We start from the raw sequence: 131,369 nt of genomic DNA, 5'->3' as shown, positions 1-131,369 counted from the left end.
TACTTGGCCATTGCATAACATTCCACTTCTTTCCCTTAAACTCTTTGGTTGCTTTTGCAGTATGGTTTGGGTCATTGTCCATCTGCACTGTGAAGCGCCATCCAATGAGTTCTGAAGCATTTGGCTGAATATGAGCAGATAATATTGCCCGAAACACTTCAGAATTCATCCTGCTGCTTTTGTCAGCAGTCACATCATCAATAAATACAAGAGAACCAGTTCCATTAGCAGCCATACATGCACACGCCATGACACTACTACCACCATGCTTCACTGATGAGGTGGTATGCTTAGGATCATGAGCAGTTCCTTTCCTTCTCCATACTCTTCTCTTCCCATCACTCTGGTACAAGTTGATCTTGGTCTCATCTGTCCATAGGATGTTGTTCCAGAACTGTGAAGGCTTTTTTAGATGTCGTTTGGCAAACTCTAATCTGGCTTTCCTGTTTTTGAGGCTCACCAATGGTTTACATCTTGTGGTGAACCCTCTGTATTCACTCTGAAGTCTTCTCTTGATTGTTGACTTTGACACACATACACCTACCTCCGCGAGAGTGTTCTTGATCTGGCCAACTGTTGTGAAGGGTGTTTTCTTCACCAGGGAAAGAATTCTTCGGTCATCCACCACAGTTGTTTTCCGTGGTCTTTCAGGCCTTTTGGTGTTGCTGAGCTCACCGGTGCGTTCCTTCTTTTTTTTGGCCACGCCTAATATTTTTGCTATCTCTCTGATGGGTTTGTTTTGTTTTTTCAGCCTAATGATGGCTTGCTTCACTGATGGTGACAGCTCTTTGGATCTCATCTTGAGAGTTGACAGCAACAGATTCCAAATGCAAATAGCACACTTGAAATGAACTCTGGACCTTTTATCTGCTCATTGTAATTGGGATAATGAGGGAATAACACACACCTGGCCATGGAACAGCTGAGAAGCCAATTGTTCCATTACTTTTGGTTCCTTAACAAGTGGGAGGCACATATGCAAACTGTTGTAATTCCTACACTGTTCACCAGATTTGGATGTAAATACCCTCAAATTAAAGCTGACTGTCTGCAGTTAAAGCACATCTTGTTAATTTCATTTCAAATCCATTGTGGTGGTGTATAGAGCCAAAAATGTTAGAATTGTCTTCGATGTCCCAATATTTATGGACCTGACTGTACATTCCAGGACTCTAAGGGTTACGTAGCATCATAGTGCCGCAGGTGTGACAGAAGCCTGAGACTAGCATATGAAAACCAGTCTTAGTAAATCTGACACTCTGTCTCTTTGAGTGGCAACAGGCTTAGTTTCTCTTCTTGCTTGGCACCCACTCCCTGGGCGTCGGCATTCTCGCTTTGGTTTCCTTGGCAGCAATAAAGATGGCAATATCTGCAGTTATCACCACAACTCCATGTAATGCCTTACCACACAAACTGCATGGTCTCTAATGGCCACTCTTTGTGGCACCCAGCAGTGTACACACCTTGCTTGTCCTTTTGTAGTCATTACAGCAGCTGATCTTTAATACAGTCCTGGACTTCTCCACAGGCTGTGGCTTCTTCAAGGAAGTGGAGGCAAGCTGGCTCCTTATAGCCCCTATGATCTAACCTCAACTCCTCTGTCATGCTTAGATGCACTATCCATGCCCTAAATGTGGTGTACTCCTAAAGGGGTTGTCCGGGTTCAGAGCTGAACCCGGACATACCCTCCTTTTAACCTAGGAAGCCGAATGCTCCGATGCGCTCCCTTGCCCTGCGCTAAATCGCGCAGGGCAAGGTCTCTTGTTTTCAATAACACACTGCTGGGCGGAAACTTCTGCCCGGCAGTGTGTTCGGTGACGTCACCAGCTCTGATGGGCGGGCTTTAGCGCTGCCCTAGCCGTTTTACTGGCAGCCCTATGGAGGGCCCCAGTACGTCAACGGATCTAAAAAAAATGCCTTTGACCTGCGCGATTTAGCGCAGGTCAAAGGAGAGCATCGGAGCATGAACTGGTCCCATGCTCAAGTCAGGGGGGCTGCTGGGGGAATATGGAGGTATGTCCAGGTTCAGCTCTGAACCCGGACAACCCCTTTAAGACTAGTACCTCATACCTCCACTTGCTAGCTAACTAAAACACAGGACTATGGCAGGATCTGTCTCAAGCAGCAGCTTCTCTCCAGCACTCACTTTTTCTGTCTAACTACTGATACAATTCATATCATCTCACAGACATATGTTATGCACTCCATGTGACTTGAGGATCTGCATTATTAATCCTGTGCAGAAAACATATCTAATAGCAATAACAATTGGCCTCTAGATGGCAGCATAACCACAGTACGGTGCCTCTGGAGTTACCCCAAATACACCACAAGACCTCTTGCACTTCTGTTTGACACCTCTGGTAAATGTACAGCTAGTGGTTAACTCTTCCAGTGTCCTTAATGTCCCACAACAGAATTGAGTGGAGCATGTCACACTGTACACAGGGTGGCTTTCCTGCAGTGTCTTATTGCATCCTGCCTAAGGCAGTATGATTCCCCCATATTGGCCAACACTATCACAGGTAGCCTCACAGCAGTACATATCTCTACCACAGCCTCTATACCATACTACATATACTTTACCATTTTGAAGTATTCTCACTGAGGTTCCTCAGTGACTTGGCATGTGAGGCTACTTTCACACTAGCGTTGTTTGAATCCGGCGTTCAATTCCGTCAACGGAACTGCCCGCCGGATCCGGAAAAACGTGTAAAAAAAGATTACATTTGAATCCGGATCAGGATTTTGATCACAATGAAAAAATGCATTGGAAAAAACGGATCCGCCATTTATGGACTTTAACTTTTTTTTTTCACATTTTTCGGGTTTAATATGCAAAAGCCGGATCCGTTTAGACGGAACACACGGCGCCGGATCCGGAGTTAAAGGGACACTGACAGGCCTTCTGAGCATAGTTAGCTCTTTATATGCCCCCCTAGGTCTTATAATAAGTTCCCAATTCATATAAGTATTATCCCTGTGCGCATTATAAAACGTTAAAAATAATCTTTATAATCACCTCTCCTTTCTGCCCAAGGGGCGTTCTTTGCGGCGCATTTGTGCCCAGCCGCATCCCAACTGCTGGGTCCTTAGACACGCCCATCTCATTAGTATTCACTTCGCTGGGCGGTATTTCTCAGTCCCCAACATTCGGAGATCATGCGCCCGGCACCCTCGCTCGCCGGGATCACATTGCGCCAAGTGAATACTAATGAGATGGGCGTGTCTAAAGACCCGGCAGTTGGGACGCGGCTGGGCACAAATGCGCCACAAAGAACGCCCCTTGGGCAGAAAGGAGAGGTGATTATAAAGATTATTTTTAACGTTTTATAATGCGCACAGGGATAATACCTATATGAATTGGGAACTTATTATAAGACCTAGGGGGGCATATAAAGAGCTAATTATGCTCAGAAGGCCTGTCAGTGTCCCTTTAATGCAAGTCGATGGGAAAAAGGCCGGATCCGCCGTTCAGTCAAAGTGTTCCGGAGTTTTGGCCGGAGGTAAAAATACAACATGCTACGGTTTTCTGAAAAGCCTGATCAGTCAAAAAGACTGAACTGAAGACATCCTGAACGGATTTCTCTCCATTCAGAATGCATTAGGATAAAACTGATCAGTTCTTTTCCGGATTTGAGCCCCTAGGACGGAACTCAGCGCCGGAAAAGAAAAACGCTAGTGTGAAAGTAGCCTGATTCAGTGTGCTGGTTTACATGGCACACTTTAGTGTGGTGAGATACAATAGCCTACAATAAGCAAACATTTGCATACTCCTCAGTAATTTGGCACGTTGCAGTCACATCACAGTTCAACGAAGATTCAGTGACCTGTGTAAAAGTACCCAAAGTAACAGAACTTCATGCAAAGGATAGATGTTTACTTCATAAGAGGGGCCTCTTGTGCAAAACTTGTAACCAGCAAAGCTTATTGCCCCATGTGGGGAGGCACGCATGCCATTCACAAGCCTGAAATATCGCCCATGTAGACTGACGCCCTTACGTGCATACACTGCAGATGCTTAAAGGGATATTCTGGCTTTCCTGGCGCCTCCCCAACGGCACTCAACAGGAGGGTGTCCCCGCCCCCTGGACAGGAAACAACACGGAAGCTTAAAATGCCTCCTCTCCTTACCCAAGTCAGTGTTGTTTCCTGTCCCCGGGTCGCGCGGAAGCTCCTCCGGATGTATTTCCAGGAACTTAGCGTTGGTGCACGGTCTGGTCTCTTCCCCAGTCTGGGAGGACCGTGCACAGGATAGGGGGCCTCGGGGACGCATTGGCCTCCCTTGTGCATCCTCGGCTTAAGTCCTTCTTTGTAAGGCAGCCCCGGGCTCAAATCGCTTGCTCCCTGAAGCGGAGCAAGGAGTAAGCAAGTGGCGTCTGTGGGCGGAGACTCCCCGTGTCGGGCGGGGAGAAATTTCCCATTGGCAAAGCGGCGGCGCATATGTGATGACGTCGGCACGGCATCACATGCGGACGTGCGCCGTGACGTCACGCCTAATGCCGGCATTTCAAATAAAGACCGGGAACCTGGAGTTTCTTCCCTGTGGTGTTTCCAGGTCTGGGATGTCTGTTCCTATCGAGGTGGGCGCTGCCCGCAAGCCAATGGATCCAGCCTCAGTCGCCCTTAGCCCAGTAAGCCTCCTCTCTGTGCTGGATTATACACTTTCACCCTGGGTGCCTGGTGCTGCAGGAAATCTCTTATATTGCCATTTAACCCTTTGTGATTTCTCTTAGGGCAGAGAAACCTCCATTGGCAAGGCACGAGGGACTGAATCAAACCGCAAAAAATGTGCAATTTGCCGCAAATCCTTTGTCTCTAAGGGCAAAAAATCATTATGTACAAAGTGTACTGAGAAAATTGTGTCAGAAGAATCCCCTTCCATTCTGGAATCTATGCGCAATATTATTAAGGAAGAAGTGAATGCAGCAGTAGAATCCAGGCTGCCGCCTTCATCCCCCCCAGGCCTCTACTTCCCATAGATCTCTTGCATCCTTTTATGGGCCAGAGTTAGACGAGGAAGAGATTACCTCCAGTGATAATTCTGACTCTTAGAAGATGAGTCGGGAAGGCCGTTATTTCTCCCAGAAGACAGCCAGGGTGTCTTGAAAACTATAAGAGCCACTATGAACCTGGAAGATACCAAGGAAAGCGTTTCCTTCCAGGACCAGATGTTCCAAGGTCTGGGGGAGAGAAAAAGGCGGGTATTTCCAGTACATAATAATATAAAATCACTCATATCCGGAGAGTGGAAGGACCCTGAAAAGCATACGCCTATTTCAGGTTCCTTTAAAAGAAAGTACCCGTTTGCTGAGTCTGATTCCAGCCTTTGGGACAAAAACCCCAAAATTTAATGGCCTGTGGCTCGAATTTCAAAGAAATCCTCACTACCAATTGAAGAAATGGGTCTACTACGGGACCCGGTGGATAAAAAATGCGAGAGTCTGCTAAAAAGAGCCTGGGAGACTAATACAGCCATGTTCAGGCCTAGTATCTCAGCCACCTGTACCGCAAGATCCTTATCTGTGTGGTTATCTCAACTAGAAGATCATTTGGCCGCAGGTACTCCCAGAGAAGAGATCCTAGTGTCCCTATCCGTACTCAAACAAGCCTCAAATTTCCTAGCGGATGCCTCAGCTGACTTGGTAAAGCTTTCTGCAAGATCTGCAGCTATATCGAATGCCACCCGCAGAGCTGTATGGCTACGATCCTGGTCAGGTGATACAGGTTAAAAAAATTGCCTTTGCTCGATCCCTTGCAAAGGGGATAGACTTTTTGGATCTGTCCTGGACGACATATTGGAAAAAGCATCTGACAAGAAAAAAGGTTTCCCTTCAGAGCCAAAATATTTTCACCAGAGACGGTCCTTTCGTTCCCAAAACAAATTCAGAGGGGACCAAACAATGAGAGAATCCTCAGGAAGATGGCAGGCTTCAAAAGGAAGAGGAAAGTGGTTCCTTTTCAATCCAGATAAATCATCCAAATCCTCCCAATGACGCCAAAGGTAGGGGCAAGACCGAGAAATTTCGCTCCAAGTTGGGAGAAAATTGGAACCTGCCCTTGGATACTTGCTTCCATTCAAGAAGGTTTCAGACTAGAATTAGATTCTTACCCACCGCAGCATTTCGTTATAAACAATCCATTACTCAGAAGAGAAGAACAACTGTGTCTGGAATCCGAAATAATGAGCCTGATCCAAAAAGAAGTCTTGCTTCCTGTTCCAGAGCACCAACATCAACATCGATTTTTTCCCCCCAGTTTTTTTGGTCCAAAAACCAGGAGGTTCCTTCAGGCTAATCATAAACCTGAAAAATCTAAACAAATCCTTGACCTACAAGAGGTTCAAGATGGAAACCATCAGATCGACAGAAAATCTTCTGCCTCAATTTTGTTACATGGTAACTATGGACCTGCAAGATGCCTGTCTACCATGTACCCATATCCGGTGATCATCAAAAATTCCTCAGAATTGCAGTCTTTTTAAGAGGCCACCTCAGTCACTTTCAGTTTCAGGCTTTCCCCTTTGGCCTAGCATCGGCCCCAAGAATTTTTACGAAAGTTATTGCATAGGTAACGGCTCATCTGCATCTACGAGGTATCTTAATTGTCCCATACCTGGACGATTTTTTAATTGCAGCAGACTCAGAAGACCGTCTCATCTCCCATCTAAATATAGTCCAGGCTACCTTTTCAGATCTGGGATGGGTAATACATTTTAAAAAATCGGATTTCACTCCTCAGCGAAAAGTTTTTTTTAAGAGTCCTTCTCGACTCCCACTCACAAATGTCCTTTCTCCCCGAAGAAAAGCAGACAGCCCTGTATCAAAAAGTAAGTTGTTTCTGCGATTTAAAAACCACGACCATCAGGGATGTCATGACCTTATTGGGATCACTAACAGCAACAACTCCTGCAGTTAGGTGGGCGCAAAGCCACACCAGAATTCTACAGGCTTTTCTACTGGATACATGGAACGGCGAGAAAGGTACCTTAGACAAAAGAATCATTATTCCCCCTCAAGTGAAGTACTCTCTGGCCTGGTGGAAAATAAAGAAGAATCTACAACTGGGAGTCTTTTGGCGTCAGGAAGATCAGCTTGTGATTACTACAGACGCCACAAGTGCAGGATCTGCCCCCCCGGTATAGATGCACCACTGCATATAGGGTTGAGCACTTCCTGCTTTTTAATACCACGCCAATTTGTAGTTTGTATTTTGAATTTTTGGAGGTGTAGAAACTCCTAGTCTGAATGTGCCTTCATTTCCAGCCACAGGCAGCATTCTGGTGCACATGTGAGGCCCGGGCTATATCAGCCAGTCTTGGGTGGGGCTCAGAGCTCTCTGCCTCCTCCCATTGTATGCATGGTCACATGCTGGAGGTTACTGGGAGATTGCTTTGAGTCGGACCTTGCGCACCTGTAATTCGCCCACTGGCTCCTGGTATTGCCCATACGGCCCAGGTAGGTTTAGCGTTAGGTTCCCGAGCTACTTGAGAAACCTTGGCGCGGTGCTTGGGCTCAGACATGTCCTCCAAGCAGGATATGTTGGCTAATTCTCAATTTTACACCAGTACAAGGGTTAGTAAGACCGCAGAGTGCACCTGTCTTTGTTATGTTATTTTGACTGCTTATCACACCCACACAATTGCTATCCTGTGTAGGATGTCCATTGTGGTACTTGTGGTCTGCTGCAGGCATCCTCCATTGTATGCATTTTTGCTGGGGATTGCCATTAGCAACGGGCCACAAGTGCAGGATCTGCCCCCCCCCGGTATAGATGCACCACTGCATATGGGGTTGAGCACTTCCTGCTTTTTAATACCACGCCAATTTGTAGTTTGTACTACAGACGCCAGCAGTCGAGGCTGGGGAGGTCATACCCAACAGTTGGTGGTTCAGGGAATCTGGGACCATTCTATGGCAGACGCCTCTTCAAATTTAAGAGAACTAACAGCGGTTCACAAGGTCCTTCTAGCACTCCAAGCAAAAAGGCCTCTTGGTCACATAAAGGTCCTCTCGGACAATACTACCACCGTGGCCTATCTAAACAAACAGGGCGGTACCCGAAACAAAGCTCTGGCATCGATAACAAGGAAAATATTTCTGTGGGCAGAGAGCCACCTGCTTTCTCTTACGGTGGTTCACCTAAAAGGGAGCAACAATTTAATAGCAGACTACCTCAGCAGGCAAACTCTGAAGGAGGGCGAATGGTCCTTAAACACCAAGGTATTTCTTCAGATCACAGAGAAATGGGGCATGCCCATGCCCATCATAGACCTGTTCGCAAACAAAGTCAACCGGAAAGTGGCACGGTTCGGTCCCCTATCTCCTCAGGACCATCCGGATATCTCAGACACTCTGTCTTGCCCTTGGCCTCAGGGACTTCTGTACGCATTTCCTCCATTCAGCCTGATTCCGAGGACCTTGATGAAGGTGGTAGAAGAAAAAGCACAAATAATTTTGATTGCTCCTTACTGGCCCAGAAGGGCATGGTTTCCGCTGCTTCTGAGTCTATCATCCGGAATATCCTGGACTCTTCCCATGAGTCCAGGTCTCTTACATCAAGGCCCGGTCCCTCATCCAGAGATCGCTCATCTGAGATTGACTTCCTGGAAATTGAGCGGCTAAGTCTGAAGAACAAAGGTCTCTCTGACGCTGTGAAAAGCAGGAAGAAAATAACCTCCAGAATATACCTCAGGGCTTGGAAGGCCTTTTTATTGTTTGCGGGATATGAAATTCACCAGGAAGCCTTAGACAATATCCCTAAAATACTGGATTTTCTACAGTCGGGCCTGGAGAAAGGTCTCAAGCCTTCCACTCTTAAGGTCCAGATTACGGCTCTAGGGGTCTTCCTGGATACTAAGTTATCGCAGCACCCCTTAATCAAATGTTTCATTAAAGGGGCAATCAGAGACTCTCCTACTATCCGTACTTCTGTCCCTCCCTGGGACATAAATTTAGTCCTCTCGGTCTTGATGAATCCTCCTTTCGAGCCCATTGAGGAAATCTCCCTGAAACTTCTGACTCTGAAGACTACCTTCCTTCTCGCAATCACTACAGCCAAAAGAAATGGGGAAATCCAGGCTTTCTCCTGCCGTTCTCCTTATCTGCAGATTTTTGACAATCGCATCATACTGAAGCACTGCCCGTCCTTTCTCCCGAAGGTGGTATCTAGTTTCCACTGTAACCTAGAAATTGCCTTACCATCATTTTGTGCCAAGTCTTCATCGGATCAAGAGCAAAAGTTTCATAACCTAGACGTAAGACGGTGCGTCCTGGCCTATCTAAAATATTCTGATAAATTCAGGAATTCAGACCATCTTCTTGTCCAGTTCCAAGGGCCTAATAAAGGTAAAGCAGCCAGTAAAGCTTCAATTGCCAGATGGATCAGGGACATTATCTCCTTATGTTATACTCAGCAGAATCAAGATCCTCCAGCAGGCCTTAAAGCCCACTCAACAAGAGCCGTGTCAGCTTCTTGGGCCGAATCTGCCTCCGTCTCTATCGAACATATCTGTAGAGCAGTAGCGTGGGCAAATCCGATGACTTTTTTCAAACATTATAAATTGGACGTGGTCCATAACTAGGACCTCTCTTTTGGACGCAGAATCCTTTCTGCAGTGGTCCCCCCCCCTAGATTTATTCCTCTGTAAATCCTCCTGTTGAGTGCCGTTGGGGAGGCGCCGGGAAAAGGGTTAATTACTCTTACCGGTAATTGGATTTTCCAATAGCCTCCCCAACGGCACTGAGATTTCCCTCCCTTATGCAATTTTTTCTGAGTGTCTTTGTGGTTTGTATATGAATTAATATATAAATCTTTTTGTTTGGCATCTCTACCGTGTACTCTGTTATTTACTGACTTAGGTAAGGAGAGGAGGCCTTTTAAGCTTCAAGCTTCCGTGTTGTTTCCTGTCCAGGGGGTGGGGACACCCTCCTGGTGAGTGCCGTTGGGGAGGCTATTGGAAAATCCAATTACCGGTAACAGTAATTATCCCTTTTTTCTTTGAATAATGGGAAAGAGGAGTCCTCCCGATGCATTTTACTGCTGGTTTGTGGGAGCACAGCAGCAAAATGCAAGTGAGTACGAAGATAAAAATTACATAATTGAACTCTGCACCACTTGCACTATACACCGCTTGCTCTAGTTTGGGGGGTGTTTTGGAGCTGACAGTGTCCCTTTAAACTAGAATACTATTTTAATTGCACTGTGAACTGGTGTAATCAATATATAGTGGTTTGAAAGAGAGAACAGCTTCCTTGGAAGTTTCCAGTGCGTCCCATCACGTTCCCCATTATAGCAGTGATGCCTGTCTGATGAGTTTTTATTCAACTGTTTGTGGGTCAGTCCCAACTTAAGGACAACACATGCTGGAATTGAAAGGCAAATATTTTCTGGTTGCTTACTGGAAGCACAGTACTGGTCCAGCGCTATCTGTGGGTTAGGAGAGAAGCATTGTCAGACTATCTCCTTTCCTGAGAATAATCTACGGTCAGCATATCTTTCACCTTCAAATAATAACACTGGAGGTTACAGATAATCCAGCAATAAGCACAAGTTGCTGGCATTGAGCCGTCACATTTCATCAAATGGGAAATTCATCTCAATTACAGTTCACTAGACAACACTAATGGGGGGAATGGAGCAGTGCTATTCTTCATATGGCAGATTGTCACAATTTTGTTCAGTATCCATATTGTGCATGTAGAAGATGCAATGTCAGTAGAATAAATGCTATTTTACGAAGAGTGGTACATATTTTCACGATACACCCACAAACTGAAATGTATTTTATTGGGATTTTATGTGATAGACCAACACAAAGTACAGTAGCAAGTATGTGTGAAGTGAAAAGAAAATGATACATGGTTTTCAAAATTTTTAATAAAAATCTGGAAAGTGTGGTGTGCAATTGTATTCAGCTCCCCCTACTTTGTAGGGCCAACTTTCGCTGCAATTACAGCTGTTAGGGTACTTTCACACTTGCGGCAGAGTGATCCGGCAAGCAGTTCCGTCGCTGGAACTGCCTGCCGGATCAGACAATCTGCATGCAAACGGACAGCATTCTTTTAAAGGGGTTGACCAGTTTCCTATATTGATGACTTATCCTCAGGATCGGTCATCACTATCAGATCAGCAGGGGTTCAACACCCGGCACCTCCACTGAACAGCTCTTTGAAGAAAATACAGTGCTCATACGTTAACATCGCAGTGGCGGCACAACGTAAATGCAGCTCCTCTGTCCCATTCACTTATATGGGAAGGTGCTGTTACACACCGTCAGCTCCTCATCATTTAAGTGAATGGGGTGGAGTAGCTGTATTTACACTGCTCCTCCTCTGCAATGTCGACAGCAAGCAGATAAACAGAGAAGAGGACACAGAGTGCTGCGTTCTCTTAATACAGCTTCATTCAGCTGGCAGTTGGGCCCCCGACGATCTGATATTGATGACCTATTCTGAGGCTAGTTCATCAATATAGGATAAGCAGAGAACCACTTTAAAGGGGATGTCCAGCATACGAGCTGACAGCCCTAATGGAAAAAACTGGTGGACATAAAAAAAAAACACACACACACACCTTTGAGCAGTCCCTCCATTCTTGCACTGCTGGCCTAGTTACGGGTTGCTTCCAATCCCCGCAAGACTGAAAGTGGCTTGGGCACATGACTGCTGAAACCAATAACTGGCCTCAGTGGTCACATGTTCTAGAGCATGTGTTCTAGCACATGTGAACACTGAGACCAGTGATTGGTTGCAGCAGTGATGGGACCAAGCCACTTCCAGTCCGGTGGGCAAGGAACTGTGGCTCTCCAGACAGGAGATTGGTTTATTTCTATTAAATTTTTTATTTTTTATTTTGTTTTCAACTGGGCACCGGTTCTATCTGTTGGGATTGTCAGCTGGACAACCCCTTTAATATTTTTCTATAAAATAAAATCTGAAGTATGGTTTTGTATCATAAAACACCTCTAGCCCTAGGACCCAGCACAGAGACACGAGGGGCCGGTCAATCAGTACTTGGTGCTAAAAGCATGTGTGTTTGAGTCTGTTTTCTCCCTGTCTATTTTAAGACTCCCCTTAGTCAGGAGAATAGAAGCCACTGGCTGCTCCCGTTGCTGCAATGACACCAGTCTCTCCAGGGAGATCAGGAGAGCATTGATCTTGGGGAACATATCTGCACCCCACTAAAGAAGTGGTCACAGAAGAATGGAAAGTTTGTGCCCTGCTGAGTCCGATAGGGCTTCTGACGTCTCCTTCTGTATAGACGAGGATGTCTTTCCTGAAACTGTCCTCAACAGTGAAGAAGCTGAAGATCTCACACACAGGTACGCTGACGTAGACCCCACTAAAGGACACTTAGATGTGGGGAGCACTGCACCTGTTAAGATTGGCAGCACTGAATCTTACAGATCCCTTAGCATACAATCGCCTGAATGTGAACTCTCTTACTTCACAGCTTGTTCTGTCTGTGCAAAGGTTTTTTTTCTATTTAAAGATGCATCAGAAGTGACAGCTGGGGAAAACTTGGCTGCCCCTCCCTGCCATTCTGGAAGCTGCTCACATTATGATCCCATGCTGTCATGTGTGATGTGCCAGTTGTGTAATGCCTGCAGCTGAGAGTTTGGTGACATCATTTACGTTATGCACACATCTGGCATTGTGCCATAGTGATGTCACTGACCCTATAGCTTCTGCATAATCTATCTATCTATCTATCTATCTATCTATCTATCTATCTATCTATCTATCTATCTATCTATCTATCTCTCATATCTATCTATCTATCTATCTTTCTATCTATCTATCTCTCATATCTATCTATATATCTATCTATCTATCTATCTATCAATCATTAAAACCATACCTTTGTTAGCATTATCCTTATTTCTGAACTCCAGAAAATTAGCTTTCATTGGTATGCAAATTAGGTCCAAAGTGCCCAGTGGGGCATCCAGAACTGTCCAAATTAGCCCAAGATCCAAATACTGCCTCCTCCATGTGCCCAAGACGACCTCCTTCAAGAGCCAAAGACCGTCTCTTCATTTTTTCCCAGTTCATCCCCTTTGCGCCTTCCAGTCCACCCCTCTTCTGCAACATCACTGTTTTCATTCAATTCCGTGACGCATGCGCTCTACCTACTGTGAGTCCAAACGTCAGTGTGTTTCTCATTGAAAGTTCAAGAGTACAAGCACAGACCATAAATCTGCCTGTGCTTGCGCACTGCCTTCTCTGTAGCGGACATTGGACTCTCAGGAGGTAGAGCACATGCATCATGGGCACTTTAGAGAGGCGGTCTTGGGCTCTTGGTGGGGACAGTCTTTGAATCTTGGAGGAGGCAGTCTTGGGCTCTTTCAACAGATTTTGATGCCCCGCTGGACATTTTGGACCTCATTAGCATACCAATCAAAGTTCATTTTATGGAGTTCAGAAATAAGGATACAGCTAACAAAGGTATGGTATTAATTATGTTAGGCAGCATTACATTGGATTGCCATTGGCTAAATATAGTAAAATTAGGTGACAGATTCCTTTTAATAAATTTGACGCATCTTACTCCATTGCATTGATATATACATGATTAGGTCATTATCCATGTTGCTTTACCCCCTAGAAATCGGTATCTGAAATATGGTATTAATGACCATCAATGTACGCCACTACTCCTCTCAGTATATCATTTTATTAATATATAGAATTATAACAATATATTTTGGCGATTCTCAGTTAACTAGAAAGACCATTAGTGGTTCCTCTTATCATCACTATCCTAAAGTTTCACATTGTCTTTGTTCCAGTTTTAAGGAAGCTGTAAATACTGGGGAGGTGAAACCAAAGCTCCAATGTCTCATGTCAAATCCAGCCTTCTCTATGGTCACAGTTCAGTGTGAAGACAGCGGAATACACTGGGAGACCACCTCAAGCCGATGTTCCACACCATGGGCCTCAGAAGCCAGCACAACCTCAGATGTCTACAGCATGGAAAGTTCATCTGCTGGAACCCCTCCTGGCAAGGTTATCTTTATTATGGATGAGGGTAAGCTACTGAGAAAGAGAGTTAGACCTTCAACATCAGCAAAGTTTGCTCACCAGTCATCCCATCATAAAAAGAGCACTGAAAATCACAAAGCATCTGCAGATAACATGGGGGAATCTTTTAAGCAAGCCCTGGAAAAAGCCAAACGTCATCTGTCCACCCACACAGAAGAAGCTGGCAGTGCTGATTGTTCTGCAAAGGATACTGAAAACCATACGGGAGAAAATCCTAATGTACCAGTAAAGGACTCAAGTTCTGAAAATAAACCACCAGATGAGAGGACTTCTGCAGCTGAGCCCTCCATCATCTTACCAGACAAGGTAGCAGAAGAACCAACATGTGCTGTTGCAGGTAAGTAAAGGCCAACACTGCTTGTCTTCAAAAACTGATTTTCCAATATCATCTATTAATATCTGTTTTAGACAGATGGGGTGAACATAATGTCTCCTTTAAATAACATGGTAAATGACCTGTCAAAGCCGTGCACCACTACCTTGTCTTATCTCATTAATCAAGTGGAGAAGTAAACAGTTCAGATTTTTTCGTCAAAGACTGCAAATTGGGTGTCACACCAAGTAAGGCTTCATCTTTCATATTTTCTTGAAACATCAGACTAATAGCCTGTCCATTCCATATGCGCCTGACATCTCATGTAATGCCAGATAAATTGCCTACTATGCTATCATAGACCAAGACACAACAGCAAATAATGCTGTTATATCAGTTATTACATTCTGAAGTTCTGGAGGTACAAGGATTCCTAAACCTAATTTTATTTCATAAATCGGCACATGTAAATACATTCAAAGAACTGTCATTTATGCTGATTATACTTTGTAAGTTGATTATACTCTTTAATTGCCAATATTCCTGCATTCCAAGGGTTTGTTCATACATAGTGAATATATTATGGGTTTTCCATGGCAGAATTGTGGGAGGAAAATCTGCAGCATTTATAGTAGCAGCAAGTGAATGAAATTTTATAAAGTCTCCTCCGCATGCTATATACAAAATCTGAATGGAAATGGACATGCAGCATGTAATATTATGTTGTAATTTTTTACTCTTTGCAATGCCGTAAATCTGCAGCAAAATCCGCAACCACATCCACATGTAACTTGTGGATTTTGCTGCGGATTGGTTGCAGATTATTTTCCTACAGAAATCAGAAAATTATGTCCCGTAATAGCTGTTTTATAAGGCTGTTCTTCTCAATAAGTCACAGAATGTCAGTGACTATAAGTTACCGTATATCTGTTATAATATATGGATGATTCCTTACTATCATTACTATAAGATCCCAGCTAAAAACATCACTTTGATCTGGATGATACATCTGATCCATTACATACTTCTACATACACATATATCACCGCTATTTGCCCTAACTTTTGGCTATTTTGTACCTGAACTCCGTTTGTCCAGATGAACTGCAATAGTCTGTATTCAAGAGAATTACAGTACATATCAAATCTCTTCTGTGGTTTCTGAATGACTCCATGTCACTTGTCCTGGTTTAATGTTCTTTTATTGGTTTAGTTTCTCAGTGAAGAAAGACCCAGAGCAGTTGTCCCCAACCAGTAGCCTGGGAACCACATGTGGTTTGGGACCCCATTATGTGTGGCTCGCCATAGGAGTATTAACAATTGACAAACATTTTCTGCAGATACCCTAACCCTGTGTTAGCTAACCTCCAGCACTCCAGCTGTGGTAAAACGATGGCTCCCAAGATGTACACTTGCTTGGCTGTTCTCAGAACTCTATAGAAATGGAGCATGCTGGGAGTCATAGTTTCACCACAGTTGGAGTGCCGGAGGTTAGCCATCACTACTAACCTGGTCCATAAGCAACCCTGTACTTTTATGGAATCCAATATAAGTAAAATATTTGGTCAAGAATGGTTTCATTTGCATTTATCTTATGAGTTCTTCATTACTGATCTATCTTTCAGAGCATGACAAGACCCCCACACCATCTGGATTAAACAATGACTGTGAAGGTTCAGCCATGTGCCCAACAAAGAGTGTGCCAGAAAAGCAAACGGTGACAGAGACAGTGAAGCAACTTCCCCAGAAAAATACCACAAAACCAAAGGGACGTGTCTATCAATCATTAGCTAAAAGTAGCACTGAAATGATATCAAGTAAGCATGATATTGACAGCTACCCACCATATGTCCTTGAAGAATTAAGCACTGTTTTAGAAAAAATAAATAAATTATGTAATCCCCTAAAAGATGATTCACAAAAAAACACAAATGACCCTCCTAACACGCAATCAAACGTGTTTAGTATTGTTTCAGATGGGTCGGAAATATTGAACATCTTGGCCCCGGATCTTATATCTTCTGTAGACCAGGAGGCAAGCAAAGAAATGGAAGATAAACTAGAGTACTTGGAGGAAAACCCCTTACTTGTGCCCAAACTGGTCTGTACTGAGGATGAATCACCTATTACCTATGAGGAATCTGTCCGACAAGTTAATGGCACAGTAGAAGAAGAGATTATAATTCCTGAAAAGAGACAAACAGATAAAACTGTTTATGATATAGATTACTTTGAGAAATTTACTTTAGTTGACAGCAATGTACCGATAGAGCCCCCTTATAAAAGGTTAAATCAAGAACAGGAAGCAGTTAAAGAAGAACACCTTGGTCCTTCCAAAAGTGAATCATCCTCGGATGATGACTATTACCTACTACAAAGTTTAGATGAATCATTTTACGGTGTATCTTTGGATGGTGATACCACCGTCTTACAACCAGAGGCTCATAATCCAGAAAAATCAATCACGAAAGAAGATACAGAAAAGAAAGACAAGGACGTGAAGAACACAAATGGAGGAACCTTATTTAGTTCCGAAGAAGGAGTACTGACCAAGTCATTATTTTTTCCAACTTCTTACCCAGTGAACCACGAACTCCTAGAAGAACCACCTGCCTTGGCTTTTCTTTATGCAGATCTTTATGAGCAAGCCAGAGGATGTAAAGCCAAAGAGGAACATGACCCATCAGATGCAGAAAGTACTAGTTCTGACAAGACTTTCCATAGCAGAATTTCAGATGATGATGGCACAGGAATATATTTTGAAAAATTTAACCTTAAGGATGAGATTCCACCGGGAGGTGAGAAATCAGATGAAGATGAATTTTATAGTGACGAAGGCAGCGATGAGGAACAGTATTTAAGTTATGAAGCTTTGTCACAAGGGTCACTTGTTGATAAAAATACAAACCAGAAAGAAATATTCATTGAAGACAATAAATCACCTTCACTTTATGACAAGGTTCAGCTGGATGATGAAGCTCATTTGCTGAATGATGCCTGTAAAGTACCACCAACAGATAATGTCCCAGTAACAGTGACTACAGAATGGAAAAATCTAGGAGATGAAGAAAATACAGAAGACTTGGATTATGCTATTGTGTCTCCAGATGACCTTGATGAAGATGATGTTTCCTTAAAGGAAATAATGTTTGAAGATCAAGAATCTTTGGAACACGAGAGTGATATGTTTCTGGATGCTGTACAAGTCACACCTGAACATGAAGAATCTGGTTTTGAGATGGTGGAACATGAAAAGAAATCAGAAGACATATTAGAACCCCCACTATCTGAGGACAGAAAGGCTCAGATTGATACATATTGCAACATATGTAAAATTCCAATTGTTGCTATTGATAAGATCTTTGGTGATCACAAGAACCATAATGTCACTGCATTGGACACCACAGTGAATGAAATGACGGTAAGTTTTTCATCTATTTATATAGGTATCATAAACCTGATATACTTTACAATTTGGTGCATGCAATGAGGGAGATTTACTAATAATTTTGTCTCAATTCATGTAAAAAAAAAAAAAAAAACTGGTGCACATGCCTTGGACCACATTTATTAGGCTTGAATGGGGCTAAGCCACAAATAGGCCATGTTACCGATGTACAATGACATCACTGTTCTAGGAAGAGGCTGCATCGCTCAAGACCTCTTCCAACAGAAAGTCCCGGGTGTCGCACCCCTGCAGATCTTATTCTGATGACCTATCCAGAGGATAATTCATAAATATCTTTTCCTCGATAACCCCTTTAAACCAACAATGGGGGAGATTTATCAAAAGTGGTTCAAAGGAAAGCTGGCCTATTTGTCTATAGCAACCAATTAGGTTCCACCTTTTATTTCCAAAGGAGCTCTGAAAAGTGAAAGATGTAAGAGCGAATTACAGATCAAAACAAGAGAACAGTAGTAGGATAGAAGGGTAACGCTGGCCCCCTGATAACTATATTCATAAAAAAAATGTATATACTTCTTGTTACATTTACTACTTAAAAAAAATAATAATTTTGTATTGCTATATTCTGACACCCATAATTGTTTTATATTTAAAAATATGGCAATTTAGCATTTTGATTTTTTTTCCTTTGTCGCATTCACCGTACTGGATAAATACTTTTCCATTTTAATAGTTCTGACATTTTTGGATGCAGCAAAGCTAATTACGTTTATTTTTTAATATTTATTTATGTTTGTATTTATATATTTGTAAAAACTTTTTAAACTTTTTTTTAGTCCCCCTAGTGGACTTGAACATGCAATTATTTGATTGTTTATACCATAGAGTGCAACAGCTTACTATTGCAGTCTGCGGGATTTCTGCTGGCTTAATAGGCAGTTTATTATGGCAGGTCTGGGAGGCTTTACAAGGCCCCAGACTGGCATAGCAACCAGTCAGCACCCCGTGATTGTTCTGTGGTGGGGCTGAACAAGGTCAGAGGGAGCCTCCTCCTCTGACTAAACTCTCAGATGTCCCGGTCGTTATTAACCGTGGCATCTGAAGGGTTAAATTCCTGGGATCTACTTTATCTCTGATCCTGGTCATTCCGGCCGGGTGTCAGCTGGATTACAGACGTGGCACCCGCCATAAATGTAACAGCTCAGCTTGTGAGCCCGCTCCATACACTTTTCTTTGACATATACAGTGTGTATGTGGAGTGGTCAGCAAGAGTTAGTAAATTGTGTAGGTGCTTGTCATATTATAGACCCCACTAAGTAGACCCCACTAATCGCTGAAATGAAGGGCCTGTGATCTGCTTCTCTTATCTCTCCTTAGATAGCTGAGTAAAGTGGACTACAGGCTTATAGAAAGTCTATGAGTCTGTCAGCTGCTAGGTCTACTTGCAATCATATGAATTCCACTGAACATCTGGGATTAATTCAGGTTATGTATAAAAGTTAAACTATAAAGAAGTATTTTAGTTTCATCAAATAAATTTTTTCGTGTATGTAAGAAAAGTTACGATTCACTAATATAGTTTCTGTACTGATTATTTAGGGTTTTTTAAGATCTCTGCTTGCTGTCACTCAGTAGGAACCACCGCCCACTATACATCCAGTGGACACAAATCTGTCCTGGTCATTTGATAAACACACAGATGCATAACTCTTTACTAGGCACATCTCTGACAACGGTATTGTGATTATAACAAGGTGTCACGCGACCTGGGCAGCTTTTTATCCACTGGAATTAAACCATAAAGCGCCTTACTGAATGAGCAGAGAATTAACCCCTTCTCTACCAGCAAAGTACAAGTATGGCTCCCGCTCCCGCTTTCAGCGGGAATCATGCCCAGTGCGTCGCTGCTGTTTCAAACAGCAGAGACCTGCGACTAATGACCGCGACCGGTAATAATGCTGATCGCGGTCATTAAAGCCTTTAGATGTTGTGATCAAGTGAGATCACAGCACCTTAAGGGGGAAAAACCAGTGAGGATGCCGGTCATTTATTTTAATGCAGTGGGTCTTGCTGAAGAGACCCAGGGCATTTAAGCTGCAATTCTTTTTTTTGTTTATCAAATCTTTATTTAAGATTTTTCTTTTGTAAATAAAGCAATAGAAAGACATTGTACAAATAAACAATGAAGAGAAAACTCAGAACATATCCTTGATCTGATACAGAGTATACATAGTGCATGATTGAGTACATATAGAGACAATGAAAAAACACACTAATTGCTCATGTCTGACAATTCTACCCCTACACTAAAAGGTGAGCCTAAGCAGTATTTAGTGAGGTCATACGTTTTTAACGACGACCTAACGGTCCAAGTCACACATGATTCAATCAGGCTACAAAGCTACTTTACCAGTTATACAACGGTATATTAAGTGCAGTACAGCGCAACTAGCCACACTAACATTTCCTATAACAACCAGCACCATTATCAAATAAGTCCTAATTATGGATGATAGGGACTGGCACTCACTATGTGGATCACAACATCAGCTTTTATTAATATTAAAAATATGACATATGTCTAAATACATCATAAATAATACATAAAATATCCCCCTAAAAAATAAATAAAATCAATTAAGATCCGCTTTCCACTTGTCTATCGGTCCTAGATAGATGACATGTGCAACTGGTTTGATCCCTGTTTCAAGTTGGAATGTCCATGATAAAGTATGTCTATTTGGGACAATGTTCCTTTAAATACAAGCAATCAACATCCGGACGGTACTGACTTCTTTCGAGTCTGAATGTTCAGATCTCGATAACATAAAATCCACCAATTGTGGCGTTCAGTCTTTCCTCACCGTAGTTGGGTTGTGTGCGGTGGTCACAGGCTGTGGAGAGATATTGCTTACCGGTGTCTGCAGATGTCCGGCACTCTCGTTCACCTGCCTTCCACACCGCGCTGCTGTATTTGCTTCCGGCGTCCTCGCACTCTGTTCTAGGTCACGTGTTCCTGCAGAGGTATCGCGGGACTTCGTTACTTTGTTCCGGTATCTGATGTGCAAGTGCACAAAGCAAGATGAGAGAAATGGAGCGCTCCAAATTTGAAAAATCAATCAAACGATCTTTCTCATGTCCGGGTTAACATTTGCAACAGGGATTTTCACGCCAGACGCGTTTCGAGGACTTCACTCCTCTTCCTCAGTGGCTGAATCCCTGTTGTACATCACTTCCTTTTATGTCCCCACGGGTTCATTATAAAATCTGGACTGGAGTATATTTTGAACACATTGCGATATCAATGCGTTTTGCATGCGTTTTTTTCGTTATCCATGCGTTTTTTCTTTCCATTGCATCATGATGTTATAATAAGTATAGACAATGAAGAAAGCAATCTTCAGTTGATCAGTTTACACTCTTAAATTTATAAAATACATGAAATACATAACTCCTATTAAAATCAACATAAAATATATCCAATGTGTTTGAGGGAAGGTAATTTAGGGTCTTGTTCAATATAAAAAGCAGAGTAATAAAACCTTTCTCTTGATTTGCGTTCAGGCTAATTATAGATATTCTAAGTCAATATGTTGTGGGTAGATGTGGGGGAGTGGGCCTGTCACCAAGGGGGGGTCGCAGCGCCGATAGACGGCCAGACATGCGATCCCCCATTGGATGAGAGGCACACCGCCCAAACTCATAAAAAGCCAAAAATCTCCATTTCTGCATTTAAACCCGCTGGCAACATGCTTCCAAAATTGTAGATCTGTTTTGTTTCTGCTCTAGACATCCGTTCGATGTGATTTCCACCTCTCCAGTGCTTCTCAATTTTCTCCAGGGCCACAAAAACCAACCCTGTGGGGTCTTGGTTGTGGGCCTCTTTAAAGTGCCTTGAGAGTGAGTGTTTTAAATATCCTTTTTTGATATTCGCAATGTGTTCGCATATTCTCACTCTCAAGGCTCTTTTGGTTCGTCCAATGTACTGTCTAGCGCATGGGCACTGGACGAGGTAGATCACACTCACTGTATTGCACGTCAGGAACTGTTCTATCTCCCATGTAAATGAATTTTGGCTAGAAAGAACCTTTTTTGTGTTTCTAGGGATTTTCGTTATTTTACAGCATGTGCATTGTCCACATCTAAAAAAACCTTTTAAATTCATCCATCCTCCCAAGTCTGGGTTTACAATTTGTTTTGTCTTAATGGAAGGGGCCACCTTAATACCCAAATTTGGTGCTTTGGTGTATATAATTTATGGTTTTGTTGGTATTACCCTACCTAAGATTTTGTCCTGCAATAAAAGGTGCCAGTGACGTTTCACTATCTCCTCAATTTTCTTTCTTTGTATTGTGTAGGGGAGAATTATTCTAAATTGGGAGTCTGTTTCTTTATTTTGTGCTGCTTTGACTGTTAACAGTGCACTTCTTGATAGCTTTCTTACTCTCTCTAGTGAGCCCTCTAGTATATTACTAGGGTATTGTTTTGCCAGGAATTTGTCTCTTAAACGCATTGCTTCCACTTCAAATTGTGCCCCCTCGGTACAATTTCGTTTCAATCTACGAAATTGTCCGAAGGGCACATTCAAGAGCCAATTAGGTAAATGGCAACTTGAATGTAAGATGAATGCGTTTCTCGAAGAGGGTTTCTGAAAGGTCTTACACACGTACTTTTCTCCTACCTTTGAAATTGACAAATCCAGGAATTCTATTTCTATATTCTCAGTGCTTCGTATAAAAGCCAAATTGAGATTATTTATATTTAGTTCGGATATGAACTTATTTAGGCTTTCTTGATCCCCTTTCCAGATTAAAATATTTTAATCTGGAAAGGGGATCAAGAAAGCCTAAATAAGTTCATATCCGAACTAAATATAAATAATCTCAATTTGGCTTTTATACGAAGCACTGAGAATATAGAAATAGAATTCCTGGATTTGTCAATTTCAAAGGTAGGAGAAAAGTACGTGTGTAAGACCTTTCAGAAACCCTCTTCGAGAAACGCATTCATCTTACATTCAAGTTGCCATTTACCTAATTGGCTCTTGAATGTGCCCTTCGGACAATTTCGTAGATTGAAACGAAATTGTACCGAGGGGGCACAATTTGAAGTGGAAGCAATGCGTTTAAGAGACAAATTCCTGGCAAAACAATACCCTAGTAATATACTAGAGGGCTCACTAGAGAGAGTAAGAAAGCTATCAAGAAGTGCACTGTTAACAGTCAAAGCAGCACAAAATAAAGAAACAGACTCCCAATTTAGAATAATTCTCCCTTACACAATACAAAGAAAGAAAATTGAGGAGATAGTGAAACGTCACTGGCACCTTTTATTGCAGGACAAAATCTTAGGTAGGGTAATACCAACAAAACCATAAATTATATACACCAAAGCACCAAATTTGGGTATTAAGGTGGCCCCTTCCATTAAGACAAAACAAATTGTAAACCCAGACTTGGGAGGATGGATGAATTTAAAAGGTTTTTTTAGATGTGGACAATGCACATGCTGTAAAATAACGAAAATCCCTAGAAACACAAAAAAGGTTCTTTCTAGCCAAAATTCATTTACATGGGAGATAGAACAGTTCCTGACGTGCAATACAGTGAGTGTGATCTACCTCGTCCAGTGCCCATGCGCTAGACAGTACATTGGACGAACCAAAAGAGCCTTGAGAGTGAGAATATGCGAACACATTGCGAATATCAAAAAAGGATATTTAAAACACTCACTCTCAAGGCACTTTAAAGAGGCCCACAACCAAGACCCCACAGGGTTGGTTTTTGTGGCCCTGGAGAAAATTGAGAAGCACTGGAGAGGTGGAAATCACATCGAACGGATGTCTAGAGCAGAAACAAAACAGATCTACAATTTTAGAAGCATGTTTCCAGCGGGTTTAAATGCAGAAATGGAGATTTTTGGCTTTTTATGAGTTTGGGCGGTGTGCCTCTCATCCAATGGGGGATCGCATGTCTGGCCGTCTATCGGCGCTGCGACCCCCCCTTGGTGACAGGCCCACTCCCCCACATCTACCCACAACATATTGACTTAGAATATCTATAATTAGCCTGAACGCAAATCAAGAGAAAGGTTTTATTACTCTGCTTTTTATATTGAACAAGACCCTAAATTACCTTCCCTCAAACACATTGGATATATTTTATGTTGATTTTAATAGGAGTTATGTATTTCATGTATTTTATAAATTTAAGAGTGTAAACTGATCAACTGAAGATTGCTTTCTTCATTGTCTATACTTATTATAACATCATGATGCAATGGAAAGAAAAAACGCATGGATAACGAAAAAAACGCATGCAAAACGCATTGATATCGCAATGTGTTCAAAATATACTCCAGTCCAGATTTTATAATGAACCCGTGGGGACATAAAAGGAAGTGATGTACAACAGGGATTCAGCCACTGAGGAAGAGGAGTGAAGTCCTCGAAACGCGTCTGGCGTGAAAATCCCTGTTGCAAATGTTAACCCGGACATGAGAAAGATCGTTTGATTGATTTTTCAAATTTGGAGCGCTCCATTTCTCTCATCTTGCTTTGTGCACTTGCACATCAGATACCGGAACAAAGTAACGAAGTCCCGCGATACCTCTGCAGGAACACGTGACCTAGAACAGAGTGCGAGGACGCCGGAAGCAAATACAACAGCGCGGTGTGGAAGGCAGGTGAACGAGAGTGCCGGACATCTGCAGACACCGGTAAGCAATATCTCTCCACAGCCTGTGACCACCGCACACAACCCAACTACGGTGAGGAAAGACTGAACGCCACAATTGGTGGATTTTATGTTATCGAGATCTGAACATTCAGACTCGAAAGAAGTCAGTACCGTCCGGATGTTGATTGCTTGTATTTAAAGGAACATTGTCCCAAATAGACATACTTTATCATGGACATTCCAACTTGAAACAGGGACCAAACCAGTTGCACATGTCATCTATCTAGGACCGATAGACAAGTGGAAAGCGGATCTTAATTGATTTTATTTATTTTTTAGGGGGATATTTTATGTATTATTTATCATGTATTTAGACATATGTCATATTTTTAATATTAATAAAAGCTGATGTTGTGATCCACATAGTGAGTGCCAGTCCCTATCATCCAAATTTTCTCCTCACTCTGACTGATTGGGCGATCAGTCTTTGACTAGAGCACCTTGACCATACTGAGAGAGGTGGTGAGCTATCCACAAACACATATAAGTCCTAATTATGTGAGGAACTTTTAACCTGGGTGTGATTATCATACCACTTCAGCCATGGATTCCACACCAACAGATACTTATCATGGGACAGAGACTCCCAACTAGACAGCTCCTCCAGCTGACATATCTCCTGTACTTTGTCAATCCAATCAACCAATTGTGGTGCTTTGCTGGTGAGCCAGACCTTAGGGATTAGTAGCTTCGCTGCGGAGACTAATGAGGCTATCAGGGAGTGCTTTGCCAGCACAAACTTGACATTGGGCAAATTAAGCAAAGCCACTAAAGGAGTAAGTGGCGAGGAGGAGGGGCAAATCTCCTGAATGCATTTGGAGATCATATCCCAGAAGGGGAAGATCAGTGGACACTCCCACCATATATGAAACATCGTGCCTTTAGCGCCTCTACAACTCCAACACTGATCTGAATGTGAGGAATCCATGGCATGAAGTTTGACAGGCATGTTGTACCATCTAGTGACTAGCTTATAGGCGTTTTCCTGGATCCTAATACATCTAGAGTACCCATGTGAATGACAAAGAATCCTATCTACTGTTTCACTGTCAAAGGAGGTATTAATGTCTTTTTCCCATTGAGAGATGAAAAGGGGTTTGGATGAACCTTCTATGTCTAATAACATTATATAACTTAGAGACGACCCCTCTCTTGTTCGTTTGTTGCGTCAGAATTGTATCGTACCAAGTAGGGTCAAGATGGCCAGGAGTACACTTTATATATTGAGTGCATATTTTCAAGAATTGTGAATAATGTAGAGGTGACCATGGAATATGTGGGAAGCTAGTTCGGAGCCATTGAAGGGAAGGGACCTCACGCTGTTTCAAGAGATCGCCTACTGCAACCGTCCTAGCTCCGCCTATAGACCCAGGTCATCCTGGAAGCCCTTGGTTAGTAAGTATGGTAAATAACATATAGGAGTAAACGGGGACAAACATTGAGAGGGGTATATGTGTGCTGACATTTTAGACCATGTGACCAGAACACCATTGAGAGGGTGAAGTTTGCCCAAACCTTTGCTACCTTTAACTACCGCCTTAGGATCCCATAAGCCTGCTAAACCCCTTGGACCTAGTAACTTCCTGGCTATCTGGCATCCCAGCTTGCAGATCTTAGGGTTGCTGAGTTCAGAGTGTAATCTTAGTTGAATTTCTCTGTAATAAGTAGCCGCGTCTGGGAGTTCGAAGCCGCCTCTAAATCTAGGTTTAGCTAAAACCTTATATGCAAGTCTAGGACTGCTGTTTCCCCATATGAAGGAGGAGAAAAGGCTGCAGACTTGTGCCAGGAAAGATTGAGGAAGGGGAATGGGCAGGGTCTGCAAAGTATATAGTAGTTTGGGCAAAATATAAGTTTTTAGTACATTTTTCCTCCCTATCCAGGATAGGTAAGGGATCTTAATATCTGCGAGTTGTTGTCTAATACTGGATAGTAACGGCGAATAGTTCTGGGAAAATAGCTGGTTAGGGTCTTTTGTTACCTTAATGCCTAAGTAACTAATGTGGGAGTCATGCCATTGAAAGGGGAAATCTTTCTTAAGTCTCTCTGTTAACAAGCGGGCAATGTTAATGCCTAAGGCTGTGTATTTAGAGAGGTTAATTTTAAAGTTGGACAGGGATCCAAATATGTCTAATTGTTTCAGGAGGGCTGGGAGCGCTTCATCTGGTCTTGTTAAAAATATTAGCATGTCGTCACCGAACGCGGCTACAGTATGGACCTCATTCCCCACTGTTAGCCCTTGGATTGCAGAATCTTGTCTCAAAGCTTGGATGAACGTCTCCAAGCAGAGTATAAACAATGTGGGCATCCCTGCCGTGTCCCATTTGTTATGCTAAAGGTAAGTGATAGTATGCCGTTTACTTGCGGAGGGGCTAGCACCGCATTAACAAACTGCGAGAGGAGGCCGAATTTCAACAGGGTGGCTTTCATATAATTCCAATCCACCCTATCGAACGCCTTTTCAGCGTCAGTGCTGAGAAACGCAAGCTTCTTCCCATACTTCAAGGCGAATTGCTGAGCTTGTAGAACTCTAAATGTGCTGTCCCTGCACTCCCTGCCCCCCACAAAACCAGATTGCTCTGGAGATATAATCCCTGGTAATAAAGGGGAAAGTCTGCTGGCTAAAAGTTTCGGCCACCGTTTCACGTCCGCGTTTAATAGCGAAATCGGTCTGAAGCTGGAAGGGACCTCTAGGTCTTTGCCCAGTTTCGGCAGCACAATAATATGTGCCTCCAATGCCTGTTTAGTCAGGGGGGTACCATTCAACAGTGAGTTGAAAAAGGCAACAGGTTGTGGGCCTAGAACTGGGAGAAAACGTTTATAGTAAGCCACCGTCAGACCGTCTGGATCAGGGCTCTTACCTGACGGTGTAGTTTTAAGGACCCTTTTTACCTCATCTAGGGTTATAGGGGCCAACAGGGTTAGTTTAGAAGATTCCGTAAGAACTGGTAGATTCAACCGCTGTAAAAACTTCCCTATTTCCTCCTCCCTTGCCAGCACTATGTCCCCATGTTCCCCATGACTAAGATTATACAGAGCGTGATAATAATCGCAGAATATTTTTGATATCTTTTGAGTGTCTGTTGTGAGAGACCCACCTTGTGATCTCATATGCTTGATAAAGACTTGGTCATCTCGTTTTTTGATGAGTACTGACATGATCTTACCTCCTCTATTTCCGTTGACATAATGTTTGTGTTTTACTCTCAGATAAGCCCTAGACGCTTTCATGTTTAACAGCCCCTTAAGTTCTTGTCTTAGGATTTTAAGTTCTTCTAAATCCCTCAATGCGAGTGGGCTTTTTATGAGATGCTTCAAGTGTGGCAATATGGGATAGCAGATCCGACATTTTCCTCATTCTGCTTTTTTTTATGTGGGAACCCAGCGCTATGAACTCCTGAACTCCCCACGTATCACCGCTTTATGCGCCTCCCATACTATGGTCCTAGATGATGTGGAGTCGACATTCAGGGTAAAGTACTCTTGCAACTTTTGTGATATGGATTCCACTTGTTTCTGTGAGTCAAGGAGGGTGTGATTCAATCTCCAAGTCCATTCTCTTCCACACAAGTCAGGGAAACTGATGACAAAGGAGACCGGTGCATGGTCAGATACCATTATATTATGAACCACAGAGGATTGAACCGCTGGTAAGTATCTATCGGAGATGAAGAAATAATCCAACCTCTGGTAGGACTTATGAGGATTTGAGTAGAACGTATAGTCTCGTCTATCACCATGCCCCGATCTCCAGACATCACTGAGGTGAAGAGCTGGGGGGGGGGGGGGGGGGTAAGTACGCACACTAGTAGCATGTGTATCCCGACCAGCCCAGAACCCCACCATCCCAGCCTTGTCATTAACTAAGATAAGATACCAGAGACTGGTACCACCTTTACGACACTATTGTTCGGTGGTAGATAAAGCTCTTAATCGGCTTAAAGCTATAGGTGAAGTGAACCTAAATGCATTGCTAGCAGAAAACAACTCTAAAATTGTGCAACTAGGAAAACTGCTATTATGGGTGGCTTATTGACTCTAAGGAGGCAGTCCAAGCAAACGAGCGTTGCTAGTATGAGAAAGAAAATACCGCCTGTGGCAGACCCTCAGTCTGGTATGCCTTTGGACCAGGTCTTCTTGTACTTCCCGGATCTCTGAGGTTTCGGCTTCATCCATTTCGATACCGATGGTAGCGGTGGTAAGTCCTCTATAGATGGGATAGGCAGCCATGAAGAGATCTCAAATGGTGACTGTTGCAGCGCTTCCCAAACTGGCGGAAGGTCTTCAGGTGAGCGGACGGTTATGCGACGGTTCCCCGCTGTAATCAGAATCCCAAAGGGAAAAAGCCATCTGTAAGGGAACTTGGAGGAGCGGAGGAGATTGGTGAGTGGTTTCAGAAGCCTCTTTTTTTGCAGGGTAGAAGCAGCTAAGTCCTGGTATAACTGGACATTAACCCCTTGAAACTTCACTTCACCTTTCTTCCTTGCAGCCTGTAAGAGTAGCTCGGTATTCCTGTAGCTCAGGATGCCGCAAATAATATCTCTAGGATTATTACGGGATACCGGTTTCGGTTTCAAGGCCCAATGCACTCTTTCAACTGTGACATGGACCGCTTGTTCCGGACCCAAAAGCATATGGAAGAGGGAGTCCATGACCTGAAACAGATCTTCCTTATCTTCCGCCTCTGGCAGACCCCGGATCCTGATATTTCTTCGCCTGTTTCTGTTCTCCTGGTCCTCCATTTGCAGCAGGAGGGTATTCATCGCTCTGGCGTGGGAGTACAAGGAGTCTTTTACTACCGAGTTGAAAGTAAGTATGGCGTCTTGAGACTGCTCGAGGGTTTTGACCCGGTCTCCAATGTGGTGAATGTCAGTTTTTATGGACGCCAGATCTGCAGCCAACGGAGCCAGAGCTCTCTGTAGCGCTCCTTCCAGAAACTCTCTGGTGAGGTCAGACCGTTCGTCTCCGTGCTGTAGGCTACCAGCCCCTATGGCCTCCTCATCTTTCGATGCCTGGGAGACTACTGTGTCGTCCGGTGCCGCGCCATGATGTTTCGGCGCCATCTTAGAGGACCGCGCTGGCAGCTGAGAGGCCGACTTACTGAGGAATTTCTCCATGTCTGACCTCAAATTTGGGTCTTCTTTATGCCCAGGAGTGGCTTGTGTGCAATCCTTCGGCTGAATCTTCATGCCGGTCATAGGGTAGTGCTTAGAAAGAGGCTGAGATAGGTTCTGGTGGCGAGAGCTCTGCTAGCAAGCAGCCGCCATCGAGCTCGATCAGGCCACGCCCCCTAAGCTGCAATTTTTTATTGCATTTAACATAAGAAATGAGCAATTCTGAACAATTAATGTAAAATATCCATGACTGTTCAGAATTTAAAAAAAAAAAGGATTTTGTAGGCTCAAATACGAGCTTTAAAATAATAAAAAAGTTTTAAAAAAATGTTAAAAAATATAGAAAAATTTTAAAAAATATAAAAGTTTAAATCACCCCCCCTTTCCGCAGAATAAAAAAAAAAAATACCTAAATAACAAAAAATATATACATCATGGATATCACCGAGACTGAAAACGCCCATACTATTCAAATCTAAAAATATTTTTACAATACTGCGAATGGCGTAATGGCAAAAAGGGTCAAAATGGTCAATTTGCCATTTTTTTTTATCACTTCTCTTACCCAAAAAAATGTAATAAAATGTATTTAAAAAGTCATACACACTCCAAAATGGTATCAATAAAAAACTAAAGATTATCCCGCAAAAAATAAGCCCCATAAGACTATCTGAACGGAAAAATAAAAATGTTACGGCTCAAGGAAGATAGGGAAGAAACCTAAGGGTTAAGCAAGAATGTATATTAGAAACATGTTCCACTTTTCATTATACAATAGCCATTAGAGTCGTTTTGCTATATTGTCTCCTTTTAAATCATTTCTGTCTCCAATGGACTCACAATCTAAGTTCCCAGTCTCAGGCGTACAATAAAGCAATTCAGTAGAAATTAAATCCTATCAGTATGTTTTTAGATTCTGGGAGGAAACTCAGGGAAACATGGGGGGAACATACAGTGGTGCTGAAAGTTTGCGAACCCTTTACAATCTTCTGTATTTTTGCAAATTTGACCTGAAACTACATCAGACTTCCACAAAGTCCTAAAAGTAAGATAAAATAAAGAAATTAAACTAATAACTCAAAAATATTAGACTTGGCCATTTATTTATTTATTGAGGAAAATGATTCAATATCACATTTCTGTGAGTGGAAAAAGTATGTGAACCTTTGCTTTCAGTATCTGGTGTGACCTCCTTGTGCTGCAACAAATGTAACACAATGTTTCTGGTAATTGTTTGCAACTCCTGCACATCGGCTTGGAGGAATTTTAGCCCATTCCTCTATACAAAACAGCTTAAAGGGAACCTGTCACCTGGATTTTGGGTATAGAGCAGAGGACATGGGTTGCTAGATGGCCGCTAGCACATCCGCAATACCCAGTCCCCATAGCTCTGTGTGCTTTTATTGTGTAAAAAACCTGATTTTATACATATGCAAATTAACCTGAGATGAGTCCTGTCCCTGACTCATCTAACGTACAGGACTCATCTCAGGTTAATTTGCATATGTATTAAATAGTTTTTTTTACACAATAAAAGCACACAGAGCTATGGGGACTGGGTATTGGAGATGTGCTAGCGGCCATCTAGCAGCCCATGTCCTCAGCTCTATACACAAAATCCAGGTGACAGGTTCCTGCTCACCTCAGCTCCTTCTACAATATTGAATTGAATTAAAGGGGTACTCCTGTTGGTTAAAGTTATCCCCTATCCACAGGATAGGGGATAACTATCAAATCGGTGGGGGTCCTACTGCTGGGACCCCCACCGATCACAAGAACTGGGGCCACGTACCCCATGCAGACCCCTGCAGCTCCCTTGAAAAGAACAGAGTCTTGTACTCGGAACTCCCATGGAAATATATGGAGCAGCCATGCGCATGAGAGACCAGCCGCTCTGTACATTTCAAGGGAAGCTGCAAGGGGGACAGGGCTCCCATTCTCATTATCAGTGGGGGTCCTACCGCTGATAGTTATCCCCTATCGTGTATCGACTTGTGTGCTTAGGATTGTTGTCTTGCTGCATCACCTACTGTATGTTCTCTTGAGGTTCAGATATTGATAGCCGATCCTCAGGACAGGTCATTAGTATATGATCAGTGAGGGTCCACAATCCCACCACCCCCACCGATCAGCTGCTTGAAGAGGACATGGCACATCATAGAGCGATGACCACATGTCACATGACCTATGTGCAGCTTGTTCCATTCAAGTGAATGGCCCTAGGCTGCAATAACAAGCACAGCCGCTATACAATGTACTGTACAATGTTGCAGCGCTCACTAGAGCACCACTGCCTCTTCAAACAGCTAAATGGTGTGGGTGTCAGATCCCCACCAATTAAATATTAATGACCTATTGTGAGGTTACGCCATTGATTATAAACTCGCTGAAAAACCCTTTAAGGATGCCCTTGTTAGGAGCAAGTACACTAATCCTGGAAGTTTTTTGGAAAAAATTATATCCAGGACAGTGCTCTTATTGTTCATGTAAATTGAAAACTTGTGACCTACAGTAATTATAGGTGGGATTCAACATTTTGTACAATATTTTGTAAGCTTTAAGACTGAATTCTTTTTTTTTTGCCCATGTGGACATCCCCGGACAGGCAAATTCTGCCTTTTTTTTTTTTTTTGCTTTTTGGCACAGGAACCGCGCCAAAATTCTGATGTCAAAAGATGCCATGTGAACAGGGCCTAATATGTACTGTGCTTTTAATTGTATTATTGTTACAATAGCAATGATGCTGAGGGTGCGTATATTTGTGCATGCTGGTGCCATGATGTAAAAGGCTAAAGGAAGTGCGTGTAGTGCAAAACAAAGGTTACGTGTTTGCACACTGCATTTCCCAGTGCCTGGTTTTATGTGGATTACAATAAGTTGCTGGCTATTATAATCAGTGAGAGCCGCATCTTACTGCAGGATATTTTGCGCCAAGATGAGAAGTAAGGAAGGACACATCTTTCATGGGCTTTCAGGTCTGTGCCTCCGCCCCCATCTTTGGCCATATCTTACGGATCGTGGACCCATTCAAGTCAATGGGTCTGCATCCGCAGCACGGAGTGCCCATGGCCAGCGCCCGTGCATTGCGGACTGCTATTTGTGGTCCGCAGCATGAGCACAGAGCCCTAACATTCATGTGCATGAGCCCTTAGTCAGTGGAACTATTTCTCCCCACAGCGATGTTAGTCCTTTCTGTCTTCCTTCAACTGTTGCCCGGTAAGCCGCTGGTTCATATATATGTTGCCGCTAAATCCATCTAGGTTCGATATCTTCTTTTAAACCAATATATCGGCTGTTGGCCGGTGAAGGTCAATCTTCTTGTAGTTCCACAAACCAGCCTCCTCAGGATTTTAAACATTTGTAGCCCTTTTTCCTGTACAGGGCTGAGATGTAGTGATGGACGAACATCTGCCTGCAAGTTCGCGGTGGGTCCCATTCATTTTAATGGCAGGCGATCCTGAAAAACCTTTAGCTCATATTTGCAGCCAAGAAATAATTACTAGAAGTGCACAAATAGTTCCACAACATGGACAGTGACATACCAGATGTATTATTCGAATTTGCGATCTCCATTCATAATTTTTTTCAATGCGAAATATCGGCAATTTAATTTTTCGCATATGCGCATGCGCAAATGCACTATACAGTAACCAAATGCACTATAAAGAAAGTATATTGGTATATAACACCCCGCTTCAATCATTTTTTTGGGGGGGCGACAGGTATATCACACCAGTAGAAATGATTTGTTCCAATAACGCTTGTCCCTCTATATACCTGCAGTATCTCAGCAGAGCCGTACACAACTGCCGCACAATACAAATGCACTATAATATACTTTCTAACATAGAAAGTATATTATAACATTGTACAAGGAAGGCAATCCATTAGACTATACATAAAGATAAAACGTAACCTTTAACCCCTTAAGGACTCAGCCCTATTTCACCTTAAAGGGAATCTGTCACTAGCAATTTACCCCAATTTTTTTTTCATGAATCCATGTTTAACAGAGGATCGGGGTGTTTGCCGCAGAGCGCGGCGCTGAGGAGGGGGCGTTGTTGAGCACTTAGCCGCGCCTCTGGGAGGGGATTTAGATGAACTTGGAGGCGTTATTAGATTTCAAATTTAGGCGGGCACGGCACTTCAGAGGGGCGTTCCTGGGCACCGTGGAGAAAGAAGAACGCCCCTCTGGGCTCCTTACAGCGTCATTTACACATCATTAGAATCGATTTTTTGAAGAAATGACAAGACGGACAATCAAAAGAACAAGACCGATGGAAAAAAGGTACTCTGTTAAACATGGATTCATGAAAAAAAAATTGGGGTAAATTGCTAGTGACAGATTCCCTTTAAGGACTTGGCCATTTTTTGCAAATCTGACCAGTGTCACTTTAAGTGGTGATAACTTTAAAACGCTTTGACTTATCCAGGCCATTCTGAGATTGGTTTTTCATCACATATTGTACTTCATGACACTGGTAAAATGAAGTAAAAAAATTATTACCAAATTTACCCAAAATTTGTAAAAAATGTCAAATTTCCAAGTTTCAATTTCTCTACTTCTATATAATAATAATACATAGTAATACCTCCAAAAATAGTTATTACTTTACATTCCCCATATGTCTACTTCATGTTTGGATCATTTTGGGAATGATATTTTATTTTTTGGGGATGTTACAAGGCTTAGAAGTTTAGAAGCAAATCTTGAAATTTTCAAAAACTCCATTTTTCGGGACCAGTTCAGGTCTGAAGTCACTTTGCGAGGCGTACATAATAGAAACCACCCAAAAATGACCCCATCTAAGAAACTACACCTCTCTAGGTATTTAAAACTGATTTTACAAACGTCGTTAACCCTTTAGGTTTTCCACAAGAGTTATTGGCAAATGGAGATGAAATTTCAGAATCTCAATTTTTTGGCAAATTTTCCATTTTAATCCATTTTTCCCAGTAACAAAGCAAGGGTTAACAGCCAAACAAAACTCAATATTTATGGCTCTGATTCTGTAGTTTACAGAAACACCCCATATGTGGTCGTAAACCGCTGTACGGGCACACGGCAGGGCGCAGAAGGAAAGGAATGCCATACAGATTTTGGAAGGCAGATTTTGCTGGACTGGTTTTTTTGACACCATGTCCCATTTGAAGCCCCCCTGATGCACCCCTAGAGTAGAAACTCCAAAAAAGTGGCCCCATTTTAGAAACTACGTGATAGGGTGGCAGTATTGTTGGTACTAGTTTAGGGTAGATATGATTTTTGGTTGCTCTATATTACACTTTTTGTGAGGCAAGATAACAAGAAATAGCTGTTTTGGCACCGTTTTTATTTTTTGTTATTTACAACATTCATCTGACAGGTTAGATCATGTGATATTTGTATAGACCAGGTTGTCACGGATGCGGCGATACCTAATATGTATACTTTTTTTTTATTTATGTAAGTTTTACACAATGATTTCATTTTTGAAGCAAAAAAAAATCATGTTTTAGTGTATCCATAGTCTGAGAGCCATATTTTTTTCATTTTTTGGGCGATTACCTTGGGTAGGGTATGATTTTTTCGGGATGAGATGACGGTTTTATTGGCACTATTTTGGGGTGCGTGTGACTTTTTGATCGCTTGCTATTAGGGATGAGCGAACCCGAACTGTATAGTTCGGGTTCGTACCGAATTTTGGGGTGTCCGTGACACGGACCCGAACCTGAACATTTTCGTAGAAGTCCGGGTTCGGGTTCGGGTTCGGTGTTCGGCGCTTTCTTGGCGCTTTTTGAAAGGCTGCAAAGCAGCCAATCAACAAGCGTCATACTACTTGGCCCAAAGGGCCATCACAGCCATGCCTACTATTGGCATGGCTGTGATTGGCCAGTGCACCATGTGACCCAGCCTCTATTTAAGCTGGAGTCACGTAGCGCCGCACGTCACTCTGCTATGATCAGTATAGGGAGAGGTTGCAGCTGCGACGTTAGGGCGAGATTAGGCAGATTAACTCCTCCAAAAGACTTCATTCTGTGATCGATCTACAGCTGTGGATCATTGAAGTGCTATTATTGACTTGCTCACTTTTTTGAGGCTGCCCAGAGCGTTTTTAGATCACTTTTTTTCTGGGGTGATCGGCGGCCATTTTGTGACTTGTGGTGCGCCAGCACGAGCTATCACCAAGTGTATTTAACCATCGATAGTGTGGTTATTTTGTGCTATATCCTACATCAGCTGCAGGCTGAGCCTGTGTCACCGAAGTGCATTTAACCATCAACAGTCTGGTTATTTTTTGGCCATATACTACATCAGCTGCAGGCTGAGCCTGTGTCACCCAAGTGCATTTAACCATCAACAGTCTGATTTTTTTTTTTTGATATACTACATCAGCTGCAGGCTGAGCCTGTGTCACCCAAGTGTATTTAACCATCGATAGTGTGGTTATTTTGTGCTATATCCTACATCAGCTGCAGGCTGAGCCTGTGTCACCCAAGTGCATTTAACCATCAACAGTCTGATTATTTTTTGGCCATATACTACATCTGGTGCAGGCTAAGCCTGAGTCACCCAAGTGCATTTAACCATCAACAGTGTGGTTATTTTTTGGCCATATATTACATCAGGGGCAAGTTGAGCCTGTCACTCAGCGCCTAAAAAATAGACCTGATATTTCTATTCAACCAAATCTGTACTGTTTTAGCTGGTCAAGTTATTTGTATTAACCGTAAAAACACACTTTTTTTTCTGGGTTGAAAAAGCATTCCCAAATTTGCCATTCTCAAAATAACTAGTTTCTGGTATTTGAGGCCTACTTGAAATCTATCCCAAAAAGAAAATCTTACATTGAAGGTATTGATAGTGTCATTCAGAAAAACCTAAGACACACGCTAGCGTGCTGATAGAGGTGTGATTAAACCTATACCTGTCACACAGCGCAAAAAAAAAACAGGTCTCACATCTCTATTCAACCAAATCTGCACTGTTTTAGCTGGTCAAGTTATTTGTAGTGACCGTAAAAGCAGACTTTTTGTTCTGGGTTGAAAAAGCATTCCCAAATTTGCCATTCTCAAAATAACTAGTTTCTGGTATTTGAGGCCTACTTGAAATCTATCCCAAAAATAAAATCTTACATTGAAGGTATTGATAGTGTTATTCAGAAAAACCTAAGACACACGCTAGCGTGCTGATAGAAGTGTGATTCTGTGATTAAACCTATACCTGTCACACAGCGCAAAAAAAAACAGGTCTCACATCTCTATTCAACCAAATCTGCAGTGTTTTAGCTGGTCAAGTTATTTGTAGTGACCGTAAAAGCAGACTTTTTGTTCTGGGTTGAAAAAGCATTACCAAATTTGCCATTCTCAAAATAACTAGTTTCTGGTATTTGAGGCCTACTTGAAATCTATCCCAAAAAGAAAATCTTACATTGAAGGTATTGATAGTGTCATTCAGAAAAACCTAAGACACACGCTAGCGTGCTGATAGAAGTGTGATTCTGTGATTAAACCTATACGTGTCACACAGCGCAAAAAAAACAGGTCTCACATCTCTATTCAACCAAATCTGCAGTGTTTTAGCTGGTCAAGTTATTTGTAGTGACCATAAAAGCAGACTTTTTGTTCTGGGTTGAAAAAGCATTCCCAAATTTGCCATTCTCAAAATAACTAGTTTCTGGTATTTGAGGCCTACTTGAAATCTATCCCAAAAAGAAAATCTTACATTGAAGGTATTGATAGTGTCATTCAGAAAAACCTAAGACACACGCTAGCGTGCTGATAGAAGTGTGATTCTGTGATTAAACCTATACCTGTCACACAGCGCAAAAAAAAACAGGTCTCACATCTCGATTCAACCAAATCTGCAGTGTTTTATCTGGTCAAGTTATTTGTAGTGACCGTAAAAGCAGACTTTTTGTTCTGGGTTGAAAAAGCATTCCCAAATTTGCCATTCTCAAAATAACTAGTTTCTGGTATTTGAGGCCTACTTGAAATCTATCCCAAAAAGAAAATCTTACATTGAAGGTATTGATAGTGTCATTCAGAAAAACCTAAGACACACGCTAGCGTGCTGATAGAAGTGTGATTCTGTGATTAAACCTATACCTGTCACACAGCGCAAAAAAAAACAGGTCTCACATCTCTATTCAACCAAATCTGCAGTGTTTTATCTGGTCAAGTTATTTGTAGTGACCGTAAAAGCAGACTTTTTGTTCTGGGTTGAAAAAGCATTCCCAAATTTGCCATTCTCAAAATAACTAGTTTCTGGTATTTGAGGCCTACTTGAAATCTATCCCAAAAAGAAAATCTTACATTGAAGGTATTGATAGTGTCATTCAGAAAAACCTAAGACACACGCTAGCGTGCTGATAGAAGTGTGATTCTGTGATTAAACCTATACCTGTCACACAGCGCAAAAAAAAACAGGTCTCACATCTCGATTCAACCAAATCTGCAGTGTTTTATCTGGTCAAGTGATTTGTAGTGACCGTAAAAGCAGACTTTTTGTTCTGGGTTGAAAAAGCATTCCCAAATTTGCCATTCTCAAAATAACTAGTTTCTGGTATTTGAGGCCTACTTGAAATCTATCCCAAAAAGAAAATCTTACATTGAAGGTATTGATAGTGTCATTCAGAAAAACCTAAGACACACGCTAGCGTGCTGATAGAAGTGTGATTCTGTGATTAAACCTATACCTGTCACACAGCGCAAAAAAAAACAGGTCTCACATCTCTATTCAACCAAATCTGCAGTGTTTTATCTGGTCAAGTTATTTGTAGTGACCGTAAAAGCAGACTTTTTGTTCTGGGTTGAAAAAGCATTCCCAAATTTGCCATTCTCAAAATAACTAGTTTCTGGTATTTGAGGCCTACTTGAAATCTATCCCAAAAAGAAAATCTTACATTGAAGGTATTGATAGTGTCATTCAGAAAAACCTAAGACACACGCTAGCGTGCTGATAGAAGTGTGATTCTGTGATTAAACCTATACCTGTCACACAGCGCAAAAAAAAAACAGGTCTCACATCTCTATTCAACCAAATCTGCAGTGTTTTAGCTGGTCAAGTTATTTGTAGTGACCGTAAAAGCAGACTTTTTGTTCTGGGTTGAAAAAGCATTCCCAAATTTGCCATTCTCAAAATAACTAGTTTCTGGTATTTGAGGCCTACTTGAAATCTATCCCAAAAAGAAAATCTTACATTGAAGGTATTGATAGTGTCATTCAGAAAAACCTAAGACACACGCTAGCGTGCTGATAGAAGTGTGATTCTGTGATTAAACCTATACCTGTCACACAGCGCAAAAAAAAACAGGTCTCACATCTCTATTCAACCAAATCTGCAGTGTTTTAGCTGGTCAAGTTATTTGTAGTGACCGTAAAAGCAGACTTTTTGTTCTGGGTTGAAAAAGCATTCCCAAATTTGCCATTCTCAAAATAACTAGTTTCTGGTATTTGAGGCCTACTTGAAATCTATCCCAAAAAGAAAATCTTACATTGAAGGTATTGATAGTGTCATTCAGAAAAACCTAAGACACACGCTAGCGTGCTGATAGAAGTGTGATTCTGTGATTAAACCTATACCTGTCACACAGCGCAAAAAAAAAACAGGTCTCACATCTCTATTCAACCAAATCTGCACTGTTTTAGCTGGTCAAGTTATTTGTAGTGACCGTAAAAGCGGACTTTTTGTTCTGGGTTGAAAAAGCATTCCCAAATTTGCCATTCTCAAAATAACTAGTTTCTGGTATTTGAGGCCTACTTGAAATCTATCCCAAAAAGAAAATCTTACATTGAAGGTATTGATAGTGTTATTCAGAAAAACCTAAGACACACGCTAGCGTGCTGATAGAAGTGTGATTCTGTGATTAAACCTATACCTGTCACACAGCGCAAAAAAAAACAGGTCTCACATCTCTATTCAACCAAATCTGCAGTGTTTTATCTGGTCAAGTTATTTGTAGTGACCGTAAAAGCAGACTTTTTGTTCTGGGTTGAAAAAGCATTACCAAATTTGCCATTCTCAAAATAACTAGTTTCTGGTATTTGAGGCCTACTTGAAATCTATCCCAAAAAGAAAATCTTACATTGAAGGTATTGATAGTGTCATTCAGAAAAACCTAAGACACACGCTAGCGTGCTGATAGAAGTGTGATTCTGTGATTAAACCTATACGTGTCACACAGCGCAAAAAAAACAGGTCTCACATCTCTATTCAACCAAATCTGCAGTGTTTTAGCTGGTCAAGTTATTTGTAGTGACCATAAAAGCAGACTTTTTGTTCTGGGTTGAAAAAGCATTCCCAAATTTGCCATTCTCAAAATAACTAGTTTCTGGTATTTGAGGCCTACTTGAAATCTATCCCAAAAAGAAAATCTTACATTGAAGGTATTGATAGTGTCATTCAGAAAAACCTAAGACACACGCTAGCGTGCTGATAGAAGTGTGATTCTGTGATTAAACCTATACCTGTCACACAGCGCAAAAAAAAACAGGTCTCACATCTCGATTCAACCAAATCTGCAGTGTTTTATCTGGTCAAGTTATTTGTAGTGACCGTAAAAGCAGACTTTTTGTTCTGGGTTGAAAAAGCATTCCCAAATTTGCCATTCTCAAAATAACTAGTTTCTGGTATTTGAGGCCTACTTGAAATCTATCCCAAAAATAAAATCTTACATTGAAGGTATTGATAGTGTCATTCAGAAAAACCTAAGACACACGCTAGCGTGCTGATAGAAGTGTGATTCTGTGATTAAACCTATACCTGTCACACAGCGCAAAAAAAAACAGGTCTCACATCTCTATTCAACCAAATCTGCAGTGTTTTATCTGGTCAAGTTATTTGTAGTGACCGTAAAAGCAGACTTTTTGTTCTGGGTTGAAAAAGCATTCCCAAATTTGCCATTCTCAAAATAACTAGTTTCTGGTATTTGAGGCCTACTTGAAATCTATCCCAAAAAGAAAATCTTACATTGAAGGTATTGATAGTGTCATTCAGAAAAACCTAAGACACACGCTAGCGTGCTGATAGAAGTGTGATTCTGTGATTAAACCTATACCTGTCACACAGCGCAAAAAAAAACAGGTCTCACATCTCTATTCAACCAAATCTGCAGTGTTTTAGCTGGTCAAGTTATTTGTAGTGACCGTAAAAGCAGACTTTTTGTTCTGGGTTGAAAAAGCATTCCCAAATTTGCCATTCTCAAAATAACTAGTTTCTGGTATTTGAGGCCTACTTGAAATCTATCCCAAAAAGAAAATCTTACATTGAAGGTATTGATAGTGTCATTCAGAAAAACCTAAGACACACGCTAGCGTGCTGATAGAAGTGTGATTCTGTGATTAAACCTATACCTGTCACACAGCGCAAAAAAAAACAGGTCTCACATCTCTATTCAACCAAATCTGCAGTGTTTTAGCTGGTCAAGTTATTTGTAGTGACCGTAAAAGCAGACTTTTTGTTCTGGGTTGAAAAAGCATTCCCAAATTTGCCATTCTCAAAATAACTAGTTTCTGGTATTTGAGGCCTACTTGAAATCTATCCCAAAAAGAAAATCTTACATTGAAGGTATTGATAGTGTCATTCAGAAAAACCTAAGACACACGCTAGCGTGCTGATAGAAGTGTGATTCTGTGATTAAACCTATACGTGTCACACAGCGCAAAAAAAAACAGGTCTCACATCTCGATTCAACCAAATCTGCAGTGTTTTATCTGGTCAAGTTATTTGTAGTGACCGTAAAAGCAGACTTTTTGTTCTGGGTTGAAAAAGCATTCCCAAATTTGCCATTCTCAAAATAACTAGTTTCTGGTATTTGAGGCCTACTTGAAATCTATCCCAAAAAGAAAATCTTACATTGAAGGTATTGATAGTGTCATTCAGAAAAACCTAAGACACACGCTAGCGTGCTGATAGAAGTGTGATTCTGTGATTAAACCTATACCTGTCACACAGCGCAAAAAAAAAACAGGTCTCACATCTCGATTCAACCAAATCTGCAGTGTTTTATCTGGTCAAGTTATTTGTAGTGACCGTAAAAGCAGACTTTTTGTTCTGGGTTGAAAAAGCATTCCCAAATTTGCCATTCTCAAAATAACTAGTTTCTGGTATTTGAGGCCTACTTGAAATCTATCCCAAAAAGAAAATCTTACATTGAAGGTATTGATAGTGTCATTCAGAAAAACCTAAGACACACGCTAGCGTGCTGATAGAAGTGTGATTCTGTGATTAAACCTATACCTGTCACACAGCGCAAAAAAAAACAGGTCTCACATCTCTATTCAACCAAATCTGCACTGTTTTAGCTGGTCAAGTTATTTGTAGTGACCGTAAAAGCAGACTTTTTGTTCTGGGTTGAAAAAGCATTCCCAAATTTGCCATTCTCAAAATTGTGGTGAACGGGAACAATGAGGAAAACATCTAATAAGGGACGCGGACGTGGACATGGTCGTGGGGGTGTTAGTGGACCCTCTGGTGCTGGGAGAGGACGTGGCCGTTCTGCCACAGCCACACGTCCTAGTGAACCAACTACCTCAGGTGCCAGTAGCCAGCAGAATTTACAGCGATATTTGGTGGGGCCCAATGCCGTTCTAAGGATGGTAAGGCCTGAGCAGGTACAGGCATTAGTCAATTGGGTGGCCGACAGTGGATCCAGCACGTTCACATTATCTCCCACCCAGTTTTCTGCAGAAAGCGCACAGATGGCGCATGCAAACCAAGCCCATCGGTCTGTCACATCACCCCCATGCATATCAGGGAAACTGTCTGAGCCTCAAGTTATGCAGCAGTCTCTTATGCTGTTTGAAGACTCTGCTGCCAGGGTTTCCCAAGGGCATCCACCTAGCCCTTCCCCAGGGGTGGAAGAGATAGAATGCACTAACGCACAACCACTTATTTTTCCTGATGATAAGGACATGGGAATACCACCTCAGCACGTCTCTGATGATGACGAAACACAGGTGCCAACTGCTGCGTCTTTCTGCAGTGTGCAGACTGAACAGGAGGTCAGGGATCAAGACTGGGTGGAAGACGATGCAGGGGACGATGAGGTCCTAGACCCCACATGGAATGAAGGTCGTGCCACTGACTTTCACAGTTCGGAGGAAGAGGCAGTAGTGAGACCGAGCCAACAGCGTAGCAAAAGAGGGAGCAGTGGGCAAAATCACAACACCCGCCGCCAAGAGACTTCGCCTGCTACTGACCGCCGCCATCTGGGACCGAGCACCCCAAAGGCAGCTTCAAGGAGTTCCCTGGCATGGCACTTCTTCAAACAATGTGCTGACGACAAGACCCGAGTGGTTTGCACGCTGTGCCATCAGAGCCTGAAGCGAGGCATTAACGTTCTGAACCTTAGCACAACCTGCATGACCAGGCACCTGCATGCAAAGCATGAACTGCAGTGGAGTAAAAACCTTAAAAACAAGGAAGTCACTCAGGCTCCCCCTGCTACCCCTTCTGCTGCTGCCGCCTCGGCCTCTTCTGCTGCTGCCGCCGCCTCGGCCTCTTCCTCCGCCTCTGGAGGAACGTTGGCACCTGCCGCCCAGCAAACATGGGATGTACCACCAACACCACCACCTGCGTCACCAAGCATCTCAACCATGTCACAAGGCAGCGTTCAGCTCTCCATCTCACAAACATTTGAGAGAAAGCGTAAATTCCCACCTAGCCACCCTCGATCCCTGGCCCTGAATGCCAGCATTTCTGAACTACTGGCCTATGAAATGCTGTCATTTAGGCTAGTGGACACACACAGCTTCAAACAGCTCATGTCGCTTGCTGTCCCACAGTATGTTGTTCCCAGCCGCCACTACTTCTCCAAGAGAGCCGTGCCTTCCCTGCACAAACAAGTGTCCGATAAAATCAAGTGTGCACTGCGCAACGCCATCTGTGGCAAGGTCCACCTAACCACAGATACGTGGACCAGTAAGCACGGCCAGGGACGCTATATCTCCCTAACTGCACACTGGGTAAATGTAGTGGCGGCTGGGTCCCAGGCGGAGAGCCGTTTGGCGCACGTCCTTCCGCCGCCAAGGATCGCAGGGCAACATTCTTTGCCTCCTGTCTCCTCCTCCTCCTACTCAGCTTCCTCCTCCTCTTCTTCCACCTGCTCATCCAGTCAGCCACACACCTTCACCACCAACTTCAGCACAGCCCGGGGTAAACGTCAGCAGGCCATTCTGAAACTCATATGTTTGGGGGACAGGCCCCACACCGCACAGGAGTTGTGGCGGGGTATAGAACAACAGACCGACGAGTGGTTGCTGCCGGTGAGCCTCAAGCCCGGCCTGGTGGTGTGCGATAATGGGCGAAATCTCGTTGCAGCTCTGGGACTAGCCGGTTTGACGCACATCCCTTGCCTGGCGCATGTGCTGAATTTGGTGGTGCAGAAGTTCATTCGCAACTACCCCGACATGTCAGAGCTGCTGCATAAAGTGCGGGCCGTCTGTTCGCGCTTCCGGCATTCACACCCTGCCGCTGCTCGCCTGTCTGCGCTACAGCGTAACTTCGGCCTTCCCGCTCACCGCCTCATATGCGACGTACCCACCAGGTGGAACTCCACCTTGCATATGCTGGACAGACTGTGCGAGCAGCAGCAGGCCATAGTGGAGTTTCAGCTGCAGCACGCACGGGTCAGTTGCACTGCGGATCAGACACACTTCACCACCAATGACTGGGCCTCCATGCGAGACCTGTGTGCCCTGTTGCGTTGTTTCGAGTACTCCACCAACATGGCCAGTGGCGATGACGTCGTTATCAGCGTTACAATACCACTTCTATGTCTCCTTGAGAAAACACTTAGGGCGATGATGGAAGAGGAAGTGGCCCAGGAGAAAGAGGAGGAAGAGGGGTCATTTTTAGCACTTTCAGGCCAGTCTCTTCGAAGTGACTCAGAGGGAGGTTTTTTGCAACACCAGAGGCCAGGTACAAATGTAGCCAGACAGGGCCCACTACTGGAGGACGAGGAGGACGAGGATGAGGAGGAGGTGGAGGAGGATGAGGATGAAGCATGTTCACAGCGGGGTGGCACCCAAAGCAGCTCGGGCCCATCACTGGTGCGTGGCTGGGGGGAAACACAGGACGATGACAATACGCCTCCCACAGAGGACAGCTTGTCCTTACCTCTGGGCAGCCTGGCACACATGAGCGACTACATGCTGCAGTGCCTGCGCAACGACAGCAGAGTTGCCCAAATTTTAACGTGTGCGGACTACTGGGTTGCCACCCTGCTGGATCCTCGGTACAAAGACAATGTGCCCACCTTACTTCCTACACTGGAGCGTGATAGGAAGATGCGCGAGTACAAGCGCACGTTGGTAGACGCGCTACTGAGAGCATTCCCAAATGTCACAGGGGAACCAGTGGAAGCCCAAGGCGAAGGCAGAGGAGGAGCAAGAGGTCGCCAACGCAGCTGTGTCACGGCCAGCTCCTCTGAGGGCAGGGTTAGCATGGCAGAGATGTGGAAAAGTTTTGTCACCACGCCACAACTAACTGCACCACCACCTGATACGGAACGTGTTAGCAGGAGGCAACATTTCACTAACATGGTGGAACAGTACCTGTGCACACCCCTCCACGTACTGACTGATGGTTCGGCCTCATTCAACTTCTGGGTCTCCAAATTGTCCACGTGGCCAGAGCTAGCCTTTTATGCCTTGGAGGTGCTGGCCTGCCCGGCGGCCAGCGTTTTGTCTGAACGTGTATTCAGCATGGCAGGGGGTGTCATTACAGACAAACGCAGCCGCCTGTCTACAGCCAATGTGGACAAGCTGACGTTCATAAAAATGAACCAGGCATGGATCCCACAGGACCTGTCCATCCCTTGTGCAGATTAGACATTAACTACCTCCCCTTAACAATATATTATTGTACTCCAGGGCACTTCCTCATTCAATCCTATTTTTAATTTCATTTTACCATTATATTGCGGGGCAACCCAAAGTTGAATGAACCTCTCCTCTGTCTGGGTGCCGGGGCCTAAATGTGTGACAGTGGCCTGTTCCAGTGGTGGGTGACGTGAAGCCTGATTCTCTGCTATGACATGAAGACAGATTCTGCACTGACATAAGGCCAGATTCTCTGTTACGGGACCTCTCTCCTCTGCCTGGGTGCCTGGGCGTAAATGTGTGACAGTGGCCTGTTCCAGTGGTGGGTGACGTGAAGCCTGATTCTCTGCTATGACATGAAGACAGATTCTGTGCTGACATAAGGCCAGATTCTCTGTTACGGGACCTCTCTCCTCTGCCTTGGTGCCTGGGCCTAAATATGTGACAGTGGCCTGTTCCAGTGGTGGGTGACGTGAAGCCTGATTCTCTGCTATGACATGAAGACAGATTCTGTGCTGACATAAGGCCAGATTCTCTGTTACGGGACCTCTCTCCTCTGCCTGGGTGCCTGGGCCTAAATATGTGACAGTGGCCTGTTCCAGTGGTGGGTGACGTGAAGCCTGATTCTCTGCTATGACATGAAGACAGATTCTGCGCTGACATAAGGCCAGATTCTCTGTTACGGGACCTCTCTCCTCTGCCTGGGTGCCTGGGCCTAAATATGTGACAGTGGCCTGTTCCAGTGGTGGGTGACGTGAAGCCTGATACTCTGCTATGACATGAAGACAGATTCTGCGCTGACATAAGGCCAGATTCTCTGTTACGGGACCTCTCTCCTCTGCCTGGGTGCCTGGGCCTAAATATGTGACAGTGGCCTGTTTCAGTGGTGGGTGACGTGAAGCCTGATTCTCTGCTATGACATGAAGACAGATTCTGCGCTGACATAAGGCCAGATTCTCTGTTACGGGACCTCTCTCCTCTGCCTGGGTGCCTGGGCCTAAATATGTGACAGTGGCCTGTTCCAGTGGTGGGTGACGTGAAGCCTGATTCTCTGCTATGACATGAAGACAGATTCTGCGCTGACATAAGGCCAGATTCTCTGTTACGGGACCTCTCTCCTCTGCCTGGGTGCCTTGGCCTAAATGTGTGACAGTGGCCTGTTCCAGTGGTGGGTGACGTGAAGCCTGATTCTCTGCTATGACATGAAGACAGATTCTGCACTGACATAAGGCCAGATTCTCTGTTACGGGACCTCTCTCCTCTGCCTTGGTGCCTGGGCCTAAATATGTGACAGTGGCCTGTTCCAGTGGTGGGTGACGTGAAGCCTGATTCTCTGCTATGACATGAAGACAGATTCTGCGCTGACATAAGGCCAGATTCTCTGTTACGGGACCTCTCTCCTCTGCCTGGGTGCCTGGGCGCCTGGGCCTAAATATGTGACAGTGGCCTGTTCCAGTGGTGGGTGACGTGAAGCCTGATTCTCTGCTATGACATGAAGACAGATTCTGCGCTGACATAAGGCCAGATTCTCTGTTACGGGACCTCTCTCCTCTGCCTGGGTGCCTGGGCCTAAATATGTGACAGTGGCCTGTTCCAGTGGTGGGTGACGTGAAGCCTGATTCTCTGCTATGACATGAAGACAGATTCTGCGCTGATATAAGGCCAGATTCTCTGTTACGGGACCTCTCTCCTCTGCCTGGGTGCCTGGGCCTAAATATGTGACAGTGGCCTGTTCCAGTGGTGGGTGACGTGAAGCCTGATTCTCTGCTATGACATGAAGACAGATTCTGCGCTGACATAAGGCCAGATTCTCTGTTACGGGACCTCTCTCCTCTGCCTGGGTGCCTGGGCCTAAATATGTGACAGTGGCCTGTTCCAGTGGTGGGTGACGTGAAGCCTGATTCTCTGCTATGACATGAAGACAGATTCTGCGCTGATATAAGGCCAGATTCTCTGTTACGGGACCTCTCTCCTCTGCCTGGGTGCCTGGGCCTAAATATGTGACAGTGGCCTGTTCCAGTGGTGGGTGACGTGAAGCCTGATTCTCTGCTATGACATGAAGACAGATTCTGCGCTGACATAAGGCCAGATTCTCTGTTACGGGACCTCTCTCCTCTGCCTGGGTGCCTGGGCCTAAATATGTGACAGTGGCCTGTTCCAGTGGTGGGTGACGTGAAGCCTGATTCTCTGCTATGACATGAAGACAGATTCTGCGCTGACATAATGCCAGATTCTCTGTTACGGGACCTCTCTCCTCTGCCTGGGTGCCTGGGCCTAAATGTGTGACAGTGGCCTGTTCCAGTGGTGGGTGACGTGAAGCCTGATTCTCTGCTATGACATGAAGACAGATTCTGCACTGACATAAGGCCAGATTCTCTGTTACGGGACCTCTCTCCTCTGCCTTGGTGCCTGGGCCTAAATATGTGTCAGTGGCCTGTTCCAGTGGTGGGTGACGTGAAGCCTGATTCTCTGCTATGACATGAAGACAGATTCTGCGCTGACATAAGGCCAGATTCTCTGTTACGGGACCTCTCTCCTCTGCCTGGGTGCCTGGGCCTAAATGTGTGACAGTGGCCTGTTCCAGTGGTGGGTGACGTGAAGCCTGATTCTCTGCTATGACATGAAGACAGATTCTGTGCTGACATAAGGCCAGATTCTCTGTTACGGGACCTCTCTCCTCTGCCTGGGTGCCTGGGCCTAAATGTGTGACAGTGGCCTGTTCCAGTGGTGGGTGACGTGAAGCCTGATTCTCTGCTATGACATGAAGACAGATTCTGCGCTGACATAAGGCCAGATTCTCTGTTACGGGACCGCTCTCCTCTGTCTGGGTGCCTGGGCCTAAATATGTGACAGTGGCCTGTTTCAGTGGTGGGTGACGTGAAGCCTGATTCTGCGCTGACATAAGGCCAGATTCTCTGTTACGGGACCGCTCTCCTCTGTCTGGGTGCCGGGGCCTAAATATGTGACAGTGGCCTCTTCCAGTGGTGGGTGATATGAAGCCAGATTCTCTGCTATGGCATGAAGAGACTGATTCTCTGCTGACATGAAGCCAGATTCTTTGCTATGGCATGAAGAGACTGATTCTCTGCTGACGTGAAGCCAGATTCTCTGCTATGGGACCTCTGTCAAATTGATATTGGGTCATTTTTATTTTTTTTATTTTTATTTTAATTCATTTCCCTATCCACATTTGTTTGCAGGGGATTTACCTACATGTTGCTGCCTTTTGCAACCCTCTAGCTCTTTCCTGGGCTGTTTTACAGCCTTTTTAGTGCCCAAAAGTTCGGGGTCCCCATTGACTTCAATGGGGTTCGGGTTCGGGACGAAGTTCGGTACGGGTTCGGATCCCAAACCCGAACATTTCCGGGAAGTTCGGCCGAACTTCTCGAACCCGAACATCCAGGTGTTCGCTCAACTCTACTTGCTATTACACTTTTTGTGATGTAAGGTGACAAAAAATGGTTTATTTAGCACAGTTTTTATTTTTTATTTTTTACGGTGTTCATCTGAGATGTTAGGTCATGTGATATTTTTATAGAGCCGGTCGATACGAACGCGGCGATACCAAATATGTATACTTTTTTTTTATTTATGTAAGTTTTACACAATAACAGCTTTTTTCAAAACAAAACAAATGATGTTTTAGTGTCTCCATATTCTAAACCATAGTTTTTTATTTTTTGGGCGATTGTCTCAGGTAGGGGCTCATTTTTTGCGAGATGAGGTGACGGTTAGATTGGTAATATTTTGGTGGGCAAACGCCTTTTTGATCACTTGCTGTTGTACTTTTTGTGATGTAAGGTGACAAAAAATGGTTTATTTAGCATAGTTTTTATTTTTTACGGTGTTCATCTGAGGGGTTAGGTCATGTGATATGTTTATAGAGCCAGTCGATACGGACGCGGCGATACCTAATATGTATACTTTTTTCCCCCTATTTTTTACCAATTTTTTTTTACTTTATTTGGGGAAAATTACGTTTTTGTTTATTTTTACTTGAAACTTTAATTTTTTGGGGGGGAAAACTTTATTTTTTCAACTTTTTTTCACTTTATTTTTTGTCCCACTTTGGGACTTGAACTTTGGGGGGTATATTCCTTTACAATGCATTCCAATACTTCTGTATTGGAATGCATTGGCTGTATGAGCTGTATGAGTAATACTGTGTGTATTACTCATACAGCTTCCGGCCTGTGAGATCCAGGGGGCTGGATCTTACAGGCTCGTCACCGGAAGGCAGCGCGATGCCTTCCTTAGACATCGCGCTGCCTCATGCCATCGGGTCCCCCCTACAGCCGCTGTGTATACAGACGGGGGCTGCAAGTGGCCACAGTTGCTAGCTGCAATGAACACTGATGCGAAATACATCAACACATGCCTACAGTAAATATGTCAATGAACATACAGAAAAGATACAGCTGCATGAAGGTGGTTAGGGGCGACCAGTGGTCTGTCAGACAGATATCCAGTACCAGATCATATAATATAACCCAATGGTGAACCCACAGACCACACAACCATTGCTGTAAGTAACACAATATAGCTGTAGACAAACATTGTTAGTTACCCATGATGAGCGGAGTACCCAAGGCAACAGAAATGCCTATACCACTGGTCGCCCCTAACCACCTGCATGCAGCTGTATCTTTTCTGTATGTTCATTGACATATTTACTGTGGGCATGTGTTGATGTATTTGGCATCAGTGTTCATTGCCGCTAGCAACTGTGGCCACTTGCAGCCCCCCTCTGTATACACACTTTGACATGCGGACCTTTTGATCTATATTGTGTTTTTTAGACTGGACACTGTTCCGGCATGATACTGGTCCCCATTCATCGTATGTATACTATAGTTGTACCATCAACTACAATCATTTTGTATAGTTACAGTGTTTTTCATCCTCACTGTGCATTGTGGGAGCTATGCATACATGTTTTACCCAGGGATATTTTACATCATCATTACAAACCGCTGAGTACCTGTGCGATTCCCTCTATCAGAGGTATCAGGAGTGAGGAGATTTAGTGATCTCCTTCCCCTTTTCTTTTGTTTTCACCTTGTCTATTTATTATTTATTATTATTTTTTGTCATAATAAAAGATTCATGATTCATTACATGAGTATATTCCAGTATTATTTATGGGGGCTATTGGGTTGGTTCTTGTAGGCGCTCCACCTGATGGATGTGTCATGGGTCAAAGTTCTTCACAATGTAAAAGAATATGGCGGGCACGAATATCTCCATATGTTTGCATGTTCGGCAAACAGCGAACACGCAAAGTTCGCCGCGAAACGACCACCGGGCGAACCACAAAGCCATCTCTACTGAGATGCTCTAGAAGCAGGATCTGTATTTTCTCTCTTCTCCGTCAGGTAGCTCAGCTGAGGGACTCCTTATCTCTGACCTTGTAAACACTCATTATAGCTCAACCCTTCTCTTACTGATAAGGATGCCGCTTAAATAACTTTTTATGACCTTTCACTAATTTAGAGATAAGGGTTATTAGATGACCGGAACAAAGTAATAGTAAAAAGTAAGATCCTCACAGCTAGACAACCCTTAGTTAACCCTTTGTAACAGAATGGCTCAATACTTTTAATAAAGACCAATTGAAAAAAAGATTTTTTGCCCAAAATGAGTAATATGCAATCATAAAAAATACATTGCCCCTGAAGGTGTACATAGCCTTTTGTGATCCATTACAGAGCTCAAACAATGCTCTGCTGGATCAATGAGAGAGGTGTGCGCCTGCATACTTCTTTCTCTCCCTGCCTGACCAATCTGTGTGAGATCAGTGCAGGCAGAAGAGAATGTTCACCAATCGTTCAGCATATGGAGCTAGAGTGGCCAGACATCTGGCTTTAGGCCGGACAGTCCGGTTTCTTGGCTTCCTGTTCTCTGTTCTCTAGCGCAGGGCCTGGATGCAGGAATGTCCTCCTTTTTCGTGGCGCCACGCTCCACGTTTAGTAAAATTGCCCATTATTTTATCTTTATTAAGTTTTTCTTACATCTTTTAATATTTTGTTTTGCCAAGTATAATGTAGTGGCAGTTAAAGGGGTTTTCCAGTGGATTTTGAATTTTTTAAAACAAGGTAGAATAGATTCAAAATAAAAAAGAATCATTACTCACCTCACTGATCCACCACTGTTGCTGTTTCAATGCTGCACCAGTACTTGCTGCTCTGCACTTCCTTGTCCTGGCTTGACAAAAAGGAAATAGCTTGCACTGTCCACACAGCCACTGATTGGCTGAGCAGACAGTCTAAGCCATTCTCTTTGCATTGACCAGGAAGGGGAGAACAGCAGTGGCTGGTAATCAGTGAAGTGAGTAATGATTCTTTTTTATTTGTTATCGATTCTGCCCATTTAAAAAAAAAACACAAATTATTCTCCTGGAAAACCCAGTTAAGCATGTATAAGCAGAATACTTGACATACAACTTCACAGAAAACCCTGCATTTACAATACATTATCACTTTATTCACAGAGTAACCTGGAGAATCTTCTGGAGAAATTGCAGGAAAGTTCATTGAAAACAGAAGATTGTGTTACCAGAGTAGAGAAATTGTTTAATGATGTTGAAGTAAGTATCATTTATCATTACAGCGCCTTCCATTTTGTTATGTTGTGGCCTTGTGCTAAAATAAAAAAGTTACATTTTTTTCCCATCATTCTGCACTAAATACCCCATAATGACAAAGTGAAAACAGAATGTTCAAAATCTTTGCTAATTTATCAACAAGGAAAACTAAAATCTTGCATTGATATAAGTATTCAGACCCTTTACTCAATATTTAGTTGAAGCACGTTTGACAGTGATTAAAGCCTCCAGTCTTCCTGGGTATGATGCCACAAGATTTTCACACCGGAATTTGGGGATTTCCTGTCATTTTTTTTGCTGCGGATACTCTCAAGCTTTGTCACATTGGATGGGGTTAGGGATGAGCGAAGTCGATTCGCATAAAACTTCGTTAGAATACTGTACAGAGCAAGCACTCTGTACAGTATTAGAATGTATTGGCTCCTATGAGTGGTACCTTGGAACCGAACCCTAGTTCGGTAAAAGGTTTTTTACAGTAGAAATACATTTTTGAAGTTATTACCCAAAGTCCCGCAAGACTTTTCAAAGTAATAACTTCGGCTCATAGGAGCCAATACATTATAATACTGTATGGAGCGTTTGCTCTGTACAGTATTTTAACAAATTTTTTTGCGAATAGACTTTGGATGTTTCATCCGAAGTCAATTCACTCAGCCCTAGATGGGGTCCGTCAGTAGACAGCTATTTTCAGGTCTTTCTAGAGACGTTCAATCAGGTTCAAGTCAGGGCTGTGGCTGGTACACTCAAGGACATTCATAGAGTTGTCCCTAAGGTCACTCCTGTGCTGTTTTAGCTGTATCCTTAGGGTCATTGTCTTGTTGGAAGGTAAACCTTCGGCCCAGTCTGAGGTCCAGAACACTCTGGATCAGGTTTTCATTAGGAATATCTCTTGTACTTTTCCCAATTCATTTTTCCATTAAAGGGGTTGTCTCACTTCAGCAAGTGGCATTTATCATGTAGAGAAAGTTAATACAATGCACTTACTAATGTATTGTTATTATCCATATTGCTTAGTTTGCTGGCTGGGTTTATTTTTCCATCACATTATACACTGCTCGTTTCCATGGTACAGACCACCCTGCAATCCATCAGTGGTGGTCGTGCTTGAACACTATAGGAGAAAGCGTCAGCCTCTCTGGTGGCCGGGACCATGGGAGCGCACATAGGCTGGTGCTTTTTCCTATATTGTGCAAGCACGACCACTACTGATGGATTGCAGGGTGGTCGTAACCATGGAAACGAGCAGTGTATAATGTGATGGAAAAATGAATCCAGCCAGCAAAGGAAGTAATATGGATAATAACAATACATTAGTAAGTGCCTTGTGTTAACTTTATCTACATCATAAATGCTATTTACTGAAGTGAGACAACCCCTTTAAAGGGCATCTGTCAGCAGATTTGTACCTATGAAACTGGCTGACCTGTTACATGTGCAATTGGCAGCTGAAGGCATCGGTGTTGGTCCCATGTTAGTATGTGCCTGCATTACTGGGAAATATGATGTTTTGATATATGCAAATGAGCCTCTAGAAGCAATGGGGGCGTTACCGTTACACCTAGAGGATCTGTTCTCTCTCTGCACCCTTTACACAGGGCCAGGCAGTGAAAACATCATCGCACCTGGCCCTGATTTCTCATCAAGTTAATAAAAGTGCAAAGGGTGCTGCAGTTGCAGAGAGAGCAGAGCGTCTAAGTGTAACAACAACCCCCCTGTTGCTCCTAGAGGCTCATTTGCATATATTAAAACATCATTTTTCTCAGCAATGAGGGCACATATGAACACGGGACCAACACCGATGCCTTCAGCTGCCAAGCTCACATGTAACAGGTCAGCCAGTTTTATAGGTACAAATCCGCTGACAGATGCCCTTTAAATTCCTGCTCTTTCTGGACATTGAAGTGAAGGAGGTGGTTCTATCAATGATTGACAGCCTTTCATCTATGACTGTATATACAGAGATTGCTGTCAATCACTGATAGGACTGCCTCCTTGACTTCAAAGCCCAGAATGAGCAGAGATTTAAATGGATGAATTACATGTTATTCTACATCTTTTCCCATAAAACTATATATCAATCTGCTCAGCTCCTCCTGCTCTATAACATGCTGCCTGAGCTTACTGTTTTTAATTGGATCTTTCTGTTTGCAAATGCCATCACTCGGCTCAAGTTAGCCTCTGTACTTTCAGGTTTTTATTGGTTTTGGTGGTTTCTGACACTATTATACCCCCTAAATAATGAAGGACTCCCTTTTCCAAATAAATGGGGAATTGTCCAAGGAATCATGAAATTTGCATGGGGGGGGGGGGGGGGGGGGGGAACAAATGTCAGGTTTTTCTGTCCAGGATGGACATTACTTTCACCTGATTTGCCAGATTATGCAATGTGTGTGCTGATTATTACATGTTCTCTTTCTTTTATTTTTTAATCTATATTTTTTGATGACCCATCCACTGTTAGGGTACTTTCACACTAGCGTTTTTCTTTTCCGGCATAGAGTTCAGTCACAGGGGCTCTATACCGGAAAATAACTGATCAGGCATATCCCCATGCATTCTGAATGGAGAGCAATCCGTTCAGGATGCATCAGGATGTCTTCAGTTCAGTCATTTTGACTGATCAGGCAAAAAAGAAAACTGTAAAGGGCTCTTTCACACTTGCGTTATTGTCTTCCGGCATAGAGTTCCGTCGTCGGGGCTCTATGCCGGAAGAATCCTGATCAGGATTATCCTAATGCATTCTGAATGGAGAGAAATCCGTTCAGGATGCATCAGGATGTCTTCAGTTCCGGAACGGAACGTTTGTTGGCCGGAGAAAATACCGCAGCATGCTGCGCTTTTTGCTCCGGCCAAAAATCCGGAACACTTGCCGCAAGGCCGGATCCGGAATTAATGCCCATTGGAAGGCATTGATCCGGGTCTGGCCTTAAGCTAAACGTCGTTTCGGCGCATTGCCGGAGCCGACATTTAGCTTTTTCAGAGTGGTTACCATGGCTGCCGGGACGCTAAAGTCCTGACAGCCATGGTAAAGTGTAGCGGGGAGCGGGGGAGCAGCATACTTACCGTCCGTGCAGCTCCCCGGGCGCTCCAGAGTGACGTCAGGGCGCCCCAAGCGCATGGATCACGTGATCGCATGGATCACGTCATCCATGCGCATGGGGCGCTCTGACGTCATTCTGGAGCGCCCCGAGAGCCGCACGGACTGTAAGTATACTGCTCCCCTGCTCCCCGCTCCTACTATGGCAACCAGGACTTTAATAGCGTCCTGGGTGCCATAGTAACACTGAAAGCATTTGGAAGACGGTTCCGTCTTCAAATGCTTTCAGTACACTTGCGTTTTTCCGGATCCGGCGGGCACCTCCGGCAACGGAAGTGCATGCCGGATCCCAACAACGCAAGTGTGAAAGAGGCCTAACATGCTACGGTTTTATCTCCGCCGAAAAAAACTGAAGACTTGCCTGAATGCCGGATGCCCCATAGGAATGTATTAGTGCCGGATCCGGCATTCAAAATACCGGAATGCCGGATCCGTCTTTCCGGTCTGCGCATGCGCAGACCTGTAAAAATGTGAAAAAAGATACAAGACAGATCCGTCTGTCCGCATGCCCGTTCTTGCAATGCATTTGTAAGACGGATCCGCATCCAGATGCGTCTCACAAATGCTTTCAGTCACATCCAGATTGGCGGATCCGGCAGGCAAGTGTGAAAGTAGCCTTATCTATGTTCTTCCAACAAAATTCTACTGCGATTGACACAATCTATATTATCGATATAGAAAAACTGTTCAGAAGCTGAGAAATCTTTGGTAGATGACAATGAAAAACTGGTCCAAAAAGTGATTGACCAGCACAAACAGAAGAGAGAATGTTTTGAGGAAGTGAAGAAGATGAAGATGGATTACTTGTATGATCAGATGGTCAGTTTCCAGCAGAGTGTTGATTCAGCAAAGGAAATTCTGGAGAAAGCCGCTAAAGAGATTGAAGAGTTGGATCCTGTCATGTTTTTGAATGTAAGTCCCGCACATCCGAATACATTACATGTAAGATGTTTGCCACTGTGCAATTATATAGTTGTATATAAACATAATCCTCAAATCACAGAGGTATTACAGAAGAAATCATGTAAAGCATTTACACCCCATGTCTCAATGGCTTATTCCTGTTACATAGATATATCGTTTGGACCCAATCTCCATTCATATCCAACGCCGTTAACAAAGTTAACATTAGGACTTTGGAATAGACATAATGCATTCATCATAGCTATAACCCCTACTAAAGGGAACTAAAAATCAAAGTACATATTTTTTTTAATAATATATAAAAACCTCTAAAGTATAACAATTTTACATAGAAAAAAAAAAGCACAATTGGTATCTCTGCATTTGAAAATGTCCAAATTATTAAAATATAAAAAGTATTTATCCTGCACAGTAAACACGTAATGAAAAAAAAAAAAAAAAATGTGGCCCTCTTTGCCTTGAAAAAAATAAACTAAATAAATAGTGAACAAAAAGTCATATATACCCCAAAAATGGTACCAATAAAAACTACAGTTGGCCTCACAAAAAAACAAGCTCTCACAGCTCTGTGAATGGAAATATAAAGGTTCAAAGTTTTTTTTAGTTTTTTTTTAATTAGTAAAGGGTAAGAAAAACTAGAGGGGTGCTTGGAAGTTTGTGAACCCTTTAGAATTGATTTCTGCATACACTTCACCTAATACTACATCAGATTTTCCTAAAAGTAAATAAAGATAACCAAATCAAACTAATGAGTCAAAAATTAGACTTGGTAATTCCTTTATTGAGGAATTTTATTTTTATTTTTTATTTTTGCAGCAATTAATGCAACTAAATGTTTCCAGTAATTGATTAGTTCTGCACATTGGATTGGAGGAATTTTAGCTCATTCTTACATCCAAAACAGCTTCATCTCTGTTATGTTGGTGATTTTCCACCCATGAACTGCTCGTCTCAGGTCCTTCCACAATATTTCTATTGGATTAAAGTCAGGACTTTGACTTTATTACTCTTTTAACCATTCTTTGGTAGAATGACCTGTGTGCGTAGGGTCGTTGTCTTTTTGCATGATCCATAATTCATTATTCCATCAATGATGGCAAGCCATCCTGTTCCAGAGGCAGCAAAACAGGCCCAAACCATGACAGAACCACCAGCGTGTTTTACAGACTAAATAAGGTTTTTATGCTGCAATGCAGTGTTTCCTTTCTCCAAATAAAACGCTTCTCATTTAAACCAGAAAGTTCTATTTTGGTCTCATCCATCCACAGAACATTGGTCCAATAGACTTCTGGCTTGTCCAGGTGATATTTAGCAAACTAGATGGGCAGCAATGTTTTTTTAGGAGAGCATTGAATATCTCCTTACAATCCTTGCCATGCACAGCATTGTTGTCCAGTGTCCTCCTGTTGGTGGACTCATGAACATTAAAGTAGTCTTGCATGCAGTATATATTGATGACCTAGCCTCAAGATATCATCAGCTGTTTGAAGGGGAGGAGCTGCTCTTCATTACACTCAGCGTTGTCTTGCTTGCAGCGGCAGTGCAGTGTAGTTACAAGTAGTCTCTCCATACCAGTGAATGGGACAAGCACTTGTAATTACACTGCGTGCTGAGACTTCCAAAATGACAGGCAGTGTAAAGAACAGGAAGTAGTGAAAGGTGGGGGGTGCCAGCGGTTGGACACCGGTCGATCAGCTGTTTGAAGAGGATCCTAAGGATAGGTCACCAAAATATACTGCCTGCACAATCCTTAATGTGGACAAAAGCCTTAAGTTTCTCAGAGGTTACCTTGGGTACCTTTGTTACCTTGCAAACTATTATACACCTTGCTCTTGGTATGATTTTCATTGGTCGACCGCTCCTAGAGAGTGTAATAATGGTCTTGAATTTTTTTCCATTTGTACACAATCTGTCTGACTGTGGATTGGTGGAATCGAAACTCTTTAGAGGTGGTTTTGTAACCTTTTACAACCTGATGAGCATTAACAATTCTTCTGAGGTCCTCAGAAATCTCCTTTGTGCCATGATACACTTCCACAAACATCTTGCAAAGATCAGACTTTAATAGGATAAATCCCTTTTCTTTAAATAAAACAGGTTTTCCAGTAACATTCACAGATGTCTAATATTTTTGACTCATTTGTTTGCTTTGGTGATCTTTATCTACTTTTAGGACTTGTGTGAAAAAGATTTATGCAGAAATATAGACAATTCTGAAGGTCATTAAACCTTTGACATGATCCTATAGTGCGAGTCACTACATTTCTAAATATTATATTATTGAAATTCCTTTTTTAACTAGTAGCTTGTACACGTCATCTGGACACGCTGCAGCGATGACTAGTTACAGTATTCTCACTTATGGTTGGCGTCCCGCTTGGTGGGTAAAGTAGTGGGACATCAATTAGGGCAGAGTGGGTACACTAACAGTAAGGACATTAGGGGGAATTGATCATGTAGGGAATTTTAAAAGTCTGCATTGGCATAATTTGCATCAAATTAGTCAAATGTCACAACTTGATTGAGAAATTTTAAACATGTTACTTCTGTCAGTTTTCTTAATTCACTCCCTAATAATAGTGAGATTGAGCCTTTTTGGAAACTTTTTAAAAAGTTGCAATTGATAAATAATCTAATAACATAACTTAAAGGGGTTTTCCGTGATTTTAAAGAAGTGAATGGGGCTGAGTGTGATACCAAGCACAGCTGCTATACAATGTACGGCGCTGTGCTTGGTAAGCACGGGAGAAGGCCGTGGCGCTCACCGGAGCTCCAGTGCCTTCTCAAACTGCTGATCGGCAAGGGTCCCCACCGATCCTGCAGATAGGTCAATATTGTAGCACTGCCTAACCTTATTAAGCTATGACTGATTTAATAATGAAAACTGCTTTCAGGTTCCCTTTAAAAAGAAATAGGGGGCAAATAGAAAGTCGGAACACATCACTGTATGATCTGAATGTACTGGGTTTTTTGTAGTCTATAACCATGGAGGCCCAACTCTGCCTAATACAGTTCATGTTGTCCAGCCAAGTGTTTTTTATAGTAAGTATGCACTGAATCCAGAAGATGACGATACTTTGGATGTTACCAGTGGTTCACATTTAAACAAAATGCCCCCCCATTTCCACCCTTCATAAGGCATGAGTCTGTGATGTGTACAACTGTGTTTGGCTTGTAAATCTCTTGCACTTTTCTCTTTCTAGGCTCATAATGATATCAATAGCAGGTACAGTTCTTCTGGCTTGTGCTTAGTGCATAGTGTCTGTTATCACAACTGGGCATATTCACACCTGGTAGATTTGTGCAACTGTTTTATACAATTTAGGCTACTTTCACATCTGCGTTTTCAATTGCGCTATTGAGATACGTCATAGGATCTCAATAGCGGAAGAAAACGCTTCAGTTTGTCCCGATTCATTGTTGATGGGGACAAAACTGAACTGAAGGTAACTGTATGCACCAAAATGCATTCCGTTCCGTTTGGTTGCCTCCCCATCGCGGACATAAAAACGTTTGCCATGTGGTGCGGAGCAAGACGGATCCGTCCTGACACACAATGTAAGTCAATGGGGACGGATTCGTTTTCTCTGACACAATAGAAAACGGATCCGTCCCCCATTGACTTTCAAAGGTGTTCAAGATGGATCCGTCATGGCTATAGAAGACATAATACAACCGGATCCGTTTATGACAGATGCATGTGGTTGTATTATTGTAAGCGTTTTTGCAGATCCATTATGGATCCGCAAAAGAAGCTAATGTGAAAGTAGCCCTAATAGGGTTTGTAGCAATCCATGTGTATACTGTAGATATGACCATATTTACACCTAAGCAAAAAACTGTCTGAACAAATCTGTCACGTGTGAACCTGCCCTGGAAGGAGTTTGCTCATTGGAGAGTGTAAAACGTTCTATAGTATTTTCACTCCATCTAGAGTAGCACTGCCATAACTACTTGATTGTTGACAATGCAATCACAGAATTGCACCAATTAACTATTATTTGCCAACTGTAAAGTAGAATGGGGCAGATACATCAAGACAAGTGTTTCATGCACCAGTCTTAAATAAAAGTCTGTTAAAGTAAATTGTGTCAGATCACTTAGAGTTGTTGCCCAGAATTGGAAAAACATGGCTGTTTTATTCCCAAAACATCTGTCCATGGGTTATCTGGTAATATGCAGCTCAGCTCCATCTAAGTGAATGGGGCTGAGCTGTAATACCACACACAAACCTGTGGAGGTTATTATGGGTTGTTTTGGAGTGAAAGCAGCCATCTTTTTCTAGTCCTGGAGAACCCCTTTAAATTGAGCACATCTCAATAAATTCTGCAAATTTTTAGGCTGTCCTAAAGACAGAAAATGAAGTCTACACCCGTTCTTTTGTGCTGCTTTTTCTGCCTTGAGAATTACTAAATTTATCTGAATGTTTTTGGCCATGCCCGCTCCCACTCAACCCTGCCCACTTGTGAAAAGTAACAAGAAAGGGAGAAGTCGCAAAGTTTGATATGGCGTGCTTCAAAATTATGCCAGAAGACCAATGCCATCAATACGTTCCTCCCAATGTATTTCTATTGTGTTTTTGCAAATGTGGGTTATGAAGAAAAATTGTCCCACTAGCCAGGGGTGGACATACTATGTGAGTAACCTGTGCTGCAGTATATACAAGGGGGAGGATACAACAATTCTGACCAGGCACACTGCTGTATTACATTGGTACAGAACCATAATAGGGTTGCCAGCGCTCTATATGCTGCCTCTGATTTTTTATGGAGACAAGCAGAGGAATTTTTATGTTGGGTTCTCTACGAATAGAACCATATGTGCAGAGGTATTACTCATAGAAATAGTCTCCCCTAGAAGTATAACTGTTGGGAATCGAGAAGTTTTGGACAGTGACCCTCTGTTGTCACCTCAGCCCATGCAATCCAAAAATTAGTCTGTCAACATTAGCCAAATAAAATGCAACAGGGCAGCTGTCAGGAACTGGACATCTCATTGTCTGCTCTGCCCGTTTTGTTAATTTCTCGATCTAATTGGAGGAATCCCATTAAAATCAGGATATTAGTAAATTCATGTTACATAAAGTAATGATCCAAAATCAGTTGTTTAGGTAAGCCCAACCACTTATTCAGATTAAAAAAATTAGGAAGTCACATACATTAATCAGACTGGCGCTCCAGTTATTGAGGTGTCTGGATGTTTTTTGATGTTTTAAAATGGACGGCCAAACCAAAAGACCTTGCACAAAATAACATTTCCAGTAACATCTATTTAATAGTCTCCAATGAGCAGACTTCTGTGCATGTGTCATTCATAGAAAATGTATTAGTATTTTAGAGGGTTTTTTATAGTGTGGATTTGATTACATTTCTTTAATCTGGTAGTAACAAGTTTTCAAAGGTATCAGATATTCAAATATTCTAGATTATCAGATCGTCATAGAAATTATATTATTATAATTACACATTATATACTGTACTTGTAAAAGTAAAGGATCTAGAGAAAGATGGGCCTAAGTAAAATGTTAAAATTCAAGGGGTTATGCCAACTATGGAAGTCATCCCCTATCTTAATTAACTGACAGGTGGGGGTCAAGAACGGGGATCCCTTGTTCCCATCCTGATGGAGCAGCAGGCTCAGCATCCGTCCTGCTGCTCCACTCATACTCCATAAAACTGCCGCAGATATCCAAGTACAGTGCAGAGCTACAGAACAGTAATGGCCACTCCATTAGGACATGAACATGGGATCCCCATTCTTGGGTTCTGTGGGGGGTGCTAGTGGTTGGACACCCAGCAATCAATCGGTTCCCTTATCCTCTGGATAGGGGATAACTTTCATACTTGGTACAACCCCTTTCAATTTGCTACTATCCCTTTCGATAAGAAAAATCTCCAAGGTGATTATTTCCATCTAGTTTTGCTTTGGAAAAGAATATTGAATTTCTAGACTATAGTAAACCAGATCAAAGGAATTTTACTGTGTTGGTCTTGTTCTCTCTATAGAATAAGGGTGCATTCACACGACCGTATGTATTTTGCGGTCCTCCAAATGTGTATCCGCAAACAATACGGATGATGCCTGTGTTGCATCTGTTTTTTTTGCGGATCCATTGTAACAATGCCTATTCTTGTCCACAAAACGGACAAGAATAGGCTATGTTCTATGTTTTTTGCAGGACTACGAAACGGACATACGGATACAGACAGCACACAGAATGTTGTCTGCATTTTTTGCGGACCCGTTGAAATGAATGGGCCCTAATCATCATCATCCATGTTTTGGTGCCTGATATTTTGCACTACTTTAATCTTTGTATATTATAAATGAATAGGGAATCTAGGCCATTGTGCATCTACTTGCAATTGTAAATGCAGATATCTGTGTTTACTCCTATAGGGTACTTAAAGCAATCGAGAACACAGTATCACTGGACAAGATACCCAGCGCTTTCTCTCTCTTTGATCATATTGCTGCAAAGTCTAAGGACGACCAGAAAACAGTCAAACATTTGCCAGGTATGAACATTACTTGCCTCACTGACATATAGTGAATGTAAAGGGGGTAAACATCCTATGGAGTGCAGGAGAGTGTATGCAAACAACTATGAAGTGCATAAGAGAGGACATCTGTCAGTTATGACACATCTCCAGGATGACTTGTCATTTTGAAGCCATGATCTTCTAAGAAGACAGCACATGCTAATTCTAGAAGACTGATGTGTAAGAGAACCTGTCTGGAGTCACAAGATATTGGCCGCTGCAGCTGAAACACATATATCAAGCACATTTTGTCCAGTGTGTTTCACTTGCTGAAGATTTGCTCAGTGGGGAAAATTTGTTACAATTTTCTCTGTTCTTACCAGTTTCTCCCTAATCTCCTTTTTCTTGGTATAGAAGGTGACTGTAGTTTTTACTAGAACTTAAAGGGGTTCTCCAGGAATTAATAAAATGAAAATACTTGAACATTACGTTGTTATGAATATATTCCCAAATACCTTTCATTAGTTATAATGGCTTGTTTTGTCTGGGAGCAATCATTCGGAGAAACAAAATGGCCGCTGTCCTGTTAGTACACACAAAACCTGTCCTAATCACACAGCAGGACAAGTTATTTCACAACACTGAGGTACTCCTCTCTACTTCCCAGGAATTATGATCCTGAATACAGATGATAAGATCTTTAGCTGAATCTCTGTAGGAATGGAGTTCAGGAGCAGATGTGGCTAATAAGCAGCAGCTCTTGTGTGCAGTCTCCATTGCATATACAGTCTGTCCTCTCTGTTTTCTCTGTACATGTTTCCTGATTAGATCCATTTCCACAAGGATTCAGCTAAATATCATGTTAAACTGTATTCAGGATCATAATCTCTGACAAGTAGAGCAGAGAGGAGGATCAGGCAGCTCTTTCTCAGTGTTGTGAAGTAACTTGTCCTCCTGTATGATTAGGACAGGTTTTGTGTGTACTAACAGGACTGGGGCCATTTTGTTTCTCCTAATGATTGCTACCTAGACAAAATGAGCCATTATAACTAATGAAAGGTATTTGGGAATATATTTATAATAAAGTAATATTTACGTATTTTAATTTTCTTAATTCCCGGAGAACCCCTTTAGCCCAAATGCAAATTGCGGTTCCCAATACACGTGCACTGTCCCTGTGGCCGTTGCTGACAAATGCAAACCCATTCAACTTGAATGGGTCCACGATCAGTCTGCCTGCAAAAAAATAGAAAAATAGGGAATGTTCTATTCATTTTTTTGCAGTGCGGAGATATGGACCAAAATGCCACAGAAGCACTCCGTAGTGTGGACCCGCTGTTTGCGGGCTGCAATACGGGCATGGCTGACACATGGTCATGTGCACGAGGCCTAAGATTTACTACTGCTGTCCAATAGACAGTGTAAACTTAGATAAGGCCAGAAGTCAGTTTAAATTTTTTGCATGTGAGCATCACAGAAAATTATTCTTACCCCCAAATACACTACAATGCCAAATAATTACAATCCTTCAAATACATTATGTATTAATATAGAATCCTTTATTTTCCCTTATTACTGAGAGTTCTGCAGAGTTGCTAACTATATTTTGACTTATGGTGACCCCATATAACATGAAGGATCCTTGCATTGAGATTCTGTAGCTTCTCGAGAGCCTGGATATTCTGCAGTTTCTTACTTTCATTGCTGTTTTATAAGGGCCCTTGAGTGCGTCCAGCTTGTATTCCTGGGTTATAGCTTGTGTGGTCTCATTAGCTGAGGTCTTAGCATCACTGCTCATATTTTGCTGTTCGTTTTACCTGTTTACCCAGCAGTTACCCGCGAGTGTAATAGATATTATCCATATTACTTGTATATCGTGGCTCTGTAATGCTGACAGCTGGAGTTTTTCAGCTGCAGTCCATGTATCACAGGTCCCCAGGCTATTAGATTATTGAAATATCCGTGGCCAGGACTCTTTAATAAATCCCTGTTGTGATCTGACATCCGTTAAATAATCATATATGAATTTTACTGCTCTTTCTTAAAAGGCTGAAGCACCGGCACGATCAATTCAACCCATGTCCTTTCATCATTACTAGACAGCGATAAAGCTTTATCTTCCCTAATTACTCAGATTTTTGGGCTAAGGGTACCCCTGTGCCCAGTTCAAATCTCATGATAAGCAGAATATGGCTTATATTTTTAGAATAACAAATATCTAACCTGGATTTTATCTGAATTTGAGCTAATATGTAATGAACAGAGGCTTTATAGAGGACACATAGTTTTAATACATATAAACTTTAAAGCATACCCGAGTTTTAAAAAGTTAGCATAATGGCAGTGCTTCTTTGTACAATTATAACTGTGAAAGAATAGATCTTTTTTGGCAATTTTGGCATTCCCAAATGTTTATTTTCAGCCATGTTATTCCCTGTTTCAGCTGCACAGCTAGATGCATTTCTATCAGAAGTAGGGGGCTTCTCCCTTCTGCAAGCACTGCACTGCTGGGAGATAAGTAACATAGTAACATAGTAACATAGTACATAAGGCCGAAAAAAGACATTTGTCCATCCAGTTCGGCCTGTCATCCTACAAGTTGATCCAGAGGAAGGCAAAAAAACCCTGTGAGGTAGAAGCCAATTTTCCTCACTTTAGGGGAATAAAAAATTCCTTCCCGACTCCAATCAGGCAATCAGAATAACTCCCTGGATCAACGACCCCTCTCTAGTAGCTATAGCCTGTAATATTATTACACTCCAGAAATACATCCAGGCCCCTCTTGAATTCCTTTATTGTACTCACCATCACCACCTCCTCAGGCAGAGAGTTCCATAGTCTCACTGCTCTTACCGTAAAGAACCCTTTTCTATGTTTGTGTACAAACCTTCTTTCCTCCAAACGCAGAGGATGTCCCCTCGTCACAGTCACAGTCCTGGGGATAAATAGATGATGTGATAGATCTTTGTACTGCCCCCTGATATATTTATACATAGTAATTAGATCTCCCCTCAGTCGTCTTTTTTCTAACGTGAATAACCCTAATTTTGATAATCTTTCAGGGTACTGTAGTTGCCCCATTCCAGTTATTACTTTAGTTGCCCTCCTCTGGACCCTCTCCAGCTCTGCTATGTCTGCCTTGTTTACAGGAGCCCAGAACTGTACACAGTACTCCATGTGTGGTCTGACCAGTGATTTGTAAAGTAGTAGGAATATGTTCTCATCACGGGCATCTATGCCCCTTTTGATGCAACCCATTATCTTATTGGCCTTGGCAGCCGCTGCCTGACACTGTTTTTTGCAGCTTAGTTTGCTGTTTATTAAAATTCCTAGATCCTTTTCCATGTCAGTGTTACCGAGTGTTTTACCATTTAGTATGTACGGGTGACTTGCATTATTCCTTCCCATGTGCATAACTTTACATTTCTCAGTGTTAAACCTCATCTGCCACTTATCTGCCCAAGCCTCCAATCTATCCAGATCCCTCTGTAGTAGTATACTGTCCTCATCAGTGTAAATTACTTTACACAGTTTAGTGTCATCTGCGAAAATTGATATTTTACTATGCAAGCCTTCTACAAGATCATTAATAAATATATTGAAGAGAATAGGGCCCAATACTGACCCCTGAGGTACTCCACTAGTGACAGTGACCCAATCTGAGTATGTACCGTTAATAACCACCCTCTGTTTTCTATCATTGAGCCAGTTACTTACCCACTTACAGACGTTTTCTCCGAGTCCGAGCATTCTCATTTTATATACTAACCTTTTATGAGGTACAGTGTCAAATGCTTTGGAGAAGTCCAGATACACGACATCCATTGATTCGCTGCTGTCAAGTCTAGTACTTACCTCCTCATAGAAACTGATTAAATTAGTTTGACATGACCGATCCCTCACGAAGCCATGCTGATATGGCGTTATTTGCTTATTTCCCATAAGATGCTCTAACATAGCATCTCTCAGAAAACCTTCAAACAGTTTACCCACAACAGATGTTAAACTTACCGGCCTATAGTTTCCAGGCTCTGTTTTTGGACCCTTTTTGAATATTGGCACCACATTTGCCATGCGCCAATCCTGTGGGACATTCCCTGTCAGTACAGAGTCCGCAAATATCAGAAATAAGGGTCTGGCTATGACATTACTTAATTCCCTTAGGATACGGGGGTGTATGCCATCCGGTCCTGGCGATTTGTCTATTTTGATTTTTTTAAGTCGCTGTTGTACTTCTTCCTGGGTCAGACAGGACACTTTTAATGGCAAATTTATTTCAGCATTCAGCATTTCATCTGACAGTTTATTTTCCTCAGTGAATACATTGGAGAAAAAAATATTTAACAGCTTTGCTTTCTCCTCGTCGCTCTCTGCGACTCCCCCCTCATTACTCTTTAAAGGGCCGACACCTTCAGATTTATACTTTTTAACATTTATATAATTGAAGAACATTTTAGGGTTAGTTTTACTCTGTTTGGCAATTAATCTCTCGGTCTCTAGTTTGGCCGCTTTTATTTGTTTTTTACATGTTCTGTTTTTTTCCTTATAGTTTTTCAGTGCTTCCGTGCTACCCTCCTGTTTTAGGGTTTTATATGCTTTCTTTTTGTCATTTATTGCTTTCTTTACAGTTCTGTTTATCCACATTGGTTTCTTTTTGTTCCTTAACCTTTTATTCCCATACGGTATGTACCTCTCACAATGAGATTTTAGGATGTTTTTAAAGATATCCCATTTTTTGGCTGTATTTTTATTTTTGAGGACTTTGTCCCAGTTAGTTAGGCCTATGGCCTCTCTTAGTTGGCTAAATTTAGCTTTTTTGAAGTTTGGTATTTTTGTTTCTCCCTGTAGAAACGCTCTTTTGAATGATAATTGGAAGGTTATTACTTTATGGTCACTATTTCCCAGGTGTCCCCCAACCTGCACGTCTGTTGTTCTGTCAGGTCTATTGGTTAATATTAAGTCCAGTATGGCCGTCCCTCTAACAGGAGGCTCTTCAGAGGTTATCTTCAGAAGCAGTTGTTTTATCAGGCTCAGGATTTCAGCTTACTCTGAAATGCCCCCATTTCTTCTCTGCCATCTTTTGAGTCTCTGTTACCAGGGACGGCTCTTGCCTGACCACATGCAATGGACTGCAACTTAAGTGGAAGTAAGACCTCTAGTGACTGTGACTTTACAGCTATTTTTCAGGTGCATGCAGGCAAATTTTTTAAATTAAATTATATCGAAATTTGCTAATTACATCATTCTATATTAAATTAAATACAATTGCGCGAAAGTACAGGGGCTCTTTAAAGGGACACCTGTCAAAAAGGGTGATTTTTAAAATTTTAATATTCATAGAATACAATTACTAAGAATTTTTTGCAGTTTTTCTTTTTCATTTCGGCAGTACTTTACCATTGTAACTGAAATACAAGATATTGTCCTGTAAAGCTTATATTACACCTGCAGATAATACTGAAGCTCATCGCTAATGAGCGTTTGCAGGAACGCTCGTTAGAGACCTGGCAAATACCTGATGAACGAGCAAATGCTCGTTCATCGGGTAATTGGAATCTTTTAGCAGGTTTAAAAATGATTGTTTGCTGGCTGCAGATCGTGCTGTGTAATCACGTCATTACGTATAGGGACAAGCAATGGCATAAGCATAAACTGACACGTTCCAGCTGATAACAGGAGAACTAGACATTTCTCTCTGATTAAGATATATTACTAAGTTTCTTATTGTCACTTGTGCTATTGATTAATGCAAAGTTGTGTGAAAAGTTAGTGAACATTTGAGTTACAATGTAACTACTCACTCTCTGTATCCATTGGGTTTGAGATGATGGGAATAGTTGCATGTGCCCTAGGATACTTTAAAACATATGTGGGTATTAATGCCTCTTTCGATTACATGCCAGGGCCTGCTGAGAATACTATTTTACAGTTTAATATAATTGTCTTATTTTTTCACAGTCCCTCAGACACCAAAGTTAAAGCCGCAAGAGCATAACTCTGCAACCAGCACTTCCATTACTGTGTACTGGACAATGAGCGAGGAAGACGTCATTGACTGTTTTCAGGTGTATTGCATGGAGGAGCCTCAAGGGAAAGGGGATGAGAATGGTAAGCTTGAGAACATGGGCGGCTGATGGTTGTTGATGTTACTAAGTGGTAACTTGCACATGAAGTGCTGATTTTTATGTTACAAAAGTATCATATGGATGCGCTGAAACCAGGGCCGGTGCAAGGATTTTGCCAACACAAGCGAAGCTACATTTTGGCACCCCCCCCCCCATGGCACATCATTCCCCCCCCGTCCGGCCCTGGCCCCATCCATGATCACCCCCTATTGTGTCACATTGACAATAGGGGGTAATGATGTGATCATGGATGGGGCCAGGGCCGTCCAGGCGGGGGGGAATGATGTGCCATGGGGGGGGGGAGAAATGTGACACAATAGGCAGCCCTGGCCCCATCCATGATCACATCATGACCCCTTATTGTGTCACATTTTACCCCCCCCCCCCCCCCATGGCACATCATCCAGACATTTATATTGTCCCCCCTCCCTCCATCATGTCACGGTCACACAAACTAGCGCCAGAGCAGAGGCTTAGGCTTAGCACGGCATTCAATGATGTGTTTAAAAAAAGTAATTACAAAACAACAATCATTAATATTGGGGGGGGGGGGGCCAGGGTGTGTGACACACCCCGCCCCCAATATTAATGATTGTTGTTTTGTGATTACTTTTTTTAAACACATCATTGAATGCCGTGCTAAGCCTGAGCGCCTCTGCTCTGGCGCTAGACTAGTCAGTGTGCGCTAGCCTAGCCAGTGTGTGCTAGCCTAGCCTAGCGCTTATGCGCTCATTTTATCATTTTTAAATAATTTTAAATGATCATATTAATTATTATATACCATTCATTCAATTCGGAACAGTTCAAACTTCAAGTGACCTACCCTAACAAGTCCTGAGTCCACTCCTGACCTGTCCTGACTCCTGCTGCTGCTGGCTGCCAGTGCGTCTGGTGGTCTAATCTGGCTTACGGCTGTATTAGTCCCTGCGATACCCGCCGCCGCAGCTCACTACCAGTCAGGCCCCCGTGGCAGGCTGAGCCCATGTGACCGTGTGTTGCCGTGACTCCGAGCGGCTGGCACACGCAGGCTGGGGGTGGGCGGGCGCAAGGCGGCTGCGCTACGGCAAAAATTCAAGAAAGTTATAAAAAAAAAAAAAGAAGGGCATTCATTTTTCCGCCCTTTGCAGGGCGCACCCTAAGGCAGCCGCATGGCCTGCCTTATGGTAGCGCCGGCCCTGGCTGAAACTGAAATTATTTAGTAAAAATTTGTCTGTTTGGTGTGTTAAAATGATCTATCTATTTCATATCTATCTACACAGTTGAGTCACATTATTATGACCACCAGCTAATATCCAGAGTAGCCGCCATGTGCAGGCAACACACAAACCAACATGGTTCCACAGATGCACACTTGGGTTCAATTCTGGAGAATTAGGAGGCTAGGGTAGTACTTGGATGTCTTGGTCATGCTCTTCCAACCAATGTCGGACATTTCTAGCCATGTGACATGTCGCATTGTCTTGTTGGATGATCCCATCTGCCCCAGGGAAGACAATCGGCATGTATGGGTGTACGTGATCTGCAAGGACAGATTCATACCCAAATCAGTTGAGAGTGCCTTCCACATGGATAAGAGAGCCCAGAGAATACAGCAAAAACATTCCCCAGGCCATAACGCTGCCACCACCAGCTTGTGTTCTTCTAGTATTGGTTGTAGGGTGTTTGTTCTCTGAGGTTTCTTGCCTGACATGCCAATGCATCAGAAAGCATTCCTCATCAGAGAATGCAACCTGTGGAGGTCCAATTCGAGTACTGCCACGAAAATTAAAGCCTTTTCTGCCGATGCAACTTCATTAGCAGAGATGTAGTGACCATCCATCTGCTTCAGAGCCCCATACACAGTAGGAACAGTTGTTTTAGACACATGTCTGGGAGCCCCCTGGTTCATTTTGGAAGTGAACTGCTCCACTGTAGTGTGTCTGTCCATCCTAATGCATCTTCATAGCTTTCATTCACCTCTCACATCAGTGGAACGTTGTGCTCCGTAATTTCCACATCAATTATTCACAATGGTGCCAATGTTCCACCCTTGATACACTTTGACCAAAGCAGCACAAGAACAGATCATAAACTGCACAGTTCAGAAATATTGCCACCTTAGCCCCGAAAACCAACAATCATCCATTTTTCAACTCTTTACCCATGACAGTAACGTGGGATATGTGTGCAGACAGCCAGTTCACAACACAAGACTTCCTTCATGAGCTACACAGTGCCAACGTCGAAAGTAAGATGTGGTCATAATAATGTGACTGTCTATCCATCTATATCTGTAAAGAATAAATCAAGGCAACTGGACTTACTGTAGATTTCTTAAAAACGTTTCACTCGTTCTTCCTACGTGCTTTCTCAATTCTGAGTGACTGTACAAGAATTCTCTGGGAATAAATATGTAACTGAATCAACATCTGGTAATTATACCCAGCATGGGGTCAGAGATCATTATACCCAGCATGGGGTCAAAGGTGTTGAAAGGTGTTGTAGGTCATTATCACCTACTGACTCCAATTAGGATAATGGAATCAACACCTTTGACCCCATGCTGGGTATAATGACATATGATCCCATGCTGGGTATAATTACCAGATGTTGATTCAGTTACATATTTATTCCCAGAGAATTCTTGTACAGTCACTCAGAATTGAGAAAGCTCGTTGGAAGAACGAGTGAAACGTTTTCAAGAAATCTACAGTAAGTCCAGTTGCCTTGATTTATTCTTTACAGATATACCATGACCTGGATAAATGAGAACCTTCACAGACATGTCTATCCATCTATTTATCCGTCTATTTATTTATATTCTGTCTGTGCCTTTAGGGTCACGCCATGCAGCCCTAACAATGCATCCCTTCATTTTTTTTAAATCATCTAATATACTATTAATTTCATCTTAATTTACCAGTACATACTGTATATGCTCAGTCCAACCCAAGTTTACATAGCAGTGTACTGTACTAGGCAGCGATGTGGCAATGGCGAGAAATATCAGGGATAAGTAAATTGATCCATCAGATCCATATTTCATATTTAATTTGCAATTTGCAACTGAAGTTTTAATCTAAGTACTTGAATCCATGAAATTGATTGGTTGCCCCCATCGCTCTTGTATTTTATAGCCATATGATTTGGTAACCTTTTCTTGTGGTCATAGAAAGGGTTAAGCGTTAAGTGATTTTATTATTTTCCATTATAACATGGTTATAACTGAAAATAATAGCATTCTTAAGATAGAATGCTAAATAAAATGGCCATTGAGCGGTTAAAAATAATAAAAAAAACCTCACCTCATCCACTTGATCGTGCAGCGGGTATCCTCTTCTTTCTTCAGGACCTGCAAAAGGACCTGCTATGACGTCACCGCACTCACCACGTGGTAAGCGCAGTGACGTCATCGCAGGCCCTGCTGAATGAAGTGTGGGGTTTCGATCTGGTAGATAGGGTAAGCTGGCGCAGTACAGAGGCAAAATACAAGTTCTTAACTCAAAACGTCAGTGTTTATTCACACTTGAGGCAATTGCACAAAACAGCGCGTAACTTTGCAGTCTTGGTGTTAATTCACAAACAATGGAAAGTTCATATAACACAAGTCACCTTGCTGGCAGTTCTGCCTCCAGTAGTCCACAGCAGGCTTTAGGGGGCCTGTTTCCCCAGCGTGCGGCTCTCAGCCCTCCAGCATGGCACAAAGCCTCAGATCCCAAAAACAGAGACATCTCTGCTGAGCTCAGCTGCCTATTTAAGGACAGCCAGGTGCTGCCAAAATCCAGACCGGCACTTAAACTCCAGTCCGGTATTTGACCTCACCTGGCTGGAAATCAGCCCAGCCACATATGCTGGGAGGAAAATTCCTGCCTTCCCAAACACAACCCCTCACTGTGTCACATACCCACCCCCCTTTGTTCAACCCTCAAGGGGTGGACACACGCCAGACAATGCACCCAGGACAGGGCATCCGGCTTTCCCTGCAACCGGCCTGCTCTGTGTTCTACCGAGAACTTAAAGTTCTGCAGAGACAAAAAACATTTGGTGACCCTGGCATTCCTGTCTTTGGCCTGGCTCATCCACTTGAGAGGGGAGTGGTCGGTCACCAGGCGGAACTTTCTCCCCAACAAATAGTAGTGGAGAGACTCGAGTGCCCATTTGATAGCCAGGCACTCTCTCTCCATTATACTGTACCTGGTTTCGGCTGGGGTGAGCTTGCGGCTCAGGAAGACAACGGGATGCTCCTCCCCGTTGACTTCCTTGATTTGGTCCTAAAGAAAGAAGAGGATACCGGCTGCACAATCAAGTGGATGAGGTGAGTTTTTTTTAATTATTTTTAAGCCCTCAATGGTCATTTTATTTAGCACTCTATCTTAAGAATGCTATTATTTTCCGTTATAACCATGTTATAACAGAAAATAATAAAGTTCGGGTCCCCATTGACTTTAATGGGGTCCGGGTTCGTTGTTCGGGTCAAATTCGGGTCCCGAACCCGAACTTTGACCTGAAGTTCGGCCGAACCCGGCGAACCCGAACTTCACCGGGTTTGCTCATCCCTAGTCATAGGCCTAGGTCATAGGTTTGCTCCCACATAACAATAAAGTACTGGTGGAGCACAGAACATATTACTTTATAATACTCCTTCCAGAATTCCAGCTCGCATCTTCACATAGAGAAAAATATAAAAATATGGCCGCTTATAGTGTATATATGCATACCTCCCAAGTGTTCCTCTTTTGGAGGGACAGTCCCTCTTTTTGACCCAAGTCCCTCTGTCCCTCTGTCCCTCTTTGCTCTTTTAATGTCCCTCTTTTTGATATGAGGTATAATTTTGCATTATTACATTTACAATATTGATCCAGAATGTGTTTCCCTGGTTCCTATAAAGCCCGTCTTGCATATTATTTCCTTATTTGATGTAATTTTGATTTTAGAAATCTTTATATTCAGATAATTTTTGCGCTATTGGGTAAAAAAGAAAGCTATTAAAGTATATAAATATGCAGAAAAAGTGCACCTTTCACATAATAAACCACAAGTGTGCCTCTTTGACCGTCCAAAAAGTTGGTAGGTATGTATATGTAGTGTTTGCCTAGTATCCTGTGAAACACAATCCATTGTCATGTGCTGTGATTTTGTATTAATGGCAGTAAGATTTATAGTTCTCTCTTGAATGACTTCATTGCTTTAGGTCTGCTGGAGGAATACAGAGTCACAGTGAAGGAAAGTTTCTGCATCTTGGAGGACCTTGAGCCAGATAAATGTTACAGTGTCTGGGTGATGGCTGTAAATTACACCGGCTGCAGCCTACCCAGCGACAAGTCAATATTCAGGACTGGTATGTGCAAAACTGATCTTGTCAACACTTAGAAACATTGCTCAAGGGGCTGGAATGGCAATTAGTCGGGGTAATTTTATCAAATTTGCAGATTTAATGTTTCTTGCTATTTTTATAGTGCATGATCTGAACATGCGTTAATTGCAATATTGCATGATAAGGCGGTCTGTATGAGTATCTATTGGAAAATGTAAATAATTTGACTCCTAGGTTATTAAATTTAGGTTACTAGACTGGTATTAAAGGAACACTTTGTTTTAATCCAGTAGTACATCAAGACACTATGTTTGAGAATGGAGGTTGGCAACCTGTGGCATGCTTGCCAGAGATGACACATAGGCCATGTTCTACTGGTTTGCCAGCTGCTGCCATATAGTGGCAAGACTTTTTAGTCTGGTTGCCATACGTTAGTCGCCCCACTGCTGCACTGCACATTTGATTAAGCAATCTTCAGACCCGCCATGCAAGGCGCATCTGCTGCCAAAGAGGAGCGATAGCAGAGAATGGGACTTACCACGGGCAGCACTGCTTCTCATCAGTCTCAGGACTGCCAGAGATTAAGAAAAAGTATGCAATGCCTAGGGAAGGGGTGTCAGAAGGAAGATGGTGAACTTGAAAAGTTGGAATGAGGATGGTGAGCTTGGGGGGTTGGGGAACATGCACTGTGACTTATATGGGGATGGGGGAGAATGGTGAGCCTGCATGTAATTGCTGGAGAGGTGGGGGATGAAGAGGAGCAAGCTACTTTGGAGGGTGATGGGAGGATGGTGGGCCTGAGCATGATGCTGGGGGTAGGTTAAGATGGGGAACTTTGGGGGGATTGGGGTAGAGTGGCGAGCCTTAAAGTGATTGCTGGGGGGATAGGGAGTGGTATACGATGGGGAACATGCTTTCTTACTATTTTGTGGGGTGGGGATGCCTGAAAGTGATTACTGTTTGTCTGTGTGTGGTGGTGGAGGTGGGGGTTGAGATCCAGAGGTGCATCGGGGGTGAGCTCTAATTGTTACCACTATTGGGGGTGACCAATGTATTGGGCAGCAGATGGGGACCAATATATAGAGGACATAGATGGAGTAGAGCACCCCTCAGTCAGTTAAAATGAATGAGGACTGCTGTGCCCCCACTGTTAGTAAGTGTATGGTTAGTGGAGGGCATATACTCGTCTCCCATACATTGATCCCTTAGGCAGATTCGGAGGAGCAGTGACATGCTTTATAATCTATATATTTGCTGGATGGCAACCTTTCCAAAAAGTTTGAAACTTCTTTAAACGGTGCAAATCAGGCAGCATTGTTAAGAACCTTGGGATGTAGCTAGTAAATACCTGGTTTATGTTACAAACAGTTTGTTATATGGCACACTGAAAACTTCAGCTTTCATTTTTATTTTTTTATCTGGCACACCATACAAAAAATGGTTGCCAACCCCTGTTCTACAAATTGTTATGCAGGTCAAAATGTGTGCAGTTAGATAGATTTCACACTTCTGTCCGGAGCTCGTAGAACTTCAGTGATGTTGCTGAGAATCAGTCTTTGCTTTAAGTTCTGGACTATTACACCCTAGCAGAGGCATAGCTTCAACTCCTTCCACCATTAAAGTACCATGGCACTAATGCATCTCTAATAGATTCTCTTACTTAAAGGGTTATTCCTATCTCGACATCCACATGGCATAAATGGTCTACCCCCCTTCTCACGGCTGCTGTGAATTGAGAGGTAGACAGCACAAGCGCGGCTCCATTCACTTCAGTGGAGTGGTTTCAAACATATTCAATCATGCTAACAAGGTTATTTTTGGAACTCCCATGTAAGCCAATGGAAAAAAACATGCTCGGCCACCTCTCTATTCACAACAGCTGTGAGACGGGGTCTAGGGGTTTCCGTTCTGCTGGCCCCAGAGTGACCCACACCTATCTGATATTTATGGCATTTGCCAGAGGTGTAGCTAGGCTCTACTCTATCATAGGGTACATGGCAGTAACAATACACCTTGCAATAAATGAAAGAACCAACTGGTCCTAACTAATCCAGGGTGTCGCTGGCATGTTAGAGTGGTGTCCGCTGGAACCGGAACAAGGTCCCTGTGGTGAGGAAAAAGAATAATCACATAAGGAAGGGATGGTGACTGCCCCTGATAAATCACCAGCAGGAGGCGCTGTGCTTCCCTGTAAGACCAAGCCATCCCAATGTATAACAGGGTAATTTAGGGCATTTCCCCTTAGTGTCGGACCCTCACCGATTGGATATTAATGATCAATCCTATTCCTGAGGATTAGGTCATCAATATCAGGAGCCTGGAAAAGCTCTTTGAAGTACCCCTCCAGACTGGAAAAAGTATATGTAAGTCAGTACCTAAGGTATTTATTTTCCTCAGATCTTGCCCCTTGGTTGCTTTTTAGCTTTGCTGCATTAGACGAGCTGTGATTTGTGACTGCAGTTTAGCTACAGAGCCTAGTCACAATTAGTCTGAGACATACCCCCTCTCTCCTCATCGGTGAAGTCTGATGGTGTCACTAAAGTCACAGATTAACAGCAGGATCCAATTTGCAACTGATGTGCCACAGATTGGCAAAATAGATCTAACCCATGGTTTTCTGTGAGGAATCTGCAAGAACCATGAGCATGCTGATTCTTCTTACAGGTGACTTTTTTTTACATAGTCCAGACAAAATTCTTTACATAACTTTCTGGAATATGTGAACTGGGTTACAAAACCCCCATTCACGTGTTTTTGAGGTGGTGTGTTAGTGGATTTCATTATGATTTAGATGCAAATTCTACACAAACATCCTCATGAAATTACTTTTATACCAGTAAACTGTCTTTGGTTTCCTAGTAAGCACCAGTGGTGAAAATTTGTACTGTGCTAATAGGAAGGATGTATAGGATATGTTTGATATTCTGTTCCAAGTACCATGCCAAAGAGGGGAGGTTGGTCCTTTGCATCTAACCACATGATAGCTGTCACAAATAATGTACAGCATTCTCCATGGTCATCAGAAAGAGGTGCAGGAAGCCAATGGGACATTAGGCCTTCTCAGGTCTCATAAGAGCTACTATTGAGATGTTACAATTGGAGGAGTACACTTTATTTTGGAAAAAAAAATCAAAAAGCTAGAAGATATCTTGGAGAACTTAATCCAGATTGACCTGTCTTTTATATGGATTGACGATCTTGACTATGAGTATAACCAGGCATATCTGGGTCGATTTACAGTTTTAATCTTCTGCACTACTTCTTATATATGGCCATTTATATATCTAACAGGGCCAGTATATCAGTGTTTTCACATTGGTTTTATACCTCATGTAGATAGTTGTATGTCTGTGGTTTCTTATTTTACTGTTTATCAGAGATTGAATATCTTAGATGGTTTCTTGATTGTCCTTCATGAGTCCTCTTTTAGAACAACATTTTAGCACCCCACATTCTAGCATAGTTCTGGACATCTCAAGTACATGAAAATCACCTTGGGAGACAGTGAAGTCAGACATTCAGGGTTTAACTGTTGCCCGTTTCATGTGTCGTTCTGTGATTGGAAACCAACTGTTTTGGTAGAAATATTGTAGACACCATCTATTTGTCCAGGGAATGGCAGCAAGTAAAGATGAAGGATTTTCACATAAACCCTAGGAGCTAAAACAGATTTCCTTGGATTAGAATAGAACTTTCTCATGTTCCATAGCTGAAAGCTCCTAATACTGAGAAATGTGATAAGAAGAACAAAAGGAAGAAAGTAACAATTTTGGGTGGAATTTATCATTGTAGGTGTATTTGAGATTAGCTTTTAGACTGGAGTTGCTTTACACCCCTGCGCCAAATTCATGAAAATGACACACAGTGATAATAAATTTTCCGCAAGTGCAATGTGGTTGTGACTAGTTCAGTAAATGTATGCTAGGGGATGACTGGCATGGAATTGCAACTTTTTTATGACTTTTTGAAAAAGTTGTAATTCATAGATTTGACACAAAACTGATCTACTATGAAATTCTGTCCAAGTTTTCACTCTAAATATGTATGCGTCACTGGAAAGCGCAGTGCTCAGAAAGTCACAAATTTGACCTGAAAAAAGTTGCAAAAAAACCCTACTTGTGATTTTTTTCAAGCCAGGATTCTAGTCTGCCCAATATACTGAACACTATGAATAGCCCTTGGCCCTATATTATATGAAGAATGGCCTTATGCCTATCCCATGCATGCTTAAACTCCTTCACTGTATTTGCAGCTACCACTTCTGCAGGAAGGCTATGCCATGCATCCACTACTCTCTCAGTAAAGTAATATTTCCTGATATTACTTTTAAACCTTTGCCCCTCTAATTTAAAACTATGTCATCTTGTAGAAGTTTTTCTTCTTTTAAATATTCTCTCCTCTTTTACCTTGTTGATTCCCTTTATGTATTTAAAAGTTTCTATCATATCCCCTCTGTCTCGTCTTTCTTCCAAGCTATACATGTTAATGTCCTTTAATCTTTCCTGGTAAGTTTTATCCTGCAATCCATGCACTAGTTTAGTAGCTCTTCTCTGAACTCTCTCCAAAGTATCAATATCCTTCTGGAGATATGGTCTCCAGTACTGCGCACAATACTCCAAATGAGGTCTCACTAGTGCTCTGTAGAGCGGCATGAGCGCCTCCCTCTTTCTACTGGTAATGCCTCTCCCTATACACCCAAGCATTCTGCTAGCATTTCCTGCTGCTCTATGACATTGTCTGCCTACCTTTAAGTCTTCTGAAATAATGACCCCTAAATCCCTTTCCTCAGATACTGAGGTTAGGACTGTATCACTGATTTTATATTCTGCTCTTGGGTTTTTACGTCCCAGGTGCATTATCTTGCACTTATCAACATTAAATTTTAGTTGCCAGATTTTTGACCATTCCTCTAGTTTTCCAAAATCCTTTTCCATTTGGTGTATCCCTCCAGGAACATCAACCCTGTTACAAATCTTTGTGTCATCAGCAAAAAGACATACCTTACCATTGAGGCCTTCTGCAATTTCGCTGATAAAGATACAGATCCCTGAGGTACCCCCACTGGTAACAAGACCTTGGTCTGAATATACTCCATTGACTACAACCCTCTGTTGTCTGTCCCTCAGCCACTGCCTAATCCATTCAACAATATGGGAGTCCATGCACATAGACTGCAATTTATTGATAAGCCTTCTATGTGGGACAGTATCAAAAGCCTTACTAAAGTCTAGATAAAGCGATATCTACTGCACCTCCGCCATCTATTATTTTAGTCACCCAATCAAAAAAATCAATAAGATTAGTTTGAAATGATCTCCCTGAAGTAAACCCATGCTGTTTTTCATATTTCAATCCATGGGATTTTAGATGTTCCACAATCCTCTCCTTAAGTATGGTTTCCATTAATTCCCCCACTATTGATGTCAGGCTTACTGGCCTATAGTTGCCCGATTCCTCCCTCCCTACTACCTTTCTTGTGAATGGGCACAACATTTGCTAATTTCCAATCTTCTGGGACGACTCCTGTTGCCAGTGATTGGTTAAATAAATCTGTTAATGGTTTTGCTAGTTCACCGCTGAGCTCTTTTAATAGCTTTGGGTGTATCCCATCAGGCCCCTGTGACTTATTTGTATTAATTTTAGACAGCTGACTTAGAACCTCTTCCTCTGTAAAGACACATGCATCAAAAGATTCATTAGTCTTCCTTCCTAACTGAGGTCCTTTTCCTTCATTTTCCTTTGTAAAAACTGAACAGAAGTATTCATTGAGGCAGTCAGCTAGTTCTTTATCTTCTTCCATATACCTTCCTTCTTTTGTTTTTAATTTGTTAATTCCTTGTTTTAGTTTCCTTTTTTCATTTATGTATCTGAAGAATGTCTTATTGCCTTTTTTCACTGACTGAGCTAATTTTTCTTCTGTCTGTGCTTTAGAAGCTCTTATAACTTGTTTGGCCTCTCTCTGCCTAATCTTATAAATTTGCCTGTCATCCTCGTTGTTTTTTTTTTTATAATTACTAAATGCTATCTTTTTGTTTTTAATGATTTTGGCCACTTCTGCTGAGTACCACAGTGGTCTCTTCCTTTTTTTGCTTTTACTGACAAGCCTAATGCAATTATCTGTTGCCTTCAATAGTGCCACTTTTAAGTACCGTATTTTTCGCCCTATAAGACGCACATAGGTTTTTGAGGAGGAAAATAAGAAAAAAAATATTTTGAACAAAAAGGTGTGCTTTTGGTGGGTTTTGAACTAATGGTGGTCTGTGGATGACACTATTATGGGGGATCTGTTGAGGACACTGTTATGGGGGATCTGTTGAGGACACTGTTTTGGGGGATCTGTGGGTGACACTGTTATGGGGGATCTGTGGGTGACACTGTTATGGGGGATCTGTGGGTGACACTGTTATGGGGGATCTGTGGATGACACTGTTATGGGGATCTCTGGATGGCTCTTATTGGGGTCTCTGGATGGCTCTTATTGGGGTCTCTGGATGGCACTGTTATGGGGATCTGTGGATGACACTGTTATGGGGGGATCTGTGGATGACACATATATGTGTCATCCACAGATCCCCTCCATAACAGTGTCCCTGTAGTGTGAATGACCCCAAATACAGGGGGTGGGGGTCGCATCTGGTTTTATAATGACAGCGTGGCCCGTGCAGTGACTGTATTCTACTACACGGGCCCCACTCACTGTATATACCGTAATCTTATCTATAATTGTAGGCATTGTTAATATATACAAATTCAGGGTAATCAGCGCCTGTATTACTTACAACAAGCGCTCGGTAGCAGAGAGGAGGGAGGAGGCAGGCCGGGAGGACGGGCGCTGGCAGCGTGAGTCACTACGTCATGCGCCCACGCCGCTTGCTTCATTCATAAAGTGGGCGGCGCAGGCGCGTGACATAGTGAGTACAGTCACTGCACGGGCCCCGCTGTCATTATAAAACCAGATGCCGGACCCCAGCCCCTCCCCCCTCTCAGCTGATACACCCGCCGCGCGGCATTGCGGCGCGGCGTATCATTGACAGTTCGGCAAAATGCAGCATTTGCCCCATAAGACGCACTGCTATTTTCCCACCACTATTGGGGGGGAAAACTGCGTCTTATAGGGCGAAAAATACGGTAGTCCCATTTCTCCTGGACTCTATTGAAACTGTTCCAATCTGATAGGGATTCGTATACCACTAATCTAATTTTAGAAAAGTCTGTTTTTCTAAAATCTAAAACTTTTGTTTTTGTGTGGTGTGACTCAGTCACTGTACTTATAGTAAACCACACTGACTGGTGATCACTAGATCCCAAGCTTTCCCCTACAGTAATATCAGATCCCAAATTCCCATTTGTGAATACTAAATCTAAAATGGCCTCCTTCCTGGTTGGCTCCTCCACTACTTGCTGTAGAGATAATCCCAGTAGGGAATTTAGAATATCTGTACTCCTGGCAGAACTAGCTATTTTGTTTTTCCAGTTTACATCAGGAAGATTAAAGTCTCCCATAATGATAACTTCCCCTTTCAATGTCATTTTAGCTATTTCCTCAACTAGTAGATCATCTAATTCTTTGACTTGGCTAGGTGGTCTATATATCACACCTACACGAGTTACCTTATGATTATCAAGCTGCAAGGTAACCCAAACTGACTCTAAATTGGTCTTGCTAACTTGTATTAAATTAGATTTTATGCTATCTTTCACATACAGGGCCACCCGCCTCCCCCTTTCTTGCCTTCTCTGTCTTTCCTATATAGAGAGAACCCTGGTATTGTTATATCCCAGTCATTACTCCCATTGAACCATATCTCAGTAACAGCCACTAAATCTATATTCTCAGATGTCATTATAGACTCAAGTTTATTGATCTTATTCCCTGAACTGCGAGCATTTGTAGACAAGACTCTGAGCTTGTCATTTCTTAACCTATGTGCTACTGGCATCTTCTGGCATTGTTCCAGGGGGCAGTCGGACTGCTGGATTATCACTCTTTTGCCCCCCTTTCCTAGTTTAAATGCTCCTTAGCAAATACTTTGAACTGTTCACTGAGGACATTCGTTCCCTTGAGAGACAGATGCAAACCATCTTTCTTGTACAGTTCTTTTCCATTCCAACGAGAGCTAACATGAGACACAAAGCCAAACCCTTGGTTCAGACACCATTCACCAAGCCATACATTGAATTCCTTAATGTGCATCTTCCTGTCATGCTGAAGGTTATGCACAGGCAAAACTGCAGAGAATGTTGATGCAACCTCCCGTATATCATTTCCAAGTGTGTGAAAAGCTTTCTTCACCTTTGAAACCTCATTGCAAGCCAGATCATTTGTCCCAAGATGGACAATAACATCCACCTCCCTTTCCAGCTTTGCTTCCCTAGCAATATTAAGGATGCGTTGTCTGTCCCTGCTAGCGGTAGCACCAGGGAGACATCTCACAAAACCATTTTCTTCAAACTTCACACCTCTTATGATAGAATCGCCGCTTACTATCAGTCCTCACCTTATTCTTTTTGTCTTTGGCTGCAGTCTTACATACTTTAGGCATGGGAGATGATTGTTCCTCACCCACTGTGCCTGAGCCATCCTCCATGTTGCTCTTGCGCTCTGAAAGTGCTGCAAATGAATTATGGAGAGCCACAGACTTTGGGACATGTCTTCTATCAACAACTCTTAGTCTACCAGAACCTGCAGTAACCCATCTTCCATTTCTAGGGGGCCTCTGTGGCAGTGGCATTGCAACATTCCCAGTCTGAGTTTGTTTAACAGTTAATTTACAAATCTCAGATTTCAAAAATGAAATTTCCCGCTGCATTATGGAGAGCTGTATACAGATCAGACAGCATCCAAACCTCCGAAGAGTGGAACCTGAAATAAAAGCACAACAATTCCTGCACAGAACCAGGTCTGCCATTTAAAAAAAAAAAAAAAGTGATATAATGGTAAAAAAAAAAAGGTAAAAATGAGCCCCTACCCAACTCCATAGACATAAATATAAAAAAAGTTGTGGGGATCACAATATGGAGATGTAAATAAAAAATTTAAGGGGTATTCCAGTTATAGAAAGTTATCCTGTGGATAGGGGATAACTATCAGATTGGCAGAGGTCCTACCTCTGGGACCTCCACCAATCATGAGAATTGGGGCCCCATAACCCGTGGATAGGCAATAACTTTCTATGATCGAAATACCCTTTTTTTTTTACTTTTTGCAAAGAAAAAAACAAAACCCATAAAACTATGGTGGGTGAGCAGTTAAGTGCACCAAGGGAGGGCCCAAGTCACTCTGTGCACCCTTGGCCCTCCTGCTCCGTGTTCAAGTTCCTCCTTCTCCTTGACTGACAGGGCCAGGAGAGATGACTAGACAGCCCCAGACTTATAGGATTTATCAGTAACCTGTTACTTTTACTTAATTTCTTGCGCAGACTCCTCTGTCTGTCTAGACATAACTTTTGTGACACAGTGAGAGGTTTTGTCTGGGAAAACAGGTATTTTCCTCCCAGCATGTGCTTCTGGGCTAATTTACAGCCAGGTGAGGACAAATACTGGACCGGATTTTAAGTGCCAGTCCGGGTTTTGGCAGCACCTGGCTGTCCTTAAATAGGCAGCTGGGCTCAGAAGCCAGGTCTCTGTGTTGGGATCTGGGAGCCTTGTGTCTGGATGAAGGCTTGCTACCTGTTTGGTGTGAAAACAGGTTGGTGCTGCTATGGTCAAAAACTCTTTGAGGCAGAATTGCCGCATGGTGTGAATTACCACCAACACTGCAAGGTGACTTTTTGTTTGATTATGACTGCTTGTTTTGTCACATGCCTAAAGTGTGAATAAAACACTGAACTGTTTGATCCAAAGAACTTGTTGTTGCCTCTATACTGCGTCTGCTAATCCTGTCTACCAGAGCGAAATCCCACAATTGGTGGAGGATGCGTGCATAATCAATGAGGCTGGCGTGAACTCCGATTATTTTTTTTCCTGGTTTCTGCATTTTTCAGGCACGGTTGTATGTCATACATTAAACCAGCTGTATTACAACCAGTGCCCCACGACAAAATGGAGGCTGTTGTGAAGGCCCTCATGGAGGCTAATCTGCAGCAGCGAGAGACAAACCTGCAGCAACGCGAGGCTAATAAGCAGCAGCAGGAGACTAACCAGTTGCTGCTACAACACATGATGGCTTTGCAGACAGAAGGAGCAACCCCGAGCGTCCACGATGCCCGGAAAGCAGTCCGTGCCGCGATTTCTAAGATGACTCCCGCAGATGACATCGAAACCTACCTGGCAATGTACGAGAAAGTGGCCATCAGGGAAAAGCTGCCCCGTGACCAGTGGGCTGAGGTCATTGCTCCGTTCCTGGCATCCGATTCCCAGCGGGTGTATTTCGACTTGCCGGGTGATCAAGCAGCCGACTACCAGAAAGTCAAGGGTGAGATTTTGGCAAGACTGTAACACAGTAACACAGTACATAAGGCCGAAAAAAGACATTTGTCCATCCAGTTCGGCCTATTATCCTGCAAGTTGATCCAGAGGCAGGAAAACTGGGGGTGAATGTGTTGATCCAGGCCCAGCGGGTGCATCAGTGGGGGTTCAACCCGGCTGAGCCTGCAAAACCCAAGTATTATAACTTACTTCACCCCTTGCAAAAATGGCTACAGCCTGACGTGCTGAGTCCCACTGCTATGCTGGAACGTCTGTTAGCCAATATGTTCTGAAGGGCTTTGCCATACCCTCTCCAGCACTGGATCGGTCAGGTGTCTCCTGGCAATGCCCTTGAGATGGTGGACCAGGTGGAATGCTATGAAGCTACCAGGAATCTAAAGGTGGGTTCTGTCGGAAGGGGGGAAGGCATACCCCGAAAATCTCCACCCCAGGCCCGGAGATTTGAGCCAATAAAACCCACCCGGGATGTACCCACGGCAGACCTGGCTCCGATAGTCTGCTGGTGGGGTCAGGAGCCTGGCCATGTAAGGGCTGACTGTCCTCATTGGGTTAAGCCCATGGACACTAACTATGGCTACCGTCAGTCGCTATATGCCAGGAGGTTGTGTGCAACAGGTACCCCAGAGTCTCTAGATCATTTGTGCCAGGTGAAAGTGGGAGACACTCCGGCAGAGGCTCTGCTGGACTCAGGGAGTCTGGTGACCCTAGTAAGGGCAACCCTGGTGCGGTCCCCTGAGTATACTGGCCGGAAAGTCGGGGTGATGTGCATCCACGGAGACTTAAAAGACTACCCCACTGCACTGGTGTCTCTAACTACGGTGGCCGGTAGATGGACCCATGAGGTGGCTGTCACCACAAATCTACATTATGAACTCATAATAGGGAAAGACTTCCCAGGCTTCCCGGCGATGTGGCCTGCTATGAGAGTGACTGATACCCATGAGACAGGGGTAACCCTAGCAGAGTGGCCGGACTCAGGGGGGAGACCAGAATCCTGGGAACCTGAGACCGAAGGGCCAGCAGTAGGGGTGACCACCACTTCAGTGGAGTGATGGTGGGAGACGTGGAGGATTTGCCGCTGGGTCCTGAATTGGCAGACCTCAATGTCTCCGGGGATAATTTTGGTACCACCCAATGTCGGGATCCAACCCTATCCCGCACCTGGGAAAATGTGTTAATAGTAGATGGTGAACCACAAAAACCTGGGGCAGAGTCAGTGTTTCCCTGTTTTGTGGTTCATCAGGATATGTTGTATTGGGTAAACAAACTAGGGGGTGAGCCTATTGAACAGTTGGTAATCCCCAAGGCTTATCGCAAGCTTGTGCTAGATCTAGCCCACCAAAACGTTCTCGGGGGTCACCTGGGGCTGCAGAAAACTCAGGATCGTATTCTACAGTGGTTTTACTGGCCCAGCATATAAAAAGAAGTGGAAGAGTTTTGTAAGTCTTGCCCGACCCTCCAGATAACTAGCCCCCAGCCACATTTCTGTAGTCCCCTAGTACCTTTCCCGATTATCGAGGTACCGTTTGACCGAATAGCTATGGACCTCAGTACCGAAGTCCGACAGAGGGCATCAGAACATCTTAGTCATTCTAGACTACGCCACTTGGTACCCGGAGGTGGTGCCACTGCGACATACCTCGGCCAAACTCATAGCTAAGGAGTTAATGGAGATGTTTTCCAGAGTAGGACTACCTAAAGAGGTTCTGACCGACCAAGAGACCCCTTTTATGTCCAAGGTGATGAGGGAACTCTGTAAGCTGCTGCACATAAAACAACTTAAGACGTCCGTTTACCATCCGCAAACGGACTGTCTGGTAGAACGGTTTAACCAAACATTAAAAAATATGTTGAAAAAGGTAGTGTCTAAACATGGAAAGGACTGGGACCTCCTTCTGCCCTATCTCATGTTCGCACTGCGAGATGTACCCCAGGCCTCTACTGGGTTCTCGCCCTTCGAACTGCTATATGGCAGACACCCTTGCGGTCTCTTAGACGTGGCCAAAGAGGTGTGGGAACAACAACCCACTCCACATAAAAGTGTCATTGAGTACGTTACTCAGATGCAAGATCGGATAGAGACAGTGTTGCCTCTTGTTAGGGAGCATATGGAGGCAGCTCAGCGAGCTCAGAGTCGGGTCTATAATCGGCAGGCTCTGGTCCGGATCTTTAACCCGGGTGATCGGGTTTTGGTTCTGGTGCCGACCATGGACAGTAAGTTCCTGGCTAGGTGGCAGGGGCCCTATGAGGTTCTCGAGAAAATTGGAGATGTAAACTACAAGGTACACCAGCCAGGGTGGCGAAATCCAGAGCAGGTTTACCATGTGAATTTACTCAAAGCATGGAAAGATAGGGAAACCTGTACAGAAGACAGCTCGCGGCTGGGTTTTCTAGGGGCAGAGGTACCGGCCCCTCTGTCTGATGCAAGAGAGGCGGCTACCACAGAAAAATTAGCTGACAGCATCTCCTCTAAACAGAGTCAGGAGGCCAGGGAGTTAGTTAGTCGGAACAGGGATGTTGTGTTCCCTGCACACACTTCCATATTCCACCATGACATTGTCAATGAGCCTCAGGCAAAAGTCCGATTAAAACCATACTGGGTACCCGAGGCTCGGCGACAAGCCATATCGGAGGAGGTGCAGCTAATGTTGCAGCTAGACGTCATTGAGGAGTCAAAAAGTGAGTGGGCCAGTCCTATAGTATTGAAACCCAAGCCAGATGGGACGTTGCGGTTTTCTAACGACTTTTGAAAACTTAACGAGGTTTCCAAATTCGATGCGTATCCCATGCCCCGGGTGGATGAGCTCATCGAGAGGTTAAGACAAGCCCGGTATTTTTCTGTTTTGGACCTCACGAAAGGGTACTGGCAGGTTCCCTTAACGGAGGCTGCCAAAGAGAAAACTGCCTTCATCACGCCTGAGGGCCTGTATCAATATAAGGTCTTACCCATTAGTCTGCATGGCGCTCCCGCCACTTTTCAGCGACTAATGGACATTGTGCTTCGTCCACATCGTCGGTATGTTTCAGCTCACTTAGATGATATTGTAATCCACAGTACCGACTAGGAAAGTCACCTACCCAAAGTGCATGCTGTAGTGGATTCCCTTCGGAAGGCTGTACTGAACGCTAACCCGAAAAAATGTGCAATAGGGTTAGAGAAGACTAAGTACCTGGGCTATGTCATTGGGTGTGACGTCATCAAATCCCAAGTAAACAAAATAGAGGAGATAAGAAATTGGGACCGACCTGTCACCACTAGGCAAGTAAAATCATTCCTGGCAATAGTGGGCTATTACATGAGGTTTGTTCCCCACTTTGCTACGGTGGCCGCGCCATTGACAGGACTCTTGAAGGGACACAAGTCAGGGATGGTTAGATGGAATGATCAGGCGGAAGAGGCTTTCTCCGATTTGAAGTCGGCCCTGTGTGGGTCCCCGGTTTTGGTGACGCCCGACTTCAAAAGGGAGTTTATAGTACAGACCGATGCCTCCGAAGTAGGCCTCGGTGCTGTACTGTCATAGGAACTCAACGGGGAGGAGCATCCTGTTGTCTTCCTCAGCCGTAAGCTCACACCAGCCAAGACTAGTTATAGTATAGTGGAGAGAGAATGCCTAGTCATCAAGTGGGCACTCGAGTCTCTCCACTATTATTTGTTGGGGAGAAAGTTCCGCCTGGTGACTACCCACTCCCCTCTCAAATGGATGAGCCAGGCCAAGGACAGAAATGCCTGGGTCATTCGATGGTTTCTGTCCTTACAAAACTTTACGTTTTCAGTGGAACACAGGGCAGGCCGGTTACAGGGAAACGCGGATGCCCTGTCCCGGGTACACTGTCTGGCGTGTGTTCACCCCCTCAGGGTTGAACAAATGGGGGGGTTTGTGACACAGCGAGGGGTTTAGTCTGGGAAGGCAGGTATTTTCCTCCCAACATGTGCGGCTGTGCTGGTTTCCAGCCAGGTGAGGTCAAATACCGGACCGGAGTTTAAGTGCCGGTCCAGATTTTGGCAGCACCTGGCTGTCCTTTAATAGGCAGCTGGGCTGAGCAGAGATGTCTCTGTGTTTGTGCAGTGCTGGAAGGCTGAGAGCCGCACGCTGGGAAACAGGCTCCTCAAAGCCTGCTGTGGACCGCTGGAGATAAAACTTCCAAAACCGTGATTTTTTTGTTCTGTGGACTTTCCATTGTGTGAACTAACACCAAGACTGCAAAGTGTTGTTTTGTTTTTGCCTTATGTGTGAATAAACACTGAAGTTTTGCTTTAGAAACTTGTTGCCGCTATACTGTGTCCGCTAAGTACCTGGGGTATGTCATTGGGTGTGGGGTCATCAAACCCCAAGTGAACAAAATAGAGGTGATAAGAAATTGGCCCCGACCTGTCACCGCTAGGCAAATAAAGTATTTCCTGGGAATGGTGGGCTATTACATGAGGTTTGTTCCCCACTTTGCAACTCTAGCCGCGCCCTTCACAGGACTCTTGAAGGGACACAAGTCAATGATGGTTCGCTGGGATGATCGGGCGGAAGAGGCTTTCTCCGATTTGAAGTCGGCCCTGTGCAGGTCCCCGGTTTTGGTGACGCCCGACTTCAAAAAGGAGTTTATAGTACAGACCAATGCCTCCGAAGTAGGCCTCGTGCTGTACTGTCTCAGGAAGTCAACGGGGAGGGGCATCCCATTGTCTTCCTCAGCCATAAGCTCACCCCAGCCGAGACCCGGTATAGCATAGTGGAGAGAGAGTGCCTGGCTATCAAGTGGGCACCAGAATCTCTCCACTATTATTTATTGGGGAGAAAATTCCGCCTGGTGACTGACCACTCCCTCTCAAGTGGATGAGCCAGGCCAAGGACAGAAATTCCCGGATCACCCGATGGTTTCTCTCCCTACAAAACTTTACGTTTTTTCGGTGTAACACAGGGCAGGCCGTTTACAAGGAAACGCGGATGCCCTCTCCCGAGTACACTGCCTAGCGTGTGTTCACCCCCTCAGGGTTGAACAAAGGTGGGGGGGGGGGTGGTATGTGACACAGTGAGAGGTTTTGTCTGGGAAAACAGGTATTTTCCTCCCAGCATGTGCTGCTGGGCTGATTTAGAGCCAGATGAGGTCAAATACCGGACCGGATTTTAGGTGCCAGTCCGGGTTTTGGCAGCACCTGGCTGTCCTTAAATAGGCAGCTGGGCTCAGAAGCCAGGTCTCTGTGTTGGGATCTGGGAGCCTTGTGTCTGGATGAAGGCTTGCTACCTGTTTGGCGTGAAAACAGGTTGGTGCTGCTATGGTCAAGGACTCTTTGAGGCAGAATTGCCGCATGGTGTGAATTACCACCAACACCGCAAGGTGACTTTTTGTTTGATTATTACTGCTTGTTTTGTCACTTGCCTAAAGTGTGAATAAAACACTGAACTGTTTGATCCAAAGAACTTCTTGTTGCCTCTATACTGCGTCCGCTAATCCTGTCTACCAGAGCGAAACCTCACACTTTATATCCTCAGACTTGTTTGTCAGTGTTGCCCTGATACATAATCTCACTCTGTGAACACAGTTGTATCTAGAGAATATTTTTTTGTATATGGAAACCCCCTTTATCTCTCACCAACATCTGTTCCATGATAAAAACTAAGACCCCCATAGCGTCCTCAATGGAGCTGTACTCGATTCTGTGAGATGTCATTGTATTTCATTTTATTCAGCTTCATAGCTGCACATAAGAGCCAAATGTCCCTTGTTGTTGAGTCCCCCAGCACATCTGATACTGTTGTTTATCAGATACTGTGGTTGTGGTGTCAGGGATTAGCACATCCGCTTGGCCAAACGATGAACATTCCTCGGAGCATCTACACTGACATATAGTAGAGTACAGGACAGCAGACTGAGTATTCCTCTTCTTCTATTATTATCCGTGGCTCCTTGATGATTCTTGTAAATTTGTAGATATAGCAAAATTCTCAGAAAACATTTAATGGAGCTTGTATGCTCTCAAAATATGGTTTCACAAACTCTAAGGCTAGGGGCACGTGTTGTGGCCACAGGGTGGTTTTTGGTGCAGTTTTACAAATTCACAGCAAAAAGGCTGGGTTTGCACATTGCGGAGAAGTTACGGTAACAAAAATTAATTGCATTAGGCCCATCTATGGCAGTCTTTGTGCCTGACGAAAAAACTACTCCAGCCCCTGGCTGGTGTAGTTTTTCTCCAACATTTATGCCTGTAAATGTTAGGAAATTTGCTGAACACACGCTGTGTGCAACTGAACATTGTCACATGGCCAGTTATAAAAGGGACTTGCGAATTTTCGTAGCTATAGGACGTGCAGAGGTAGAAGTCGCTACCGGGCCCAGGAGCCTGAGGGAGCCCAAAGACCCTTGTGCCGCATAAGAAGACACCCGTATTTTAGAAAGGGCATGCTGGTCAGGTTACACTTCTGACTGGATGGAAGATGTTAGGTTAAGAATTTGGCATGGGGGGGGGTGCCATTTAATTTTTCGCCTCAGGCAATACAAAGGCTATGTGCCTCCCTGCCCCTGACAACAAAGTACTGAGGGAAGGGGGCCCAAGCTAAACTCTTGCACCAGGGAGCCTGAGCCTTTAGCTATGCCCCTGATAACATGATAGCATAACCTAGAAGTATGAAATGATAATTCCCCTTTAATTAAAATGGTTTAGTGTTTACAGCCTATATGGAGACATTTCCATGGTTACAGACTACAAACAAACTGTGTAGTCTGTTCCTGCAGATATACTCCTTTCCATCTCTCTTCCGCTTCCCACTTAGGGCTCTTTCACACCTGCGTTGTTGTGTTCCGGCATAGAGTTCCGTCGTCGGGGCTCTATGCCAGAAGAATCCTGATCAGGATTATCCTAATGCATTCTGAATGGAGAGAAATCCGTTCAGGATGCATCAGGATGTCTTCAGTTCCGGAACGGAACGTTTTTTGGCCGGAGAAAATACCGCAGCATGCTGCGCTTTTTGCTCCGGCCAAAAATCCGGAACACTTGCCGCAAGGCCGGATCCGGAATTAATGCCCATTGAAAGGCATTGATCCGGATCCGGCCTTAAGCTAAACGTCGTTTCGGCGCATTGCCGCACCCGACATTTAGCTTTTTCAGAGTGGTTACCATGGCTGCCGGGACGCTAAAGTCCTGGCAGCCATGGTAAAGTGTAGCGGGGAGCGGGGGAGCAGCATACTTACAGTCCGTGCGGTTCCCCGAGCGCTTCAGAGTGACGTCAGGGCGCCCCAAGCTCATGGATCATGTGATCACATGGATCACGTCATCCATGCGCATGGGGCGCTCTGACGTCATTCTGGAGCGCCCGGGGAGCCGCACGGACTGTAAGTATACCGCTCCCCCGCTCCCCACTACTACTATGGCAACCAGGACTTTAATAGCGTCCTGGGTGCCATAGTAACACTGAACGCATTTGGAAGACGGTTCCGTCTTCAAATGCTTTCAGTACACTTGCGTTTTTCCGGATCCGGAGTGTAATTCCGGCAAGTGGAGTACACGCCGGATCCGGACAACGCAAGTGTGAAAGAGGCCTTACATACATTTGGTGGTTCTTTTTTATTAAGACTATTTACAAAGGGTTCCCATCTTCAGTTAGGTTTATTGGAACATGTAAAATTGTTGCGAAGGTGGAGGTAGCCTTTAGGGATGAGCAAATTTCGTATTTTGAAATTCGTTTTCGGTTTGGTTTGTGGTATAATGTGAATTGCGTCATGGATTCAGTTACCACGGACCATAACGCAATTCCATAACAGAATGCCTTTAGAGGCATTCCGCTATTCATTCTGTCATAATAGAAGTCTATGGCCTGCATAACGGGGACATGGTATTGCTGTATTATGCATGTATTGCAGTGCTAGCAGTGCCTCTAAGTGACAGCAAATCTGTAATATAGCATATAATAGAGCATGCAATGTCAAAGATATCATTATTACAAAAATGATATAATCTCAGTATACAGAATGAATGGAAATAATATGGGTGCTGCCACACATCTCGCTGGTGCAGCATTATGAATGCACCAAATAAAATAAAAAACATAAAAAATACATGCGGTTTTTGCAACAACATACCTGCACTTATGCTGGGTTTCCTTCCAGCAAAGGGAAAATACGCAGCTGACTTGAATTACATTAATGTAATACAGTTTTGTACAATAAGAGTTCACATCACCGTTATTTTTCCGTTCTTCTGATCCGCCAGAAGAACAGAAAAAAAACAAAACAAACGGATCCTGTGTATCCGTTATGCACATTTGGCATCCATTTGAGTGAAAAAACGGATCTCAGACAGAAATGGCTCACATGGATGCCAAATGTGCATAAGGCTTATTGCACACAAACGTGTGCGCTCCGTGGCCGTATTGTGGACTGCATTTGCGGATCCGCAATACATGGGCACCGTTCCGTTCCGTGTGCATTCCGCATCACGAATGCAGACCCATTCACTTCAATGGGTCCGCAAATCCGGAGATGCGGAATAGTGCGGAACGGAACAACAGAACGGAACCGTACGGGAGCACTACGGAGTGCTTCCGTGGGGTTTCGTCCCGTACTTCCGTTCCGCAAAAAGATAGAACATGTCCTATCTTTTTGCGGAACGGCCGGATTGCGGACCCATTAAAGTGAATGGGTCCGCCATCTGCTGCGACTGCCCCACGGACGGTGTTCGTGCATTGCGGGCCGCAGCACGACCACGGGGCGCACACGTTCGTGTGCAGGAGGCCTAACTGATATGCAGGATCCGTTTTATTTTTTTATTTGTTCTGGCGTTTTTTTTTATTTGTTCTGGCGGATCAGAAGAACGCAAAAATAACGGTGATGTGCACTCTACCTAATTCAGTTTTGCTGTGTGTTTTCCCTTTGCTGGAGGAAAACGCAGCATAAAGGCAGATATATATTGTTGCAAAAGCGGCAAATGTTTTTTATGTCTAGTAGTGCCCTATGGGATTGCAAATAGTCTACAAGATTCTATAAGGGTGCTTCCACACGTTTCGGCACTAATGCGTTTTGGATGCGGCAAAAAAAAAAAAAAACATAAGAAAACCGTTTGGGGTTTTTGCAACAACATGTCTCGTCTGTGTTTATGCTGCTTTTCTTTCCGACAAGAGAAGACACACAGCAGATTTAAATGACATTAATGTAACTCAGTTTTGTAATTAATGTCATTGAATTTTGCTTGGTGTGATTTGCTTTAACTTTTCCTTTGCTGGAAGAAAATGCAGCATAAAATCCGATATTATGTTGCAGAAACCGACTGCAGGGGGTTATTTACCAAGGAACTTACAACTATTTTAGACATAAAAATTCTCTTAAGTCCTCTTTTTGACCGGCCGCGCGACAATATTAAGTGAAAGGCCTGTGTCAAAAAGTTTTCGACAGTTGGGTGGAACGGGACCGGAGTTGGGGGCATCGCTAATTGCCGGAGTGCACCTGTATTTGCCAGCTGGCAACTGTACATGCTATTTGTTTCAAATGGCTTGTACATGCGCGGCAAGGTCAGGTGCTGCCTGAACATTAGCGGTGAGCAACATTTGGATCCCGCTATGGTGCTGCATTGTGTACATGCTGGCTAAGGGTTAATTTACTGAGGATTATGTAGCTCCTTATCTATTAATACATTATTGCCATGCTGATATTATTTGTTTGATCCACTTTTCTTCTTGTCCAGCTCCTTCTACCCCAGTGATTAAAGCAGAGGAGTGTACAGTCTGCTGGGACACGGCCGTCATCAGATGGAGCACATCACATCTAGAGTCCACCGAGTCCTTTACACTGGAATGGTGCAAGCAGTACTCATCAGAGGGAGAAGGGCTCAGGTAAATGTACATCTTCCATGGGAAGATCATTAGGTTTGCTGTTATTTGCGCTTTGTAACCCTTAGGCCACCTGCACACATTGCAGAATACGTAACATAGTAACATAGTTTATAAGGCCGAAAAAAGACATCTGTCCATCCAGTTCGGCCTGTTATCCAGAGGAAGGCAAAAAAAAAAAACTGTGAGGTAGAAGCCAATTTTCCCCACTTAGGCCCCTTTCACACGGGCGAGTATTCCGCGCGGATGCGATGCGTGAGGTGAACGCATTGCACCCGCACTGAACACCGACCCATTCATTTCTATGGGGCTGTTCAGATGAGCGGTGATTTTCACGCATCACTTATGCGTTGCGTGAAAATCGCAGCATGCTCTATATTCTGCGTTTTTCACGCAACGCAGGCCCCATAGAAGTGAATGGGGTTGCGTGAAAATCGCAAGCATCCGCAAGCAAGTGCGGATGCGGTGTGATTTTCACGCATGGTTGCTAGGAGACGATCGGGATGGAGACCCGATCATTATTATTTTCCCTTATAACATGGTTATAAGGGAAAATAATAGCATTCTGAATACAGAATGCATAGTAAAATAGCGCTGGAGGGGTTAAAAAAATAAAAAAATAATTTAACTCACCTTAGTCCACTTGATCGCGTAGCCGGCATCTCCTTTGTTGAATAGGACCTGTGGTGAGCATTAAGTACCGTTACAGGACCTTTGATGACGTCACTCCGGTCATCACATGGTACGTCACATGATCTTTTACCATGGTGATGGATCATGTGATGACCGGAGTGACGTCATCAAAGGTCCTGGAATGAATGTTCACCACAGGTCCTGTTCAGCACAGAAGGAGACAGACGAGATGCCGGCAGCCCCAGCAAGTGGATTAAGGTGAGTTAAATTTTTTATTTTATTTTTTTAACCCCTCCAGCGCTATTTTATTATGCATTCTGTATTCAGAATGCTATTATTTTCCCTTATAACCATGTTATAAGGGAAAATAATACAATCTACAGAACACCGATCCCAAGCCCGAACTTCTGTGAAGAAGTTCGGGTTTGGGTACCAAACATGCGCGATTTTTCTCACGCGAGTGCAAAACGCATTACAATGTTTTGCACTCGCGCAGAAAAATCGCGGGTGTTCCCGTAACGCACCCGCACATTTTCCCGCAACGCCCGTGTGAAAGAGGCCTTAAGGGGAAAAAAATTTCCTTCCTGACTCCAATCAAGCAATCAGAATAACTCCCTGGATCAACGGCCCATCTCTAGTAGCTATAGCCTGTAATATTATTACACTCCAGAAATACATTCAGGCCCCTCTTGAATTCCTTTATTGTACTCACCATCACCACCTCCTCAGGCAGAGTGTTCCATAGTCTCACTGCTCTTACCGTAAAGAATCCTCTTCTATGTTTGTGTACAAACCTTCTTTCCTCCAGACGCAGAGGATATCCCCTCGTCACGTCACAGTCCTGGGGATAAATAGATGATAGGAGAGATCTCTGTACTGACCCCTGATATATTTATACATAGTAATTAGATCTCCCCTCAGTCGTCTTTTTTCTAAAGTGAATAACCCTACTTTTGATAATCTTTCAGTGTACTGTAGTTGCCCCATTCCAGTTATTACTTTAGTTGCCCTCCTCTGAACCCTCTCTAGCTCTGATATGTCTGCCTTGTTAACAGGAGCCCAGAACTGTACACAGAACTCCATGTGTGGTCTGACTAGCGATTTGTAAAGTAGTAGGACTACTTTCTCATCACGGGCATCTATGCCCCTTTTGATGCAACCCCTTATCTTATTGGCCTTGGCAGCAGCTGCCTGACACTGGTTTTTGCTGCTTAGTTTGCTGTTCACTAAAATTCCTAGGTCCTTTTCCATATCAGTGTTACCCAGTGTTTTACCTTTTAGTATGTACGGGTGACTTGCATTATTCCTTCCCATATGCATAACCTTACATTTGTCAGTGTTAAACCTCATCTTCCACTTCTCTGCCCAAGCCTCTAATCTATCCAGATCCATCTGCAGCCGTATACTGTCCTCTTCCGTGTCAATTATTTACACAGTTTAGTGTCATCTGCAAAAATTAATATTTTACTGTGCAAGCCTTCTACAAGATCATTAATAAATATATTGAAGAGAATAGGGCCCAACACTGACCCCTGAGGTACCCCACTAGTGACAGTGACCCAATCCGAGTGTGTACCGTTAATAACCACCCTCTGTTTTCTATCATTCAGCCAGTTACTTACCCACATACAGACATTTTCCCCCTGTCCAAGCATTCTCAATTTATATACTAAGCTTTTATGTGGGACAGTGTCAAATGCTTTGGAGAAGTCCAGATATACGACATCCATTGATTCGCCGCTGTCAAGTCTAGAACTTAAAACTGATTAAAATTGTTTGACATGACCAATCCCTCATGAAGCCATGCTGATATGGCGTTATTTGCTTATTTTCATTGAGGCACTCCAAGATAGCATCTCTTAGAAAACCTTCAAACAGTTTACCCACGAAAGATGTTAAACTTACCAGCCTATAGTTTCCGGGCTCTGTTTTTGGACCCTTTTTGAAGATTGGCACTACATTTACTATGCACCAATCCTGTGGAACACTCCCAGTCAGTATAGAGTCAATGGAAGGGTGAGATCTACGGCAAAACCACATCAAATCCTCAACAAAAACCACTGTTAGAAATTAAGGATTTTGGTGCGGATATGGTGCTGAAACGAACATAAATCTGCATGGAAATTTGTGCAGATCTTTGTGCCCAGTGTACACAGAAGCACAAAGTGAATTGGGCCGTGTGCTGTGTGTGGTCTCCACGGAACGTCCTGTATCCATTGACTTTTATGTGTGTATTCTGTAGTTTTCCACAGACCATGGTGACACCACAGAAGTATGTTCTATTTTTGTCCTTCATTGCTGATCCCTCAAGCACATTATAGTCTATAAATCCGTAATCAATGCAATCCATGTTTGCTCCATGGTTTTCACTGATCGTTGCTAGAATATGCTCTGGAAATAAATTTTCAGCCTAGCAGTGTCTGTGGAATACGGATGACACACAGTGGGCAAAAAACGGACACACAGAACAAACACCGATCCTTCACAGATGAATCACTGACCCTCGTCACAGATGTCATCATGAACATAAACGTGTGAAAGAGGCCTATAGGCTCAAACACACGAGCATATTTGTTTTCCGTGTCCGTCCCATTTTTTTTTTTGCTGCCCGTATGCTGAACCATTCACTTGAATGCAATTTGCAGACCGCAAAACATCCAAAAGTCATGTGCATGAGCCCTAAGTCCTTAAAGCACACCTGTGTGTTTTATGTTAAGGCCGGGTTTACATCACCGTTGTGAAAAATAAACTGAAAAATAAAAAACGGATGCTGTATTTTACCCTTTCAAGACTGGTTGATTTTCTGTTTTTTTCATTTTCTTTTTTCAATCCCAGCATTCCCAAAGCCATAACTTTTGTATTTTTCATTCACATCGCTGTATAGCTTGTTTTTTATGGGACAAGATGAACTTATCGTTATATCTGTAAAGAATAAATCAAGGCAACTGGACTTACTGTAGATTTCTTGAAAACGTTTCACTCGTTCTTCCAACGAGCTTTCTCAATTCTGAGTTTTGCTATGGGGTCCTATGATTTCTATGTACACCCCTGATGACAAATAATATGGCTGCTTTCAGGTCTGTTGCTGGAATCAAAGATCAACAGCTGAGGGTCTCCCTACAACCAGGAGAGAACTACTTCTTCTACGTAAAAGCTGGCAACACCTTTGGGTCAAGTGAGCAAAGTGAAGCTGCTCTCATATCTACCAAAGGTAAGAACTTCCTGCACTGGGAGGAATTTTGAGGGAGATTTATGAAGCTAGTGTAAGGAAAACTGGTTTAGTTGCCCAAAGCAACCAATCAGATTCCACCTTTCATTTTTCAGAGCCCCTCTGAAAAATGAAAGGTGGAATCTGATTGGTTGCTATCGGCAACTAAGCCAGTTTTCTTTCACATCAGTTTTGATAAATCTACTGCTTTGTCTTTTACCTATTTGTTAGGGACTTCTCATCTTTCCTGCTCCTCTCACGCCGATTGCATTATAAATGACAGGGAGATGCCTGTTTATACAATGACAAGAAGATGTGATTAACGACAGACAATCTGCTGCTGCCACTTACAGCCCCTCCAGGTCAAAGGCTATATGGCAGGTCACAGCATAAGGGCTCATGCAGAAGGCAAAGCTGTGTGCATGGAGCCCTTATAGTAGGACATATAGGGGGGAGTTTTTTAAAACTGATGTGAAGAAAAACTTGCTTAGTTGCCAATAGCAACCAATCAGATTCCACCTTTCATTTTTCAGAGCTCCGCTGGAAAATGTAAGGTTGAATCTGATTGGTTGATCTGGGCAACTAAGCCAGTTCTACTTTACACCAGCTTTGATAAATCTCCCCCATAGTCTATAGCAGTGATGGTGAACCTTTTACAGACCGAGTGCCCAAACTGTAACCCAAAACCCGCATATTTATCGCAAAGTGCCAACACAGCAATTTAACCTGAATACTACAGTCCAATATAGTAAATCTTCCATGTACTTTATCATTTAGTTATAATATCCTGCCTACATTCAATGCGCTGTCTGTGCTGTTCATAGCGCGCCCTGCACTGATGAATGGCAGGAAAAGGCTGACATATTGGTATGCCTTAGACTTTTTTCAGGGTGCAGGTGCCCACAGAGAGGGCTCTGAGTGCCGCCTCTGACACCTGTGCCATAGGTTCGCCACCACTGGTCTATAGCCCACCTGTAGGCACATGTGCCACTGCATGGAGCCTAACTGAGAATGGCTTCCAGGAAAGAAAATCTCCATATTACAGCGGGCATTGAAAAGTTGAGGCAATTTCTTCTCATGCGTTTTATATGAATCTGTGACAAAAAATATATATTCTAGACAATCCCTTTCAATATTTTAATATGAAATAATGTACTGATTCATACATATGTGTGACCTCAGTAGTAGTTTCATTAATCATTGAAAATCAGCTTCAGAAAGACAATAAAAAAGTCAAAACTATCATTAATTTTTGGCAGGTACCAGATTTCACTTACTAAGAGATACCGCTCACCCAGCCCTGGACTTGTCACCAGATGGGACTGTGATTAGTATTGTCGAGCAGCGGGAGATTGTGGGGTGGGTATCCACTTACAAATTTTATATTGCTGAATGCGCTGAATGATTATTATTGAGTGTCTCTTAGTATTTTTGGTCGATCAAAAGTCTAGATCATTTTATTCATCCCCTTCCTTCCCATATTTATTATATGTTATACTGTTTTATGTGTTTTCATGTGTCCGATGGCTGGGACCAAAGCCCTAATAGGTCCTATTCTGTAATGTGCCATGAGATATATTATTGGGAGTCTAGCAGATAGAACCCACAATGAGTGGTGAGAATAAATGTAGTTTCTTCACCATTAAAGTCAATGGAGGCTATTTATCAAGGGACTTTTCTAGTCATAAAAAAAAGTCACAAATCCCTTTATTGACTAGCAGTGTGCAATATTTATTCACATGGCCAGTTTTACACTATGTTCAACTGTTGGGCTGGAATCAGGCATAAATGTCAGCTAAAAACTACTCCAGCCAGCAGCTGAAGTAGTTTTCACTCTAGGCACACAGTGTGTAGAGTGTAGATGTACCTAATTTATGATGAGATACACGCCTGTGCTTGTGTACATACCCCCATTAAGGCATCATTTTTGGACCACTTGTTCAGAACAAGACACTTTTTATTTCCAATAACACCATGTGTGTTTAAACTCCATAAATAACGAACAGTTTTTGAAACTTTTTAATTTTAAAAAGCATAAAAAAATCCAATTGTGAACAGGCCATTTGTTAACACAGTCAACCATGTGTTTACCCATAGCCATGTCAGTGTCACTCTAACATTATTAACTGTTGCCTAAAAGGGGGGGGGGGGGGAGGGATGAGAAAGGAAAAAAAGAGAGAAAGACGAGAGAGAACCTAGGATACCTCAGAGTGTCATATACCAATTCTAAGACCAAATGGAGCAATTTTGATTCACGTAGAATTGATTCGGACCCAAATAAAAAAAATTAAGACAAATTTCAAGAAATGCGCTCCTCGCTAGTAATCATTATACATATCATCAGTGATGTACAGTGGATATAAAAAGTCTACACACCCCTGTTAAAATGTCAGGTTTCTGTGATATAAAAAATGAGACAAAGATAAATAATTTTTCCACCCTTAATGTGACCTATAAGCTGTACCACTAAATTGAAAACAAACTGAAATCTTTTAGGTAGAGGGAAGAAAGAAATATAAAAATAAAATAAAAAGGTTGCATAAGTGTGCACACCCTTAAACTAATACTTTGTTGAAGCACCTTTTGATTTTATTACAGCACTCAGTCTTTTTGGGCATGAGTCTATCAGCATGGCACATTTTGACTTGGCAAGATTTGCCCACTCTTCTTTGCAAAAACACTCCAAATCTGTCAGATTGCGAGGGTATCTCCTGTGCAGAGCCCTCTTCAGATCACCCGACAGATTTTCAATCAGATTCAGGTCTGGGCTCTGGCTGGGCCATTCCAAAACTTTAATCTTCTTCTGGTGAAGCCATTCCTTTGTTGATTTGGATGTATGCTTTGGGTCGTTGTCATGCTGAAAGATGAAGTTCCTCTTCATGTTCAGCTTTCTAGCAGAAGCCTGAAGGTTTTGTGCCAATATTGACTGGTATTTGGAACTGTTCATAATTCCCTCTAGCTTAACTAAGGCCCCAGTTCCAGCTGAAGAAAAACAGCCCCAAAGCATGAAGCTGCCACCACCATGCTTGACTGTGGGTATGGTGTTCTTTTGGTGATGGGCAGTGTTGTTTTTGCGCCAAACATATCTTTTGGAATTATGGCCAAAAAGTTCAACCTTGGTTTCATCAGACCAGAACACCTTTTCCCACATGCTTTTGGGAGACTTTAGATGTGTTTTTGCAAAATATAGCCTGGCTTGGATGTTTTTCTTCGTAAGAAAAGGCTTTCGTCTTGCCACTCTACCCCATAGCTCAGACATATGAAGAATACGGGATATTGTTGTCACATGTACCACACAGCCAGTACTTGCCAGATATTCCTGCAGCTCCTTTAATGTTGCTGTAGGCCTCTGGGTAGCCTCCCAGACCAGTTTTCTTCTCGTCTTTTCATAAATTTTGGAGGGACGTCCAGTTCTTGGTAATGTCACTGTTGTGCCATATTTTCTCCACTTGATAATGACTGTCTTCACTGTGTTCCATGGTATATCTAATGCCTTGGAAATTCTTTTGTACCCTTCTCCTGACTGATACCTTTTAACAATGAGATCCCTCTGATGCTCTGGAAGCTCTCTGTGGACCATGGCTTTTGCTGTCGGATGCGACTAAGAAAATTTCAGGAAAGACCAACTACTAGAGCATCTGAACTTTATTTGGGGTTAATCAGAGGCACTTTAAATGATGGCAGGTGTATGCTGACTCCTATTTAACATGATTTTGAATGTGATTGCTTAATTCTTAACAAAGCTACATCCCCAGTTATAAGAGGGTGTGCACACTTATGCAACCACATTATTTTAGTTTTTTTAGTTTTCTTCCCTCCACATAAAAGATTTCAGTTTGTTTTTCAATTTAGTGGTACAGTTTATAGGTCACATTAGGGCCTCATGCACACGGCCGTGTTCCGCGGCCGAGAGCGGTCCGTGGTAACCCGGCCGGGATTCCTTCTGACAGCAGGAGCGCACAGCGTCATTGGTTGCTATGACGCCGCGGAACACGGTCGTGTGCATGAGGCCTAAAGGTGGAAAAAGTTCTGAAATGATTTATCTTTGTCTCATTTTTTTACAGCACAGAAACCTGACATTTTAACAGGGGTGTGTAGACTTTTTATATCCACTGTATCTTGAAGCTCCTGGACCCCAATACAAAATCTATAAGAGGGCTCCCGCCTACTATGTGCCATTTATGAAACAGCTGTCTTCTTATTAGGTAGAAGGAGTTTTGGGCCAGGTATCACTGCTAAGTCTGTATCCCCTATAGCAACTGCCCCCTTTTTTTACAATGTCTGTTGGCTTTTTTTTTTTTTTTTTAGAATTCCTTTAGTTCTTGGGGAGCTGCTGCCGGCTAAAGGACAGCATTACTGGGAGATGATGGTTGCAGAATGCTGTTCATATAGTGTTGGCGCAACATTTCATCCTTCTCCAGAAGAATCTGCCACAACACAGGATAGTACATCATGGTGTATGCAGTGCTCCAGTTCATGTACAAGGTAATTTTCTTCTACTTGGTGGCACAAGATACAGAGATACATTGCACACAGCAAATTTCTTTGACTTTCCTTGCAAACATGTGCAGCCATATTATGGACCCAAATTAAAGACACTGAATTAACAAAACACATTGTAAACTATCTGCTTTTTTCAGAAAATTCTTAAAAGTTTCCAGAGTTAAAATGTAAAATGTATATTTCATCTTTCTAAAACATTTTCCTAAAATATACTTTGTTTAAAAAGAATCTCTAGCAGGCAGTAGAGGTACAGGGGAGGCTACACACTGTCCAGCAGCATACATGTCATAAGCAACGACCCTTCTAAGGCATGAGGCCTGGCCGTTGCCCAGCCGTGGCCCTATTGTGGCCCGCCCACTGGCTCCTGGTATTGCCCATATGGCACAGGTAGGTGAGTGTTAGGACCCAAGCTACTTGAGAAACCTTGGCGCGATGCTCGGGCTCAGACATGTCCTCCACAGTAGGATATGTTGGCTAATCTCTCAATTTTAATATCAGTATGAGGGTTTAGTGAGACTGCAGAGTGCACCTGTCTTTGCAAATGTTATTATATTGTTATATTGGTTATCACATCCACATAATTTCTATCTTGTGTAGGATGTCTATTGTGGTACTTGTGGTCCGCTGCGGGCATCCTTCACTGTATGCATTTTTGCTGGGGATCGCCATTAGCAACGGGCTAAAAGTGCAGGATTTGCTCCCCTGTATACACATGCACAACTGCATATGGGCTTGAGCACTTCCTGCCTGTTAACACCACGCCATTTTTTCTGTTGGTTTGTATACAGAGAAGGGGTTAACTTTAAAATTCTGATAGCCTACAGTAGGACAATACCTGGTGGATCTGTAGTTTATCTTTGGGACTTTGTCCAGCAGCTTAAAGGGAACAGTGGTCACAGGCAGTGTGCAAACTGCAAAGTATAGCCCACCACCATGGGAGGGGTGAAACACCAAAGAAAAAAGGCCAGCACAGAAATGAATATATAATTAATCTTTATTATGGTCTCAAACCGGGACCGGAGGTAAAAATACAGATAAAATACAATACTATGATGGATGGGAGACACACAGGAAGAAAAAGACCAACACCACTGGTAATGAGCATATAAATAAAATATATATATGTCAATAAGATATCAAAGCAAATGGAATCATATAAATATACATAGTGTATAGATGAATAAAAAAAAAAAAAAAAAAAAAAAAAAAAAGCCAGATATCTAAAAAACAGGCAAAGTCATGGATAATACAAACGGATGAAAAATCCAAAAAACAGTACAGAGATAGATAAAGTGCAAAGTGCCAAAATGCAAGTACATGGATCAGATTAGTGAAACATCCGTATAAAGACTAATGACATATAATACCTGAGTGGTGATCTGGATAGCCCCAACGCACGTTTCGCGTTAGCTTCTTCAGGGGACAAGGTGTTCTTCCCCTGAAGAAGCTAACGCGAAACGTGCGTTGGGGCTATCCAGATCACCACTCAGGTATTATATGTCATTAGTCTTTATACGGATGTTTCACTAATCTGATCCATGTACTTGCATTTTGGCACTTTGCACTTTATCTATCTCTGTACTGTTTTTTTGATTTTTCATCCGTTTGTATTATCCATGACTTTGCCTGTTTTTTAGATATCTGGCTTTTTTTTTTTTTTTTTTTTTTTTTATTCATCTATACACTATGTATATTTATATGATTCCATTTGCTTTGATATCTTATTGACATATATATATTTTATTTATATGCTCATTACCAGTGGTGTTGGTCTTTTTCTTCCTGTGTGTCTCCCATCCATCATAGTATTGTATTTTATCTGTATTTTTACCTCCGGTCCCGGTTTGAGACCATAATAAAGATTAATTATATATTCATTTCTGTGCTGGCCTTTTTTCTTTGGTGTTTCATCTTACGTGCAGGCTTGGCACGAGTACTCACTTTTGTGAGTCATATATTGGTGTATATACACCATGGGAGGGGTGTTGACTGGTTGACAAAAGTCAGCATCGTCTTCAGGAAACAGTTGGGGGGGGGGGGGGGGGGATTCAGTGACACTGCAAATGCACAGGGCTGTGAAAAAATGCAGTGCACCCAGTGCTTTCCTGGATTATTGCTTTAAAATGTCCCAAGCTCATTTGCGTATAGTAACATGGTGTCCGGGAATACAGCCATGGGTAAAGGTTATCCTTATGATGTCACATTACATATTTATAGTGTGTGTCTACATCATCCATCATCCCCCTTGTGCTCAGCATATTGATACATGCACAGTGAGAAAACCAAAGGATAATGCTATATCACAAGAATGATATTTACATTTCTGTAAACCTAAAAGTTGTGATCACCAATCCATGAGAGCAACATTATGATGGGTACGATACACAATTACAATGCCCAATATATATATTGTAATAATTTTTTTTTTTTTTAAAAGGGAACATGTGGATACTACAAAAAAGACACTCAACTTCTACATCATGATAATGTGAAAAACAATCCTTATTGGTAAGAAAGACCACAAAATTAAAACCATCTTATGCATTCATGACATTGGGTCTGTCCCTCCCCAGTGATAATACAATATTATATATGGATAAATACAATGTAAATATCTTCCCAAGGATACAAGTAAACACGCAAGAAATATATAATACAATATATGAAAAGCATATAACCATTCAGTAAGGCAAAGAAAGTCCATAGTGCCATAGTGCACACCCATCAATGAAAAGATAGGGACTAAGGTTGCAAAAATTCTACATAGAAGTGTATCTGATAAATAAATGCACAAAGAGTATATATCCACTGTGTACATAAAAGAGAAATGAGAAGATAAGTTATGTCACCACTTAAGAGAGAAATCCCCACGTGTTCCGCCGCTCCAAACGGATAAAGCCACCATTTAAAGTGGTGATACATGTGGGGATTTCTACCCTAAGTGGCGACATACTTATTCCCTTCGTTTCTCTACTGTCTACACAATAAATGTATATATAATACCCCTATTAATTAATTTATAGTCTGTTACGGTTGTATGTGCAGTCGTCAGGTGCACAGCAAGGGGTCCCTCAAAGTAAATGTTTTTGTGACGCCAGTTGCAGTGAAGCAACAATGGGACAGAGTCCCTTAAAGAAATGGTGTTGGTGGTACCCAGGTGTAGGAATGCCAGAGTGGTGTAGTAAGGTCTACAATGTCCCTGTATGTTGGATGTGCATGTGTCACGGTGCTCCTAACTGGATACGCTGGACACCAGGCGTTGCCTTCCAAAAGCAGAAAAAGGGGTGAACAATTGAGGGATTTGAATAAATAATTTGAGTCCAGACCTTGTCATGAGGTTCAATGGCAACTTTACTTTTCATAAACGTTTCTCCAGTTTCAGGCCTTGTCTTGGTTCCCAGTAGGCTTTGGCATGAAAACTGGCAGGCAAACACCTCTCTGCTACATCTGTTGCTCTCTGGCTGTGCTGTACTTACAAGCTTAAATTGAATCTCTGCTTCTGCAGGATGCTGCAACTTCTCTCTGTAGTCTGTCTCTTAAGTAGTACCAGGGAACTATACCTCCTTGCTTCAGAGGCTCTAAGCTGTGGCCTTCACATCCAGCAGAGCTGAAGGTGCTCTAGCTGGCCTAAACAAGCTACACATTTTTTGTAATCCACATAAGCCAATAATGGTATTTGTAATCCTCATGGGTAGAACCCTTTTAGCAAAAATGGGGGCTCCCAAATAACATGAAAAGGGGGAAAAAGGGGAGTGGGCGCTGTTGAGTGCAACTTGGAGGTAGATGAAGATGGGGGGAGTCCTAACTAAACGCGACCATCTGGGTGAGGACACAACGGGGGCAACCTGAAACATAAAAACAATGCCAACAGGCCCTCACCCTTCAGGAACAGTCCACGCTGTAGCTCCAAATTGTCCTTGGTATTTCTTTAAATGAAGATGCTGAATGAAGAGAGGCTCTTCAGAGGAAGGACCTCAGATCCTCTTTGCTACTGCTGCTGCTGCTGCTGAGTTGGATGAGAGATTGGTCCTGCCTCATAGTCCATTCTTGCGGCAACCGTGGTGTTCTGGCGACACCTACTGTCGACTCTTGGTAAGGTCCTAGTGGTTACACTCCTCATCGCTGCCGTGACTTTCTGCTTTACAGGAGCGGATGCCCCTGCCATCATGAAGGGGTCCAGTACATCCGGCTGCATAGGGGCTGGTAGGTAGTCCTCTTCTTTAGGTGGTCTCAAGGACAGCTCTGGGACGACTCTCCTCATCAGTGGCTCTGACTTCCAAGGCAGCTGGTATGCCACCACTGTGTGACTAAATATGAAGGAGGTGCTGGACACACATTCCAAATATTGAGTAGATGTTGGGGGTGCAGGCAGTCCCAGGATGAGAGGCTCCGGTTGGGGTTTGTCACAGAAACGTAGCACTCCCCCTGCGGTCTCTTACAGACATCTGACACGTCCAGCTGCTGCTGGGTCCTCCGGCCAGCACTCTGGAGCTGACACTGGAACAAGGGGCTTAACAAGAAGATTACCCCAGTAGCAAAGGGGCCTTTTGAAGACACCATCAGGGTGTATTCCTTTTGTTCCCCTATGTACAGGCTGTGCCAGGCCTGCAGTAAATAAGGAAGTTTTATGGAGTGGAGGTTGACAAAAAGTTCCATCCCGGTCTCATCATCTTGAATAAATCCTGTACCTCTTAATACCGAAAACCAGACCACGGTCCCGGTCCTTCGCTCCAGTACTGGATTGTGGGGTAGCGGTCGGTCCAGCAACCTGACCACCCAGTTCTAGATGGCTTTGCGATAGTGTTGATCACGTAGGCCGTAACTTCGAGAGGCATGATGGGGTTGAGACTATCGTAGGCCCTGTTCTTCCTGAGCAGTGGAGTGGTAACTCTTGCTGCCTCCGCCGCGCCAGCCGACACGGAGAAAGCTCCGGACCCCGGCTTGGGTTTCTGGACTATCTGTGACACTTGGATCTCCTTTTGGTCGTCACACAGGTCGGGCAAGTCGTCGTTGCAATGCATCTTGCCCCAGCTCGGCTTAGGGAGCGCAATCTTGTTCTCCCTCTCACTGGCACAAACTAGTGAAGAAGGAGGGGCTTCAGGGGAGGAGTCTCCACTTCCTCTCTCTGTACTGAGCTGATGTTCCCTGTGGGCAGGGCTGTAGTTTCCCGCTCCAGATGAGGGCGTTCCTTTACTTTCCCGCTCTGACTGTACAAGAAGAAGCTGCGCCATCAAAGTTAAAGATGGCTGATTAACCTTTTGGATGCACAGTTTTGCGCCTACCGCTCCACAGAAAATTAAATAAAGTCCTTCTTCAAGGGGGTTTTGTAAATCCTATAGGCAGTATAATCCAAGGGCACACAAATTTATCCTGATCGGGACGCCAAATGCAGTCGTCAGGCGCACTGCAAGGGGTCCCTTAAAGTAAATGTTTTCGTGACGCCAGTTGCAGTGAAACAACAATGGTCCCTTAAAGAAATGGTGTTGGTGGTACCCCAACAGGGGGTAAGCTGGAACTAACTTTAACTAACTAGTCCCCTCCCCTCCTTAGAGGGAGAGTTAGAATGGAAAGAAGGGTTCCATTCTCTCTTACTGTAGCTCTGCCATGCTTGCTGCCACCTTCTGGTGAACCAGGTAAATTACATGTTAACATACAGTTACAATAAATAAATATGCACAGTGTATTGGACCTGAACTAAATGCATAAGATGACATGACATTAGACCAGAGGAAACAGTAGCAGGGTGCAAAAGTGGTAATGGCACTCCGGGACATTACATATGCACTTTTATGTTTAGTTTTTGCAGCCTGAGAGAAGCAATTAAAGATTACAACATCTGTAAACTCATGACAGATGGTGAGACATTAAAGAGCATCTGACAGTATGATCAACCAGACATATTGTCTGGTAGGGTTGATCATGCTAAGTAAAATAATATCTTTCTTTTCCATAAAGGGTTATTAATGTCTGACATATGTTAATTTTCATATTTACATACATTACCTAGTCGAAGCACCAGGGGGCTGGCCATAGTCCTTGAAGCACCGTTAGCATGATGCCCTGTGTTCTCTGTACTTCTCTTTACCTTTGAGTGATAGAGCTAAGCATCTTTTCTAGCCCTGTGTTCTTGCAGCAGCACTGACACTCAGTTAATCTGAGTACCACCTTCCAAGCTCATCAGATCCACTGCACAGGTGCTTCAGCACAGGGCTAGATGAAATGTCTAGCCCTCAATCAAGAGGAAGGAGGCAGTACAAAGAGCAAGGGGGAAGGGGTTGCACTAGCGGTGCTCCTAGTGTTATGGCCTTCCCCCTGGTGCTCTAAGTAATTTATATAAATAAAAAAATGTATATTTCTCTGCAATTTTTAACTCTCAAAAAAGAAAGATATAATTTTACTCATTATGATAAACCCTACCAAGCAATATGCCTGGTTTAAGAGGGTTGATCATGCTGACAGAGGCTCTTTAAAGGGGTTCTCCAGTTTCATAATAAAATTATTTTATATGTCTAGATAACACCCCAAAAACTGCATATTTTTGCTCCACATACCTGTTTTTCCTGTCAGCAAATTCCTTCCCTTGTTTTTAGGATCACTGCATCCTGGCAGGATGTTTACATGCAGAATCAGTTTTTTGTCGGGTTTTCTAACCAAACCCAGCATGCTTTGTTCTGTAATGTTTCTCAGGGCTTGCTCTTCCTGCTGCACTGTTCCCTCTTCAGTAGTTAGGCCACTTATACCTTCCCTCCCCATGTTATTGTAGAGGAGCAAGCCCTGTGAAACATTACAAAACCTAACAGGAAGCCAATGAAAACAGGAAGTTCTGCATGCAAATATCTTGCCAAAATGCAGTGAAGCTAAGAGAAGGGCAAGCAAAGTTCTGACATGAAAAAAGGTATATGGGACACAAATATGCAGTGTTTGGGGTACTTTGCGCAGACAAAAAAAAAACATTATGAAACCAGAGGACCCCTTTAAAAAGATGTTCAGAGACTGTCCTAGAAATAAACCCTGCAGTGATGGCCAGTTCGCAGTGTTCGCCTGCGAACACATGCGGGCTGCCATCTTGACTCACCCGGCCGGCGATGCACAGGTAAGCCCTTACCTGTGCCTGTGCCTGTGCCTGTGCCGCGAGCCGGTCTGAAATCAAATGCGGTCACGAGGAGCAGGCAGTTCTGAGAACAGACTTCATCGGGCTGTTCTCGGAACTGCCTGCTCCCGGTGACCGCATTTGATTTCAGACCGGCTCGCGGCATAGGTAAGGGCTTACCTGTGCATCGCCGGACGGGTTGTCGGGGGGTAATAATTCAATTAAGAATTATTAATTATGGTCATAAAAATTATTAACCATAAAAAAATAAAATTTATAAAATTTGTCATAAATTCTTAAAATCATGACCTGGTGAATTGTAGACAACCTAATTGATACAATTCACATCTGAGTCCGACTATTTCCTCAGATAAATAAGTTATTTTTGACGTGAGATGACGTTAATGATAAAATGTAGTTTTGCATTATACAATAATACACAGGTATTATAAAAGTATACGGATTTATTGGTTACAAGGTTATAAACATATATAAGTAATAAACACAAAGATACATGCAAATGAATATATATAGAGTTAATATAAAGCATTACAAGCTTAACAATACATGTGAGTGGAAATAACTTGTCACATTATAACCAAGCTATTATTAGGTTAGGATATCAAAATATGAACATAAGTTATATACATTACTTCTGTTCAGAGAAAACCTCATGATATCAAGATGGGCATGTCTAATCCTAGACATAATTATAGAATGCTAAATACATTCTGCCCCCCCCCCCCCCTAACCAACTACACACCACATGACTTCAAGATGTGCAAATCCATTCAAGGATATAACTTAGAAGAGACAACTGTATCCTTCCGCCCCATCCTGGACTATTTTCACATATATAACTTTGGTAAGACTATTAAGACAAATAACAGGGATCTAGGATCTTAAATGGAAAGGATTTGAAACAAGTCTTTCCTGTGGGAATCCATCACTTAGCTTGGCTAGAATGTTCTATCAATATATATATATATATATATATATATATATGCAATTATTTAATGCTTTGCTAGATTATAAGTCTAGATTCTTCTGCAGGTAGAATGAAGCCTCACAATATCCTAAGACTAATCTCAATATGGAGATGAACAATTTATTTAATCATTTATTTATTCGCCAATCTAGATGGTACAATTTCCCCCACACTATCAAATTTGTCTTTATAAAATGAAATATAATTTTCTGTGTCTCTTACCAAGTCCTAGTAGGAATCTCACTTCTGCTCCTAGGAAAGCTGGGTGGTCCATCATAGCACATCTCACCATGGCTTTCATCTTGATAGACCCCTCTATAGACTCAACTTCTCTCTTTTCCTCTCTCCTCCTTTCTCCTTTTTTTTCTTTTCCTTTCTACCTCCTGGGTATGGCTTATGATCCCAAACTTATCAGTTAGACACACCTTCCTAGTTTGGAACTTTCCAATCATTGTCGGATGGGCGTGACCATTGATAAAAAATGTGACATCATAACCTTACCCAGAATGCACTTTTGCCACTGTTGTATTGTCACCTACTGATACATAGGTGGCACTGCTGTATAAGCTATCTGCATCATAGTATAAAGGGTAAACTTATGTAAGTCTGAATATACATTTTGACCTTAGAAGCTTTAATTCAAAGCCATAGGGATTAATTCTGACACTTGTAGCAATTAGAGACAGACCTCTAGGAGTCTCACTTAATGTTTCTCACACTGTTGATTTATGGATTTGAGTGGCCTTGTTTTCTCACAGAGATATCAGTACCTCCTCTGTCATACCAAAGATGTGATTAATGGTTACAAAATACACATCTTTACAGACAGTTCTTTTAGAGACAGATACTCCTAATGAGAAATATATATAATATACTGGATACATGTTGTCTTCGTAACATATAACAATATAGTATAAACAAATATATATATGTCCTACTGATTGTATTATGCTAAGGACTAACTAAGGCTCAATAAATGAATACATACATATTATATATTTTGCTTCATTAATAAATGCCTAATTGTATAGGTAATGATCACCAGCTGCATAGAGCTTATCTTTATCTCCCGTCAAAAATTTAAAAGTAGACAAGGAGACCTCGTCTCAGACTAGTACATTAATGAGAAGAAAATAACACTAAAACTTTGTGTGACCTTAATTTGGCCTACTCAAGACATACAAAATTGCAACTATAGTCGAGCATGGCTCTTAAAGGCAATGAACATCCATCTTGACAATAATGAATTGGATATGAATGTATTTACCTATGAAAAGGCACAACAGGGTGAGTCAAGATGGCAGCCCGCATGTGTTCGCAGGCGAACACAGCGAACTGGCCATCACTGAAACCATGGCTGCAGAGGATGTAGATAGAAGACCCTTTGTGATATACTTACTGTCCTAAGGTGCCACCAATTTCAGTTTTTATCCTCCAATCATGTCACACCCCTATTCAATATTTTTCTTCTGCCGCTGATGTGTAAAACATCTTTCTTGGGCATCTCTTCCAGCACTGTATGAGAATCATCAATGGTGTAATATACATTGCTGTTCAGATGTGTCAAGAAGAACCAATGGGCATGTTCTAGAGCAAACAGCTGAAATAGAATATTCAGATTGGGAACAAAGGGACCCTAGGCAGTGACATCAGTGACCCCGGTAGAAGAATGCAAGAACAGAAATACATTTTTGTGTAACACCTACATCAGATTCTGGACCGGGTGGGCCAGTTAGACAAAAATGCTTAGGGGTACCAGAGAACCCTTTTAAATATATAAATTGAATGTATAGAGTCTATATGATTTAAGTGGATCTCCACCTGAAACTGAAAACAAAGTGTCCCATAGGCCATATAAATAATCAAACCCTTAGAGATTGAGAGATTACCGTATATACTCGAGTATAAGACGAGTTTTTTGGCACATATTTTTGTGCTCAAAAAGCCTCCTCGTCTTATACTCGAGTCTAGTCTAGCTCCGGTAATACAGGCAGTGCGGGGGGCGGCGCTCACTCACTGACGTCACGCGCCTGCGCCGCCTAGTGGGAGAAGGCGCGTGACGTCAGTGAGTGAGCGCCGCTCCCCGCACTGCCTGTATTACCGGAGCAAAGACAAAGTAAGAATACTGCTGTGAGCGTCGGGGAGGGGGATCTGTGGATGGCACTGTAGGGGGATCTGTGGATGGCACTGTAGGGGGATCTGTGGATGGCACTGTAGGGAGATCTGTGGATGGCACTGTAGGGGGATCTGTGGATGGCACTGTAGGGAGATCTGTGGGTGGCACTGTAGGGGGATCTGTGGATGGCACTGTAGGGGGATCTGTGGATGGCACTGTAGGGGGATCTGTGGATGGCACTGTAGGGGGATCTGTGGATGGCAGTGCCATCCACAGATCCCCCTACAGTGCCATCCACAGATACCCCCTCCCCTAAACAGTGCCATCATGGCACTGTTTAGGGGAGGGGGGATCTGTGGATGGCACTGTTTAGGGGGGATCTGTGGATGGCACTGTTTAGGGGGGAGATCTGTGGATGGCTCCCTGTATTTAATGCAGAGTGTGTGTGTGTATATAATGCACACACTCTGCATTAAATACAGGGAGTCACCCTCTTGCAGATGTGTGTATATAATGTAGAGTGTGTGCATTATATACACATACACTCTGCATTATAGCTGCATTTCCCACCCTAGTCTTATACTCGAGTCAATAATTTTTCCCATTTTTTTGGGGTAAAATTAGGGGCTCGGCTTATACTCGGGTCGGCTTATACTCGAGTATATACGGTATATGGTTTTAGCATTGCAAGAAAAAGTAGACCAACTATTAGTCTTAGGCTACTTTCACACTTGTGTTGTTGTTTTCCGGTATTGAGATCCGGCAGAGGATTTTAATACCAGAAAAAAACTTTTCTGTTTGGTCCTGATGCATTCTGAATGGAAAGATATCCATTCAGAATGCATCAGAATGTCTTCCGTTCTAGCAGGATTCCGTTTTGTGACCAGACACAAAACCTCTGCAAGCTGCAGTTTTGTGTCCGGTCATAAAAACGGAAAAAATATTTCCGGCACTGAAAACAATATAAGTCAATTGTGACAGATCAGTTTTTTTAAGGAGCCTAAAAAAACGGATCCATCACCCATTGACTTTGAATGTATTTAGTGACGGATCCATTTTTTTCTGTTTTGATTTCACACAACCGCATCCTAACGGAACAGACGCATCCTGATGTGCAAAATCAAAATGGATTCTCTGCCAGATCTCAGTACCGGAATTAACAACGCAAGTGTGAAAGGAGCCTTAGTTTAGGCCATGTATATTAAAACTAAACCAATTTGCACTACACATTTTACTTTCTTCACCTTACTCAATCGATATTTCCCTTTTGCATTGTATTATTTGCACTATAAAATATAAATATGCAACGGACGCCTCCCCCTAGGGCCCTCTCTAACGCGGGTTTAGGAACGCCAAGTGGTATAGTGCGGCCTATAATGTCTCTTTATATGTATCACGGTGCTCCTACCTGGATACAGCTGGACCCCAGGCTTTGGCTCCGAAGCATTAAATAGGGGGAATAATTGAGGGATAAAAGAATAACTGGATTCCAGACCTTGAGATGAAGTTCAGTGGCAGCTTTACTTTGCATAAACATTCTCCAAAACGGTTTACAGGCTTTGTCTTGGTTCCAGAAGGCTTTAGCATTAAACTGGCAGGCAAACTCCACTCTGTTATATCTGTTTCTCTCTGACTCTGCTATACTGACAGGCTGGCTGTATAACTCAGCTTCTTCTGTAAGCCGCACTTTACTTTGTAGTCTGACTCTAAGTTATGCCACGGAACTTTTCTCCTGGCTCCTGAGGCTTCAAGCTTTGGCCTCCATGGCCAGCAGAGCTTGGGATGCTCTGGCTGGCGTGGGCACGTCCAGCAGAGACGTGCCCCTGCACACCCTTCCCCTAAGCTAGACTGACTAGAACTTCTGCCCCACCTCTCTCCAGAGGGGGGGGGGGGGGTTAGAATGGAATGGAAGGTTCCATTCTATCTAAATATAGCTCTGCCGTGTTTGCTGCCACCTGCTGATGAACCAGGCACATTATATGTGAACATAACAGTTGCATAACAAAATAGGAATGCACATTGTGGAGGACCTGGAATAAATACACAAGATGACATGAGGTTAGACCAATAAAGACAGTAGCAAGGTGCAGAACTGGTAACACCACTCTGGGGTGTTACAAATATAATATTGGATTACCTGTGGGAAGGATTCCTACTATTGTCATGGATGTTTTTAGATGTTTTTAACGTTGAGGTCTTTGCTATTAATGGAAATTGTCTTTGGCATTATAATGATATAGAGGTGGAGTGCCTCTTTTTGTAATGGCCAATTTCTCTCTTCTTTTTTTTCCTCTCTATTTTAAGTATATACTACATGTTTTGTACAATGCTTTGAAAGTAACCCAGTACCCTCTATAACATTTCTTTTTCCAGCTTTTCTTACAGATTCCTCCACAATGAAATATGGAGTGAAGTTCATTTAACGGAGCATCCAGTGCGGGTGGGGGTTCTCCTAGACTACAGGAAGGGGAAACTGTCTTTCTACAATGTCCAGAAAGGACAGTTGCTGTTCACCTTTAGGCACAGGTTTACAGAGGCGGCTCACCCCACATTTGCCTTGGAGGCCCCAGGAGAGATTCACCTTCATACTGGAATTGAACTGCCTCATTTTACCAAACAGAGCTAGCACCCAACCGCCAGAGGTGTTCCGAATGCTGCAAAGCCATACATCGTGTTTACTAGCCCCTGCTTGATAGCAGAGTGACTGTGTGCGGGGATGTTTAGGAGTAGTACAAATACTGTTAATATTAGAGGTTACACAAACCTGGTTTTTATGCAATCATGGTTTCTCAGGGGGTTGTTTGTATTTTGAATTGTTATTTTTTTTCAGTTTTATGTAGGACAAGCCAGACATTATCAGTGATGGTGGTAGGATCAGGGAGACTAGTGGGTAGGATTCTATAGAGAATTGCGAGTAGTCCAAAATCAATAAAGCCTTAGCAAAACTCTTTGAAGAGAGAAGATATATGTAATTAGATGTCTTAATGTCAATATCTCCTGTTATCCTGAGGAGAAGATCATTAACACTTAGCAAGGTTAAACTGAACTAGGAGGAAATTCTGAAGGAACTCAAACTGATAAACAAACTTTATGAGAAAAGAGATATTTTCTGAATAATGGGGTAAGCTTAAAGGGAATATCCATCTTTTAACACAATATTGCTTCATTTTTCTTATACAGCTCCAAAACCCTCAAAGTCTCTGCATAGATATCGATGGAAATTATACCATTCTGTCTACCTAAACACACAGATGGGCCCTTGCTGGGACCCTCGGGATGAATACTAACAAAATAACTAGCGGTCAAATGACCAAAAAATCCCTTCAGGAGTCCTAAGTTATATGTATATATAAAACTACATCTTTTATTGGGTTCTATTTAAAACATGTAACATAGAATAGAAAAAATGTGTGTGATTAAAACTATCAGGAAATAGCCGGGGACATTTATTGTTTCACTAATAATGGCAGCAATCGGGTCAGTGCTTTATATTGCAGCTCTGTGTTGTTATTATATTATATCATCGTCTTCATATATCAATCCCGTTTTGTAATATATTAACTATTACACACTAATTGGTCCTACAGTGTGTAATGTATATTTTTTTTGCTGCTGGCAGGGCCGGCGCCACCCATAAGCAAGGTACACCACCGCGTAGAGTGCACTCTTGCTGGAGGCCCCGGCCCGCGGCGCCGCCTCCTAGCTAATTTATTCACTTCACTTGCCTCTGTGTAATCTCGCAGAGGCATCATCGCGCGAATTGCGCATGCGCCATCTTCCAGTGCACTTCCCTCGACGATGCCTCTGCCAGTGCGCCTGTGCGAGATTACACAGAGGCAAGTGAAGTGAATAAATTAGCTAGGAGGCGGCGCTGGGCGGGGAGGGGTTCTGTTGATGACACTGTGGGGATCAGTGGATGACACTTGTGGGGATCAGTGGATGACACTTGTGGGGATCAGTGGATGACACTTGTGGGGATCTGTGGATGACACTTGTGGGGATCTGTGGATGACACTTGTGGGGATCTGTGGATGACACTTGTGGGGATCTGTGGATGACACTTTTGGGGATCTGTGGATGACACTTTTGGGGATCTGTGGATGACACTTTTGGGGATCTGTGGATGACACTTTTGGGGATCTGTGGATGACATGTTATGTAGCTGGAGGGAGAAAACGTGGCCTTACCACAATGAAGGGTACAGTCTGTATAAATAGGTGGGTGAAAAAAAAGGGTGGGTCAAAGGGTGTGGTCAATACATGGAGTCAAGGGGGTGGCAAAATTAGCTTTTGCCTAGGGTGGCAAAAATCCTTGCACCAGTCCTGACTGGTCACTACTTTGTATACTAGCACATACACACTACACTCTACACATCTTGATACACTGTAGCAATTAATGTATCGATTCACACAGCTTGTCACAGACGCAATTCGCTGGACATGTATCGCACTGTACCTATAAACTCTCCCTGCCAATTATTATTTGCCCTCTGCTATTCCCTGCCTAAAACACAGCAACAAACATTACCCATCCTGACATGTGCGGCTTCGTCAGGGAACTTTGGTTAATAGCGTCAAAACATGTCAGGATGGGTAATGTTTGTTGCTGTGTTTTAGGCAGGGAATAGCAGAGGGCAAATAATAATTGGCAGGGAGAGTTTATAGGTACAGTGCGATACATGTCCAGCGAATTGCGTCTGTGACAAGCTGTGTGAATCGATACATTAATTGCTACAGTGTATCAAGATATATAGTGTGTATGTGCTAGTATACAAAGTAGGACCAATTAGTGTGTAATAGTTAATATATTACAAAAAGGGATTGATATATGGAGACGATGATATAATATAATAACAACACAAAACTCATTTTAAAAAAAACAACGTTTATTAACAACACAGAGCTGCAATATAAAGCACTGACCCGATTGCTGCCATTATTAGTGAAACAATAAATGTCCCCGGCTATTTCCTCATAGTTTTAATCACACACATTTTCTCTATTCTATGTTACATGTTTTAAATAGAACACAATAAAAGATGTAGTTTTATATATACTGTACATATAAGTTAGGACCCCTAAAGGGATTTTTTGGTCATTTGACCACTGGTTATTTTTTTATTCTGTCTACCTGAATCTAACCACTACATGAGAGCATACAGCATACATAAGGGGATATCCAGGATTGCCTTTTTTTTTAAATACCACCATCTCCCCGCCAAACCTCTAAAGGGAAGAATACTAACCTGCTCCCCGCTGCTCGGTCTCTTGCTGTCTTCAATGTGGTTTGATCCGTGCATGTAAACTTCCAGCACAGATGGGGGTTACTTGCACTGCTGCAGCCAATAACTGGCCTCACAGGTGAAGTGTCCCCAAGTCACTGCTGAGGTCAGTCATTGGTAGTAGCAGGACACGTGACACCTGTCTGTCCCAGAAGGTTGCATGCAGGGATAAAAGTGTAGTGAAGACAGCCAGGTATTAATGGAGCTGGAACCAGCAGTGGGGATCAGGCCTCTCTTTACAAGTCTGGAGAAGACGAGCTGGTATTTTAAAAATAAAGGCAATGCTGAACATCCCCTTTAAAGGGGACCTGTCACCTAGTTGAGGCCACTAAACCACCAGAATGACGTTCTGCAGCTTGGGTTCAGGGTCCCACACCTGTGCTTAACAAACCCATCCATGCCCGATAAAGAAAGTAAATAAACTTCAACTTTACCATTAGAAGAGTCCAGGACTCTTCTCCAATGGCATCGGATGTATGCGCAGTGCACCAACAAAGCCAACTGAGTTACATTTCATTTTACTATGCATGCGCTGCACATTGAGGACATGTACAGTAAAGCAAGGTGTACCGTCTTTGGTTTCATTGGTGAAGTACACATGTGCCTGAGATCCACTCGAGAAGAGTCCGTGACTCTTATTCTGGTAAGTTTGAATTTTATTTACTTTCTTTTGAAGAGATAGATGGGTTTGTTATGGACATGTTCAGGACCCTAAACCAGAGTTGCATAACTGCATGCTGGTGGTTTGGTGGCCCCAAACCAGGTGACAGATTACTTTTACATATTATTAGTATGCAGTAAGCTCCGAAGCTCCCTCTAGAGGTGGCTGCAGGAAGTCAGAATCTTATCTTTTTGCTTCTTGACTACGCAAGAACTACAGTATAAAGCCACTATAAAGATATATTAAGGAATGAATCGTTACAGCATTTTAGACCTAATTAGATTAAAAAAACAAAATGCTGTTCAAGGATGGGCATTCATTAGCGGAGACTGACGGGATTGCATTGTTTTGTGAATGGATAGTATTAAATTGTAGGGGCTGCAAATATAATCCAGAGCTTCAATAATCATGATAAAATATAAAAAAAAGTTTAATGTATATTATTTAGCATTCGTAAGCCAAACCTGATATTTTTATATGTTGTGCAAGATTTACAAGAGAAACAAATCTTTTATGGCAATTTCTTAGCAGTGAAGAGAAACAGTATAAGGCCTCCTGCACACGACCGTTGTGTGCACCCGTGGCGGTTGTGCCGTTTTCTGTTTTTTTTCGCGGACCCATTGACTTTCAATGGGTCCGTGGAAAAAACGGAAAATGCACCGTTTTGCAGCCGCATCCGTGATCCATGTTTCCTGGCCGTGAAAAAAATATGACCTGTCCTATTTTTTTCACGGCCAACGGTTCACGGACCCATTTAAGTCAATGGGTCCGTGAAAGAACACGGATGCACACAAGATTGGCATCCGTGTCCGTGATCCGTGGCCGTAGGTTAGTTTTTATACAGACGGATCCGAAGATCCGTCTGCATAAAGCTTTTTCAAAGCTGAGTTTTCACTTAGTGAAAACTCAGAACCGACAGTATATTCTAACACAGAAGCGTTCCTATGGTGATGGGGACGCTTCTAGTTAGAATACACTACAAACTGTGTACAAGACTGCCCCCTGCTGCCTGGCAGCACCCGATCTCTTACAGGGGGCCGTGATCAGCACAATTAACCCCTTCAGGTGCGGCACCTGAAAGGGTTAATTGTACTATCATATCCCCCTGTAAGAGATCAGGGCTGCCAGGCAGCAGGGGGCAGACCCCCCCCCCCTCCCCAGTTTGAATATCATTGATGGCCAGTGCGGCCCCCCCCCCCTCTATTGTAATTATTCGTTGGTGGCACAGTGTGCGCCCCCCCCTCCCTCCCTCTATTGTAATAATTCGTTGGTGGCACAGTGTGCGCCCCCCATCGGCCCCCCCTCCCTCTATAGCATTAACAACATTGGTGGCCAGTGTGCGGCCTTCCATCTCCCCCCCCCCCCCCCTCATTGGTGGCCGCGGAGTTCCGATCGGAGTCCCAGTTTAATCGCTGGGGCTCCGATCGGTAACCATGGCAACCAGGACGCTACTACAGTCCTCGTTGCCATGGTTACTTAGCAATAGTACAATAGTAGAAGATTCATACTTACCTGCTGCTGCGATGTTCGTGTCCGGCCGGGAGCTCCACCTACTGGTAAGTGACAGCCTCAGGTCTGTGCGGCGCATTGCTAAATGAACTGTCACTTACCAGTAGGAGGAGCTCCCGGCCGGACACGAACATCGCAGCAGCAGGTAAGTATGAATCTTTTACTATTGTACTATTGCTAGTAACCCGCTGCCACCAATGATCGGGGGGGGGGGGGGGGGGGGACATGGGAGGCCGCACACTGGCCACCAATGTTGTTAATGCTATAGAGGGAGGGGGGGGGGGCGATGGGGGGCGCACACTGTGCCACCAACGATTTATTACAATAGAGGGAGGAAGGGGGGGGGGGCGCACACTGTGCCACCAACGATTTATTTCAATAGAGGGAGGAAGGGGGGGGCCGCACTGTGCCACCAACGAATTATTACAATAGAGGAAGGGGGGGGGCGCACACTGTGCCACCAACGAATTATTACAATAGAGGAAGGGGGGGGCGCACACTGTGCCACCAACGATTTATTTCAATAGAGGGAGGAAGGGGGGGGCGGGGGGGGCACACTGTGCCACCAACGAATTATTACAATAGAGGGAGGAAGGGGGGGGGGCCGCACTGGCCACCAATGATATTCAAACTGGGGAGGGGGGGGTATTCCCCCTGCTGCCTGGCAGCCCTGATCTCTTACAGGGGGATATGATAGTACAATTAACCCCTTCAGGTGCGGCACCTGAGGGGTTAATTGTGCTGATCACGGCCCCCTGTAATAGATCGGATGCTGCTAGGCAGCAGGGGGCAGTCATGGACACAGTTTGTAGTATATTCTAACTAGAAGCGTCCCCATCACCCTGGGAACGCCTCTGTGTTAGAATATACTGTCGGAAATGAGGTTTCACGATCTAACTCATATCCGACAGTATATTCTAACATAGAGGCGTTCCCATGGTGATGGGGACACTTCAAGTTAAAATATACCATCGGATTGGAGAAAACTCCGATCCGATGGTATAAAAGGGACTCCAGACTTTACATTGAAAGTCAATGGGGACGGATCCGTTTGAAATGGCACCATATTGTGTCAACGTCAAACGGATCCGTCCCCATTGACTTGCATTGTAATTCAGGACGGATCCGTTTGGCTCCGCACGGCCAGGCGGACACCAAAACGACTTTTTTTTCATGTCCGTGGATCCTCCAAAAATCAAGGAAGACCCACGGACGAAAAAACGGTCACGGATCACGGAAAAACGGGACCCGTTTTTGCGGACCGCAAAAAAATACGTTCGTGTGCAGGAGGCCTAAAGGAAATGCATGTATAATTTTTTAAAGAATCACATAAAGAGGAAAATATATTTAAATTACCTTCAGAAAAAGTTTATTGAAAAAACTCCACCAGTATTATGTGGAACCCTATAGTAATTGCAGCCATCTTGAATAAAAAGGGGGACTGTCTGTACACAAATAGCTTTATTTTAAAGTAATTTTAACATTAAAGGGGTTGTCACATCAAAAATATTCTATATTTTTAAAACCTGCACCAGTATCGGAATACTTTTGTAAATGCATATAATTAACAATTTAGCAGAGACACTGAGTTATTCACTGAAATCTAGCTGTATAGCGCCACCTGCTGTTTGCTCTTTTTCTAATTTTTCTGTCCTGCTCACTGAGATGGGAGCACATGCTCAGTTCTATCTTTCATCTGCCACCAGCTGCAGTTGAAAGGACACGCTCCCTGAGAAAAATACATGCCCCCTAATCTGCCAGCTTGAAATAAAACAGAGCAGATTGGAGCAATGAATGGGGAGATCTCTGGATCAATGTGAGGTACAGGGCTGGTTCGGGGTTTGTTAGAAATAGACTGTCATGTACTGTGTGATAGCGGATTTTATTTATTTGACATTAATCTTGGGATAACCCCTTTAAGGGTTTGGAAAGCCTGCAACATTCTTGCTCCAGTGTCCATTCAGTCTTTCATAAGGAGAGGACATCTCGATTATACAAATCTTTGTCGGCTTTGGATAGACGCAGCAGATTTGGCTGAAATCTGCCACCCCAAAAAAAAAATGGGAGGGTATGTTCCTCACCTGCTTGCTTGCTCCTCCTGCCTCCTCTGCCAGCGCTTCCCTCTGCTTCTTGATTGACAGGATATGGGGAAATGACGATACAGGAACCTGGGTTTGTAAATAAGGAAGTAGAGGGAGGGGCTAGCAGAGGAGGAGCAAGGGGCCGCCCTCAGTGCACATAACTGCTCATTTGCATATAGATTAAAAGTACTTTTTCTCCAGAATTAAGCAATGAATCGCTAAGTGGAAGGTATCATTACACTCATCTGAGCTAGCCCTACAAGGCGTTGTGCCTGGTGTATCAGTGAATTTTATGGTGAGTTCAGAATCCGTTTTTACAGTGAGGCTCCACTTTTGAACAACAAAATCTATTATTGAAGGTAATATGGTAGATGATCTGACTTAGTCCCCCCAATTTCCCAATATACTTGTATCAAACACTTCCTGGGCACTGGGACTGCACAAACCACATATGCATGTGCAGAGAAACTCACTGCATGCAACATTTACATCCAATTTTCCTGCATGGACACATTGATTCCTTTCTGTACATTTCACATGTTCTGGGTGGACTACAGCCATATGTGAATTGTTTTGCCAGATTCACAGTCCATAGAACACACTGAGAGGACTGATTTGTCTAAAATCTTGTTAAATTGTAAAAAAAAAGTGAATATTAATCTCTAAGAATGGATTTACCAAAGCTTGACCTTTAGGGATCTTTCAGGCAAGCAATTTGAAACTTGTTTCAACTGGTAGACATGGATGAGTTTTTAAATGGACTACAAAAAGGTGGCGTCCGTGTGCTGTCCATTTTTACCATGTGTCCATGCAGGAAAATTGGATGTAAATGTTGCATGCAGTGAGTTTCTCTGCATGCATATGTGGTTTGTGCAGTCCCAGTGCCCAGGAAGTGTTTGACACAAGTATATTGGGAGATTGGGGGGGACTAAGTTTTACTTTGGGGCCCTATGAGACCTGTGTATGATCTTGACTGACAGCAAACACACAGTGTTCCATATGATGTCCAGCACAACGGTACAACTTGCCTAGACGCAGAGCTATGTTCTAAATACATACCTGTAGTGTTAGTTACTAGAAGCCAGTTATGCTGAAAATGTTTCTGACAATTACATTCTGAAATTTAGAAGGTCGTCTTTAGGTGTTCTGCATTTTTTCATTTTTGGGCTAGTTCACATGTATGTGTGGTAACTATTATTTCCCTCTGACCCTTTGCTACAAAAAATTGGAGGGAAACGGGTGACTCCGAATCTGTCACCAGCGACCTCTGCAGCGAGCCCTTGAGGAGCAGGAGTGGAGGATGGGAGTGGTGGTGGCTCTGACTATAGGATGTGTCACAATGGTTTCCATCAGGCTGTTGCTCACTAGGGCCTTTGCAGTGAGAGGAGGGTGCACCCTTTCTTCCCTCGGGGTACTCCCTGTAGTTGGGGCTCCTGTCTGATGGTAGTTTGGGGAGCCTGGCAGGAGGTATAGTAGTGCAATGGCCAGCGTATGAGGTGGTAGGAGTCGGGAAACCAGGAAACCGGCAACACCCACAGTAATCCCATTAATTTCTATGGGATCACCACTACTCTGCTATCCTGAACGTGATATATATGTTGTGCGACCAGTGTCACCGTATAGCCGTATCCTAAATGTCTCTTTTTACTTGACTGCAAAATACGAGTTGTAGTACATTCAACATTAATCTGTACACAGTGCAAATCCTTTTCCCAGATGGTGAAGTATGGAGGCTGGCAAAGTGGCAATTATGGCACTGTTGGTATGCTATCTTACTAAATTTTCTCTCTATGGCTGGTAACTAATCTGGCAATTATGGCTGCAATGTCCACTGCAGGATACAGGTTTTAGACGCACGCTTGGCCAGGAAGTGGTTTAGTGTGATGGGTGTCTTAAATGTAATCCCTCACATGCAGCAAAGTCTGGTTAGCTGTAGCCGCAGGTTACCTTGCTGACTCCTATACTTTAGTCATGCCGAATCTGAGTTCTTGTTTCTTTCTTCTTTCCCTCTTTCTGACTGAAGAAAAAGCAATATCCTTCGCAGAGATCGGTTAGTCTGTGGATCCTGAGGTCTAAGGAGAAAGAGCACATTGTCTTGCTTCCTCCTTCTCTAGACTAGGAAGTTGACCAGCCCACTCCTGCCAAGAGGCTAGAGACAGGGTGGTTAACCCTGTCTCTGCCAACCACACACCATGCTGGGTGTACATCACACTACATAGTATTACATTTTCAGATGCTCACTACACTGGGGTACTGCACCTCCCTATCCAGCTTTTGCATTGGCACATATCTGTGGTTTACCCGATTAAAACCCTGTTTTTCTTTCGTTGATCCAAGGCTCCGATACTTATTGATAGCTCTTGTTGCACTAAAGCTCCACTCCTTTCTGTGGCCACTCCCTTCCTGTCTGCTTTGATTGACAGGGCTAGGGAGTGGCAAAACAGAGCAGAGCTTGGGAGCAACAAGGGCAATGGTGACGCCCTCATTGCACCAAAGGCCTAATTTGTATATTAAGAAAAAGTATCATAACTCAGGAATGGAGCCTCAGATCAGCAAAAGAAAAAAAATATTTAATCACGTGAACCACAACTACAGTATAAGTCTATGCAAACAGTTTTCTAGGGAGGTCACTGGTGACAGATTCTATTTAACCCCCTACATATGTAACCATAGTCATTTTTCCAGTTTTCCTGTATAAAACAAGGTCATGGTTGATTGTGACCAACAGAAAAAGCATGACCTGAACAGCCACTCGTCGCCTTCTATCTCATAGATTGCATCGTGGTATTGTTATGATTTTAACTTGACTTGAAAGTGGCCGTGTAACCTTAGCTTTAGCGGCAGAGTGAACTGAAATGTGTGAACAAAGTCTTATTCTGTACATCCGATCCACTGCCAGGACAGCAGAGTAACATTTGGATGTATGGGTAAATAAATTATATTATAAGTGAATGTGAAATGTTCTGTTTTTCATTTATTCAGATGTTTGACATTAACACTGGTTCAGCCGATGCACCTTCCACGATCTCCAAGAAACAGCCTTACCATTATAAAACCACAGAGAACTTTAGACTGACAGTAAAGCCAACCTCACAGCGCTGTGCCCATAGAGAAGCCATCGATACAGCCCTGTGCAGGGTCCTACAGCCGTGTCTTCCTGAGTAACCCTCTGTGGGTGCTATTTGTGTCCTGTGATACCAGTTGCCTTACAGCTAGGGTTGCCACCTTTCCCAACAAAAAATACCGGTCAAGTTAAGCCACACCCCAAAGGGTTGTGGTGTGGGCGTGGCTTAACACAGGGAGTTAAGTCGCTGTCATACTGTGGCTCCCAATAATATTAATGCCTTCATTAGTGCCCCCCAGCATTAATATCGCCCCATTAGCACCCCCCATAATTAATATTGCCCCTATTAGTCCCCCCCAGAATTAATACTACTCTTATTAGAGCCCCCAATTATATAAATTCCCCCATTAGTGCCCACCAGAATTAATACTGCCCCCATTAGTGCCCCCCAGTAATATTAATGCCCCCCAGTAATAGTAATGCCCCTATTAGTGCCCCCCAGTAATAGTAATTCCCCCATTAGTGCACCATAGGATTAATGCCCCCCATTAGTGCCCCCCAGAAAGAGTAATGGCCCCATTAGTGCACCCCAGAATGAATAATGCCCCCATTAGTGCCCTCCAGAATTAATAATGCCCCCCATTAGTGCCCCTCAATAAGAATAATGTCCCCATTTGTGCCCCCAATAAGAATAATGCCCTCATTAGTGCCCCCCAATAAGAATAATGCCCCCATTAGTGCCCACAGTAAGAAAAATGCCCCCATTAGTGCCCCCAGTAACAGTAATGCCCCCATTAGTGCCCCATAGAATTAATAACGCCCCCATTGGTGCCCCCCCAGTAAGAATAATGCTCCCCATTAGGAGTAATGCCCCCCATTAGTGCCCCCCAGTAAGAGTATTGCCACCATTAGTGCCCCCCAGTAGGAGTAATGCCCCCCATTGGTGCCCCCCATTGGTGCCCCCAGTAAGAATAATGTCCCCTTTAGTGCCCCCTGCTCTGCTTCTGCAAAAACAAAACAAAACACTCACCTCCTCCATTTGCTTGCGCTGCGGGGAACACTCACTGCTGAATGGAAGCTTCGGACAGGACCTGCGCTCCAGCGTGATGACGTCTCACAGGTCCTGTCCTCCAGTCAGCAGTGAGTGTTCCCCGCAGCACGAGCAAATGGAGAAGGTGAGTGCTTTTTTTTTTTTACATAAGGGTAATGAACGCTCCACAATGAAAATGCTCATTAGTAACAGGCCTTGTAGAAAAATTACCGGCAATTGATATTGCCAGTAGAAAAAATGGCAGGGCCACTAAAATGCCGGCCTTGCGGGAGAGATACTGGCCGGTTGGTATACGTACTTAAAGCTGAATTCCACTTCTGCTCCGTCCTATGTAGTAGTTCTGAGAATGCAGATTTATATGTGGCTAGTCTATGTAATCAGGGTATTTCTAGTTCGTTAGTTGATACAACTCTGGGTGTAACAGGATGTTGGTAAAATCACTATACACTGCAATACAGAAGTAAAGTTTAATATATATATACACTCACCTAAAGAATTATTAGGAACACCATACTAATACGGTGTTGGACCCCCTTTGGCCTTCAGAAGTGCCTTAATTCTACGTGGCATTGATTAAACAAGGTGCTGATAGCATTCTTTAGAAATGTTGGCCCATATTGATAGGATAGCATCTTGCAGTTGATGGAGATTTGAGGGCTGCACATCCAGGGCACAAAGCTCCCGTTACACCACATCCCAAAGATGCTCTATTGGGTTGAGATCTGGTGACTGTGGGGGCCATTTTAGTACAGTGAACTCATTGTCATGTTCAAGAAACCAATTTGAAATGATTCGAGCTTTGTGACATGGTGCATTATCCTGCTGGAAGTAGCCATCAGAGGATGGATACATGTTTTCATTCTGTTTACGCCAAATTCGGACTCTACCATTTGAATGTCTCAACAGAAATCGAGACTCATCAGACCAGGCAACATTTTTCCAGTCTTCAACAGTCCAATTTTGGTGAGCTTGTGCAAATTGTAGCCTCTTTTTCCTATTTGTAGTGGAGATGAGTGGTACCCGGTGGGGCAGGCCCGTCGCTAACCGACAGGCAAAACAAGCAATTGCTTGGGGCCCCGAGCTGGCCCGGGGCCCAGTGGCGGATTTCAATAGGGACGTTCGGGTCGGCAGCCCCGGGCCCAGCGCCGCTGGGGGGCCCAACGCTGACCCGAACGCCCACGTACTGCGGCGGGGCACGGGAGCGCATAGCTCCCTGTCCCGTCACCGATCACCGCCATTGGCTTCAGGCCTTGTAGGCCTGAGGCCTATGCGGTAGTGAAATCCCGGCGCAGGCGTGCGTGATGACGTCATCGCGGGCCTGTGCCGGGACGCAGCACTGTGATGCGCCTGACTCATCCCGCCTTCCTCTGCAAGCAAGCACCTGGCCCTGGACATAGGTGAGTATTTATCTTTTCATTTTTTGTTCATTTTTTATTTTTTTATTTCATGTGCCTACTTTGGGGGGGGGGGGACACACAGGAGGACATATTAGGGAAGATAAATCGAGTACATGGGGGGGGGGAGAATGTGGGGGCTGTATGGGGCCAAATTATTATGGGAGGGAATACTATGTGGGGTGAAATTACTAGATGGGGCAGTGTGGGGGCAAATTTCTGTGTGGGGGCAAATTATTATGAGAGGGACTATACTATGTGGGGGCAAATTGCTATGTGGGGGCAAATTATTATGAGAGGGACTACTATGTGGGGGCAAATTACTAGATGGGGCAGTGTGGGGGCAAATTGCTATGTGGGGGCAGTGTGGGGGCAAATTATTATGAGAGGGACTACTATGTGGGGGCAAATTACTAGATGGGGCAGTGTGGGGGCAAATTGCTATGTGGGGGCAGTGTGGGGGCAAATTATTATGAGAGGGACTACTATGTGGGGGCAAATTACTAGATGGGGCAGTGTGGGGGCAAATTGCTATGTGGGGGCAGTGTGGGGAAAACTATTGTGTGGGGAAATTGCTATGTGGGAACAGTGTGGGGCAAATTACTATGTGGGGGCAGTGTGGTGGAAATTACTATGTGGGGGCAGTGTGGGGCAAATTACTGTGTGGGGGCAAACTACTATATGGGGTAGTTTGGGGGAAATTACTGTGTGGGGGCAAATTACTATGGGGGGATTACTATGTGGGGGCAAATTATTATGAGAGGGACTACTCTGTGGGGGAAAATTACTAGATGGGGCAGTGTGGGGGCAAATTGCTATGTGGGGGCAGTGTGGGGGCAAATTATTATGAGAGGGACTACTATGTGGGGGCAAATTACTAGATGGGGCAGTATGGGGGAAAATTGCTATGTGGGAGCAGTGTGGGGGCAAATTATTATGAGAGGGACTACTATGTGGGGGCAAATTACTAGATGGGGCAGTGTGGGGGCAAATTGCTATGTGGGGGCAGTGTGGGGGCAAATTGCTATGTGGGGGCAGTGTGGGGAAAACTATTGTGTGTGGAAATTGCTATGTGGGAACAGTGTGGGGCAAATTACTATGTAGGGGCAGTGTGGTGGAAATTACTATGTGGGGGCAGTGTGGGGCAAATTACTATGTAGGGGCAAACTACTATATGGGGGCAGTTTGGGGGAAATTACTGTGTGGGGGCAAATTACTATGGGGGGATTACTATGTGGGGGCAGTGTGGTGGAAATTACTATATGGGGGTGTTGCTATTGGGGAGGCACTGTAGGGGTAATTCTATTATTTCTGGGGACACTATACAGGATGACACTGTGGGGACACCAGGATGAGGAGGTTGATGGAAAAAATGAGAAATCTAACGTGTCTGTGTTACAAACTGTAGAGACGAGATGCGGCTGAAAGAATTTGCCATGGTGGTCTGGGTCAAATGGAGGAGAAGAGGAAAGAGAAGGTCTACATGACAGGAGAAGTCACTGGTTGTAAGAGGTATGTGGTGCTGTATTCTCCTCCATGTCTTTTTTTTAAAAAAAACCAAAAAACTGTGGTTCCTGTTGGCTTTGCGTGCGTAAGGTGGGGAGGGCGTGGAGGGGGGGGGGCCTCCATGTCTATTTTGCTTGGGGCCCCCAAATTCCTTCAAACGGCCCTGCGGTGGGGTCTTCTGTTGTTGTAGCCCATCCGCCTCAAGGTTGTGCGTGTTGTGGCTTCACAAATGCTTTGCTGCATACCTCGGTTGTAACGAGTGGTTATTTCAGTCAACGTTGCTCTTCTATCAGCTTGAACCAGTCGGCCCATTCTACTCTGACCTCTAGCATCCACAAGGCATTTTTGCCCACAGGACTACCGCATACTGGATGTTTTTCTCTTTTCACACCATTCTTTGTAAACCCTAGAAATGGTTGTGCGTGAAAATCCCAGTAACTGAGCAGATTGTGAAATACTCAGACCTGCCCGTCTGGCACTAACAACCATGCCACGCTCAAAATTGCTTAAATCACCTTTCTTTCCCATTCTGACATTCAGTTTGGAGTTCAGGAGATTGTCTTGACCAGGACCACACCCCTAAATGCATTGAAGCAACTGCCATGTGATTGGTTGACTAGATAATTGCATTAATGAGAAATAGAACAGGTGTTCCTAATAATTCTTTAGGTGAGTGTGTATATATATATATATATATATATATATATATATATAAATAAAACACAAAAAAAAATGTTTTTAAAGTTTCATATAAAAATTTGTATTTGTCATGTCTGAAAATGTCTGAAAGGTGGAATTTATGAAGGAAATCCCACTTCCGGATCCCATTATAGATAATGGTGATCTGGCGGTTTACTGTAGAATCTGGCAATGTTGGAACAGCCTTCCGGATATTTTCAACAGAAATGTGAAAGTAGCCTAAGAATGCTTTTAGAAATAGTTTTAAAACATAAAGCCAATGCCATTAAGAACTATCTTCAGTGTAAAGAAGAACAAGCAGTCCTGGAAATGATGATTCCTGATCTCAACATTATTATGTCTGTCTGGGATTACATGAAGAGACAGAAGGATTTGAGCAAGCCTACATCCACAGAAGATATGTGGTTAGTTCTCCAAGATGTTTGGAACAACCTGCCTGCCGAGTTCCTTCAAAAAGTGTGTGTATATGTTAGTAGAAGAACTAGAAGGCAGAGGGGATGTCACCCCAAATATAAACTTGATTTAGATTTCTCTCTTGTTCATTCACTTTGCATTTTGTTAATTGATAAAAATAGACTATTAACACTTCTTTTTTTCTAAAGCTTTCCTACTTTGCAGCATTTGTCCCACACCTGTCTAAAAGTTTTGCACAATACTATATAAAAATATCGTGTTACGTGGTGAATAATGTAAAACAAAATTCCAATCCCAGAATAAAAAATTACCCAAAAAGTAGTTTGTGCCCCCAAAATGAAAACCACACCTGACCTCGCAAAAAAAATAAAAATTAAGCCCTTACCTGTTGTTTCATCCGAAGTCGATTCGCTCATCCCTAGTGGACAGTTATAGGACACGTTCTATTTTTTTGCGGCACGGCCATGTGGACATATGGAGACGGAATGCACATGGAGCCATTTATGTGTTCTTTTGCGGCCCCATTGAAGTGAATGGTTCAGCAACGGGCGGCAAAAAAAATGGAGCGAACATGGGAAAAAAAATACGTTCATGTGCATTTTAATTCTGAATAGATTCTTGTAGTTTATACTTCTACCACTAGATGTCAGTGTAACATTATTTTAATAGTAATCTGGTCTAAAGCTGGCAAAGCCATTAATTAATTAGCCTTTATATGACACCAGTTTCTGTGCACTTGTTATTAAGGGTACATAGGATTTAATCTGTCACCACTGAGCTAAAAATCGTCACATAATTATTATTCATTTTCTTCCAGGCGTTCCAAGTATTTTAGATAGAAAGAACAGCACAGTCCACAGTTCTTACCGGGAAGCTGACAGAACACATTATAACTCAATGGGATATTATATAGCATTCCTTTTAACCTATAAAAGGACCGGGCTCATTTTCACCTTAAGGAGCAGGCCATTTTTTGCAAATCTGACCAGTGTCACTTTAT

At 43.3% G+C, this 131,369-nt stretch overlaps 1 protein-coding gene across 1 annotated transcript; it reads left to right on the top strand.

Annotated features, from left to right (window-relative positions):
• Nucleotides 1-12,098: 12,098 nt before the first annotated feature.
• CMYA5 (cardiomyopathy associated 5) lies at nt 12,099-116,303 on the top strand. The gene is made up of 14 exons (XM_040421377.1): nt 12,099-12,322; nt 13,793-14,382; nt 15,983-17,778; nt 51,903-51,998; nt 55,792-56,025; nt 59,241-59,263; nt 62,437-62,555; nt 68,478-68,627; nt 73,815-73,961; nt 94,027-94,174; nt 97,882-98,015; nt 99,272-99,371; nt 102,321-102,497; nt 115,083-116,303. The coding sequence occupies exons 1-14, from the start codon at nt 12,204-12,206 to the stop codon at nt 115,333-115,335; spliced, it is 4,086 nt and encodes a 1,361-aa protein (XP_040277311.1). The 5' UTR covers nt 12,099-12,203; the 3' UTR covers nt 115,336-116,303.
• Nucleotides 116,304-131,369: the final 15,066 nt, after the last annotated feature.

This window comes from Bufo bufo, chromosome 2 (assembly GCF_905171765.1).
Source record: "Bufo bufo chromosome 2, aBufBuf1.1, whole genome shotgun sequence".
Taxonomy (NCBI): domain Eukaryota; kingdom Metazoa; phylum Chordata; class Amphibia; order Anura; family Bufonidae; genus Bufo; species Bufo bufo.
Note: the sequence above shows the minus strand (reverse complement) of the source record. Positions and strands in the feature narration are given on the sequence as shown.

Coding starts and splice junctions, on each gene's coding strand:
- CMYA5 (XM_040421377.1), top strand. CDS start 12,204: ATGGAAAGTTTGTGCCCTGCTGAGTCCGATAGGGCTTCTGACGTCTCC. Junction 51,999..55,791: donor AATTGTTTAATGATGTTGAA/GTAAGTATCATT, acceptor TTATCGATATAG/AAAAACTGTTCAGAAGCTGA. Junction 94,175..97,881: donor TCAGAGGGAGAAGGGCTCAG/GTAAATGTACAT, acceptor GGCTGCTTTCAG/GTCTGTTGCTGGAATCAAAG.